Below are 124,179 nucleotides of genomic sequence, written 5' to 3'. Positions count from 1 at the left end.
TTATGTTTGTGAAATTCATCCATATTTTTCATAGCTACAGTTTATTCTTAGTGCTGTATAGTGTTCCGTTGAATGAATACGCCACAGTTTCAAATAGTTTTTTTTTTTTTTTTTTTTTTTTGAGACAGCGTCTTGCTCTGTCGCCTGGGCTGGAGTGCAGTGGTGCAATCTTGGCTCACTGCAACCTCCACCTCCCGGGTTCAAGCCATTCTCTGCCTCAGCCTCGCGAGTAGCTGGGGTTACAGGTGCCTGCCACCACACCCAGTTAATTTTTGTATTTTTAAAAATTTTTGTAATTTTTGTATCTCGGCCAGGCTGGTGTTGAACTCCCAACCTCGTGATCCACCTGCCTCAGCCTCCCAAACTGCTGGGATTATAGTCATGAGCCACTGTGCCTGTCCAGTTTGTTTTTTTTTTTAACAACTTTCCTGATAATCTGAGCATCCATTCAGTTTGGGCAGGGCAGCGGTGAGAGGAGAGCAGGAACTGGGTTTGACCCACAGGCACGTTTTGTTTCACACACCTTGTGTTTTTGTATCGTTTTCATTGAATTAGTTGCTGATGAAGATGGATATTTGTCTCCTCCTGAAGAATCTGCCGTTGCTGGTCCCCAATTCCAAGTGCCTGGAGTTGAGTCCTGGCTGCCTCTTCTCAGCTCGTGCATTCCATTCCCATTTGCCACAGTCCCCACCACTCCCTGTTGCTCTAAAACCACTCACTGACATCACCCACCTGGCCCTGTAAACATTTGAGTCTTCCATTCTAGCTTTAATTCAGCAGAGGTGGCCAAAATGCTTTATTCTAAGGTCTGCACAACAGTGGGCTAACCAAGCAGCTTAAGTTAGTTTATACGTGGCCTCCATAGTGTTAAACTTTGGGATGCATATTTCAGTGTTCAAAAATGTATTGTCATTATTACTATTTCAAAAATGTTTTAAAATATATTTCCATTATTATTATCATCATTATTGACATTATTACTGTCTCCAAAGATGTTTTAAAAATATATTTGCCTGGTGTGGTGGCTCACGCCTGTAATCCCAGCACTTTGGGAGGCCGAGATGGGCAGATCACTTGAAGTCGGGAGTTTGAGACCAGCCTGGCCAAAATAGTGAAACTCTATCTCTACTAAAAATACAAAAATTAGCTGGGCATGGTGGTGCATGCTTGTAATCCCAGCTACTTGGGAGGCTGAGGCTGAAGAATCGCTTGAGCCCGGGAGGCAGAGGTTGCAGTGAGCTGAGATCGTGTCACTGCACTCCAGCCTGGGCGACAGAGCGAGACTTCATCTCAAAAAATAAAAAATAAAAATATATTCAAATATATAGTAGAGGTCAAATTAAATATGGCAACTCTGGACCCAGATGGCCTGGAATCAAATCCTCGCTTTACTACTCAGGAGTTGTGTGAACTCAGGCAATTACTGAAACTTTCTGTGCCACTGTATAAAGAGAGATGTTAATATTTACCTTGCTGGGTTCTTATAAAGATTAAATGAGCTAATACTTGTAAAGTCAGTGCCTGGCACAAAATAAGTATTCAACATATATTGTTTGTTTGTTTGCTTGTTTATTTATTTATTGTGAGATGGAGTCTCACTCTGTTGCCCAGGCTGGAGTGCAGTGGCACAATCTTGGCTCACTACAACCTCTGCCTACCGGGTTCAAGCGATTCTCCTGCCTCAGTCTCCCAAGTAGGCAGAATTACAGGCATCTGCCACCACTCCCAGCTAATTTTTGTGTTTTTAGTAGAGATGGGGTTTCGCCGTGTTGGCCAGGCTGGTCTTGAACTCCTGACCTCAAGTGATTCGCCCAAGTCAGCCTCCCTAAGTGCTGGGATTACAGGCGTGAGCCACTGTGTCGGGCGGCTAGCTATTTATTATCTTTAAAATTAGTATGGCAAGCTGATCATTTGACCTGCTGGGGTGACCAACCATCCTAGTCTGCTGAGACTGAGGAAGAGTTTCAGGACACAGGACTTTCAGAGCTAAAACTAGACAAGTCCTGGCCAAAAGAGGATGAGTTGGTCACCCTAGCCCTGCCTGACGATAATATTTCACTCCAGTTTAACAGACTGATCTTTTACTTTTATTAAATTACAGGTTTGATGTTGAAAATGATATTCGCACTACATATTGTAGAACCCCCCTCAAGCATCCCTATGGTATAATTTCTGCAAAACACTAATCTTGCTTACATTTTCCTCATGTTACAGATTGGGAAAGTGAGGCCTGGGGTGTAAACCAGTGGCAGAGCTCTTCCCTAGACCTGTTGTGAAGCCACTGCCCCATCACCTGGTGCTCAACATGCACTAGGTAACACTGTAAGTGATTTTCATTAAATTTAATCTCATATAATCTTAGGAGGTGGGCTCTACCATTATAACCATTTTAGAGATGGGATGCTCGTAGCTGTCTTCTGTCCCACAGACTCACCCATATCCCTGGGATTAGAATTCATTCATTCTGTACATCTTTGCCTGATTGTGGTTTCCTTGGAACTTTTGTTACAGGGAAACCCAGCAAGGTTTCCTGGGTCTTGTTTAGCCATTGAGCCTAATCTATCTGTTTCAAGACTTTTTTTTTTTTTTTTTTGAGACAGAGTCTTGCTCAGTCATCCAGGCTGGAGTGCAGAGGCATAATCTCGGCTCACTGCAACCTCCACTTCCCAGGTTCAAGCAATTCTCCCTGCCTCAGCCTCCCGAGTAGATGGAATTACAGGCGCTCACCACCATACCTAGCTATTTTTTTTTTTTTGTATTTTTAGTAGAGACAGGGTTTCACCATGTTGGCCAGGCTGGTTTCGAACTCCTGACCTCAGATGACCCGCCCACCTTGGCCTCCCAAAGTGCTGGGATTACAGGCATGAACCACCGCCTGGCCTTGTTTTAAGATATTTTTAAAGGACCTTTTGTTTCAGTTAGCAAATGTCTGCTACTCTCCTACTGGGGCTATGTGGTGACTGACAAAGAGACTTTGCCCTCAAGGACTCGAGGCTGCTGGGGAACCCTGCTCACCGGGGTCTCTCTCCACTGCACTATGGCCAGCTTGAGGGCAAGGTTGGGGTCTTTTCACCTCTGTGTCACTAAGACGAGATCAGCAGCATGTGTGGAAACTGGCAGATCACACCACAATGCAGAGAGGGCAGCAGGAGTCCAGATCCCAGCCATGACCTGTCGAGCTTCAGGCAGGGAGCAGTGGGAGTCCCAAAAACTTATGGGGGTTTCTCAGTCTCAGTGCTATTGATATTTGGGGCTGGCCAGTTCTGTTGTGGGGGATGTCCTGTGCGGGGTAGGATGGTTAGCACTGTCTGTTGCCTCTGCCAGTAGCGTCTTCTCAACCAGTCATGACAACCTAAAGCATCTCCAGACATCACCGAATGTCCCCTGGGGGCAAAGTCACCCCAGGTTGTGGACTGCTGGCTTAACTGAAGCAAACTTAACGAAGAAAGTGTTTGCAGAGGTGAGGCATGCCGGGACTGGCAACAGTGGGGAGCTATTGGCACCCCAAGGCCAAAGTGGTGAGAGACAGAATGGTGTTACTTGATCCAGAGATAGCTGGAGCCATATAAGTAAGGCTAAGACAGGAGTTGAGGCTGTGGAGAAATTCAGCCACTGCCAAAATTAAGGCAAAACAGGGAGGGAGCTGGGGGTGGCATAAACACGCCCACTTCTCCCTCATCCTGCCCTTTTATCTCTGCCGATTCTTCCCCTTGGCTGAATGCATTGTGATGTCAGAAGGCACAGGCGCCTCCAGGCCACAGAGCAGGATGCGGTGGGTAAGCAGAGAAGAAACATCACAAGGAGGCAGGCGCAGGCCCCAGAAGACAGGACATTTGTGTACATCTTGGAGGATGTGTACTTTGGAGAAAGCTGGGAAGGAGTATCTCACCAGCGGGAAGAGCATGCATGAAGCAATGGAGTTCTGAGACAGCCTGGCTCCCTGCATTGTTTATTTAATTGTGATTGTTTGTTTGATTGACTGTGCTCTGTGTGCACGTGGTGAAAATAAAACATTTCAAAAGGTACAAAAGGGCATAAAATGAGAAGTAGGTCTTCCTCCCACCCTGACCCCAGCTACCCAGCCCCCCTACATCCCCCCGAAAACCATCTTGCTCTCTGGTCTCTCATCGCCTTCCAGAAATAGTTAGTGCACGTGCTAGCTTGTGTCACCTAAACTCCTATTTGATTTAATTTCACGGGTGTTTGCAGAGCCCCTATTGTGTGCAAAGAAATGAACTGAGCTCTCTGGTCTCAGACCCTACTCTGATCCACTAAGCACCGGCGGCTTCAGGCCCACCACGGCTGGCCTCCCATCTCTTTCTCTAAGCAACGGGTCAGCCTGCTACAGTTATGTTGTTCAACTTATTTTATTTTATTTTGTTTTATTTTGTTTTGTTTTGTTTTATTTTATTTTATTTTATTTTTTGAGATGGAGTCTTGCTCTGTCACTCAGGCTGGAGTGCAATGGTGCTATCTCAGCTCACTGCAACCTCCGCCTCCTGGGTTCAAGCGATTCTCCCACCTCAGCCTCCTGAGTAGCTGGGATTACAGGCGCCTGCCACTACACCTCGCTAATTTTTGTATTTTTAGTAGAGGTGGGTTTCACCATGTTGGTCAGGCTGGTCTCAAACTCCTGGCCTCAAGTGATCCACACGCCTCAGCCTCCCAAAATGCTGGGATTACAGGCATGAGCCACCGTGTCCGGCCTCAATGGATGTTTTGTGGATTGGACTGAATTAAAACTGAACCATTGGTGAGAAGCAAATTATAATGCAGGAGCACACATAAACCTTGGGTGTGGTTCAGGAGACCATGTGTTTTGGGGAGAGGAGTGAGGGTTCTGTCTCCAAAGGCTTGCTCTTGCTGGAGCCAATGGACAGTTGTCTAAGAAGGAAACGCCTATAGTGTGACCTAGAGGGGGCGCTAGAGTGTGAGCAGGTTGGGTCCTATCACCTTTGTGGGACTTGATCTGGCTTAGATCAGTCCAGGGAAGACCAGATCTTGCCTGGCTACTCCCAGCTGGTGTCTGTAGCCCTTGGGGGAGTTTAAGCCTAGGAGAGGGGAGTTTCTGGCCAGCTGCCGAAATAGGGAACCCCATAACCAACATGTAAACTTGTCGGTGCCTAGAAGCAAGCAACCAAATCTGGTTCTCAGATGCCCAGGCGGAAGCCAGGAGGCCAGAGCAGCCCAGGTCTCCAGGAGCAGACAAGGACCAGGCTCTTCCTTGCCTGCCCTGCTCTTCCCTGCTGATCTCTCTTGTTCTCTCAACACCTGGCTCTTTCCTGACAGTGCCTGTGTGTTGAGCACTTCAGGGCAAACACTTGCCTGCCATGATGGACCACCTTTCTGTGCAGATGCTGAGTACACACCAGCTCCCACTCCCACGGCTGCTTTGCAAGGACAGTGTTAATGATCCTCACTTTGTAAACAAGGAAAACTGAAGCTCAGAAAAGAGGGATGGAGGGCGGTAAGGTCGGGCATCCTACACATATGGTGATATCATTGGACATTTTGTGTTGAAGAACGATGGAGTGTTGAACACAGAATCACAGAATTTTACTTTATTTTATTTTTTGAGATGGAGTCTCAGTCTGTCACTCGGGCTGGAGTGCAGTGGCGCAATCTTGGCTCAGGGCAACCTCCACCTCCTGGGTTCAAGGGATCCTCCTGCCTCAGCCTGCCGAGTTGCTGGGATCATAGGTGTGCACTACCAGGCCTTGCTAATTGTTTTGTGTTTTTAGTGGAGACGGGGTTTCACCATGTTGGCCAGGCTGGTCTCAAACTCCCCGACCTCAAGTGATCTGCCCACCTTGGCCTCGCAAAGTACTGGGATTACAGACATGAGCCACTGTGCCTGACCAAGAATTTTAGAATCGTAAAATCCAGGAGTCCCGGACTCCCAGGTTACCAGCATAACCCACACTGCCACCAACTCCCTGTCCGTTTCCCACACTGTAAGTGAAATGTCTCTCTGGGGCCCACCTCCCAGCCACTCAGGCCTCTTCTTCGCTCACCTGGGGTCTTGTTCCAGACTTTTCTCTTGTTTCTCCTCCTTCCAAACCTGTACACAGCAGCCAGAGGCATCTTTCCAAACTACTAAGCAGATCGTGCCACTCTGCTCCCCCTTAAAACCCTTCCCTGGCTCCCCTTTGCCCTCAGGATAAAGTTCAAACTCCTTGACATGGTTTACTAGATTCTCAGTCATCTGGCCACAGTCTCCGGCCACTCCACCCCTCTTCTACCACCCCCCACCCCCAACTCTATACCAACCCATACAGAACTCGTTTTGTTTCACCAGATGTGCTGGATGCTGGCTGTCTCCCCCGACCCCTGGACCTTTGCACTGATTGTTCCCACGACCTGGAACACAGTCTACACCACCACCTCCTTCTCTGATTGAAGTACTCTCTCTTCTTGTTTGCTCTGGGGACAGTTTCTGCTCACATGCCTCCTGAATATCTGGGTTGGTGTTCCTTCCTTTACCACACTCCCCACTCCAGTTGCTGTGCTTAACCACGTGACAGAGGCCACTGCAACACGTGTGCCCGTGTGTTTGCCTGTGTCCGCATCTGCTCATGAGCCACAGGAGGGCAGATATCAGGGCCATCTTTTCTCTACTGAATCCCAGCACCCAGCACTGTGCCTGGCAGAGAAGAGTTGTTCATCCAAGACATATGTTGACAAATGAAGTTTAAGATGTTAGAATCACAAGCTTTTAGAGCCATGGACTTGGTGAAACAGAAGCCTAAAGTCTCAGAATTATATAATCCTAGACTTAGCGTTAATTATGCGAAGAAATTGAGAATATCCGAATCTTAGGATCTCAAGGTTGAAAGAATTCTTATATAGGCATCTTGTCCAAGGACTATCAGTGGATTAGAAAGTTTTAATTGTGCCCTTCTATATTATTTAATGTATATTTTTACATTTATTTATATAAAAATAATACATTTGTCTCTCAAACATTTATTTTAATAAAAGTTTAGTTGGCGCCTAGTGAGAATGCACTCACCACAGTGGCCTCAAACATTTATTTTTATAATGTATCCTTCTATATTTATTAAGCACTTATTTATTAACCAATATTAATTGAGCCTATTTATTCTGTGACCAGCACATAGTTGTGCTAGGCAACTATGTGAGTCATCTATGGTTGCATAACTAATTACCTTGATTTTAAAACAGAAAACATATATCATAGTTTCTGTGTGATAGGACTTCAAAAATGGCTTAGCTGGATGGTTCTAGCGTAGCTCTCTCATGAGGTTGTAGTCAAAATACCAGCTGGGACCATGATCCCCTGAAAGCTTGACTGGGGCTAGAGAATCCACTTTCAATCTGGCTCATTTGCATGGCTGGCAGTGTAGGAGGCCTCAGTTCCTCACATGTAGACCTTGCCATAGGATTGCTTGAGTGTCCTTACAACATGGCTGCTGGCTTCCCCAGAACAAGGGATTCAAGGTGGCAAGATGAAATCCACAATGCCTTTTATCATCTAGCCTCAAAAGTCACACTCCATCTTTTTCACAATATCCTAGTGATTACACAGGACAACGCTATTCAGTTTGGGAGGGGAATACAAAAATGGTGGGAATACCAGGAAATGGGGATCACTGGGGGACATCTTGGAGGATGGCTACCACGGCAGCATTGAACAAGACTCAGAGTCTCTGCTCTTATGGAGTTAACAGTCTAGGGAGCGAAGGATAGAGGAAGACAATCAAACAAGACAATGAGTTAGAGCTGGAGTAAACAAACTACATTCATGGGCCAAATCCAGCCTACTGCCTACTTTTGTAAATAAAGTTTTATTGGAACTCAGCCACACCCACTCACTTACATATTGCTTATGGCTGTTTTACGCTGTAAGAGCAGACTTAAGTAGTTGCAGCAGGGACTGTATATCCTGCAAAGCCTCATGTATTTAGCTAAGTGATCAGGGAAGGCCTCTCCAAGAGGCAACGTTTGAGTAGGGACCTGAATGTTTAGAAGTGGCCATGGGAAGAGCTGAGGACAGAATGTTCCAGATAAAGGGAACATTAGGGTAAAGGCTGTGAAATGGGAACAGCTTTAGTGTGTTGAGGAACAGGGAGGAGCCCAAGGGGGCTGGAATAGAGTGACCATGGGGAGATGATCTCAGAGGCATGATTAGGAACCAGGTTCTGTAGGATCTGGGGGCCCTGGTGAAGAATTTAAAATTGTTCCAGGAACGATGGGAAGCCACTGGAAGGTTTTAAGCAGGGAGAGGTAGGATCTGATGGGGATGGTAGAGATGCCTGGTGTAGTTTGGTCCCATTCTTTGAGCAAGATGGTGCCTCTACTGACCCCCTAAGTGCAGCTGTCCCGGAACCTGTTCGTGTTGACAAGACTCAGGTAAAGACCTTTGGCATCATCCCACAATTACATGTTCAGGTCTTGCCAATCCTTCTGACCTGGAAGTCCTTTCTTTTGACTCACTCTGAGTCCCTTGCCAGCCTGCCTCTTCTGGATCTAATAAATCTGTGAAGTTGGAAAGAACACTGAATTTTGAGCCCTAGGTTCCAGACCGTGCCGTTCCCTGACTTGCCCGCAACAGTCCGGCAGCCTCTCTGTGTCTCAGTTTCCTTGTCTGTAAAATGAGGGGAGAGTCCAGTCTGCCTGGCCCAAGACCAGGTGATTAAATGTCCTAGGAAGAGCAGAGCATGAAGGGCGTGTGGCAGCACAGGTTGGGGTGGACTTGGCCAGACTGAGGTTGCTGAGGTAAGCAGCGGGAAGTAGGGGTGGTTGGTACATTGGGAAGAAGGCTTACTGCTAACCCTCCTCAGCTTGAGTTTTTGTTTTGTTTTTTTCTTCGAGATGGAGTCTTCCTCTGTCTCCCAGGCTGTAGTGCAGTGGTGTGATCTTGGCTCACTGCAACCTCTGCCTACTGGGTTCAAGTGATTCTCCTGCCTTAGCCTCTCAAGTAGCTGGGATTATAGGTGCCTGCCACCTCATGCCTGGCTAATTTTTGTATTTTTAGTAGAGACAGGGTTTCATCATGTTGGCCAGGCTGGTCTTGAACTCCTGACCTCAGGTGATGTGCCTGCCTCGGTCTCCCAGAATGTTGGGATTACAGGTGTGAGCCACCATGCTGGCCTGAGTTTTGAACAATAGGAGAGCTCACTGCCTCCCGGAGGCCCTTGGGATGGCGGAGTTGGAGTTGTCTGGCTGGGGTCAAGACCTTTGAGGGAGGAAGAGCCAGGGGGCTAATCCACGTCCACGTCAGCCTTAGGTGTTAGGAAGAGCACAGAATCTGTTGTCAGAGAGATCCCTGGCACCATCACTGATTTGCCCTGTGGCCTCTGTGGCCTCAGTTTTCTCATCTGTGAAATGGAGTAACCTGACCGGAGGTGCTTCTGCTGTACACAGCACTAGCATTTTATGTACCACTTAGAAAAGACACTGCCAATTAATGATGACAATGCCTCCTTATCACTTAGAATTTTTATTTTCTGTAATTAAAAGGCTCTTTGAGACTTAGACGTAGTTTTTAAAATTATATATTGGCAGGGCACTGCAGCTTACACCTGTAATCCCAGCACTTTGGGAGGCCGAGGCGGGAGGAGGTCAGGAATTCGAGACCAGCCTGGCCAACATGGTGAAACCTTGTCTCTACTGAAAATACAAAAAATTAGCCGGGTGTGGTGGCAGGCACCTTTTATTCCAACTACTCGGGAGGCTGAGGCAGGAGAATCACTGGAACCTGGGAGGTGGAGGCTGCAGTGAGCGGAGATCTTGCCACTGCACTCCAGCCACTGCACTCCATCTCAAAAAATAAAACAAATAAAAAATAAATCGCCAGGCATGGTGGCTCGTGCCTGTAATTCCAGCACTTTGGGAGGCCGAGGTGGGCCTATCACTTGAGGTCAGGAGTTCGAGACCAGCCTGGTTAACATAGTGAAACCCCATCTTCATTAAAAATACAATAATTAGCCAGATGTGGTGGCGTGCACTTGTAGTTCCAGCTACTCGGGAGGCTGAGGCAGGAGAATTGCTTGAACCAGGAAGGTGGAGGTTGCAGTGAGCCAAGATCATGCTATTACACTCCAGCCTGGGCGACAGGACAAGATCTCTGTCTCAAGAAAATAAAAAATCATGTATCACCCTTGTGCACACATAAAAAGGAAAATCTGGGTAAGATAGATTAGGTAAGGAATTTCAAAATTTCACAGTCAGCATCCAGCCCATTGAGGTTACTTTTCTGCTCAGAATCTTCATTGTCCATATTTTTCCATGCAATATTGTCTTCCATTCCATTAAATGCTTTGCTCATGCAGCGCTTCTTCTTTTTTTTTTTCTTTTTTTTTTTTCTGAGACAGAGTCTCACTCTGTCGCCCAGGCTGGAATGCAGTGGTGTGATCTTGGCTCACTGCAAGCTCTGCCTCCTGCGTTCATGCCATTCTCCTGCCTCAGCTTCCTGAGTAGCTAGGACTACAGGTGCCCACCACTGCGCCCGCCCCCATGCCCAGCTAATTTTTTTTTTTTGTATTTTTAGTAGAGACGGGGTATCACCGTGTTAGCCAGGATGGTCTCGATCTCCTGACCTCGTGATCCGCCCACCTCGACCTCCCAAAGTGCTGGGATTACAGGCGTGAGACACCACAGCCGGCCCATGCAGCATTTCTTGAAAGAACGCTGCACTGTGTTCTTTCCCGGAAGAACCTGGATTTCCTCCCAACCCACTTACTCCTATGCTGCAGGTTTTGCCCCAGATGCTTTCTTCATCTTATCAGAAGGTGTCAATGGAAGGTTTTGGGAAACAAGCAGGACTCTTATCCCTTCCTCAAATGATCCTTAAGTCATTTTTGATGAAATACAAAGGGAGTGCAGTTGTAGTTGTCCAGTTAGGCCACTGGAAATAATGACCAGAACCAACTAGGTCAGGGCTACCACCTGATCTAACTCTTAGCAATTTTGGGACGCCATTGATTTAAAGACACATCGTGATTTCAGAGATACCATAATGTGAAAAAGGGCGTGTCATAGAATTTTTAAAAACATTACAATAAGGCTAGACACAGTGGCTCACACCTGCAATCCCAGCACTTTGCAAGCTGAGGTGGGGGGATCAGTTGAACCCAGGAGTCTGAGACCAGCCTGGGCAACATAGTGAGACCCAAAGTCTCCAAAAAATTTAAAAATTTCCAAGCATGGTGGCATGTGTCTGTAGTCTCAGCTACTTAGGAGGGTGAGGCAGGAGGATCTCTTGAGCCCAGGGGATCGAGGTTGCCGTGACTGAGCCACTGCACCCCAACCTGGGTGACAAAGCAAGATCTGTCTCAAAAAGAAAAAAACCTCACCGGATTTTATGTGAGGATGAAATGAGGTAAATGAATGATGGTCCCTGACCACAGGCCCCAGAGTGCTCAGCTCAGCACGGCCACTCCCTTGGCATTGCTCAACTCTCCCCTGACTCCTCTTAGCCCAGGGTATGGCCCGCCCTTGCAGGGCCAGCTCAAGTTTATAGCGACAATCGCTGCCCCTTGCAGACGTGATCTTAAAGCCATAAAGGCTTTTACAGTTTCACTCTCCCCCCTAGATAAGCCTGGGGAGCCCTTCCCAAGGCCGGGGAGCAATCTCAGAGCCACAGGGGGAGGGGTTGGGCGTTGCACAAGTTGGGAAATGGAACAAGTTTTATGGCCCCAACTTCGCTAAAAATATCACGTTCTCAGATCCTTGGCTGGAGTCTGCTAGTGAAACCTCAGCACCTGCAGTGATATTCACTCATTCATTCTTCCACTCATTTGATACAAAGGGAATAGTGTGCAGGACACGCCAGCACGGATATTCTCACTTCACCACTATTATGCTGTGTGTGGACCCAGGGCAGACCACTTTCCTCTCATCCGTAGAGCAGGGCTAGTACATTTCACCTCCCCCGCAATCTCAGTAAGGTGAGCGGGTAAGACCAGTATGTCAGCACACTTAGCACCTAGTAGGTCTACAACAAATTTGCTTGAATCCCTTTCGTTCGCCAACTATATTCATCTTTTTTGTTTTTATTTTTTGAAACAGGGTATCACTGTGTTTCCCAGGCTGGAGTGCAGTGACACAATTATGGTTACTGCAGCCTCGAACTCCTGGGTTCAAGCAATCCTTCTGCCTCAGCCTCCCAAGTAGCTGGGGCTATAGGTGCACACCACCATGCCTGGCTAACTTTTTTAATATTTGCAGAGATGGGGGTATCACTAAGTCGCCCTGTTGGGTCTTAAACTCCTAGGGACCCGAGGATTGCTCCGAGCAATCCTCCCACCTCAGCCTATTTTCTGTTTCTTCTCTTCACTCTTCAATGAACCCAAGCAACTATTGGCTTTTCATTTCTTTCATTTGTTAAATTAAGGTATAATTTTCTTTCTTTCTTTCTTTCTTTCTTTCTTTTTTTTTTTGGAGACGGGGTCTCACACCCGTTGTACAGGCTGAAGTGTAGTGGCGCGATCTTGGCTCAATGCAACCTCTCCACCTCCCGGCTTCAAGCGATTCTCCTTCCTCAGCTTCCTGAGTAGCTGGGATTACAGGCGTGTGCCACCACGCATGGCTAATTTTTGTATTTTTAGTAGAGACGGGCTTTTGCCATGTTGGCTAGGCGGGTCTTGAACTCCTGACCTCAGCTGATCCGCCTGACTTGGCCTCCCAAAGTGCTATTATTACAGGCGTGAGCCACCACACCTGGCCAAATTAAGGTATAATTTCCATAGACTAATATTTGCCCTTTTTAATGTGTGCTTTTGCAAGTTTTGGCACATGTATGCAGTCATGTCACCACCATCACAGTCAAGATTTTTCTCAGAGCACTTCCATCACTCCAAACCCCTCCCCTGTGTCCCTTGGTATTCAAACCCCTACCCCAGCCCTTGCCCCTGGCAGCCACAGATCTGTGTCTGTGGCTTTGCCTTCTCCAGAACATCACAGAGATGGAATCATACAGTATGTAGTCTTCTGAGCCTGGCTTCTTTCACTCAGTATGAGGAGTTTGATTTCCATGATTTTCTTGTTTTTTCTTTTTTGAGACGGAGTCTCCCTCTGTCGCCCAGGCTGGAGTGCAGTGGCACGATCTCAGCTCACTGCAACCTCTGCCTCCAGGGTTCAAGCAATTCTCCTGCCTCAGCCTCTTGAGTAGCTGGGATTACAGGTGTGTGCCACCACACCCAGCTTATTTTTTCGTTTTTAGTAGAAACGGGGTTTCACCATGTTGGCCAGGCTGGTCTCGAACTCCTGACCTTAAATGATCCACCCCGCCCCCGCAGCCTTCCAAAGTGCTGGGAATACAGGTGTGAGCCACTGCGCCTGGCCCCGTGTTGTTAGTATCAGTAGTTACTTCTTTTTGCTGAGCAATCTTCCTATTGACTTTTTTTTCTTTAATAGAGACAGGGTCTTGCTCTGTCATCCAGGCTGAAGTGCAGTGGCTTAATCATGGCTCACTGCAGCCTCAAACTTTTGGACTTAAATACTTCTTCTGCCTCAGCCTCCTGAGTAGCTGGGACCACAGGCATGTGCCACCACACCTGGCGATTTTTTTTTTTTTTTTTGAATTTTATGTAGAGACAGGGATTCTTGCCGTGTTGCCCAAGCTGGTCTCGAACTCCTGGCCTCAAGAGATTCTCTGTTTTTCACCTCCCAAAGCTCTGGGATTATAGGAGTGAGCACCGCGCTCAGCCCAATTGACTATTAAACTTCTCGTCTATGTATGACGTAGACTTTTTATCTCCAGCCCCAACTTTTTCCCAAGCTCTAGACTCATATATCCAATGAGTCCCTGGATGTTTAATTGGGATCTCAAACAGCACATCCAAAACCAAGCTCTTTGTTTTCTAACCCAAATTTGCAGCTCCTGCCGTCTTCCTCTATCAACAGACAGCACCACCTGGCCACAAACTTCTTCCCTTCACACACCTTAGCAAGTTCTTGGCTGTTCTACTTCCAAAACACTCCACTCTGACCGCCTCTCACCACCACCACCTGTATTCATTTTCCATTGCTGCATAACAAATTGCCACAAATGTAGATGCTTAAAACACTGCCCATTTGTCAGCTGGGCACAGTGGCTCATGCCTGTAATCCCAGCACTTTGGGAGGCTGAGGCGGGCAGATTGCCTGAGGTCAAGAGTTCCAGACCAGCCTGGCCAACATGGTGAAACCCTGTCTCTACTAAAAATACAAAATGAACTGGGTGTGGTGGTGCTTGCCTATAATCCCAGCTACTCAGGAGGCTGAGGCAGGAGACTCACTTGAACCTGGGAGGTGGAGGTTGCAGTGAGCCGAGATCACATCGTTACACTCCAGCCTAGGCAAAAAGAGCAAAACTCCGTTTCAAAAGAAAGAAAAAGAAAACACAGCCCATTCGTGGTCTCACAGGTCTAGAGTCCAGCAGCCCAGAGGTGGCGAGATTGGGTTCCCGGCTCGGGTTCTTAAACGACTGGACTGTGTACCTACCTGAGGGCTCTAGGGAAGGATCCAAGCTCATTCATGTTGTTGCCTGCATTCATTTCCTCATGGTTGTTGGACTGTCACCCTGTCACCATTTTCTTGCTGGTTGTCAGCCAGGGGGTCTCTCAGTTTCTAGAGGCCACTTGCATCCCTTGCCAGGTGGCCCCCTTTGTCTTCAAAGCTGGCAACAGAGACTGTCCCTTATGTGAAATCCTTCTCACGTTTCTGATTTCATAGAAAGAGCCCAGTTCCCTTTATGGCCTCACCTGATTAGGCCAGGCCCACCAAAGAATATCTCCCTACCAAAAAGTCAGCTGGTTTGGGACTTTAATTACATCTGCAAAATCTCTTCACAGGAGCACCTAGATTCATGTCTAATTGGGTAACTGAAAGAAGGTGTGCATGCACCAAAGGCAGGCGTCTTGGGGGGCGTTTTAAAAGTTCTGCCCACTCCACAACCCTAGTCCATGCTGCCATTATCTTTCACCTAGACCACTGCCCAGGCCACCTGTGCGCGTCTCTGCTCCCACTGTTTTTCCACATAGTCCATTCCCTATACAGCAGAGAGTGGCCTTTTAAGAACATCAAGCAGATCATATACCTTCTGTATTCAAAAATGAAGAGCTTCCCACTATACCCACAATAAAATCCAGGATCTTTCTCATGGCCTAGAAGGCTACCTCTGGTCTCACCCCTGCCTGCCTCTCAGACTCGGAAAAATGTTCAACACATCATAGACACTCACTAAATATTTGTTGAATGAATGAATGAATGAAAGTCTCTTGGATTGGTTCTTTTCTCTATTCCACTGCCACCATCTTGGTATGGACATTACTATCTCTCACCTGATCCAGTACACTTGTGTCTTCATTGGTCTCCCGGCTTACAGTTGCACCCGTTCCATTGTCTGCCACAAAGCAACCAGGATGATGTTTTAAAGATACAGATCTGGCTGGGTGCAGTGGCTCATGACTGTAATCTCAACACTTTGTGAGGCCGAGGTGGGGAGATTGCCTGAGCTCAGGAGTTCAAGACAAGCCTGGACAGCATGGCAAGACCCCATCTCTCCTGAAAATTAAAAAAAAAGGCTGGGCGTGGTGGCTCAAGCCTGTAATCCCAGCACTTTGGGAGGCCGAGACGGGCGGATCACGAGGTCAGGAGATCAAGACCATCCTGGCTAACATAGTGAAACCCCGTCTCTACTAAAAATACAAAAACTTAGCCGGGCGAGGTGGCAGGCGCCTGTAGTCCCAGCTACTCGGGAGGCTGAGGCAGGAGAATGGCGTGAACCCGGGAGGCGGAGCTTGCAGTGAGCTGAGATCCGGCCACTGCACTCCAGCCTGGGTGACAGAGCGAGACTCCGTCTCAAAAAAAAAAAAAAAAAAAAAAAAAAAAAAAAAAAAAAAGAAAATTAAAAAAAAAATAGTTGTGGATGCCTATGGTCCCAGCTATTCAGGAAGCTGAGGTAGGAGGATCACTTGAGCCCAGGGGGTGGAGGTTGCAACAGTGAGCTGTGATTGCGCCACTGCACTCCAGCCTGGGTGGCAGAGGGAGACCTTGTCTCAAAAAAAAAAAAAATATATATATATATACACACACACACACACACACACACGCACACACACATATACACACATATATTTATATACATATATATTTATATGCATATATATATTTATATACATATATACAGATCTGCCTATAACCTGCACTGCTCTCAAACCTCCAGTGGGCCGGGCACGGCAGCTCATACCTGTAATCCTAGCACATTGGGAGGCCAAGGCGGGCAGATCACTTGAGGTCAGGGATTGGAAACCAGCCTGGGCAACATGGCAAAACCCCACCTCTACTAAAAATACAAAAAATTAGCTGGGTGTGGTTTCGGGCTCCTGTAATCTCAGCTACTTGGGAGGCTGAGGCAGGAGAATTGCTAGAACCCGGGAGACAGAGGTTGTAGAAAGTTGAGATCAGGCCATTGCACTCCAGCCTGGGTGACAGAGCGAGATCCCCTCTCAAAAAAACAAACAAATAGAACCTCTAGTGGCTTCCTTTTTCCCGGAAGAAATTCCAGACTCCTCTGTGCAGTATTTGAGGTTCCCACCACTTGTGTGCACACCAGCTGTCCTAGTGAGCGAGCTTCCAGAAGAGGGATGAGGGCTTCCAGTGGAACTGGGGGAAGTTTTAGAGATACACTGGAAACGTATTAAGAGATATTATACCCAAAGTCTGTCCTTTACAGTGTTCTCTCTGAAAGCTTTAAGGAGAAAGTCTCCATTGGCTACGTGTACGCCCTTAACATCTCCGTAATATTTGTCAGTGTTCCTTTTTAACACGAACGCAAGAGCAGAGCTTTCCCTGAGGCAATTCCACCTGGCTGCAGTTGAAAATCATTGTTTTCTTTTCACTAATTTTGCAATCACCTCTTATTTATGGCAAAGGATGCTAGTGTCCTATTTATGTCAGTGACCTGAAGTTTAAAGGGAATCATGATGAACCGATTTAACAAAAAATAAGTAATGGAAGTTACAGCAGTCCTTGGGCATAGAGAGGGCAAGGTGGCATGTGCACGAAAGTTGGAAAACGCCAGCCTCGTCCTGCCCCCATGCACAGAGTTCCCGCTGCCTCCTCCCACTTGCCGCTCACTCCTCAGCCTCGAGTGCACTTCTATCTTGCCTCATTATTGCCTCTGAATCCTCCTTCAAAGCACACACCTCTCCCTTTCCCAGAGTACAGTCACCTCACCCTCCCTGCCACCTCACCGGCTGTCACGTTCACCCCTTTGGCTCTTGTCATCAACTGCTTCTAATTTTCCCATCCTTGTGAAAACTGAAAGCTCTAGGAGGGAGGCGCCTCGTGCCATTGCTTCTCCATAATCCCAGCATGCCCGGCACAGGGCTGTGCCCATCGGCATTTGGCATGAGATGAACTTTCCACCATTCACACTACTTCTGTGCCCACCACGCAGTGACGGAGTCACCAGTGTCTTCCTCAAGGCCTCATGTTGGCCCCTGGAGCCAGACAGTGAGCATCAGATCAGCGTCCACACCAGCTATGGAGTGGTTACCAGCTGTGTGTTGGGCAGGTCCCTTCCTCTCTCCTCCGGAGCCTGTTTCCTCTTTGTTGTTGTTGTTGCTGTTGTTGTTGTTGTAGGATCTCATGGTTTTGCTCACACTGGAGTGCAGTGGCATGATCTCGGCTCACTGGAACCTCCCTCTCCCGGGTTCAAGCGATTCTCCTGCCTCAGCCTCCCAAGTAGCCAGGACTACAGGCACATGCCACCACGCCCGGCCTTTTTTTTTTTTTTTTTTTTTTTTTTGTATTTTTAATGGAGATGAGGTTTCACCATGTTGGCCAGGCTGGTCTCAAACATTTGTCCGCAGGTGATCCACCTGCCTCAGCCTCCCAAAGTGCTGGGATTAAAGGCGTGAGCCACCATGCCCGGCCTTGTTTCCTCATTTGTGAAACAGAACCACAAGAATGACAGCCTCAGAGGTTGTTGTGGGAATTAAATTATGTCCAGTCATGTTTGGCAAAGAGGAAGAGCCCAGTAAATGTCCTTGGCGTCATGATTTGCTGTCTAACTCCACCATCGTCAAACAGCTGCCTGGGATCCTGTGATTCAGGCCTCTGAGATCACATCCTGGAATTTAGGTATGATACGTGGATCTGAGAAGTGTAGATCAAAGGTTATCTGGGTTCCACAAATGAGGAAGTAGGACGATCTCACCAATTTGGGATGACAGGCCATTCACACCTCATGAAACTTTCTTTGGGTCTTCAAGCAGCCTGTCACCCAAGGGCCCTTCTACTTCTGGTCCCCACACTGAGCAATGATGGAATGATGGAATAAGATGCTTCTAGTAGCATGGCTTAGGGAAACAACTTTTCAGAGGAACTAAAAAGGGGTCAGCCTGGGCAACATAGCAAGACCCCATCTTTACTAAAAATAAAAGAAAAAATTAGCCAGGTGTGCTGGCACACTGTACCCCAGCTACTCAAAAGGCTGGGGCGAGAGGATTGCTTGAGCTCTGGAGGCAGAGGTTGCAGAGAGCTATGATGGCGCCACTACATTCCAGCCTAGGTGACAGAGAGAGACCGTGACTCAAAAAAGAAAAAAAAAGGAGGAGTCTTAGAAATTCCAGTTCTTTTTCCCATTGTTTTGTAGCAGAGAAAGAGGTTTAATTGTAGGGCTGCCAAACAAGGACATGAGAGGAAACCTCCAATCTGTCTCCCCGAGAAGCTTGAGAATTGATAATTCCTTTTTTTTTTTTTTTTTGAGATGGAGTCTCGCTCTGTCACCCAGGCTGGAGTGCAGTGGCATGATCTTGGCTCACTGCAACCTCTGTCTCTTGGGTTCAAGCAACTCTCCTGGCTCAGCCTCCCAAGTAGCTGGGATTACAGGTGTGCACCACCATGCCCGGCTAATTTTTGTATTTTTAGTAGAGATGGAGTTTCACCATGTTGGCCAGGCTAGTCTTGAACTCCTAATCTCAGGTGATCTGCCCACCTTGGCCTCCCAAAGTGGTGGGATTACAGGTGTGAACCAACAGGCTCCGCCAATAATTCCCATTTCTTAATCAGGCTACCTGGATGGTGGAAGCATGGGCTCAGGTCTTGACTGGGGTCTCTAGCTGTGTGACCTTGGACAAGTTTCTTCACCTTTCTGAACCTCAGTTTCATCATCTATAAAATGGGAATTTGACTGTCTGCTACCTGAGCTGATGCTGTTTAGCAACTGAAATAGAAACCAAACCTGAAGCTCTGGCTGCCTGTGCTGAGATTTGAGATTAACCAGGGCAAAGGGCTGATGAGGTGGAGGAACCAAGGGTAGAGGAATTTATGGCAGCCCAGGGTTTATGGTTTTGATATGGGTTTATTAAGCACAATTTAGACTGAAATAGTCTCCGCTGGTCCCCACCCCCTCGTGTCCGTGATGGCAGCAGCATGAACAAGGCCTCCGTTGCAACGCTGTTGAAAACATTTCCTGGTGCTGACTAGTGGAGGGAAGGCACAGGGGAAGGCAGGAGCGGCCCTAGGGATCAGGTAGACAGCGAATGGGTGCTCTGAAGGCTGGAGAGTTTAATGGTTAACCTCTCGCTAGAAAGGGGCATGAAGAGTTCACTTGTACTCCTCATGTAACGGGAGCTCTCACAGTTACTGTGCTCTCATTCCATTCAATCCTGACATCTTCCCTGGAGGAAGATCTCATTCCCACTTTACAGATGAGGCTCGGAGTGGTGGAGTGACCTGCCCAAGGTTACACTGATCAGTAAGACGTGTGCTTCCCAGACCAGAACTTTTGTCCCCTCCATTAAGGAAGAGCTGAAAGGATCACGCTGCTCTACCCTCATCCCCAGTGAGGATGTCCCCATATGTTGGCATCCCACGGTCCAGCCATCACCGAATGCTGTGGTGTGCTGGTGAATGTTAACAATGGGCTCTCCAGGAACAAAAGCCCTGATTTGTAGAGTTTGCTAGTCCTTGTGGTGTAAACACTCCAGCAATAACCAATCTCAAGCTATCAGTGTGGCACTGGCAAACACGGAATTGGGAAGAGAAGCTAATAGTCAGTTCTCACAAGCCAGCTCCAGCACAACCCCGAGTGAATGGAACGCTGTGGTCTGTGGTGGCCGAGACACAAGGCCGCCCTCCTATAATAGTTTAGCCATGGAGAGAACCCCAGTGCCTACAGATCTGGCTGGAGATTCTCAAGCACATCCCTTGCTTTTATTCTTTCTACTTATTATTTATGTTTTGAAACAGGGTCTTGCTCTTTCACCCAGACCGTAGGGCAGTGTTGCATTCATGCTCTTTCACCCAGACTGTAGTGCAGTGTTGCATTCATAGCTCACTGCATCCTCGAACTCGTGGGCTGAAGCAATCCTCCCTCCTCAGCCTTCAGAGTAGCTGGTACTATAGGCACACACCACCACACCTAGCTAATTTTTAAATTTTTTTGTAGGGATGGGGTCTCCTTATATTGCTCTGGCTGGTCTCGAACTCCTGAGCTCAAGTGATCCTCCTGCCTCAGCCTCCAAAAGTGCTGGGATTACAGATATGAGCCACTGTGCACAGCCTTGTTCTAGAAAAAAGCAAAAAACAAAACAAAACAAAAAGCCACTTGCTTTTATGGAATGTCCCCACAGCTACTCATCTCATTGCTGGCAGATTGAGGCGACCCAGAAAAGGGCTCTGTCTTGGACCTTCGTGGAGGATGACAGACCCTTGGACCCTCTTGCCTTTCTTCCAGATCTTTCTATTACACTCTCCCTCATCACTCCCCTCTTCAAGAAGGGGGATCAACTTTCACTCTCTCCATATACTAAGTACTTGGAATCAAGAGACCAGGGTTAGATGTCTACCTCTGCCACCCAAGAGAAATCACTTCCCCAAGTCTCAGTCTCCTCATCTGGAAAGCGGGAGTAATCATGTCTAACTGCTTACCTCGTGATGTGAAGACTCAGAAATTATAATGGATACAAAAACATTCTGCACATCACAAAGAACTATAAAACTATTCTCATTCTTCCTTAAAAAAATTTTTTTTTTAGCCCCCAAGTAGAACCAGAAGATTCAGTCTTATTTCTGACACCTGAAAGAAAATAGACTCATCCGAGGACTTAGAAAACATATGCGCCATTTATTTTGTTTTATAAACTTTTGTTAAAACACACAAGAGTACGAAATGTTTTTTGTTTCTTTGCCCCATCAGGCGGCCGTGATGGGGGCTCAGGGGTCAGCGCAGGACCTAATGACATTCACACCCACAGAAAGATGTGGGTCGTTCTGATGGGACCCAGCCCACTTTGGTAATTGCTTGATGTAAATTTCACAATTCATCTTAATCAGGGCAGATCACAGAAAAATTTGGCAAATGTAATTGGCTTGGTAATGACAAACAATAGAAGAGCGTTCATTTCCGACCCTCTCCTCTCCTCTGTCCGCTCTCAGGAGAGCCTTGCGGATTTTAGAAGCTGCTGAGAGCTGCCTGAAGATCGGGGTGTCTTGGTGGGGGAACCGTTGTGCCCACGCTTGTCCCCCCAGCAACCCTCTGTTAGTCCATCAGATTTTATGTTTTAGGACCACAACTCAAGTGGCAAAAAAAAAAAAAAAAAAAAAAAGAGAGAGAGAGAGAGATTTTCTAATATGTCAGCTTAGAGTCAAAAAAGTAAACTTTGTTTTGTGTTTCTCACATTACAATAAAGTTATTAAAGTGGAATGGGTTTCTTCTCCAGAAAGGGGTAGATTCCCAGCAGAGAACTGACCCCCTGCTCCAAAAGATTGTTCCCATGAAGGGCCACTGTTGCCCTCTGCACGCCATGGCACATTCTTATCTCAACCTTGCTCCCGTGACAGAGGCCTGAGCAACGCTGGAGGGAGGAGGTGGAGGAACAGAGTGGGAATGACCACAATGCCGGGAAATGGTTCCAGCCTCCCTGCCTTACCGCAGACCAGGCTGAGCTATCTGGAGGAGATTTCAGGGGCACTTGAATGAGGTGGTGGAGGAAGGCTAGGGAGCTTTGAGCAGGGCGCAGTCTCTCCTGGGACTGGGGGTTTGGCTGGGACTGCTGTAGGGATGCGGTGATTCCTCTCTGACACTCGCCCCAATACTTCTCCATGCCTCTTTCTCATAAAAAACAATCACTAATGGTGGGATTTCTGGGCACTGGGGCACTGCCTCCATCCACTCAGAGGGGTCAGTGTTGAGCGGGGGGCAGGAGTCGGTCCAACAGTTTCCCTCCTACCTAATCACACCTCCAGCCCCAGGACACATCCCTTTTGTTCACACTGGTCAGTGGCATTTTCCAGAATGTCCCCAAAGACACCAAGATTCCACATGGATGACATGCTGGATGCTCCATCCTAGGGTCCAGTGTTTCCAGAATACACCTGGAGAGACGATCTCCAGAATAGGCCTCAAACCCGGGCCTGCTTAGCCCTCCCGTGCCCCCACACTGCACACACTGTCCCACCCCCATGCCAACAGGCCAGATGAGCCTGACTCCCAGGAAACAGACCCCTGCCACCCCTCCCCTAGACTTGGGGAGTGAAGAGAGAAAAGCTCTCAAGAGTTATGAATTCTCCTACATATTTATCAGCAAACAGGATACTCGACCCTAAGTGAATTTTAGTGCAGCCTCAGGCCAGTCTTGGTCCTGGGAGTGGGCAGAGTTCCCAGAAGAACGAGTCCGGTTTCTGAGGCTGGAGAAGGGAGCCAGAAGCCCCCCAACTTGATCACAGTGAGAACAAAGGGAGCCTTTGGAAAAGTTATTCAGCCACTCTCGTTAAGAGCTCCTGTTCTGATCCAGGGAGACCTGGGTTCAAGTCCTGACTCAGCCACTTCCTAGTTGTGTGAGTTTCAGAAAAAAAAATCACTTCACCTCTTAGAACGCAATTTCATCTTCTGTAACAATCTCTAGGTTAGGAGGGGCGGGTAAGTGTGGGGAGGGAGGAGGAGAATAAAAAAACAAAAACAATCTCTAGGTTAATAGGGAGGAAGGGAGGATTAAATGAGATGATGCATATCAGATGCCTTAAGACAGTGCCTGGGAGTAAGGAAGAGCTTGAGACAGGCCCTGGGAGATCATTCCTCCTGGATGTCACTCTGATGTGAGAGTTTACCCATCTTGTCCTCTCCAGCCCCAAGCCTCATTACTCTCACCCGCATTACATCATCCACCCCACCTGACCTCCCAGCTCCCAGCCTCCCATCCTCTACAGAACTGCTGTGTTCATTTTCTGGAAGCCCAGCTCCCTGCATACCCCTTGCCGCTGATCAGGGCCTCAGCCTGGTATTCCAGACCCTATGCTCTCCAGCAGGCCTTCTCTCTCTTCATCATCCCTTTCCCACACCATTCTTCCTCAATTCTTGCTAGATTCTTCCTACCACGAGGCCTTGGCTCAGGCTGTTCTTTGGAATGTCCCATCTCACCCGCTCTACCAGCCAGAAGTCTACCCTTTCTCAAAGGCCTAGTGGATGGTCTGCCTCCTTCTGATGCTTTTCCTCTCCACTCCAAGTTCCTGTTGCAGTTGCCAACCTGGGCTTGTTTTCTCGGGTTGAAGGTCTGCAGAGATCCTCACCCCAAATACCCACCCAAGTCCCTGAAGAAGGAGGGTGCGGTGGGGCTGGAGGAGAAAGGTGTCTTCCCTCACCACAGCCTTCTAGATCCTGCCTGGCCCCAGTCAGTGCTTACAACATGCTCCCAGAATGACTGGGGGAATCGTTTTCAAGGCCTCCTTGGCCTCTGGAGAGGTGGTGCTGGAGAAGACGGGATGGCTGAGCAAGGCGACAGCAGAGGGAAACGGGCGTTTGAGGTGGGGGCAGCAGCAGAAGGAGGAGCGAATGGATGAAGGTGAAGGTGAAGGCAGTGGCTTCAACATGAGAAAAGTTGTCCAAGGCAGTAGAGGACTTTCCAGTGGCGTCTTCCCAAGTGAAAGTCTCGTTATCCAGAGCAGAGTGTCAAGGGTGGCAGTGGGATGTGGCCCTTAGGCCATGTTCTCGGGCCCTTTATCCTTCCCATTCCTGCTCTGGGACTGGTCCTGGCGTCACGTCTTCCTTTGCCGTGACCACGTGATCACCAGGCGTTCTCTGAGGGGGCTGGGGGGAGCCAGCGGAGCCCCCAAGCCCCAGCGGCTTGCTAGATAACTTCCTGCTTGGTGATGGTCGGCTGGGGGATGGCAGAGAGGGGCTTGACGATTGTGGCGACGGCTCCTGGCAGGAGCTTGTAGGGCTCAGACCCTGAGCCACCTGGCGGTGAGGGCTGTGGGGTCTCAGGGGTGGCTGGAAGGACAAACAGACAGATAGGAGCTGCTCAAAATTCCAGCCTTTGTGGGAGTAAATGAAGAGCCCTGGGAAAATTCTCCCCCCAACCCCCAGCCCGCCCCGCCTTGACTTAATTTCTTCCTCTATAAAATGAGAGAATTAATTAAACCAGATAATCCCCAAGGTCTTTTATGACTCAACCTTCTGTGAGTCCCAGATCATAAAGCCTAAGTTTTATGAGGTCTGGAAGGTCCCACCACCCATCTCCTCCATCATTTATTTGATATGCAGACTTGAACTGCTTCTCTGAAACCAAGGCCCAGGCCTGGCTGTCACCAACGGCAATGGGATGGGTGACAGGGATATTCTTTCCTGGGAGAAGGAGCCAGCAGCTGATGAGACCCAGGGCCAACTGGCTCAAAAAATACCATTTCTTGGATATTTAGGACATGAGTAATAGAAACTGGCCTCACTCTCATGGCAGGTTTGGAGAGCAAATTTGACCCAATTGGCAATCTTTGTTCAATGGACAACTTTCTCCAAGAACAACGTCAGTAAAATATCATCTCATCTCAGTGGATCACTTCATCCCATTGATAATCTTATTCTTTGAAGAGCCTTGCCCAATGACAAGTTTACACTTTGGAGGTTTCAGAGGATGGTCTAGTCCAGCAGACATCCTGACCCAATGGATAGTCTCATCTAATTGTTTAATGGATAGCCTTACCCAATTGAGCAGCCTTATGTCAATGATCACTTTTACCTAACGGACAATGTCAACTAATGGGATTCTCACCCAAGAACATCTTCACCCAATAGGTTACTTCATCCAGTGGATTGCCTCATCCCAACAATGGCTTCATTCAGTAAAGGTTGTCAGTCACCTTACTGAATAAACAGCCTCAACAAATGGACAACCTTGCCCTTTATTCCCTACCCTGGAACCCAGAAAATTGTTGCATCCTGGTTCTACCTTCTAGACTCCACCTTCTCCTGCTTCCTCTCTTAAGCCCCATCCTCACCCTTTGCAAGGTAGAGCCCCAGAGGTTGCCCACCTGCCTGCCCCCTGGGTCGGGGCCACTCACACATCTGTCCATTGCTGAGGTGAGTGGGCATTGTGTTGGCAACGATGACATTGGTTCCCATGTGTTCCTGCATCAGGTGAGGGTGCAGGGGGTGGTGGGCATGGGGTGCATCGCTGGAGGACCCTGCAGGAAGAGAAGATCGATCAAGATGAAGAGTCTGGGATGCAGACCTCAGGCCTTGGGACGCCATCTTCCTCAGGTGTGACCAATCAACCTGCCCATCCAATATTGGCAATGCCTGTTGGGGACCTATTCCTGGGTTAGTAAACTAGGGTGTACCATTCCCATTCGTAGGCTTCATGAGGGTGTTAAGAAGGCCCCAAAAAACCAAGAGAACAAAAGTGAGTTGAAAGAAACAAGGTGCCTATAAGGAAGCTCTGAGATCAAGTAAATGTTCTAATGAGTAGCGTATTGGATGTAATCAATGGCTCTCAAGGCTCCTTGGCGTGCAAGTCCTTCAACCATTTGGTCCCGCCTCACCTTCCAGCCTCATCCCCCACATCTCTGCTGCAGCCAACTGACCTACTTATAGCATCTATGTGTCCCCTGTGTTTTCCTATCTCTATGCTTCTGCTCACGTTGTTGCTTCCGTCAGAGATGTTTTTTCCACCCCAAACCCGCTCCACGTCCATAAGCCCAAATCCCAGCTCATATATTTCCTCTCTTTAGAAGCCTCTCCTGATTCTCCTCGTTCTCATTCCTTGGATTTCTCATAGTAATTTATCTGTAACACAACTTTTAGGAACAACTACTTCTTCTGTCTATGAGCATTACAATTTCAGATGTATTTTTCTTCTTTCTTTGAGAGCCTAGCAGATTGTCTGGAACACAGTAACCGCTTTAAACATGTGTCAGGGAGTAAAAATACCACATGGGGTATGGTTTAATAATAGCCTATGGTGAGTAATATGACAATGATGGAATTTCAATGCTTGTAAGAGATCTCTACAGCACATCGATCTCAGTGATAAATAACGACTGTTGATAATTAACAATTACCATGTGCCAGGTACTGTTGTATAGCACTTTTCATGTTTTACATAATTTAATCCTTACAACAATCCTATAGAATGGATACTATTATTACCCCATTCTACAGATGAGACAACTAAGCCCAGAGCTCTTAACTATTTGGCAACAGACCACAGGCTCCTGATCCTAATCTCAGTGACACCTGATTCATAGTAACCCCATGTTCACAGGGTCAAAGTGAGAATGAAATAAGCTATCACACAACAGTGGTTCCCAACTGGGGATGATTTTGGCCCATCAGGAGACGTTTGACTATATCCGAAGACATTTTTGGTTGTCACTACTGGAGAAGTGCTACTGGCACCTTATGGGTACAGGACAGAGATGCAGCCAAACAACGCACAGGACAGCCCAGCACAACAAAGAATCGTCCAGTTCCAAGTATCAATAGTACCAGTGTTGAGAAACCTCGCCCTCACTGAAGCACCTCCAAAATCTCGAATTCAACATCCCTACTTTGACTTCACCTTGTGTCCTTCCAGCTCCCTTAATCTAGTACCATCACTGCAAAACTTCTTCAGCCTACTGAGGCTGTCAATTCACTGACACTCTCTTTTCACTATCACCCCATCCTTTTGTTGTTGTTGTTGAGACAGAGTCTTGCTCTGTCACACATGCTGGAGTGCAATGTCACAATCTCGGCTCACTGCAACCTCCGTCTCCTGGGTTCAAGCGATTGTCCTGCCTCAGTCTCCCGAGTAGCTGGGATTACAGGCGCATGCCACCACGTCTGGCTAATTTTTTTTGTATTTTTAGTAGAGATGGTGTTTTACTGTGTTGGCCAGGTTGGTCTTGAGCTCCTAGCCTCAAGTGATCCACCCGCCTCGGCCTCCCAAAGTGCTAGGATTACAGGTGTGAGCCACCGCACCCAGCCTCTGTCTTTATTTCTCTTTGAGTGCAGCCCAGACTGCATGACCTATCATTCTAATCACTCCCTTGCAGTCATCCTAACTCCTTCATACTCCCCTTCACAGTCAAACCATTTCAAAGGGTTATCTACTCTATCTCCACCTTCCCACTTGCTGTCTTTGGAGCACTCTCCAATCTGGTTTCCACTCTCCCAGCTCTCTGAAACTGCTTTCAACACAATTGCCAAGAGCCTCCAGCTGCCAATCCAATGGACTCTTTCCTCTCTCTTCCCCTCCTCCCTTCACCTCTCCATTCCTCCCTCCTTCTTTCTGTCTCTCTGCAGAGTGTAACACCATTAAACACTCTGTCCTTCAAACACGCTCTTCTCTTGGATTCTGGAATTGCCCTGGTTTTCTCCTACCCCTCCGGCCATTCTTCTTCCCTTCCCTCCATGGCTCCATCTTCCCCCGATTCCACAGAGCTGCCTTTAATCTTGTGCTTGAGCAGCAGACTCATACATTCAACTGCCTCCTCGGCAACTTGGACTTGTAATAGTCATCTCATGCTTAATGAAAGTCCACAATGAGGCTGGGCATGGTGGCTCACACCTGTAATCCCAGCACTTTGAGAGGCCAAGTCGGAAGGATTGCTTAAGACCAGGAGTTCAAGACTAGCCTGGGCAACATAGTGAGACGTCGTCTCTATAAAAAATAAAAATGAAAAATTAGCCGGGTATGGTGGCACACACCTGTAGTCCCAGCTACTCGGAAGACTGGAGGATCTCTTGAGCCTGGAAGGTTGAGGCTGCAGTGAGCTATGACTGCGCCACTGCACTCCAGCCTGGGTGACAGAGAGAGATCTCGTCTCAAAAAAAAAAAAAAAAAAAAAGGAAAAAGGAAAAAAAGAGAGTCCACAACGGATCTCTGAGGTCACCCCTCACGACCACCCCCAGACCGCAGCATCAAGTTGTTTATTCTGTCCTCCTCATCTCGGTAAACTACTCCATCATCATTTCTGCTATTCAAAGCAAAAATTTAGACTCTGTCCTTGACTATTCCTCTTCCTGTCACTCCCTACATCTAATCAGTCAGCAAATCCTGTGGGTGTGGGCTCTTCCTCCAAATAGATGATCCGGTTTATCTTCACTGCTCCATTTCCATGGTCCAAGCCTTCATCATCTGTCACATGATTGGAGACAGTGACATTCTCAGGAATCTCTGCAATTTACTTTGTACCCAACAGTCTGAGTGGTTTGTTTAAAGCATTAGTCTGGGCTGGGCATGGTGGCTCATGCCTGTCATTCTAGCAGTTTGGGAGACCGAGGTGGGCAATCACTTGAGGTCAGGAGTTTGAGACCATCTTGGCCGATAGGGTGAAACCCCATCTCTGCTAAAAATATAAAAAAAAGAGCTGGGCGTGGTGGCGGGTGCCTGTAATCCCAGCTACTTGGGAGGCTGCACAGGAGAATTGCTTGAACTTGGGAGGTGAAGGTTGCAGTGAGCCGAGATCCTGCCACTGCACTCCAGCCTGGATGATAGAGGGAAATTTTGTCTCAAAGAATAAAAATAATTAGTCTGGTTTTCACTCTCCTTACAATAGTTGCAATGAGAATAAAATCCAAATTTCTGACAAGGTTTACAAAGCCATATGTTTATGATTTGGTTTCTGCCCAATCTCCATCTTCACCTCCTCCATCTCCTCCATCTCACAACCTTGCCCTTCTTTCTCAAACACACAACTCTCTCCTCTCCGGGGCCCTTGAAGTAGTTCCTTCTTCTTGGAATATTCCTCTCTTTTTTTTTTTTTTTTTTTTTTTTTTTGATGGAGTCTCGCTGTGTTGCCCAGGCTGGAGTGCAGTGGCACGATCTCGGCTCACTGCAAACTCCACCTCCCAGGTTCACGCCATTCTCCTACCTCAGTCTCCCGAGTAGCTGGGACCACAGGCGCCCACCACCACACCCAGCCGATTTTTTGTATTTTTAGTACAGACAGGGTTTCACTGTGTTAGCCAGGATGGTCTCGATCTCCCGACCTCGTGATCTGCCCTCCTTGGCCTCCCAAAGTGCTGGGATTACAGGTGTGAGCCACTGCTCTCTTGTCTTTTAAGCCTTGCACTTCCTTTCAGCCATTAGGGTCTTAGCACAAGAGTCACCATTTCAGAGAGGTCTCCTTTGGCCTCCCCTATCTAAAGAGGATTCCTTTTCAGTTAAACTCTACCATATTACCTGTTTATTTCAAAATCATAAAATGTGAGCCTTTATACACACATGCACACACATACGGGCATATACACAGATATCCATGCATCTATACACACTCACACATACACAGCCTCCCGGAGGGCAAAGATCATGTTCTTCACTGAATTGCCAGCACTCAGAACAGTGACTGGCATGTGCTAGGCTCTCAGCGCCTGAACAGATAGACCATTGCCTTTGTTCCCATTTTTCTGATGAGGAAACTGAGGCACAGATGGGTTAAGCAACTTGCCCAAAGCTGCACAGTGGGGAAGCCAAGGAGCTGAGGGGTGAGCTCAGGTCTGTGTGAGGCTGTCTCCTAGAGAGTCCCCCCTCCAACCCTGCCCCTCCTGGGCCTGGCACGGACCTCCCAGCAGCATCTCCTGCAGCAGGTTGTCGATCTTGGCCATGCCGAAGAGCTTGATGAACTGGATCTGCTCGATCATCTGCCAGGTGATGCTCTGCAGGGTAGGTAGCAGCAGCAGCAGCTCTCCAAAGCGGCCGCGCGAGTCATACTGGCGGTCATTGATGTAGTCTTCCAAGCTCACCTGCACCTGGGAACGCAGCCGCTTGATCTTCCCTGGATCGCTCAGCCCTTTGGCATCTACAATGGAAGAAGGTGGGCAAGGGAGGGCAGTAGGGTCCAGCTGGAGAATCTGGGGAGTCAAGACCCAGATGTCCCCTGACTTGTGTCACACAAGGAGTCTTCAGCAGTGTGGGCACAAGGATTCAGGGACCTCAACAACCAGGGTATGCCAGTATGAATTGTAATTTCCTAGACACAGGCAGAAAAAGATTTCTGCCACGTTTCCTAAGGCACTAAACCAGAAGAGTGGGGAAAAGGAGATGGAGGGCGGGACTTGAGGAACGCATCCAATAAGCACCTAGCAACTGCCTCATCTTACACAAGGGGAAACCCAGACACAGTGCAAGGATAGGGCTTGTCCTGGGTGGCACAGCCAGTTGTTGGCAGAGCCACGATGGGAACTTGGGGTTTTGGGCCACAGTTGAGGTCCCCTCATCCAGACCTCAGCACTTGCTGCCTCTACTGTGTTAGAATAGGCTCCCCTTCCCTGGTTCCTGCTTCCTATCACCTTAGGGACTCAGGTTAGGTTTCATCTCCTCCAGGAAGTCTCCCTTCTACCCTCCTATGTCTGCATCCTGTGTCCTTCCTGTTTCCAAATCTCTGCGGCCCCTCCATCACTGCTGACCACACAGGATGTAATTGTTGTGCCATCCAAAGTTGAGCTCTGCAGGGGCAGGCATATGTCTTATTTGCCATTTTTATTTTATCTTACTTTATTTTATTTTATTTTTTGGGACTGAGTCTCCCTCTGACTCCCAGGCTGGAGTGCAGTGGTGTGATCTCAGCTCATTGCAACCTCTGCCTCCCGGATTCAAGCGATTCTCCTGCCTCAGCCCAGGCACATACCACATCCAGCTAATTTTTGTATTTTAGTGGAGACAGGGTTTCACCATGCTGGCCAGGCTGGTCTCAAACTTCTGACCTCAAGTAATCTGCCTGCCTCTGCCTCTGAAAATGTTGGGATTACAGGTGTGAGCAACTGCACCTAGCCTTTGCCATGTCAAACCCACCACCTAGCACCATGCATAGTCAATATTTATTGAATAGGGCCGGGCGTTACATTTATTTATAACTATATATATATTTTGTTAGATGGCTGGATGAATGAATGAAAAAAAATCAGTGAATAAATTCTAGATCCTTAGCCTAGAAGGGACTTAAGCGGTCATTCAATATTTAATCCCGACCTTTGTGGAGGTAATGCATTTATTTCCTCTTTCCTGGAGAAAGGAAGTGGCAGAAAGAACATTCACCCACATTTCTAGTGAGCTCTCTCCACTGAATCATGTTTGTTCATTTGTTCATTCAGTCCACAAATGTTTACTGAGCACCTCCTGCATGCCAGGGGAACTAGGTTCCCCACCCCTTCAAATTGCTGGAGGCTGCTGCCTCTGACTCAGCATCAGTGATCCTGCCCATTTTGCAGAACAATTCTGCCAGTCCAGCCTCATGCCGAGCACTACAGAGGATACAGGCTGGGCCAGGCTGTGGAGGGAGCTAGAACTAGAAATCTCACCCTCTGGGAGGGTGGGATAGCACGTGGTAGGTAAGAATGTGGGCTTGAGAGAGAGAGAAATCGGGATTGACAGGTGGTCTGAAGTTCAAATCCAAGCTCTGCCATTTTCTGGTTGCGTGACCTTGGGCAAGTTAATCATGCCTCAATTTCCTTATCTGTTAAATGGAGATAATAATTCCTACTTCACAGGTACCATGTTGGTAAGTAAGATAATCCACATGAAGTGTTTGAAAACAGCTCTTTAGTGAGCATTTAATACATGGGGCTCATCTTCCTCTTCATCACTATATATATATATATTTTGTTTTGTTTTGTTTTGTTTTCTTTTGTTTTTTGAGATGAAGTTTTGCTCTTGTTGCTCAGGCTGGAGGGCAATGGCATGATCTTGGCTCCCACTGCAACCTCCGCCTCCCAGGTTCAAGTGATTCTCCTGCCTTGAAATCACACAGCTAATTTTTGTATTTTTAGTAGAGACGGGGTTTCACCATGTTGGCCAGGCTGGTCTGGAACTCCTGACCTTGAGTAATCTGCCTGCCTCAGTCTCCCAAAGTGCTGGGATTACAGGCATGAGCCACCGCACACGGCCTTTTCATTACTATTATTACTAGAGGTAATCTATCTGCAGTGTGAAGGACAGTGCCGGGCACACAGTAGGTCCCCTCTAACATGTAAGCAGGGAAGGCAAGCAAGCCTCCGGGGTTCAGGCACCTTTGACACTGGGAAGCAAAAGCAGGTTTTGTACAAAGACTGACTACAAAGGCATTCTGTATAAAAGCAGGTGCGAACGTCAGTGGACAGAATGGGGAGAGGAGAGCCAAGAGCCACAGGAGAGGGTAGTAATGCTTTATCTTCATCCTGCAATGTGAAGGGTTGGAAGATACTGTCTACAGTTGATAGAACAAGAAAAGAAAGATAAAAGCACATAACATGCAACAGAGACACAAAAATAGCAATAAAAATATATTGGGGAAAATGAGGGAGAAAAGATGGGAATGGTAATGGAGAAAAGCGAAATCCTCCACTATCCTAGGAGGAACGTTATGATCCAAAATGAATACATCAACAAATATAAGGCTTAGTCTTTCATTTAGAATTGTTGAGGAAACTGCCAGAAGAAACAATTAAAAGAATCAGACATGTTTCTCTTGGGGAGTAGACTTAGAGCTGGAAAAGTAGGATGGGGAGAAGTATTTGCATTTTAAGTATGTGTAGATTTATTTATTTACTTATTTATTTAGTTTTTAGATGAGGTCTTGCTTTGTCACCCAGACTGGAGTGCAGTGGTGCAATCATAGCTCACAGCAGCCTCGACCTCCTGGGCTCAAGAGATCCTCCCACCTTGGCCTCCCAAGTAGCTGGGACTGCAGGTGCTCACTACCATCCCTGGCTAATTTTTTTTTAGTTTCTATAGAGACGAGGTCTTATTATGTTGGCCAGGCTGGTCTCGAACTCCTGGCCTGAAGTGATCCTCCTGCCTCAGCCTCCCAAAGTGCTGGGATTACAAGTGTGAGCCACCACATCAGGTTCTAGATATTATTTTGATAAAAATTTTTTGAGGAAAAGAAGCAAATATGAAAGAAAAGAGGAAGATAGGAAGTAAGGAGAAAGAAGGATGGAGGGAAGAAGTAAAAGAAGGGAAAGCCCAGGCCTTTGGAGTCAGGGTGCCCTGTTGAGTCATATCCTCCCTTTGTGTTTCTTTGAGATGCTGTCTCACTCTGTCGCCCAGGCTGGAATGCAGTGGTGCGATCTTGGCTCACTGCAACCTCCGCCTCCCAAGTTCAAGTGATTCTCCTGCTTCAGTCTCCCAAGTAGCTGGGATTACAGGCATGCACCACCACGCCCGGCTAATTTTTATATTTTTAGTAGAGATGGGGTTTTGCCATGTTAGCCAGGCTCGTCTTGAACCCCTGACCTCATGTGATCCGCCCGCCTCGGCCTCCCAAAGTGCTGGGATTACAGGTGTGAGCCACCGCACCTGGCCATATCCTCCCTTCAAATCTTGACTTGCCTCATCCGTTAAATGAAAACGGCCTCTCCTAGCTGTCGTTAACATGAGATGAGGTTGTGAACTCTGTACAATAGGAGAAGTCTAGCAGAGTGTTCTGGAGAGAGAGTCAGGGATGGCTTAGGAGGTGTGCACTGTACCTGGGTCAAAGAAGATGATGGCTTTGAGGTAGGCATACTCATTGTCATCGATCTGCAGCTCCTGGAAGGGCAGCACCAGCTCGTCGAGGATGCGCATGGACACCCGGCTCATCTCCGCCAGCTCCGGGCAGTGCCGAGGGACAATGTAGTCATTGCCTGGAAGGGTTGGGAGGGAGGGAGGATGGGAAGTCACCTTGGGTTGACCCCTCTCCTCTAGTTTTGGTTTTTAAGTTGGCAAGATAGTTGGTGCCTGTGGGAGGAGGACCTGCAGGGCTGATGACTCCTATTTCACAGGTAAGGAAGCTCAGCCTCCAGTAATCCTGCTGAGCTTGGAACTTGACTTTCTAGGACCCCTTTCACATGACCCAAGCTCCATTTACCAATGTGACTCACAAGATCGATGCCATTCAAAGGCCACCTGGTAGGCACCAAAGCATCAAAGTTAAAGGACCAGATTCTGGAACTGCACTGCCCTGCTTAAATGGCTCTGCCCCTGATAGCCGGTTAGAGTTGGATAAGTTACTTAACCTCTCTGTGCCTCAGTTTTCTCATCTATAAGATGAGGATAAATAATCGAGCTTCCCTCATAGCATTGTTGTATTAAAATAGGTAGTGTTTGCAAAGCAGTGAGCACAGTCCCTGGCGCATAGTGTGTGCTGTACAAGCGTTTAAAATAATAAATATGCTGGCCGGGCACGGTGGCTCACGCCTGTAATCCCAGCACTTTGGGAGGCCGAGGCAGGTGGATCACGAGGTCAGGAGATCATGGTTGGCTAACATGGTGAAACCCCGTCTCTACTAAAAATACACACACACACACAAAATTAGCCGGCCGTGGTGGTGGGCGCCTATAGTCCCAGCGACTCGGGAGGCTGAGGCAGGAGAATGGTGTGAACCTGGGAGGCGGAGCTTGCAGTGAGCCGAGATCGCGCCACTGCACTCCAGATGGGCGACTGAGCAAAACTCCATCTCAGAAAAAAAAAAAAATAATAATAATAATAATAAATATGCCATGAAGGCACAGGTGACACGGCCTGGGCTTTGTGCCATTCCCAACCACCTCTTGCTCCTACTCCAGAAAGAGCATCAGAATGCACAGGTAGGCTGGGCACAGTGGCTGACACCTGTAACCCCAGCACTTTGGGAGACTGAGGCAGGTGGATCATTTGAGGCCAGAAGTTTGAGACCAGCCTGGTCAACATGGTGAAACCCTGTCTATACTAAAAATACAAAAATGAGCTGGGTGTGGTGGTGCACACCTGTGGTCCCAGCTACTTTGGAGGGTGAGGCAGGAGAATTGCTTGAACCTGGCAGGCGGAGGCTGAAGTGAGCCGAGATTGCACCATTGCACTCCCGCCTGAGTGACAGAGCAAGACTCTAAAAAAAAAAAAAAAAAAGAGAGAGAGAGATGCACAGGTAATTCCAGGGATAATCCTGATTGTGCTCTGATTTTACTGCTGGGAATGTGATGCCTTACATCACATTTCTTTGCATCTGAGTGGGGTATCCAGTTGAGAACTGAGTCCTGGAACCCTCCAATGCAAGCCTGAGGACAGGGCCACTCCTGACTAGTCTCCCTCGCCCTTGCATGCCACCATGTGAATCTCCTTGCCTGGGTGAGTGCCATGCTAGGTATGCCCTCCCTGGAGCCCAGGCCAGGGCAGGCAGCCTCCTCACCTAGGAGCAGCACGTCCTTGAACACCATGGATCGCTTGGTGGCTCCGAGCAGCAGGTGCTCACCAGCATGAGCTCTGAGCAGGGCCACCTGAAAGAGAAGGAACAGTGTTTGCCATCTGTACCCTTGGGAAAGCTGCCCGTAGCCAACTCAGTGACGCTGGGCAAGTCAGCTTAATGCTCCTCTCTGCCTCTACCTGCCTGAACCGTGAAATGGGCATCATAAAACTACTGCCCATAAAACTAGAAACCTGGAAGGGATTCTGCAGAAAACCGGAAGGGAAAAGAACATGCGCTCAGAGCTGAGAGACCTCGCGCTGACTCTGCCCCTGAACTGTTGTGTCCTTGAGCGAGAAGCTGCTTCACGCTGGGCCTCTTCTGTGTGCCTGATGAAACTGTAAGAAACATTCTGTGTGCTTTTTATTTTCTTTTTTGAGATTCTCAAAAAGGTCTATGATCCTAAAAAGTTCCAAAACCCAAATTCCCACCCATGGACCAGCTATGGAGAATTACGAAGGGTGTTTTGTAAAAATACAGATTCTATTATTATTATTATTTTTGAAACAGAGTCTCACTCTGTCACCCAGGTTGGAGTGCAGTGGCACCATCTCGGCTCACTGCAGCTTCCGCCTCCCAGGTTCAAGTGATTCTCGTGCCTCAGCCTCCAGAGTAGCTGACTACAGGCGTGCACCACCATGCCTGGCTAATTTTATTTTTAGGAGAGACGGGGTTTCACCATATTGGCCAGGCTGATCGTGAACTCCTGACCTCAGGTGATCAGCCCAACTCGGCCTCCCAAAGTGCTGGGATTATAGGCGTGAACCACGGTGCCTGGCCTGAAAATATAGATTCTCAGGCCCTGAGATTCTGATCCTGATTCTGTATGTTTAGGGTGGGCCCAGGGATCAGTGTTTAATTAACTCCACAGTTGACTCTGAAGTGCAATTCTGTCTGGGAAATCATTGCTGTGGCAGATCCCTCCAGGGACTGACACTGCAGGACTCCGGGATTCTGAGAGGGCATTACAAGAACTTGGAGGTGGATGTTGGGTCTCAGGGCTGGTCCTTCTCAAAGCAAAGGTATGAGCACTGGCCTCTGGCAGAGAATCACCTTGATGAAACCCTTCTCTGCAGGGCGTACAAGGCAAGACTTCGAAGACTAGAATCGTAGGTGGGCGCCCAGCAAGCTCACAGAAGGACATAGCCAGCCCACTGAGGGCCATCTGCTTTAGTGCTTGCCTGAGGACCAAAGGATGGCCTGAAACAAAATAGCACCAGGCTGGTAGCCTCAAGTATCTTATCTTCAAGGTTGAGTTAGGGAGTTTGGAGGTTCTATAGCAAGCCAAACTAGAAGGTTAAAATGCCTTTGTTTGTTCATTCATTTGATTGTTCGTTCTTTCAGTTATCAAATCCTAAATGCCTACTACATGCCAGACACTTTTTAAGACAATGGAGGCACAGTGTTTAAAAACGAGAGACAAGGTGTCCAATCTCATCGAACTAACATTTTGTAGGCGAAAGTATGGAACAGACAGTAGAGAACAAATAAATACACAGCACAGTGGGTGACCACAACATAAAAGAAAGAAGAAGGAGAAAAGATGGGAGGAAGGGAAGAAGGGAGGGAGGGGAGTGGAAAGGATGGTGAGAGCAATTGGGCAAGAATGGCTACATTAGATGGGGAGGTCAGAGAAGGCCTGTAAGGAGGTGAAATTGTTGTTAGAGGAAAATAGAGATTTGCCTGAAGGTATTTGGCACAAAATAAGCCTTCAATAAATATTTGAATGAAGGAAGGAAGGAAAGGGGAAATGAATGAATGAATGAATGAATGAATGAATGAATAAATGAGCAAACATCTTGACTTCTTCTCTAGCTCTAGCTGCTCCTGGGCAGCCACTTGTCCTTGCCACTTCTATTCCCCATGGATAGAATCTTGTGACGAAAACAGAAAAAGAGGAAACTGCCTGGGAGGGGAAATCCACTTTCCATGACCAGTATGGAGGGAGGCCGAGGATGCTGATTGCTGAGTGCCTCCTGCGCGCCAGGCACTGTGCAAGCCTTTCATCAGTCACCCCAGTGGCCTTCACACCACGAAGCAGAACACCTGGATTTGAATCCCAGTTCTGTGGCTAACTTGCTCTGACTTCAGGCAAATTGCTGTCTCTCTCTAAGCCCCAGTCTCTTTCTCCAGTTGTATCCAGGCCCAAGAAGCACACCAACTGGGAATCTAGTTTCTGGGGCAATGTCAACAGAATTGGAATGCCCTTTGGAGGACAATGCCCCCGATTTTCCCAGGGATGCCCCACCTGCACTGGGCAAGCTGGGCTCCTCATACACCAGGAATGGGGAGTTGGGAGCTCTTCTGATCCCAGGTTCAACCCCCTGATATGGCAGCTGTTCTGGGGGGTGGGCCGGGAGGTCGGGTGGTGTGTTAATGATTGTCCTCTGTTATTGGCCACCCATCATTGCTCTCTGAGAATGCTCTGAGCCCCAGCCAGGGAGGTTTGGGTGGGAAATCGAGGTTAACAATTGCTCAGGTTGGGGGTATCTTGTTGCCCTGCTAAGCCCCTGGGAAGGAACAGGAGGGATTAAACATTAATGTAGAGACTCCAGCAGAGGGGACTGGGGCCAGAGCACAAGGAGCAGGGGAGAGGGTAGGGGCAGATTGTCCAAGATCCTTGCCCTATTGACTCTGCTAATGGAGGGAGGAACCATGGAAGAGGACCCTGGGTCCAGCCCCTGTGTGAGGCTGGGGACCAGCCAAACCAGCATTTTCACAGTGTCCCTATATGTAGTATTAACAGGTGTTCCAGGAGAATCTTGGGGCCGAAGGAGTTTGGGAAGCCTTGGCCTGAGAAGTCAACTTCTCAGAAGTTTTCACAGACTCACATGCATTGTTGGTGCCTTATGCAAAGGTGTGAAACAGGTAAGTGAATGCACCAGAGGCTGTCTCCAAAGGTGGGGAGGTGGCCCAGCCCAGCTCCTCTTCCCTAGATGGGGAACACCTCTTTGGAGGCCCAGGGGTGCTCTGGGCAGGAGCTTCATAGGTGGCATCTCCAAAATTCATCTGTTCTCAGACACACGCCACCTTCCTTCAACCCTTTCTTCCCCCAGGGACATTTTAGTATTCCAAAAAAAAAAAAAAAAAAAAAGTACAGTGGGAAATACGATGCTGAGTTCAACTGTTTTGGTGGGAAAGAAGGAAGAAACTAACATTTAGGGAGACGAGCTCTGGTCCCGCCACTGCGCCGCTTGCTCCATCACCCGAGTTTTGCACTTTTCAGACAGTAATGTCCTCAGTCCTCCCAACCACACTCTAAAGTGGATATTATCATTTCCACTTTACAGATAAGAGAACACTGAGGCTCAGAGAGAGGAAGTCATTTGCCCAGGATTAGGCAGACAACCAGTATTAGAGCCAGAGCTTAAGTCAAAATCTCCTGATCCCTGTCCCAGGATCCCTGTCAACATCCCCCTGGGAGAGCCACGGGTACGATGGTTAGGAGCTTGGACTTTGGAGCTTCCCTACTAGGTTCTAATCCCAGCTGTGCTGGATAGTAGCTATGTGACCTTGAGCAGGTTACTTAACCTCTCTGTGCCCCAATTTCCTCACCTATGAGATGGCAGTAATAATAGAACCTTAGTACCTACCTCATAGAGTTGTTGGAGGAGCTGAGTTAATATTTGTAAGGTGATTTAAAGTTTCAGACACATGTGTGCACTACGCATTTTGTTAAATAAAATAAAATCAAGCCAGTCCATGGCTATATCCCAGATGGGCCAGCAGCCCCCTGGCTGCCCTGCCGGGTGCCCACTACTGCCCACCATCCACGCCCATCCTTACCTGGTCGTCCAGGGGGAGCTCGCAGAAAGCCGGGATGTACTTGGCCCACTCGACGAGAACCAGCAGCTGCTCCTTCATGGACTCACATACGTCTGCGATACTGGCGATCTTCTTCGCCCGAATGTCGCCATTGATCCCGGAGACAGGGGAGGTGATCTTCAAGAGATACAGGGAAGAAAATGCTGGAGATGTCCGGGCCCTCCTGCACTCTCTGTCCCCTGCACAGAGCCCCCTCCCTGGAATCAGATGTGAGGAGGGGGCTGCATAGTGGGTGCCTTCCAGCTCTAAAGGAAGCTCAGGGTAAAAACGGAGGGAGGGAGGAGGCAGGGATGAGGGAGAAGGGCTCCCTCTTGGCCTTCACCTGTTACCTGCCCCTTGCCTCCTCCTCTATCAGCTTTAGAGCGCCAAGCAGTCTCTCAGCCTTAGAGGAGAAGCAGGGAAAAAAATCATCATCCTTATGTGACAGTGAGGCAACCATGGCTCATAGAGGTGCTGTGACTTGCCCAAGGTCACTCAGTAAGGGATGGGCTGGGCCCCACGTTGCCACCTCTGTCCACTGAACCACTGCTTTGTTCTCTCAGGGCTGAGCTGATTGCAGGCCCTCAGTGAAGGTAAAGACTCTGCTTGGCCTGTGGGATGCAGGCAGTAGGATGAATCAGAACGTGCCCCAGGGCACCAGGTTCGAGTTCTGCCCTTGCTGCTAACTGGGCCATGTGACACCGGACTCAGTATCCCTCTGTAATATCTGAGGCCCCTCCCATCAGCTGCTCCAGGGCCTGGCTGGGGAGAATGGAGGTGGAGGAGGTGAGCTCCTCTGTAGTGTGGGGGACCCCTGGGTGAGTGGCAGGGTCACCCCAGTACCTGTCGGGACAGGACCTCTGCCTGCAGGAGCGCATTGATGGAGGGCAGGCTGCTGTCCTCATAGCTTGACCTTCGAGTGCTGATCCGGTCCCGCTCATTTTGGACGGCTGTGAGGAGGCAGAGAGAGGTGAGGAGGGAGAGCAGCGATGGAGTGAGGGGGTGGGAGTGTCTGTGACTGATGAGGAGTGGGAGCAGGAGGTGGGGGGCATCCAGAGAACAGGCCCACATCAGCATGTGGATTGAGGGGAGATGGCCTCTAACTCAGCTGCTGGAAGAACTTTCCACAGATCAGAACTGCCCCCCACACAATGGAGAGGCTATAGGAGTGATCCACTCATCATTAGGGGCGTGCAAGACAGTGATGACTCAGCTATGGGCTTAAAATGGGTCTTGAGCATTGAGGATGGGGTTTGACTAGATTAAACATGTTCAGGCTCCGGTCTACAAAAGGGTCCCTTTCTTTCCAAATCAAAGTGAGTAAAGCAAGCAAAACAAATTACTCTGGGTGACACGGAGATGGCCTGGAGATTCCTGAACAAGGGGATCTGGGGGCTCCAACTGCCTTGATGGTTTTGTACATCATCAGGAGCTGCATGTACTCCAGACTAACCTCAGTGTCAGCAAGGCCAGGCGCTGTCTCCCTCCCTCCCACTGCTGTTCTGTTCCAGGCACTGAGGGATCTGAAGCCTCAGCCCACTGGGGCCCCAGGCTCCACTGCCCGCCCCCATCTGGGTCAGTGTTGGCCTGAGATAGAAGATGGTCCTTTCACTGTCCTGACAGCGGATGGAATAGCCCTTAGAGTCCAAGAGGCCTCACTGTGGAATGAGGCGTGGCTGATTCGGAAAGGAGAGATGATGAAGCTGCACGAGACCCGGCTTCCTGTCTGGAACCTGCCACTCTGTGTGCTGGTGGCAATCGCAGCCTCTCTCTGGGGCTCAGTTTCCCTACCTGTAGGCATCTCCCTGCCAGCCAGCTCCCTGCACTTTCTCGTCTCAGGGACTGGCAGGTTGGTTCTCTCTCTCAGCCTCCTCCTGGGCTCTGCTTCTTCCTCGTGCCTGCAGTCTATAGTCCTCTCACAGAGGGATCCGTTCAAGTCGTGTCCCCTACTGCTCAAAACAAGTGCCTTCCAACCTCACAAGTCCCTACGGCCCTTCCTCTCCTCTCTGATCGCACCTTTTAGCGGCGTCCCACTACTCACTCTGTCCCCGAAAACCCGCCTCCCCGCCTGGATGCATCCGCACACTTGAGGGCTGCTGTGGCCACTGCCTGGCGTTCCCTTTCCCGCACAGCACAGCATCTTCATTTCACTCCTGCCTCTGCACAAATGTTGCCTTTCAGACACCCTCTCCAGCCACCCTGTCTCACACAGCATGCCCCCGACCCTGGCCCTGCCCTACCCTGCTTTATTTTTCTTCAGGGCACTTATTGTAGAATTATTTGTTACTTCCTTTACTATCTGTCTGTCTCTGAGAAGGAAGCTTCAGAAGGCCAAAACTCCAACCCTGCTGTCGCTGCTGTCATCCCAGCCACCAGAACAGAGCGTGGTACACAGTAGGTGCTCAATAAATATTTGTGAAGTGAGAGAAATAAGGTGCTGGAGGAGACAAGCTCTAATTCTTTTTCTTTTTCTCTTTTTGTTTTTGAGACAGGGTCTAATTCTGTTGCTCAGGCTGGAGTGCAGTGGCGCAATCATAGCTCACAGCAGCCTCAACCTGCTGGGCTCAAGTGATCCTCCTGCCTCAGCCTCCCGAATAGCTGGGATTACAGGCATGTGTCACCATGCCTGGCTTTTTTTTTTTTGAGAGATGGGGTCTCGTTATGTTGCCTAGGCTGGTCTCAAACTCCTGGTTTTAAGTGATCCACTCAACCTCACAAAATGCTGGGATTACAGGTGTGAGGCACCACACCTGGTCATAAACTCTAATTCTTATAAGAACCCTCTTTCTCCAGGGAACATTGACACCCTAGCTGTTCGACTTTCTCTTGATGTTGACACACTGTTAAAATCAGAGAATAAAAGTCAAATCCTCTGCATTGAGCCCGGGAGTCAGTGGATGGAACAGAAGTCCAGAAGCACAGCCTCCTCTCAGACCCACCACGTGGACAGGGCCAGCTCAGAGCACGGTTTCCCTGCCCGGGCCGTCCGCCCCACCTGCCCACACCCCTCCCACGGCAGCCTCCTGCCAGCGCCCGCACCCACCCACCAGGGCGCCAAGTGGCCGGCGGGCCGAATGAAAGGGCTGCTGTCAGCAGCTGCGGCTAGGGCTCCTCAAGGTTAGGCGGGCGTTATCAGTGCCCGGCGCGAGCTCAGTCACGGAATGATGTTTTCCAAATGTTTGCTCAGTATTAGCAGGGTCGGGGACCTAATGTAACTTCTATTGAATATTAACCGACCTGGGCAGAGGCGGAGAGGTGATGAGCCTGTCTTCCCAGAGAACTCCTGGGTAGGGGGCCGTGGGGAGCAGGGCCGTGGCTTCCGAGGAAGGTTCCATCAGATGGCCCCCGGCCCATCACCAACGCTCACCTCCTGCAACCCTGGGTCTGCTTTCTGGGCTGGGTTTTTGATGCCAGGAGCCGGATATTTGTCCCGGGCCTGACAGTGGAGGCTCAGGCAGGTGTCTGTCTCCCTGGCTTTGGGTTACAGGAAAGAATTCTTGGCCTGCTGTTGGCCCATTGACCCCCAGGGTTCTCCCTGGATTCTTTGTCCCTCCAGGGAGCCCGTTCCGGCCACGGTGGACTATCCTCTGGCGGAGACTTACAGGCCCATGAGACTTGAAGCCCCTCTCTGTGGTCGAGAGAAAGTTTCAGCTGTCTAGATCAAGAAATGTGCCTCCCAAACGGATCACTGCAAGTTTCACTCCAGGGAGCGTGGCGTCTGCTCAGCTCTGGGGAGCCTGAGTTCTAGACCTGACTCCAGCCCTGACCCATCACATCACCTCTCTAGCCTCAGTGTCCTCTTCTGTAAAGTGGGGAGAGGGTAGGTTTGATGCCCTCTTATAAACTCAGATGGTCTCGAAATCCCACCTTCCCAGTTCACACTTTCTGGTTCTCAGGGACTATTTTGGATTTCAGTCCTCAAATTCTCCTAAGGTCATCAAGAAAAAGAATGAAAACTTGTCCCAACTCTCCGGGCCAGTGAGACTTCCACCGAGACTTTCTTTGGGCTTTGGGAGCTTCCCGGCAGGCTGAGGGGGGTTGGTGGGGCCTAGAAGACTTAGGCACAGCTAGGAATACTCTCATTTCCTACAGCTTGACCACAGTGACAACTGAACACTTTGTCACTCTGGCCTGTTCTCAAAACAACCAAGTGACTGCATGTGTCATGAACTTCCAGGTAACCCAGGCATGTAAACAAGCATCAGCATCGACTAACCCATGCTCACTTGCCATCAGCCAACTCTCCTATCCTCCGGGCAGCATGTCCGTTTCCCTGGGCCAGGAAGCAAGCAGCTATTTTCAAGGCTGAGCTAAGGCTGAATGGTCTGGGGCTCTCACCCCCTTTCCAGCAGCCTAGTAAGGGGTTTGCTGGCTTTGCAGCAGCTCAAGAGAGGGCCAGGGGCCGGGCGCGGTGGCTCACGGCTGTAATCCCAGCACTTTGGGAGGCCGAGGCAGATCACCTGAGGTCAGGGGTTCAAAAGCAGCCTGGCCAATATGGTGAAACCCCATCTCTACTCAAAATACAAAATTAGCCAGGTGTGGTGGCACACGCCTGTAATCCCAGCTACTTGGGAGCCTGAGGCAGCAGAATCACTTGAACCTAGGAGGTGTAGGTTGCCGTGAGCCGAGATCTTGCCATTTTACTCCAGCCTGGGCAACAAGAGCAAAATTCCAACTAAAAAAAAAAAAAAAAAAAAAAGAGGGGACCAGGGAACAAACACACCCATCCAAGTGGGCAGTGTGACTTGTGCAGGTAGGTCAGGGAGTGAGGAGCGAGACTCATAGGGCTGAAGCGTTCATTATCCAATGTCCTCATTTTATAGATGGGAAAACTAGAGGCCAGAAGGGACAGAAACGTCCCTAAATTACACAAGTGAAAATGACTCTGGATGTCTAATAAGAGACATTTATAACAACTGACCACACGCAGGACCATCCACTCAGGAGGGCTGCCAACCCCTCTCCCTTCTGCCTGTCACAGACCTGAGCTTTCACTGTGACAGAGATGTTCTCTCAAACGCAGTGCCCTCTGGATGACACCTAGGAGCAATCGTAGTGCCTAAAATCTTAGGCTTTTGGGATAATGGAATCACTGACTAATATAACCACGGGAATGTTGGAACCTCAGTCTGTACTCCTCAATCTTTTTCTTGCCTCCAGCTGTTCACACGTGCATCAGGTTCCCATTCATAACCTTTCTCGGTCCACAGAATGGAAGCTGAAGTGGATGGGACAGGCTCAACCCCATTGAAAACTGGGTTTGGGAGATGAGGGAGTGTCTGCAGCTTGAAAAAGCCCCTCTTGCCCTTAGAGAACCACTGAGGTCTAGATGTTAGAATTGTAGTGTTTAGAGCAGGCCTTGGGGACCACCCACTCCTGCATCGGGGTCAACAAGCCCAGATTTTCCAAGACAGCTCGTGAGTTCAAACTAAGGCCCCATAAGGATGAGACATAGAAGATATTTCCAAGGGAGGGGGCAGAGAAAACAGGGAGCCAGGAGCAGATACAGGGGAAACAGCGTCTACCAAAGCCTCCCCTCCCCTCCTTCTCAGTGGGCCCTGGAGCAAGCTGGGTCCTACATTCCTGCTTCTGGGGTGTGCTTGGGTGGTGGGGGTGAGGGGTGTTTCTACAGAACTAGCAGGACTAGACCAAGGTTTGGCTGGTGCGGCCCAACTGTGGACTAGAAGGGAAGGTCTGAGACTAGTTGCAGAGCTGGGAAAAGTTGACTTTAGAGGAGCAGGGAATGAAGAGATTCGAAAATGAACTCAAGTTACTTTTTTATTTTTCGCGAGAGAGTCTCGCTGCCTTGCCCAGTCTGGAATGCAGTGGCATGATCTCGGCTCACTGCAACCGCCGCCTCCTGGGTTCAAGCGATTCTCCTGCCTCAGACTCCCGAATAGCTGGGACTACAGGCATGTGCCACCACGCCCAGCTAATTTTTTTGTATTTTTAGTAGAGATGGGGTTTTACCATGGTGGTCTCGAACTCCTGACCTCAAATGATTTGCCTGCCTCGGCCTCCCAAAGTGCTGGGATTACAGGCATGAGCCACTGCGCCTGGCCTCAAGTTACTTTAAAGCAGTTAAAAGATTTTTGCTTCCCTTGCTTGGGCTGAAAACAATTTTAAACGTCCCTGGGATCTGGAGGGCATAAAATAAGAGACAGTGCTGAAGTGTGGTCCCAAAAACAGAAGCTCTGGGACCTCAGGTCTTCCAAGGAGCAGTTGTAGGGCCCTAGGCAAGTTGCTTAACCATTGTGGGCCTCAGTTCCTGCATCCACAAAAAGGGAGGAATTGTAATAGGTTCAATGGGCTGGTCTCCTTTCATTTTCATGACATTTTCCCACACAGGGTTGTCATGAAGATGAAATGAACCCAGCCCACTGAAGTGTGGAAAAAGGCCAGCCCAGTGACTGATACCTGCTGGTAGCAGGAGGCCTGGCAAGACCTTAATAAATATTGTGCTGTGGTCTTCTCCTCCTCCTTCGTCCAGGATGGGACTGGGGTCTTGTTCCCATTTTCTAGAATGTGAAGACTTTGGAGATCACCTGACACCCACAAATGAATACTAAGGGAATTGGGGCATTTGTCCCTGGGACAGGAAGCTCAGGCATCGGGTACCCCAGGCTATCCCCTTTGTAAAGCTGGGGTAGTGAGTACTCAGATGTTTGCAATGTCCTAATGTTCAAAATATTATATTAAAACACACACACACACACACAATGTGGCTGCTTTGTGGTGGCACAGACAGGCAGGCAGGGGTGGTGGTTGCTGGGAGCCTGAGGAGCCAAGGGTAGGAGCTTATCTCTCTGAATCTTTCTCAAGACCAAGCCCAGCCGCTCCCTATGGTCAGATTTCCCGGCCCTCCCTCTTCTCAGCCATTAGCCAGTCACCCTGGGGCCTGCCACTGAGTCATAAAGTGTGGCTACAGTTGTAAATGACTGTCGGGGAGATGTGGGTGCAGGTGGGGCAGTGGTGGGGGGGCGGGGAGGGCCGAGGCTCACCTTCCTTCTTCATGCCAGCCCGGAAGCATTTCTTGAGCCTGCAGTAGCGGCACTGGTTCCTCTTGTCTTTGTCCACCACGCACTGCCGGCTAAATCTGGGGAGGGCTTTGGATGGTTGGATGGAGAAGACACAACTTCCTCCTCTAAGGACAGAACTAGGGCCCTGGCTATCCAGTTGACCCCCCAGCCTCAGTGCTCTCATCTCTTCATCCCAGGAGTTCTCTCTTGAGCCCACCACGAGCCGGAGAGGTGCTATGAACTCTCTAAGAGCCCAGTCCTGTCCTGCTAAACATGGGGAAACTGAGGCTCAGAGAGGCAACATGTGGTCATGGGTCGCTCTGCTGGTTGGTGTTAGAGCTGAGTTGGGAACCTCGACCTCTTGAGTACCAGAGCCTTGCTATTTCCATCACATCCTATAAAAGCCCAGAACCCAGAGCAGGCTCCTGGTTATGGCTCAGAGTTAATACTTGGTTCACATAAGCCTCTCTCTGGAGGCGGATAGGAAGTAGAGGCAGTGCCACACAGTGGTGATGGGTGGGGTCCTGAATATTAACCCTGGCTCTGCCATTGATTCAAGCTGGTTGACCTTGGGCAAATGCCTAGCGCTCCACGCCACAGCTTCCTCCTCTATAAAACGGGAATAACAACAGTAACCATCTCACAGGGTGTTGACAGGTGAAATGAAGTCATGCACTGATGGGCACAGTCTCTGTACATGACAAGTGCTCACGATTGACAGCTGCTATGATTTTATTATTGTCGTTACCCAGAACAGGAGATGCTTTCGAAAGAGGGCTCTCCAAGGCCTTGAGAAGACTTAGGGTTTGGTGGAAGCCCTTGGGGTAAGTGGAATGGCCTGGGGTCGGTGGAGTGGCCTGGGGTCAATCTCTTATTTGTCCCTGAAAAAACACCAGAGTGGAAGACGGGCTCATCTACTGAGACTTCAGAAGAGGCCTCATGGAATGGGAAAAAGAACAATGGGCTCCAGGGGATGATTAAATACACACGAAGACTTAGTATGGTGCCTGGCGTATGATAAGAGCTCAATAAACGGCAGCCAGTAGCTTGATGATCAGTAAATGTGGTTCCTAGAATAGATGCTCATCTTGGATTCACAAAGCCTACAAAACCAGAAGAGCCGTGAAGGCCCTGAAGGGCAGCTGTCTCTGGGACCCACCCACTCAGGGAGAAGACAGACCTTGGGGCCATGAGCCCAAGTGTGCCCATTTCCCAGCTGGAGAAATTGAGGCTCCTCACCTGCAGGAGTACATGTGGTTCTTCCGCACACTCCTCCGGAAGAAGCCCTTGCAGCCGTCACAGCTCGAGGCGCCGTAGTGTTTGCCCGTGGCCCGGTCCCCACAGATGGCACACAGGGCACTGACACCCAGGCTGTTGGGCGCGTTGAGGTTGGTGCCTTCTGACGGGGATGTGTCTGCACCAGGAGAGAAGGGAGTGAGGCTTCAGGAAGAACAGAAAGTCAGACATCTAAGAGAGCTTTGCGGGGATCTCTCCAGGGCTTCGGCCTCAGCCAGATCCGGGAGCTGTTCCCACTCCATCACCTCCCCGCTCAGTGACCTCCTGACTTTTTGGAGCTTCAGTTTCACATCTGTAAATTGGGGCTGGTTGTGACTTCACAGAGTTGTGTCTGAGGGTCTGCATCTCCCTGTGGTGGAGGCCATGAGCCCCAGCTTTCTCTAGGAAGGCATGAAAACCTGGCCACCTTCTGGGGTGGGAGCCTGCCTCCTAACTGGCAGGGGGGCTGTGGAAGGGAGGAACATTCCCCTGCAATCTCTCCCCAGAACCGGGTCCTGTCCCTCAGTTCTCACCAAGGGACCAGGGCTGGGTGGATCTCAGCTTGCGTGCCCAGGGGCCCCGCAAATTCTGTGAAGAACGGGAAAGACTTGGGCCGAGAACAGTCCCACTCATGTGGCCTCCGAGGAGGGTCTGGACACGTCTCCCATCCCTCCTCTCCCACAGGCAAAAGCTATGCATCTACACAAATGTGAGGAGGGCCATAGAGGCAGGTGGAAAGAGGATCTGGGGCTGGGGGCCAGGAGTCCTGGGCATTAGTGCTGATGCTGCCACTAACTCGCCTGTAAACTTGGGCAACTTCCTTTTTCTTGCTTCAATTTCTTCTGGGCCTCAGTTTCTCTAACCATAAAAGGGAGCAGTTTGACTGGTCTGATTGTTTCCAAATTTAAAAAAATATCAGCAGCTGAACTCCCCCCGACCCTTTGTTTTTTGGTCAGCAAATCTTTCAGCAGATAGACCCCTTTGGAGAAGATGACAAATGCAATGGATCAGCCCCCGGGAAAATGCAAGCGTGTGTGCCACACAGTCCACACACATGCACACACGCCACACACAAGCACTCACACATGCACCACACAGTCCACACACATGCACACACGCCACACATAAGCACACACACGCACCACACAGTCCACACACGCACACACGCCACACACAAGCACAACACACGCACCACACAGTCCACACACGCACACACACCACACACAAGCACAACACACGCACCACACAGTCCACACACGCACACACGCCACACACAAGCACAACACACGCACCACACAGTCCACACACACACGCCACACACAAGCACACACACACGCACCACACAGTCCACACACACACGCCATACACAAGCACACACACACGCACCACACAGTCCACACACGCACACACGCCACACACGCACACACACATGCACCACACAGTCCACACACATGCACACATGCCACACACAAGCACACACATACGCACCACACAGTCCACACATGCCACACACAAGCACACACACACACTATACAGTCCACACACACGCACACATGCCACACACAAGCACACACACATGCACCACACAGTCCACACATGCACACACCACACACACAAGCACACACACACGCACCATACAGTCCACACATGCACACACCACATGCCACACATAAGCACACACACACGCACCACGCAGTTCACACACACACGCACCACACAGTCCACACACGCACACACCACACGCCACACACAAGCACACACACATGCACTACACAGTTCACACACACACACGCACCACACAGTCCACACACAAGCACACACGTCACACACAAGCACACACATGCGTACTACACAGTCCACACACACACCCACACATGCACCACACAGTCCACACACACGCTACACACAAGCAAACACACACCACACAGTCCACACAAATGCACACACGCCACACATAAGCACACAGGCACCAGACATGCACACACGTGCGCACACACACCACAGTCCACCCACACCACACAGTCCACACACAAGCACACACACATGCACCACAGAGTCCACACGTATACACACCACACACAAGCACACACACATGCACCACAGAGTCCACACGTATACACACCACACACAAGCACACACACATGCACCACAGAGTCCACACGTATACACACCACACACAAGCACACACACATGCACCACAGAGTCCACACGTATACACACCACACACAAGCACACACACGCACTACACAGTCCACACACACACGCATCACACAGTCCATACACATGCACACATGCCATGCACAAGCACATACATGGCCCACACATGCACACACACCACACAGACACGCACATACATGCGTGCACACACGCCACAGTCCACACACACCATAGTCCACACACACATGCACACACACACAGACCACACAGTCCACACACACCAAACATAAGCACACACACGCACCACACAGCCCACACACATGCAGACACACACCACACAGTCACACACACATGCACACACACATCAAACAGTTGACACACACCACACAGTCCACACACAAACACATACACATGCACCACACAGTCCACACACACATGCACACACCACACAGTCCACACATGCACAGACATGCACAACAGTCCACACAGGCACACACACACACCACAGTCACACACACACGCACACACACACATGCACATACATACAGTCCACACATGAACATACACACACACAGTCTACACATACACACACACACAATTCACACACACACACATCAACACACACATATATACTCATGTGTACACATACACTCCACACACATGAACATACACACACAGTTCACACATATGCACACATAGTCCACACACACACAGTGCACACACACATACACACAGTCCACACATGCACACACAGATGTGCACACACATATGCACACACAGCCCACACACATAACACATGCATGCACACACATGCACAGTCCATACACATGCACACACACGGACACATACACACATAGCACACACCTACATAAACGTGTGCACACACACATACAGTCCACACATATACATACACATACACATAGTCCACACACACATACACACATGCACTAGCATACATACAGACACATACAAACATGCACACACACACACGCGTGTATTCATAGAAATCCTGAATCCGACCTTGGATTCCTCAGAGGCATCCAGTTAGACCCAGAGAGGGCCACGTGCTGTAGGTAACAGCACAGCCTCTGAAGTCCTTCTGCCCAGGATTCAGTCCCTGCTTGCCCACTTTTTAGCCATGTGATGCTGGCTGTGTTTGTTTACTTCTCTATGCTTTTGTTTCCTCATTTGTAACATGGGGAATGTGATATTCCCCTAGGTTTGTTATGGGGACCTGGTGAATACTCATTTGTGTATGTGAAGTGCTTGGTGCATAGTAAGCACTATATCAGTGTTCGTGAAATAAAAACTTTTCTGCATAGGAAAACTCTCAGAGCAGAGGACTTCCAGGCTCTGTCACAAGCAGACACTGCCGCATCTCATTTCTGCCCTCACAGACTCCCAGGTGTCCCCAGGACTTGGTGAATTATTCCTGGAGATGGGGATAATTGTTAAGCCACATGGGTGCCCTTTCTCCCTCGGCCTCTCCTCCCTCGACCCCGGGGGAGACTGACCCCACAGCTCCTGGTCATTCAGTAGGAGGCTGGGGAAGTAGCTCCCAGCTCTGGGGCAGGATGGGCTGGGGGCTGTCAGCTCTATCATCTCCCCTCTGAGGTCAGCCGAGCACCTCCATTCTGCAGGTGAGGACGCTGAGGCTTAGAGAGGACAAGTGGCTTTCTGATGTCATCGCACTGCTTGCTGTGAAGCAGAGCCACGGGTTTATGGTCCAGGCTTGCTGGGCTACTCCGGCCAGTGCCGCACATGTTGAGGTGTCTGCTGGGGCCTCTAATGAACAAGGAGCCCCCTGGGGCTGCCGCTGCATTGGGGTGGGGAGTGGACGGGGAAGAAATATCCTTGGAGCCTTTGAGCCACCAGCCCAGGATGTACTCAAAACACTTCAGAGGACAACTTCACATAACCCCAATTCAGACCACTTCCAACTCCAGTGAGGAACGTGGGAACCCTGCTTACAGATGCTCAGAGCCCTTGACACAACCCATGTTGGGGCCAGGCCCTTTACCAGGGCTAAGCACCGAGGCACCTTGTTTTATTTATCCTCTGGCCAGTGCTGGGAGGCAGACACTATTATTTATTCCCATTTTATAGATGAGGAAACAGGCTCAGAGAGGAAACTGCCTTGCCACGTTCACACAGGTTGGAAGGATCTATGCTGGATTTGCGCCCAGATCTTTCTGGTTCCAGAGCTGGAGGTGATCTTGTCTTTGGGACATCCAGTTCAGGGGCTTGGCCTCTGCCTCAGGAGCACACAGTTCCTGGGCTTTGAAAAGGTGATGGGGTCGGGGAGCAGCCCGGGGCAGGGCAGCGGTCCTCGTGGGGCCATGCGACACTCCACCTCGTACAGCTTCAACTTGTTTGCTATCTCTGGTGTGTTTTCGCCTCGCATGGTCCTCAGGCCTAAAAGTCGGCCAGCCAGCAGGCCTGGAGGAGTGAAGCCTGTTTTGTAGAAGATACAGAAGCCAGGAGAGGGGAGGTGACATGCCCAAGGTCACACAGTGATTGGATAGCAGGGGCAGGTGAGCACCTGCTGAGCTGACAACAGGCAGTGCCCAGCGGCTGCCTCCTCGCTCTAGCTGAGCTGACCACAAGCTTCCAGGCCTCAGCTGGAGCTACAGCCTGATACTGGCTGTGTGGCTCCAAGACACACAAGGAAGTGGGGTGGCAGGCTGACCTCAGCCAGCTGCTGCCCCCTCTCCTCTGAGGCTGGCCTGGGACCGATGGCGCCCTTCCCTCCAGGAGGGGTTTCCAGGCCTCCTCTTTTCCCCTACCTCCCTGGGGAGGAGAACTGCCCGCCCCTCCAGATATGCTCCGGAGATGTCGGAGGGATGCCTAAATCTGCAGAGACACGCCCGCAACAAAATCTGCTCAGAGACAAACAGACATGTTGCTGATGTGAATCTCACTTGGTGAATGGCAGCAACAAAGTCCTGCACTTGGGTCTGTGCAATCGGGCACACCAGAGACCGCTGACCCCGCCCGCAGTACGGGGGACTGCATATGTACACAGGTACACATGGGCACACCACAGACCGCTGGGCACACCACAGACCGCTGACCCCCGCCCGCAGTATGGGGGACTATGTGTGTACACAGGCACACATATGGGCACACCACAGACCGCTGACCCCCGCCCGCAGTACGGGGGACTGTGTGTGTACACAGCAGGTATAAATGTGGGCACACCAGAGACCGCTGACCCCCGCCCGCAGTACGGGGGACTGCATATGTACACAGCAGGTACAAATATGGGCACACGACAAAACGCCCACACAGGATAAAGATGCAGGAAGAACAGGGCACTCCAACAGGTCTACATGCACAAACACATGTGCTCTATGACCCGCACACACAGCACACATGTACCAACATCCACAGACACACATACACACACATAGTCACTTACATGCATAAGCAAGATCAACACGGGCACCTCCTAGAGACACAAACACAGACCCACTCAATGAATACAAAGGAAAATAGACCCAGAACTCACACACAGAGACAAATGAACACACATATGCAAATGTGTTCCTGAAGGCATCACCCCACCCATACAACCTACATGGAAACTCACCATCACACACGAACGCACACACCACACACACAGTGCTGAGTTGGCTTTGTAGTTAGCAAGACTTCCCTGAGAACTCCATTTTCCCTAGGAAAGTCCCAAAGACACCAAGAAATGCAGTTATGTCTCCAACCACCATCTCCAGGGATACAATGTCCCTTGCTGTCTCTCTGAACCTAGGCCCAAGGGGTTCACAAAGCGGCCGTGCTGGGCTGAATTGCTGGAGCTGGGCACCAAGGGGGAGCTCACCATCACGTCACTGCGCCAAGCGCCAAGCGGAGCCGCTGTGAGGCAGTGAGGAATGGAAGGGCCTGGGAGGAATAGCCGGGATCGACTTTTGCTGGAAATTGGCCCTTGCAGGCCTCCCTTCCCCCGGAATGCCCGTGATCACTGCACCTGGGCACATGGGCTTCACCTGGCAACACCTGTGCTGGCCTGCAGGACCAACCTACCATTTTCTATCATTCTCCTCCCACCCCCAAGTTGAGTGCCAAAGATCTGTTCCTGGACCCAGGCACACCTGCCCCCACTGACACACCTGCCCCCACCTACCGTTGCCCATCGTCAACACCTGCACATTCTCAAATTCCAGGGTGGTGTAGGCTGGGTCCAGTGCAGCACTATAGTCGGCCATGTCCATGTCGACGAGGGTTTTGGAGAGTCGCATTCTCCCTGCCTCCACGCCGCGGCCACCTGCCCTGCCCTGGGCGCCCACCCGGAAGGCCCCCGCCCTCCGCCCTCCCACTGCCTCCTCCCAGTGCCCTCTCTGCCTTCCTTTCAAACCGTCCTCTGGGAAGATCTGCTGGGAGTCTTGGCCTAGCCTCTGTGAAGGGGTGGAGGCTCTGCCGGGGAGGGGTGGGGGTTAATGGTTAATCGGTCCCCCGCCGGTGGATAGGCAGGGCGGGGCTGCAGGGATTTGGCTGTTTGTTGGTTTCTGGCTGACACCCGGGGTGCTAATTACAACTGTTGAGGCCCTAACTCACCGATGTTCAGTTATCAATTGTACAAGGCAGGCATCATGACTCATGGGCACTCATTTGACCCTTGACTCACCCACCCCTCCAAGCCATTGTCACCCCAAGTCAGGAATTCTAACTGATACTATCAGGCACTGACAGCCTACCTCCGAGATCCCCTAATTCAATAACTTCCCAAATCATTGACTTCTACCCTCAATGCTCTTGCGGAGATAAGGCTGCCCCATGGCCCATGATTTAGAAACCTAAATCCCAGGCCCCAGATGCCAATCTTCTGAATCCTTGTTCTGGGAGCTCCCTTCCAATTCCCCTGCAGTTTCCCGGTTCCCCTGGGAGCAGAATGGACTGGAAGTTTGGGAGGGCCAGACTCACCTCCAATTCCCTGCTCCTGCTCCCTGTGATCCCACCCTGCCCCTCACCATCTCCCACAGCTCCCAGTGTTTCTGCCCAGGCCAACTCCATCTCGGATTTTCCCGTCACATTCTCCTGTTTCCCCCACCCCCACCCCCTCCCAGAGCAGGCAGATACCTGGATTTACATTCTGGCGCCTACCATCTACTAACTGGGACCTTGGGTAAATGATTCTCTCTGAGCCTCAGTTTCCTTCTCTGTAAAATGTACAATCAGCCTCAAAGGGTGGTCTGAGAAGGAAATGAGATGGCATAAGTCACACACCAAATGGGGCCTCATAGACCTCCATTCTCTTCCTCCTCCCTCTCCCTGTTGTGTATCCCCCTTTCCATCCCCGTTTCTCTCCACCTGTCTCCTACCTTCAGAGTGGGCTTGGTGGGGGTATCGCCAGTGCAGTCACAGGCAGCCCAACCCTTAGAAAGTCCTGGTGCCTGGTTCATCATGACTTAAAATCCATCATGACTTTTGAACAAGGGGTTGTGCATTTTTGTTTTGGTTGGGGCCCTGAAAACTACACAGCTGGTCCTGGCTGTCTGAAGCTCATGGTGCGCTCTGTTCTTCTCACTCCCTCCAGCCCTCATTGCCTTCTGTGCAGACATTTTCAAGGGCTGCCAATCAATCTGGGGAAGTAAAGTCTTGATGTAGAAGGCAGAGAGTGAGGGCAGAGGAAGGAAAGCCTGAGACTTGGGAGGCCTGGGAGCCTGTCCTCTGCTGCTGACTGGAAGGGCAGGTTGGAGGGACTTGGTGACACCTGTGAGCACGAGTGGGTGAATTAGTGGGAGCACCAATTAATGAGTGAGTGTGTGGGGGAATTAATGAGTGGGTGAATTAGGAGTGATTGAATTAGAGACGGTGAATTAATGAGTGAGTTGACTGAATGCATGAATTGAGTGAGTGAATGAATGAATGAGAGGGTAAATTACTGAGTAAGTGAGCAAATGGGTGGGTAAATTAATAAGTGAATGGGTGGGTGAATTAATGAGTGAGTGAATGAGCAAATGGGTGAAAGAATTAAAGAGTGGGTGAATTAACGAGTGAGAGAATGAGTGAATGTGTGGGTGAATTAATGAGTGAGCAAATCGGGAGTCAGAGCATGTGTTTGAGTGCTCTGAGGAGGCATCTCCATGTTCTTCCCACTGCTAGAAGCCCTTTCTCTGCCCTGCTTAGCTTTATTCTCCCCACTTGATCTGACCTCTGAAGCTGAGATGACTGGGAAGTGCTATATCCTGCAGGGAAAGGGGAGAAGGAGCAACTATTGTGGAGGACAAGAGAGGCTAGATTTGGTGTCAGGAGACCTGGGTTTAGGAACTGGCTCAGTCACTATTCCGATAACTTTATTTCCATCGTCTCTTCTCAGGGCTTCAATTTCTCCCTCTGTAAAATGGAAAGATGATCCTGGCTCAGCTTTCTGTTGGCCAGGACAAGACTCTGAGGCAGGGAGCAAGAGGCAGCCCCCCACAACCCACACTTTGAGATTTGATAAGGGGCTGAAAGAGACCATATACCAGTGGGTTCCTCCCATGCCTACCCCAGGAATATCTGATCTGGCTCCACCGGCCTTGGGGGCAGTGCAGAGGTGGACAGAAACGGAAGATCTGACTAAGGGGTAAACACAGAAGAGTTTACCCCTTAGTAAACTCTTACTAAGGGGTAAGAGTGGAGGGCAGCTCCGGGAGGAGCCTCCAGGAGCCGAGCCCAGGCCTCTGCCACCTGCCTGGCACCTATGGCAGGCCACAGGCACAGCTACTCCCCACACAACCCAGCAATCCACGGCCTCATCCACTCTGAGGCACACTTCCACATTGCTTAAAGGGAAATGTGATCAATGGCATGTCAGAATTTCACTGGTAACAAAAATAACAATACGTTTTTCTATAGATGACATCTTAGATTCAATTAAATAAGGTCTACGATCAACCAGGATCAACCACACCATGCCACAGCCATGACCCGTTATATCCAAGAGCTACTAGGTGGACAGCCTGCAGATGAAGAGCTATTAGATACACAAACCACGACATACCTGACTTACCAAATGCACAATCTGTATGACTGCCTAGGAGGCACGTTCTAGATTCTCATCCCACTACATTATAACCTGCCCCATAAGTAAATCTGTCCACTCATTACTGTAAATTGTATAATCTATTACATACATGATTCATTCCACCCTTAGCCAACGCCAAACAATATCTTCTAGATACACATTCCTTATATAAATGATGCACCACCTATAAGATCTGCTGGCTCTGTGACCTCAGGCAAGCTATTATTTCTTCTATTCTTGTTGTTCATTGTTACCACATAGTTTATTTAAAGCAAGCTATGGCTCTCCTCCCACTGCCCAAGATACCAAAAGGAAAGAAAGTCAAGGGAAAGAAGGTGGCTCTGGCCCCTGCTGTTGTGAAAAAACAGGAGGCCAAGAACGTGGTGAATCCCCTGTTTGAGAAAAGGCCTAAGAATTTTGACATTGGACAGGACATCCAGCCCAAAAGAGACCTCACCCGCTTTGTGAAATGGCCCCGCTCTATCAGCAGAGAGCCATCCTCTATAAGTCGCTGAAAGTGCCTCCTGCAATTAACCAGCTCACCCAGGCCCTGGACCACCAGACAGCTACTCAGCTGCTTAAGCTGGCCCACAAGTACAGACCAGAGACAAAGCAAGAGAAGAAGCAGAGGCTCTCGGCCCAGGCCGAGGAAGCTGCGGTCAAAGGGGACATCTCCTCTAAGAGACCACCTGTCCTTCCAGCAGGAGTTAACACCGTCACCACCTTGGTGGAGAACAAGAAGGCTCAGCTGGTGGTGATTGCACACAACACGGATCCCATCAAGCTGGTTGTCTTCTTGTCTGCCCTGTGTTGTAAAATGGGGGTCCCTTACTGCATTATCAAGGGGAAGGCAAGACTGGGACATCTAGTCCACAGGAAGACCTGGACCACTGTCGCCATCACATAAGTGAACTCGGAAGACAAAGTCGCTTTGGCTAAGCTGGTGGAAGCTATCAGGACCAATTACAATGACAGATACGATGAGATCCACTGTCACTGGGGTGGCAATGTCCTGGGTCCCAAGTCTGTGGCTCATATCACCAAGCTCAAAAAGGCAAAGGCTAAAGAATTTGCCACTAACCTGGTTTAAATGTGTACTGTTGAGTTTTCTGTACATAAAAATAATTAAAATACAAATTTTCCTTTAGCCAGCAAAAACAAACAAACAAACAACAAGCTGTGATAATACAGCTGCCCAGAATCTTTGTGGATTACAGATGCAAAGTAGCCAGAGATGTGTCCTTGCACCCGTAGTTCACTAACAGACAAGTCAGTTACATTTACTAAGTACAGAGAACTGAATACACATGACATTGCACATCCATCTTTTTGCTTTGCATTTCCATTTTAAACATATGTATGTTACAACTTTACATTTTAAATATGACTCCATGTATTTTGTGACAATGGCTAAGAATGCAATGATCCCAGGCCCCTGAAAGAAGCACACATTGGTCTGCAATGCAGAATGTTTTCACTGGGGTACCAAACAAACACTTAACACATAACAGACAAAAAATCCTTAAAAATCAGATTAATACAATGTTCTTCATGTTAGATAAGCAGACAGAATGGGAAGTGGAAAGAGAGGACATTGGGGTGCTTTAAATGTACAGTATCTTGAGATCTTGAATGTTTCAGGCTCACACCTGTAATCCTAGCACCTTGGGAGTCCAAGGCAGGCGGATCATCTGAAGTCAGAAGTTCAAGACTAGCCTATCCAACATGGAGAAACCCTGTCTCTACTAAAAATACAAAAATCAAAAATTAGCCAGGCATAGTGGCAAGCCCCTGCAATCCAGGCTACTTGGGAGGTTGAGGCAGGAGAATCGCTTGAACCCGGGAGGTAGAAGCTGCAGTGAGCCGAGATTGTGTCACTGCACTGCTGCCTAGGTGATAGAGCAAGACTCTGTCTTAAAAAAAAAAAAGAATGTTTCATTTAAGGGATGAAGAGACGTTGGTTCATGGGTACAAAAATACAGTGAGATAGAAGGAATAAGATCTAGTTCTTATAGCACAGTAGGGCGATTATAGTTAACAATCATTTATTGTATATTTCAAAATAGCTAGAAGAGAAGATCTGAAATGTACCCAACACAAAGAAATGATAAATGTTTAAAGTGATGGATATCCTAAATACTTGGATTGATCATGACACATTGTATGCATGTATCAAAATACATGTCCTCGGGCCGGGTGCGGTGGCTCATGCCTGTAATCCCAGCACTTTGGGAGGCCAAGGCGGGTGGATCACGAGGTCAGGAGATCGAGACCATCCTGCCTAACACGGTGAAACTCTGTCTCTACTAAAAATACAAAAAATTAGCTGGGTATGGTGGCGGGCACCTGTAGTCCCAGTTACTCGGGAGGCTGAGGCAGTAGAATGGCATAAACGCGGGAGGCGGAGCTTGCAAGTGAGCCGAGATGATGCCACTGCACTCCAGCCTGGGCAACAGAGCAAGACTCCGTCTCAAAAAAACGAACCAACAAACAAACAAAAAAACACATGTGCTCCATACATATGTACAATTATTATGTATGAATTATAAAAAGAGTCATTCCCTTCCTCCAAGGGAATTTTTTTTAACTAATGGAAAAAAAGAAAGCAACTTCATAACGCCCTCCAATGAGGAAGAACATGATCCTGACAATGCTTAGGTATGAGCACATAATAAATACAGGAAGTCACAGAGCAAATGTCACAGTATTGGTTTGGTTTTTTTTTTTTTTCTCTGCTTATAAAAAAATATTCAGCTTCTTCCTGTGGACTGAGTGGGTGTTAGCCTGTGGGTGTTGGTCTCTGGTGCCTGTATACCGGTGACTATATTCCCAGCCCAGGACCAGCTGTCTGTACAAGGTAAGTTTTATTTCGAACCTTGGTTACTCCTTCTGTAGAATGGGTCTAACTTGTAGTTTGTGGTGAAGATTAAATGAGAGAGTAGATAAGATTCTTAGCCCCCACTTCCCCCGACCTCTCTTTAGGGGAATAAACCACAGATCTTGTAGTCAGATAGATCTGGGTTAAAATCCAGGCAGTGCCAATGTACCAAACTCTGTGACCTCAACTTCTACCTTTCTCAGCCTTAGTTTCAGCATCAGAAAAATTGGGTTGATACCTTCTTTGTAGGATGATTCAAGCATTAAATGACCAGGTGTAAGCACACAGTACAACAGTAGCAATTACTGTCATTGGTCATTGACTTCATGAACACTGGCCACATAATCAGTCAGAATCAGGACCCCTGCTCAGGACAGCTCCAGGTACCGCACGCCCAGCCATGAACAAGGTCTGGCCTCAATGCCATCAATTTAGCAGCCGTTCTTTACCTCGGCTCACCGGCTGTCAGGCCCCAACTCAAGAGGCAGCAGATTCCAGGGGATAGCAGAGGACCTTGGAACCCATCGAGAGACCCAATTGAGATGGGAAAGAGGGATTGCCCTGGTCAGCCTGCAGTCGGGGAGGCATGTATAGGGAGCTCGTGCCTCTGCTGTGGATGGTGGTAAGGGAGCTGCCACTGTGAACTACATTGTTTTTCTTTTACATTATAATAAGGTCTAATGTTTACAGAGAAATTCTGTGCTAGTCCTAGTGCTAAAAACCTTCTACTCTTCTCATATTATCTGCCCATTGAGATACGGGCTATTGTCATCCCCATTTTAAAGATGACAAAATTGAGGCTCAGAGAGGTGAAGTGACTTGCCCAAAGCCACACAGCTCGTAAGGGAGGGGCTGTCGTTTGAACCCAAGTCTACCTCCAGAGCTTGAGGGCTTCACCCCTCTATGCACTGCCTGGATCATGACTCCTGGAATCCCAGAAAGGACTTCAGAATTCTAAGGCACTGGAGCTGCTGGTTTCACTGCCTCAGTCTTGCATGGGAACTCAAGGACCTGAGAGGTAAAGCACCTTATCCCTTGGCATAGGCAGGTTCAGGGGCATCCTCCACATGCCTGGCCACCCCAGGGCTGCCTGGCATCTTCTCTTCCCTTTGGTGCTCACCACACCACTATCTCCTATCTTTTCTTCCCCACCCACCACTCCGGGAGCGGTGCAGGAAAAACTGGGACTTATCAAGACAAAGAACAAAAGTCGTGGAGGAAAGAAGCCAAGAGCCATCTCCACTCTGGGGTAGGGCCCTTCAGTTTTGCCCCTTTGAAATTTCAAATTCCAGTTTGTGGACAAAGTCCTAACTATCTCACAATATAGGTCCCCAACCACTGACCAAACTCCAGTCCAGGCAGCCACCAGCTGGCCTGGTCTTGCTGCTTCCTTTAGCGGCTTCCAAGGTCCAGGGACATGGGGTCTGGGCCACCAAGAGGCTCTGCCAGGCCATCCCTGCAGCCACAGCCACCCCACCGGACCCCTGCCTCCCATCTGAGAGGACAGCCCTCTTCCTGGAGCTGGGATCTGATGCTTGCTGATATCAATGGCAGACACCAGGTAGGTCCCCTCCCTTTCTCTTCTTTGAGCTCCTAAAATGCTACTCATACCACCCTCTGCACTCTGGGCGCAGGCCACCATGGCTTAATCAAATCAGGCACCCACAAAGCTTCAAGACTGGAAAAGATGCCTCGGCTAACCCACCCATTTGGTGGACAGAAACACTGAGGCCGTCAGGGGAGTGGCAGCTGGTCAACTGAACCATAGACTCGGGGCCCAGACCTGGGGCCCCTCACAGAGCCTCAGAGGGTGAAAGGGACTTGCTCAAAGCCACGCAGCGGTGATGGGTGAGCTTTGTCTTAACAACAAGCACTTTCTGCTTCATCACAGACCATGAGTGGCGTTGTGTTTGTTCACCCAATGATGGGTGGCCACTGGCTTGTCACAGGAGTATTTCCTAGAGGAAGATGAGGGAGCTTGGGGCTGAAGGCCAGCGGGTTTGGAAGGAAGCAACATTCATGTGGTTAACTGATAACTGGGCCCCATCCCTGGGCCTCCTTCCTCCCTCCCTGTCCTCATCCTGATTAAGACCAACTTACCCAGCTGCTAATCATTGCTGAGCCTGTTGATTTTGCCTTAAAAAATTAACTGGGCATGAGTTTGCGGTTTTCCTCACCCCTAACCCTGAAAAGGCCTGGGTGGGCAGGAGGCCTCCAGGGTTATGCAAGAGGCCGCTGGCCTCCCAACGTATATCCCACGGCCACCTCGGCTACTCTCCAAAGAGGAGGCTTTGCTCAAGAGTCAACAGTCTGCTTGTTCCCCCTGTGCTGGGTCCTGAGCAAATTTGCTCTGTTACCAAAGAGAGATAAAGGCAGCTGGGGGAGAGCTTTCCAAACAGGGATGAGAAGCGGCAGCTTTGAGCTTGGGGTTCTAGAACTCTGCAGTGTCAGAGCCAGGAGAATCTTTAGGTGGGCTGGGGCTTTTCAAGTTGGGTTCCAAGGCTCCCAGGAGCCGAGGGTATGCATCCACAGGCCCAGCTTCAACCAGCGACTCCCTTTTACGTGCAATCTTAATATTTTATTTGAGGGTTGGAAAACCACTGATCCACCCTCATCCCCTCATTGCACAGATGGGGAGACGGAGATCAGAGGGGGAAGTGACTTGTCCAAGGACAGAAGGTCACCGCGGGTATTCAGGGGCTCCAGCCAGCATGGGAATGAATGGGGGGCTCTCTATGGACCTGAGCAATGTCTTGAAGGACATTGGTGAAAAAGACAGCTCTGCAAATGCCTTGCCATGCCGTACTCCCCCGCTCCTCCCAGGGCTAGCTGGAAGCAGAGAGGTGCCTGAGAGCCACTGGAAGACCCAAATCCATGGAATCCACCTGGCTCTGTGTCCCATGGGCCCTGTGAAGATGTGACCAGCAGCCATGCACTGCAAACCAGAGACTACATTATAATCTATCTCAGCCATGTCCTGTCTCTGGAGGAATCAGGCCCTGAAGAAAGATGCAGAGCCCTGCCCTGACTCTCTCAACCTCTCCGAGCCTCAGTTTCTTCACCTGTAAATTGGGAATTATAATAACTTCTAGGGTTGTCATGAAAATGAAATGAAGTGAAATATACACATTGATCATCATGGCCAATGGATATGCAGCTGTTTTAGGGGCTTTGCACGTGTTACTTCCTGGATCCTCCCAGTCACTCTGGGAGGTAGGCAATGTTTTCACTATCATTTTACACAGCAGAGGCACAGAGAGGTTGAGTCATATACCCATGCTCACACAGCTGATGAGAAACAAGAAGTAGAATTGGAACCTGGGCAGTCTGTCTCTAGAGTCCGTGCCTTTAACTCCAGGGCTACCCTTCCCTTCCAGGGATGCCAGTGAGAGATGGCCAGGAGAAGGGCAGAGAGCATGGCACTGTGGGAGATGCTGACTGCAAGGCTCTGGAGGTAGGGCAGAGAGTATGGTCTGGAGAATGATCAGGAAGGAAGCCAGGAGGACTTGGATCTGTGTGGGTGGGGCCTCTCTGCAGGCTGCCTCCTGCCAGGTGGCTTATGACATCTGGGTCGAGGGTGTTGCTGTCCTCCTGTTTATGCTCATCCCTCCTGTTTATGTTGCTGAATTTATCCGCAGGGGTGACCTTGGGAATTAATGCAGCCTTCCCGGCCCTTGTGGGGCCTGAAGGCTGATGGGAGCCGCTGCCTGACCCAGACTCTGGTTTGGGGAGTGAGGGCTGAGCCCGCATCCCAGAAGCCACCCTTGGTCTCCCCATCCTCTTGTTCTGAGGGGCCCCAGGGATTTGTCAGGTCACTAAGGTGAAGTGTTTGGAAGTCCTGAGGCTCAGGCCAGTTACTGCCCTGTATAGTTGTGCAGGTTGCTCACTGCACAAAGGTTCTCCATCCAAGAGGGTGAGTAGGGATGGAAATCTGGCCCCTGTTCCACTTGCCGAGCGAAGTGCCCATGAAACTCTGCCTGCCCAGAGTGGGATGCCTTTTTCTTATTTGCCCAAAGGCTTCATGTGAGCTGCTGGGTGCCCTGCCCCAGCTCTGGTTCCAGCCACTGTGTGTCCTTGGGCAAGGTCATTTCCCTCCCTGGCCTTGGTTTCCCACTGGAGAAGTTTTGTCTAACAAAGCAGAGACTCAACCCTGAAGATGACATAGAATCATCTGAAACCTTTAAAATTTACAGATGTTGGCCAAACACGGTGGCTCACACCTGTAATCCTAGCACTTTGGGAGGCTGAGATGGGAGGATTACTTGAGCCCAGGAGTTTGAGACCAGCCTGGGCAACATAGAGAGATCTGGTGTCTATTTTTTAAAAAGATTTTTTAAAATTTAAGACAGATGCCCAGTCTCCATCACAGACCAATGATCGAACCTTGGGGTAGGGGTGGGGAGGTGCCAGGCATCTATATTTTTGTGCAGCCAATATTGAGACCCACGGTAGGGGGCTTGAAATTTGAAGCTGGAAAGCCTTCGATGGCATCCAATTTCTATCACTTACTACAACTTACTAGTCAAAACTTCAGCGAGGCTCAGTTTGCCCATCTGTAAAGTAAGAATGATGATCGTTTCCTCACAAAATCAAAATGCTAATTAAATGAGATAATGTTCAGACAGCGCTTGGCAGCATGTTCCCCAGGTAGGGAGCTCCTGATTCTGGCTACCAAGACTATTATTGTTGTTATTGGCAATTTGACGTTGAAAAGACAAAGGGCCCTTCTAGGTTAAGTATTCAGTGACTTGAAGACAGGCCTCCTCTGTTCCTTTGAGTCCATTTCTAGTACCTGGGTCTAAATCTTGGCTGCACACCTGTCATGTTATTGAGTTATGTGTTATTATTATGATTTAATATTTTACTTAACTTGTGAACACCTTTACATTTAGTTTTGAATTGGTGCTACATTCACACGGTTCAGAAAGAAAACATAAAAGGTGTATATTGAGAAGTCTGGCGTCCACCTCTGTCTCCTGTTCACCTGTTCTCCCTGACTTCCTCACTATGGGAGACCACATCCCTTACAGATGTATCTACCAAGGTTTCTTTATACAGACCAGACAGCACGTAAGATCATACATGAGTAGTTTCTGCTCTTACACTGTTCTGTATCTTGTTTGGTTCATTTAACATCACAACCTGGAGATCTTTCCACGGCAGCTGAGAGTAAGCTTTGAGGAAGGAAGGGTTGTTGTCTCCCATCACAGGTGAGGAAACGGAGGCTCAGAGAAGGAATATCATTTTCCCAGTGAGCCAAGGCAGTGGTGTTAGAGCCATCTCCACCTGGCTCCAGAGCTGGCGTGTATGCCCCTGCACTGATATGGCCTTCCACGAAGCCCGGCCCAGAGAGCTTCGGAGTCTGGTTAAACCTCTCCCACGCAGGCCTGGCCTTCTCAGGACAAGAGATGGGGAAGGGGGCTGTCAGGGTCCTCACTGTGTCTGGACCCAGAAATCCCAAAGAGAGGATGAAGTGTGGAACAAAGAATGTCCCAAGTCATCCAGATAGGGACCCAGTGGGAAGGTGTTCCCTGGATGGAACAGTGGGGGCCTGGTGGCTGTGCCCGCCAGCACTGGAGAACCTGCCAGGAACTCTCTGCCAGCCTCAGGTGGTGCGGGTGGCAGGGGAAGTCAGGAGGAGGATGAGAGGCAGGGAGGGAAGCATGGCCGATGAGACAGGCTCTGGGTGAGGGGACGGAGGGGACCCCATGCCTGGAGCTCAGGGAGGAGGATTTGGAGCTCAAGGTGGAAGTGGCAATGAGATTTTAACCAATTGTTGTCTGCTTAGGGAACTTCAGGGTTCCCTCTGGATTCTTGACCTGCTTCAGTTTGCTGACTCACTGACTTTGGGCAAGTCATTTTCCCTCTCCGTGCCTCTGTTTCCCCAACTGCAAAATGGGAGAGATTAGAGATCTGGTCTTTAGGCAGCCTTGGAGTACCCCTAAGACTCCACGGGGCTCCCCTCACCTTGTTGAGGTCATCTGGATCCTCCTTCTGTGATCAGAACGTCATTCACCCATGAGGGCCCTGGACGTTCCTGGGTTAGGGGATGAGGGTACAAATCCTCCACACTGCTCCCAGTCTGGAATCCTCCCCCTTGGTCCTGTGTCTCTCTCCTACCATCCCATCCTTCATTCCAGGCAGATGTGGAGTCAGGACCATACCTGGTGGGTCCCGGGGGAAGCCCTGGCCCCAGTCCGACATCCTCCTCCTGCTGCTATGGGGTCCCGCACAGTGCACAACCTCTTCATCCTTGACGGAGCTCCTGCTGGCCCCCCTCGGCACCCCAGACCCTGTGAGGGCCGCTGGGCAGAGTTAATCCCTTAATACTGGTCACAATGAGATTTCAGGGATGGTGGGAGGCGGTCTCCATGGAAACTGCAGACCTGTCCAGGACCCATGCAAGGAATTAGCCCCAGGGCTCTGCAAGGGGCTCCTGGAGAGCCAACCCCAATAGGAATGGGAGACGCAGTGGTCTGGACTCCTGGGTCCTGCTCTGGCCCTCTTGTTGTCTCTCTGGAGGGCTTGGAAAAAACTGTAAATCTTGCATTGCTTCAGTATTCTGCTCAACTGGACAGAGCCATATTCACAGGAAGAGCCCTATCACCTTTCTGAGCCTGTTTCTCCATCCCCCTATTGGCGTTGTAATCAACCCAGTGGCTTTTCTAGAAGAGTGCAGGCTTCAGAGTCTGCCAGACGCGAGCCTGAAGCTCAGCTTTTCCCTGTAAGACTGTAAACTTAGCCGAGGCATTTCACTTCTCTGAGCCTCAGCTTCCTCATCTGTATGATGGGCACAATAATAGCAACACGGCATCCCTTTTGTGCTGGCTGCGGGGTGGTAACACCCAGTGAATGTGAGTCTCCTCCTCACCTCTGACTGCCCTGCCCACACTGCACATTTGCCCTCCCCAGCCACCTGTAGCTTCCAGAACCCCGTGGTCTCAAGCAGAGAGCCATCACACTTCTTTCTTTGCCTTCTCATCCTCCAAGTCCCATCTTAGTCATCTTCCTCCGGGAAACAGAACGCCGGGGTCCTCCTCTGTCCCCCCACAACCCCCAAAGCTTTACATCTTCATAGTTTAGTCAGATGGTAGTTAGACTGGTTGTCTGCCTCCTCCATTGGACTCTGTCCCATCTACTGTTGTATTCCCAGGACCCACTTGATATAAATAGGCTGGATGGATAACTGAGTGAATGAAGGAAGGAAATCGTCCATCGAAACATTCAACATTTATTCAGCACCTTCTGCGTGCATCGTTGTGGGTGGTGGAGATGGCAGCAGTGAAGACCACGCAAAATATCCCCCTCAGAGGGTTGCAGATGAGCAAATAAAAATACAGGATGCCTAGTCAAATGTGAATTTAAGATACACAAGGAATACTTTGTTAGTATGAGCGTGTCCCAAATAATGCATGGGACCTACTTATACTCTTAAAATGTGCTGTTCATCTCACACTCAGATGAAACTGGGTGTCCTGTGTTGTGTCGGGCAACCCTACACCCTCCCTCACAGAGTTTGCATTTTGGTGGAGAGGCGGGTTGCAGACATAAGCAGGTAAATAAATGAAAAACGAAATCAATTACAAACAGTGGTTAAGTGCAGTGAAGACGCACAGCACGATGTGATAGCACCTGGAGACGGGCAGGGGGCGATCCCCTGAGCTAGTGGCCTTTGCCTGCACAGGTCATTTTAGCTCCAATGAGATGCCACTTTGCAAAAGTTCTTTGAGGATCTTAAAGGGCACGGTGGAGGCTGCTAAGTTTGAGAGAAGGACTCTGAGGAGGGCAAGGGGCGCGCCTGAGGGAGGGGGGCTGCTAAGTCTCACTTGATAGACTCCACAGTTTTGCAACTTGGATCTGGGCCTTCACAAACCTTTGCGAACCCGCAGCCCCACCCCTCGGGTCAGCCAATGTCTTCTGTGGGGCTGGGAGCCAGGGGAAGAGGCCAAAGGAACTGTGCAGAGAAGCGTGGCCACAGTTGGGAGCCCTGACACCCTTTCCCGCCCCACCTCGTCCCGCGGCTGCCCCAGGGCGCAGGGCAGGGCAGGGCAGGGCAGGGCAGGGACCGCGCTGAGCCGGAGGGCGTCCCGGAGGAGGCGGCCAAGACTCTCCGCAGTGCTGCGCTTTGCGCTTCCCGGGCTCCTCCTCGTGGCCAATGCAGGAACTGGTGTTCAGAAACTTAAATAGCCTTAGGGACTTCACAGCAATCCCGCCAATCACAGGCCCAGACGCACCGTGTCTCTCCAAATCCACAGGGGGCCTGCTCGGTTTGATCACCCGGCCGGAAAAGGTCTTTCAAGAGGAACTGATAGTAATGTAAACTTCAAGTGCTAGGTGCATAATAGGTATTCAATGAAAAGGATTCTATGCATATAGTAGAAATTTTGGAAAGTAAAATAAAAATTGAAGATTTAAAAATCATGGCCGGGCGCGGTGGCTCAAGCCTGTAATCCCAGCACTTTGGGAGGCCGAGACGGGCGGATCACGAGGTCGGGAGATCGAGACCATCCTGGCTAACACGGTGAAACCCCGTCTCTACTAAAAAAATACAAAAAACTAGCCGGGCGAGGTGGTGGGCGCCTGTAGTCCCAGCTACTCGGGAGGCTGAGGCAGGAGAATGGCGTGAACCCAGGAGGCGGAGCTTGCAGTGAGCTGAGATCCGGCCACTGCACTCCAGCCTGGGCGACAGAGCGAGACTCCGTCTCAAAAAAAAAAAAATAATAATAAAATAAAAATAAAAATAAAAATAAAAATCATATGTGCTCCAACATTTAGAAAGGTTCAAACTCTTAATCGCTAACCAGGATTTCTTGACCTCGGCACTAATGACATTTGGGCTAGAGAATTCTTTCTCATGGGGACTGTCCCTTACATTGTCCCTGGCAGCATGTCTGGCCTCTAGCCACTAGATGTCAGCAGCACTTTCCCCTACCCTCAAGGTGTGATAACCAAAACTATCTCCAGACTTTTATAAATGTCCCTTGGGAGTTGAAATTATCTCCACTGAGAACCACTGTGTTGGGCTTCTACCCTTATAAGAAATTTTCTCTCAGTCATTCAATGCTTCTCAAATCTTGGTGTCCATAAAAATCATCTGGGGCCATGATTAAAAATTCAGATGCCGGCTGGGCGAGGTGGCTCACACCTGTAATCCCAGCACTTCGGGAGGCCGAGGTAGGCGGACCACTTGAGGTCAGGAGTTCGAGACCAGCCTGACCAACATGGTGAAACCTTGTCTCTACTAAAAATACAAAATTAGCTGAGCATGGTGGCACATGCCTGTAATCCCAGCTACTTAGGAGGCTGAGACAAGAGAATCACTTAAACACATGAGGCAGAGGTTGAGGTGAGCCGGGATCATGCCATTGCACTCCAGCCTGGTTAACAAGAGCAAACCTCTGTCTCAAAAAAAAAAAAAAAAAAAAAAAAAATCAGATGGCGGCTGGGCACGGTGGCTCACGCCTGTAATCCCAGCACTTTGGGAGGCGGGTGGATCACCTGAGTTCAGGAGTTCAAGACCAGCCTGGCCAACATGGTGAAACCCTGTCTCTACTTTAAAAAAAAAAAAAAAAAATTAGCCAGGTGTGATGGTGCGTGCCTGTAATCCCAGCTACTTGGGAGGCTGAGGCAGGAGAATCGCTTGAACCTGGGAGGTGGAGGTTGCAGTGAGCAAAGATCGTGCCACTGCACTCCAGCCTGGGCGCCAGAGCAAGACCCTGTCTCAAAACAACAACAACAACAACAACAACAACAACAATCAGATGCTGCGGGTCCTACCTGCAGGTGCCAGGACCAACAGTGGGCCTAATCATCAGATTTAATAAAAAAAAAAACAAATTTTTTTTTAATAAATAGAGGTGGGGTATGGTGGCTCATGCCTGTAATCCCAGCACTTTGGGAGGCCAAGGCAGGCCAATCACTGGAGACCAGGAGTTCAAGATCAGCCTGGCCAACATGGTGAAACCTCATCTCTACTAAAAGTACAAAAACTAGCTGGGTGTGGTGGTGCATGCCTATACTTTCAGCTACTTGGGAGGCTGGGGCAGGAGAATTGCTTGAACCCGGGAGGCGGAGGTTGCAGTGAGAAGAGATCAGGCCACTGCACTCCAGCCTGGGCGGCAGAGTGAGAATCCATAAATAAATAAATAAACAAACAAATAAATAAATAAAAATAGAGACGGGGGTCTTGCTATATTGTCCAGGCTGGTCTTGAACCCCAGCCTCAAGCAAATCCTCCTGCTTCACCCCCCCCAAAGTGCTGGAATTAAAGGCATGAGCCACGGGGCACCTGGCCCAAGTGTTTAATGAGCTTCTGGGTACTTCTGATACCAGGTGCCCTCAGACAGCACTTTGAAAACTCCTCAAGGAGGCCTCCCAATCACTGAATCACCAAGTCCTGTTTGAGTTTCCCTACCCGCCTGGATCCTCTCTTTGAATTCCTCTCCTTTCCAATTACCGTTCCCTAGATATCTTTTCTAAGTAGTGACAGAACCAAACCCTAACTCAACCAAAGCCCAAATTGCCTCCTCTCCCTTCAGGGAATAGTAAAAACAAAACAAAACAAAACAACAACAACAACAACAAACAGATCACAGAGTTCAGCTGAAACACTTAGGAAATACCAGCATCCCCGCCTCCCCACCCAGAAGGACTCCTGAGTTGCAGCCTGAGAGAAGTGTCTGCTCATCAGAATAATGTTGTCAGACTGTGTTCTTTCTGGGGGATCATCACGCTCCCTTTTCTGGGAACAAGTGTTGGCCACTTGGTGGGGTGGACCATCATGCTCTAAGTCAGACAAATTCAATGAGTCATGACTCAGCCTCTCTCTCTAGACCCACCTTTTACACTCCCTTACTTATAGTCTCTCTGAGGGCTGTTCTCGATTATTCTATCGCTCTCCTTTTGGGCACATGATGGGATTACATTTTCTTGCTTCCTTTGAAATTACATGTGACCATGTGACTTGTTTCGGATAATGAGATGTGAGCAGAAACAAGCTGCATCACACCTGGGCAGAAGCTTTAAGGGAGGCCAGTGCTACCCTTGTTGGGAAAGCAAGCGTAGATGTGAATCGTTCCACGACGCGGAGCGCCCCCTGCCGACCCATGCTGGGCCTGTACCGCAGGTGAGCAATTAACCCGCTGGTCAAACCACTGAGACTTGGGGGTTTTTTGTGGTTGCAACCTAACTTCGCTTCACTTGACTGAACACAGTCTTTCCAAAGTTTCACTAATTTTTTAATGACCATTATGATTTTTTCATATCTGTAACATTTTTCTTACGTCAACTCACTTCTTTTTACTTCAATTTATTTTAGAAAGAAATATTATTACTACCAAACGAAACAGTATCATAAGTAGAAAGCAATGAGAAAATTAACAGAATGAAAGAAATCCTTATATCAAATCCTGACTTAATACTATTTGCCTTTCAAAGCCTCTGGACCTTTGGTCTTTCTTTATTTAAAAAAAAAAAAGGGGGGGGCCAGGGGCCAGGTGCGGTGGCTGACGCCTGTAATCCCAGCAATTTGGGAGGCCAAGGTGGGCGGATCACCTGAGGTCAGAAGTTTGAGACCAGCCTAACCAATATGAGGAAACCCCGTCTCTAGTAAAAATACAAAAATTAGCTGGGTGTGGTGGCACACGCCTGTAATCCCAGCTACTCAGGAGGCTGAGACGGGAGAATCACTTGAACCTGGGAGGCAGAGGTTGCAGCGAGCTGAGATCACGCCATTGCACTCCAGCCTGGGCAACAAGAGTGAAACTCCATCTCAAAAAAAAAAAGGGAGCCAGGTGCAGTGGCTCATGCCTATAATCCCAGCACTTTGGGAGGCCGAGGTGGGCAGATCACTTGAGGTCAGAAGGTCAAGACCACCCTAGCCAACATGGTGATATCCTGTCTCTACTTAAAATACAAACATTAGCTGGGCATGGTGGCACATGCTTGTAATATCCCAGTTACTTGTGAGGCTGAAGCAGGAGAAGCCCTTGAACCCAGGAGGTGGAGGTTGCAGTGAGCTGAGATTGCACCACTGCACTCCAGCCTGGGGACAGAGTGAGACTCCATCTGAAAAAAAGAAAAGAAAAGAAAAAAAAAGAGGTCCCCAAGTACTTCTCAATCTTTTGGATCCTCAAAGCTGTCTAAGATTATCAGAATATTTGAAGGCAGCACAGTATTGAGGCTGAGTGCACCATTTCTGGAACCTGACATCCTGGGCTTGAATTCTGGTTCAGTCATGGACTAGCTGTGTGACCTTGGACAAGTTACTGAACTGCTCTGTGACTGTTTTCTTATTTGCAAAATAGTGACCATAATGATGTATGTGGCATTGGGTCGTGGTGGGGATTATTTGTGTTAATGTATAAAAAGGGCTCAGAAGTATGCCTGGCACTTAGTGAGTGCTATGGAGGTATTACCTATAAAATGATGGCAGGACCCAGATCCAAATAGATTTGGAGAATTATTGTTTGTTTGAGACAGGGTCTCTGTCACTCAGGCTGGAGCGCAGTGGCATCATCACAGCTCACTGCAACCTCCAAGTCTCCAGGCTCAGATGATCCTCCTACCTTAGCCTTCAGAGTAGCTGGGACTACACGTGTGGACCACCAGCGCTGGCTAACTTTTCTATATTTTATAGATATGGGATTGCACCATGTTGCCCAGGCTGGTCTGGAACTCGGGTTCAAGCAATCTGCCCACCTCCCCAGTCTTCAAAGTGCTGGGATGACACCCCGCCCAGCCTGGAGAAATGTTTGAACTCCATGGAGAGAAATGAAAAATCCTCTGCATTGGTTAAAAATAAATCACCTGGACAGTGTAGATAGGAAAATGTACCTTAGCAGAAAGTGACATAGCAAAGTTCTAGAGGTTTTACTTGGTGGCAGCTGCCCAAACCTCTAACCCAGTCGTAGATGTCATTAGAGAGAATGTAGTTCCCAGGTCAGAGAAGCTAAGAGGTCCTTGGCATTCTATTCCTAAAGACCACATATGGACAATTGTGTTTAGTTTTCATTTTAATATGAATACTTAAAATTTTCCTAGTATGGCAGAGGATGAGAAAGCTACGTCACTTAGGCCGGATGCAGTGGCAGGACTCATGCCTGTAATCCCAGCATTTTGGGAGGCTGAGGCAGGCGGATCATGAGGTCAAGAGATCGAGATCATGCTGGCCAACATGGTGAAACTCTGTCTCTACTAAAAATACAAAAATTAGCCGGGTGTGGTGGCACGCACCTGTAATCCCAGCTACTTGGGAGGCTGAGGCAGAAGAATCGCCTGAACCTGGGAGGTGGAGGTTGCAGTGAGCCAAAATCTCACCACTGCACTCCAGCTTGGGCAACAGAGCGAGACTCTGTCTCAAAAAAAAAAAAAAAAGAAAAAAAGAAATTATCCAGGTGTGATGGCACATGCCTGTAATTTCAGCTACTTGGGAGGCTGAAGCAGGAGAATCACTTGAACCCTGCAGGCAAAGGTTGCAGTGAGCCAAGACTGCACTAATGCACTCCAGCCTGGGTGACAGAGCAAGACTATGCTTCCAAAACAAACCAAAACAAACAAACAAAAACACACAATAAGAGACCACCTCACACCCACTAGGATGGATATTACAAAACAACAACAAAACGGACAATAGCAAGTGATGGTGAGGATGTGGAGAAATTATAACCCTTTGACATTCCTACTACTGCTGGTGGGAACGTAAAATAGTGCAGCTTCTATGGGAAGCAATATGGCAGTTTCTTAAAAAATGAAAAATAGGGTTGGGCGCGGTGGCTCTGCCTGTAATCCCAGCACTTTGGGAGGCCGAGGCGGGCAGATCACGAGTTCAGGAGATCGAAACCATCCTGGCTAACACTGTGAAACCCCGACTCTACTAAAAATAAAAATAAAAAAATTAGCCAGGTGTGGTGGCGGGTGCCTGTAGTCCCAGCTACTCGGGAGGCTGAGGTGGGAGAATGGGGTGAACCTGGGAGGCGAAGCTCGTGGTGAGTGGAGATCGCGCCACTGCACTCCAGCCTGGGTGACAGAGCAAGACACCGTCTCAAAATAAAAAAAAAAAATTAAAAATAGAGCTACCATATGATCCAGCAATTGTACTTCCAAGTATATACCCAAAAGAACCAAAAGTAGCATCTGGAAGAGAGATTTCTATACTCAAACTCATAGCAGCATTATTCACAATTGCCAAAAGGTAGAAGCAACCCTAGTGTCAATCAGTGGATGAACGGATCAATAAAATGTGGCAGATGCATACAATGGAATATTATTCAACCTTAAAAAGGATGGAAATTCTGACACATTGTACAACATGGATGGATCTTGAGGGCATTACGCTAGGGGAAAAGCTAATCACAAAGAACAAATACTGTGTGATTCCACTAGCCTGCAGGAAAGTAGTCAAATTCATAGAGACAGAAAGTAGAAGGGGTTTGCCAGGGACTGGGAGGAAAGGGGAGCTATTTCCTCTTCTTTGTTTTCTTTTCTTTTCTTTTTTTTTTTTGAGACGGAGTCCCTCTCTATTGCCCAGGCTGGAGTGCAGTGGTGCGATCTCAGCTCACTGCGACCTCTGCCTCCCGGGTTCAAGCAAGTCTCCTGCCTCAGCCTCCCGAGTAGCTGGGATTATAGGCATACACCACCACACCCAGTTAATTTTTTTGTTCTAGTAGAGACGAGATTTCTCCATGTTGGCCTCCCAAGGGGAGCTATTTTCTAATGAGTACAGTTTCAGTGTGGGAAGATGAAAAAAGTTCAGGTGATGGACAGTAGCGATGGGTGTATTACAAAGTGAATATATTTAATGTCTCCAAACTGTGCATTTAAAAATAGTTGGCTGGGCGCGGTGGCTCACACCTGTAATCCCAGCAATTTGGGAGGCCGCGGTCCGTGGGTCACCTGAGGTCCGGGGTTCAGGACCAGCCTGGCCAACATGGTGAAACCTGTCTCTACTAAAAATACAAAAATTAGCTGGGTGTGGTGGCATGTGCCTGTAATCCCAGCTACTCAGGAGGCTGAGGCAGGAGAATCGCTTGAACCCTGGAGGCAGTGGTTGCAATGAGCCAAGATGGCGCCATTGCACTCCAGCCTGGGTGACAAGAGTGAAACTCTGTCTCAAAAATAAATAAATAAATAAATAAATAAAAAGGAAGAAAAATGGTTAAGGGCCAGGTGTGGTGGTTCACGCTTGTAATCCCAGCACTTTGTGAGGCTGAGGTGGGTGGGTCACCTAAGGTCAGGAGTTCAAGACCAGCCTGGCCAACATGGTGAAACCCCATCTTTACTAAAAATACAAAAATTAGCTGGGCATGGTAGCAGGTGCCTGTAATACCAGCTACTTGGGAGGCTGAGGCGGGAGGATTGCTTGAACCTGGGAGGTGGAGGTTGTAGTGAGCCGAGATCGCGCTACTGCACTCCAGCCTGGGTGACAAAGCAAGACTCTTTCTCAAAAAAAAAAAAAAGAAAAAAAGAAAAAAAAATCATCAAGCTTCATTAAAATCTAAAAGAAGATATTTAAAAAGAGACTGAAAATACAAGTTACAGACTGACAAAGGTATTTTCCACTAATATAACCAAGAAAGGATTAGTATCAAGAATAAATAATTCCAGCACTGCATCGAGAATGGATTATTTCAGGGAATGGATGTGTTGACCACACTGTAGCGCACGTAGTGCAATGTTTAAAAATACATGTGACTGGGCGCAGTGGCTCATGCCTGTAATCCCAGCACTTTGGAAGGCTGAGGCAGGTGGATCACTGGAGGTCAGGTGTTCAAGACCAGCCTGGGCAACATGGTGAAACCCTGTCTCTACTAAAAATACAGAAATCAGCTGGGTGCGGCGGTGCATGCCTGTAATCCCAGCTACTTGGGAGGTTGGGGCAGAAGAATCACTTGAACCGAGGAGGCGGAGGTTGTAGTGAGCCGAGATCGCGCCACTGCACTCCAGCCTGGGTGACAGAGTGAGACTCTGTGTCAAAAAAAAAAAAAAAAAAATACATGCATAAAAGATGTTTCTAAGAGTGCTAAAAAATACGCCTACAAATGGATAAGGAAAGGTAAATAACACAATAGATAAATGATCAAAGGATATGAACAAGCACACTCATAAAAGAGGAAACCCAAATGACAGAAAGAGCCCCTCCCTCTCTAGTAACAGAGGAAATGCAAATTTGAAAGTGAATTATAATTTTACATTCAGTATCTCACAAAATCAAGTGCTGATGAGGCTGTAGAGCAACCAGAACTCTGTAACTATTGTTTGGAGTGGAAGTTGGTAGTCAAGAACGAGCAATTTAGCAACATCTCCTAAAAGTGTCGATACCCACTATCTAAGATACAGAAATTCTATCTCTACATGTTACCTAGCGAAACTCTCATCCACAGGTGTAAGAATGTTCTTTGGAGCATCGTTTGAGATAGTGAGCCAAGATCGTGCAACTGCACTCCAGCCTGAGTAACAGAGTGAGACTCCATCTCCAAACAAACGAACAAACAAACAAAAGAGAATAAATATATGCGGGATATTTATAGATACTTCTATTTTATTTTTTGTTATTTCAACTTTTTTTTTTTAACCTGCCTCCCAGGTTTAAGTGATTCTCATGCCTCAGCCTCCCAAGTAGATGGGATTACAGGTGCCTGTAACCACATCTGGCTAATTTTTGTATTTTCAGTAGAGATAGGTTTTCACCATGTTGGCCAGGCTGGTCTCGAACTCCTGATCTCAAGTGATCCACCTGCTTCGGCCTCCCAAAGTGCTTGGATTACAGGCATGAGCCACCGCGCCCAGCTGCCTATGTTTTTAAACATTGCCTGGCCCGTTATTTCAACTTTTATTTTCGAATCAGGAGGTACATGTATAGGTTTGTTACAAAGGTATATTGCATGATGCTGAGGTTTCCAGTATGAATTAATTAAACACCCAGGTAATGAGCACGGTACCCAATAGGTAGTTTTTCAGTGTTTTCCTCCTCCCTCCCTAACCCCTTTGGATTCCCCAGTGCCCATTGTTCCCATCTTTGTGTCCATGTGTACCCAATGTTTAGCCCCCATGCATAGGTGAGAACATACATTATTTGGTTTTCTGTTTCTGCATTAGTTTGCTTAAGATAATGGTTTCCAGCCATATCCATGTTGCTGCAGAGGACATGATTTCATTCTTTTTTATGACTGCGTAGTACTTTATGGATACACAGCATTTATTTATTTTATTTATTTTTTATTTTACTGTTTGATAGAGACAGGGTTTCACCATGTTGCCCAAGCTGGTCTTGAACTCCTGGACTCAAGTGATCCACTCACTTCGGCCTCCCAAAGTGCTGGAATTACAGTTGTGAGCCACTGCACCCGGCCTACACAGCATTTTAAATGAGTGATCTGGTGCAACTTGTATCATCATGAAAAGATCCACAAACCTATTATGAGGAGTAATGAAAGGAAGTTGCTACGGGATATGTACAGTATATCATTGAAATAAATTTTCCAGATAAGCAAAATATTTTACTTTGCTTATATAGCCAGGTATGGTAGAACTGTGAAAATGTGTCTGGTAATGACGCATTACCAGATAAATACCAAATACGCATGATAAATACCAAATGGTGACCATGATCACCACTGAAAAGGGTGGCAGGGTGATGGGTCAGGAAGACGAGGGGCTTCAACTCTAAATGTAATGTTTAATTTGTCATTAAAACAAACAACAGCCAAAGAAAGCACGGTCATTTAGTAAGATTTGACAAAATTGAGTGGTGGATACATCAATGTTCATAATATTATTCTCTATACTTTTCTGTACATTTGTAATATTTCTTACTTTAAAAAAAAAGGAGAAACGAGATTATTTAAAAAAGTCAACCATATTCCTACATACCAGCTACAGATAATTTGGTAGTATAATTTAAAAAATCATATAATTTGCACAATGATAACAATTTGCACAATGACAAGCAACTGTGGGAAAAAATCTAGAAACATATATATATGTGTTTTTTTTTTTTTCTTTGAGACAGAGTCTCGCTCTGTTGCCCAGGCTGGAGTGCACTGGCATGATCTTGGCTCACTGCAACCTCCACCTCCTGGGTTGAAGCAATTCTCCTGCCTCAGCCTCCTGAGTAGCTAGGATTACAGGGGCACACAACCACGCCCGGCAAATTTTTTTTTTTTGTATTTTTAGTAGAGATGGGGTTTCACCATGTTGATCAGGCTGGTCTCAAACTCCTGACCTCGTGATCCACCTGCCTCAACCTCCCACAGTGCTGGGATTACAGGCATGAGCCACCACACCAGGCCCTAGAAACCTGTTTTTTAAAAGCAACTGGGAGTATATCTAAGATATAGCATTTCTCTGTCTGAGAGCAGGGAGAGCTTGCATAGGTGGTAATGTCCTTCTAGGGACTCTTGAAACTAATTCAGGGCCCTACACACTGAAGGCATTTCTTGGAGTGGCCAAAGCATTGTCATGTGTTAAGAACTCTGAGAAATTCTCTGACAATGAAATTTGTGCAGCTTTCTTTAATTCAGCACTTTTCAAACATCTAACAACAGAATCCTTCTTGTCTAAGGGGCCTTGCCTTAGGAAAGGCTACCCTAACAACCTCAAAGTTCCCTTCCAATTCCCACGGTCCACCATTCTAGTCTTGGCTCTGCCACTAACTTACTGTATGACTTTGGCCGAATCACCTGTCCTCTTGGGGACTCAGTTTGTTAAGTTATTAACAGCTTGTGTGACAGAGCAAGACCCTGTCTGAAAAAAAAAAAATCTCCCTAGCAAAAAATTTATGACTAAATCCTCTCAAATCAATCGCAACAAAGCAAAAAATTGACAAGTGACACCTAATTAAACTAAAGAGCCTCTACACCGCAAAAGAAACTATCAACAGAGTAAACACGCAACCTACAGAATGGGAGAAAATATTTGCAAACTATGCATCCAACAAAGGTCTACAAGGAACTTAATTCTACAAGGAACTAGAATCTACCAGAATCTATAAGGAACTTAAACAATTCAACAAGCAAAAACAAAGAACCCCAACAAAAAGTGGGTAGAGTACATGAACAGACACTTCTCAAAAGAAGATGTACAAGTGGCCAACAAAGATGAAAAAATGTTCAACATCACTAATCATCAGAAAAATGCAAATGAACTCATGATATACCATCTCACACTAGTCAAAATGACTATTAAGTTTCTTTTTTTGTCCCTGCCCTTGATATCTGAAGAATGGCTACCATTAAAAAGTCAAAAAATAATAATAATAATAACAGATGTTGGCAAGGCTGTGGAAAAAAGGGAACACTTACACACCATTGGTGGGAATGTAAATTAGTTCAGCCACTGTGGAAAGCTGTTTGGAGATTTCTCAAAGAACTTAAAACAGAACCACCATTCAATTTAGCAATTTCATTATTTGGTATATAACCAAAGGAAAATGAATTGTTCTACCAAAAAGACACATGCACTCATATGTTCTACACAGCACTATTCACAATAGAAAGACATCAGCCAGGCACAGTGGCTCACGCCTGTAATCCCAGCACTTTGGGAGGCCAAGGTGGGCGGATCACCTGAGGTCAGGAGTTCGAGACCAACCTGGCCAACATGGTAAAACTGTGTCTGTACTAAAAATACAAAAATTAGCCAGGCCTGGTGGCACATGCCTGTAATCCCAGCTACTTGGGAGGCTGAGACAGGAGAGTCTCTTGAACCCAGGAGGCAGAGGTTGCAGTGAGCTGAGATCACGCCACTGCGCTCCAGCCTGGGCGACAGAGTAAGACTCCAGCTCAAACAAAACAAAACAATAGAAAGGCAGGGAATCAACCTGAGTGCCTATCGACAGTGGAATGGATAATGAAAATGTGGTACATATACACTATGGAATACTATGCAGCCATAAAAGAGAACAAAACCTCAACCAAGTTCAAGGATAGTGTCAAAAAGATAAAAACTAAAAAAGCGAACAAAATCGTGTCCTTTGCCACACCGTGAATGGAGCTGGAGGACATCATCCTAAGTGAATTAACACAGAAACAAAAAACCAAATACTGCATGTTCTCACTTGTAAGAGGAAGCTAATCGTTGGGTACACATGGACATCAACAGAGGAACAACAGACACTGTAGACTTCTAGAGGAAGGGCAAGGGCTAAAAAACTGCCTGTTGGGTACTATGCTCACTACTTGGGTGATGAGCTCAATCATAGCCTAAACTTCCGTGTCACACACTATACCCACGTAACAAACCTGTACATGTACCCCCTGAATCTAAATTAAAAGTTTAATTAAGGCCTGGCGCAGTGGCTCACACCTGTAATTCCAGCACTTTGGGAGGCTGAGGTGGGTGGATCACCAGAGGTCAGGAGTTTGAGACCAGCCTGGCCAACATGGTGAAACCCCACCTCTACTAAAAATACAAAAATCAGCCAGGCATGGTGGTACGTGCCTGTAGTCCCAGCTACTTGTGAGGCTTAGGTGAGAGGATGGCTTGAGCCCAGGAATTTGAGGCTGTAGTGGGTTTTGACTATGCCACTGCACTCCCGCCTGGGTGACACAGCAAACCCTGTATCTTAAAAACAAATCAAATTTACTCCAAATGCCACTTTGGGCTCTTTATGATGATAGCTGACATTTATAGAGCCTTTATGTGCAAAGCACAGTGCTAGGATATCACGTTTAACTTCTTGTTGAGGTGGAAATCAAGTCTATTCTTATCCTTATTTTACAGATGAGGAGACTGAAGGTCAGAGAGGTAAAGTCACCTGTTCAAGGTCATACTGTGCATGTAGCTCTAACCCAAACCCTCCTGACTGCAGCACAAATTCTCAGCCACTACCATATTAGCCCCTTCATTTGAAGATGTCTTTGTCATTGACAAGATTCCTTTTCCTCCTGGCCCCTTAAGTCTTCAGGATTCTCTCATCTCATCTCCCCAGAGGAGCCAACCACACTATCTCCTCCAAGAACAAAGTCAGAGCCTTCACTGTAGATGGACCTGTGTTCTTCCCCCAAACTCGGTCCACCTTATCTCCAGAAAAACGATATGACTCGCCCTGGAGAAGGCGGGGGAAAAAAATCCTCTCCCCACCAACTCCACCCCCCAAATTACTGGATTTGGGGTAAATTTACAGGCTGGAGACAGAAGAATGGATGTGTATTTAGCTTTCAAATTGACTATTGTTTTATGTGAATGTCTGATTAAAACAACACAATGGCTGCCAGATGGGGGCTGGGAGTGAGATTTCCCATGTGGAGAATTCTAGAAGACATGCCCGGAGTTCTGGAGCCTGGATCCTCTGGACAGACAGGTGGCCAGGCAACCAGGGTGGAGACACCAAAGATAACTGTGGGGTGGGGAGAAGACCCCAGCCCGAGAGAGATTTGACTGGGATTGGTCTACACAAGAATGGAAAATGGAGGCAGCATGAGTTAGCAGCAAGCTTGTACACTGCTATAGAATCCGAGGGACCCGGCCAGTGCTGGCCAATAGAAATAGAATGTAAGCCATAGACATGATTTAAACTTTTCTTGTAGTCGCTTAAAAACATGGTAAATCTATGAAACAGAAGATTGCTCATGCAAATAAATGAACTTCGCTTTGGTCTCAGGGATCAGGGGTCCCACACTCAAGTGCTCTCAATACCCAGAGAAGTAACTGAAATAAAAGGAACACACAGGGTGTGAGCAAAGTTCACACGTTCCTCTAAGAAAAACAATACAGCAAACATGGTGATTTCTGTTCATTAATAAGCTTCCATGTGGGGACACCAAGGAATAGTGGGGACTATGGCACGCGAATCTAAAGGAGCTCCGGGAGACTGTTGTTTCATAGGCATCAGGGTTGCTAGACCTTCACTTTTTTTAAAGGATGTGAAAGTTGGGATTTTTTTTTAATTTATTTTTTTGACAGGGTCTTGCTCTGTCACCCAGGCTCGAGTGCAGTGGTGATCTTGGCTCATGGCAATCTCCACCTCCCGGGTTCAAGAGATTCTCCTGCCCCAGCCTCTTGAGTAGCTGGGATTACAGGCGCACTCCAGCATACCTAGCTGATATCTGCATTTTTAGTAGAGATGGGATTTCCCATTGTTGGCCAAGCTGATCTAGAATTCCTGACCTCAAGTGATGTGCCCACCTCAGCCTCCCAAAGTACTGGGATTACAGGTGTGAGCCACCGGGCCCAGCCTCTAATTTTTGTATCTGTTGCAGAGATAGAATCTTGTTGTGTTCGAGACCAGCCTGGCCAACATGGTGAAACCCCATCTCTACTAAAAATACAAAAATTAGCTGGGTGGTGGCATGTGCCTGTAATCCCATCTACTCGGGAGGCTGAGGCAGGAGGAATTACTTGAACCCGGGAGGCGGAGGTTGCAGTGAGCCGAGATCGAACCATTTCACTCCAGCCTGGGCAACAAGATTGAGACTATGTCTCAAAAACAAAAAAAACAAAACAACAACAACAACAACAACAAAAACTGTTTGAAAGCTACTAATCTGCCCATGGCCTCTTAATTTACAAGTGAGAAAGCTAAGGCCTACAAATGGCAAGTACCTGAGATCCTGTGTGTGTCAAGGCTAGAGCTGGGACCACAGCCTGGGTCTCCTTGCTCCCAGCACTGAGCCTTGCAGGCAGCTGAATCCTGCAGACAGCTGAGTTTGCCTGGGAAGCTGCCCAGGAGAGCGCCCAGAACTCCCTCCAGCTTCTCTGGCTCTGCCCAGGGCAGGGCCGCCTGCTGTCTCCCTCTCTTCCACCTCCTCCGCCCTTCCTCATGCCTGTTTGAACAACTTTCTGACCTGCTCCTTCACAAACTCTCCTGGAGGTATGGCTGCCTCCACTGCTTGTCCCAGAGAATACGGAGGCGTTGGCAGCTTGGCGGCCCAGGTTCAGCCAGGCCCATGGCAGACAGTCGTCAAACAGTGGCTGTCTGGGGAGAGGGAGGCCTGTTTACCCAGGGCAAGGCCCAGGCAGAGGCTGCCGTTTTCTCCCTCCACCCCTGGCCCGTCCAGCTGCTCACCCTACTGACTCAGCTGTCCCCATCTGTATTTGCTCATTCTGCAAATATTTATGGAGTGCCTACTGTGTGCCAAGCACTGTTCTCCGTGCTGGGGATACAGCAGGAGACAAGGCAGCCTAACTCCCTGCTGTCATGGAACTTCTGTGAAGGAGACAGATGATAAACAGATCAAGGAATGCTTAATTTCAGGGCTGTAGAGGATAATGGTATTGCTAGCAAGGGATGGAGGTGGGGCAGGCTTCGATTTGGGCGTTCAAGGGAGGCTGCTCATAGAAGGAACAGCAAGAACAAAGGCCCAATGGCAGGAATGTGCTTGGTGTGACTGAAAGATTGTTAAAAGGCCAGTGTGGCTGACTGCAGTGAGCAAAGGGAGAAAGATGAGAGACTATCAGACAAAAGCCAGAGCCTGTGGGGGCCTTTTGGTCAAAGAAAAGAGCTCAGGGACGGGCGCGGTGGCTCACGGGAGGCCAAGGTGCACAAATCACTTGAAGTCAGGAGTTCGAGACCAGCCTGGCAACATGGTGAAACCCCGACTGTACGAAAAATACAAAACTTGCCAGGCATGGTGACACGTGCCTGTAATCCCAGCTTCTTGGGGGGCGGAGGTTGCAGTGAGCCAAGATCGTGCCACTGCACTCTAGCCTGGGCGACAGAGTGAGACTCTGTCTCAGAAAAAAGAAAGAAAGAAAGAAAAAGAGCTCGGGTTGTATTTGAAGGGTGACACAAAGCTGTTGGAGTTTAAGTTGGGATGTGAAACATGGCTGCACTCTGACCTTCTCTAACTCTGCCCATTCCCTTCATGACTTCCCATCCCAACTGTTTCCAGGTACATTTGAGGTTGTTTGAAATCGTGTTTAATTATTCCCTTTTCCTTTGAAATTTTCATTTATTTCTATTCCTTCGACCTCCTGGGTTCAAACAATCCCCCTACTCAGCTTCCCAAAATGCTGGGATTACAGGCATGAGCCACTGTGGCCAGCCCAATTTCTTTTTTTTTTTGAGATGGAGTTTTGCTCTTGTTGCCCAGGCTGGAATGCAATGACACAATCTCGGCTCACTGCAACCTCCGCCTCCCAAATTCAAGAGATTCTCCTGCCTCAGCCTCCAGAGTAGCTGAGATTACAGGTGCCCGCCACAATGCCCGGCTAATTTTTTCGGTATCTTCAGTAGAGACAGGATTTCACTGTGTTGGCCAGGCTGGTCTCGAACTCCTGACCTACTGATCTGCCCGCCTCAGCCTCCCAAAGTGCTGGGATTATAGGCGTGAGCCATTGTGCCCAGCCTCTTGTTTGTATTTCTAAACATCATGGTTATACTGACTTCTCAAGAAATCAAGACTTCTTGATTTTTTAGTTATAGACGTAATGTGTTAACTTGCTAGTAAGAAAGATCCTATATAACTATATCCCAATTTGGAGATAAATCAATATTTTCAGTTGCATAACCACATTACTATTATGGCTATTATTCACAGCTGACTTTGTCTGTATGTGAACCAAGGCCCTTCCATTCACTGTTTTAATTAAGCTTCACTGTAACACGGTAACATAGCTTTGGTCAGTATCATTAACAATACATACTAACATTTTACATTCAAGGAACTCTTTGCAGTTTGCAGGACACTCTTGCCTCTATCCCCTTGAGCAGCAGAGCTACCCTGAGAGGTAAATAGAACTAGCATTATTAAGCCCATTTTCAGAGGAGGATGTGGATCCCAGAATGATACAGAAAATTCTACTGATCCCAGTAGTGCCCAGTGGTTCAGATAAAACCCATCTTCCTGGCCGGGCCTGGGGGCTCACACTTGTAATCCCAACACTTTGGGAGACCGAGACAGGCGGATCACTTGAGGTCAAGAGTTCAAGACCAGCCTGGCCAACATGGCGAAACCCCATCTCTACTAAAAATACAGAAATTAGTTGGGCGTGGTGATGACGCAAACCTATAATCCCAACCACTCAGGAAGCTGAGGCACGAGAATTGTTTGAAACCAGGAGGTGGAGGTTGCAGTGTGCCAAGATCGCACCACTGCTCTCCAGCCTGGGCCACAGAGTAAGACCCTGTCTCAAAAAAAAATATATATATATATACACACACACACACACACACACACACACACACAACTGTCTATCTATCTCTCTATCTATGTCTCAAAAAAAAAAAGCCCGTTTTCCACCTAGGGAGGAAGAATTGGGGGATGCTGGACAACTGCGTGAAGGAGAGGTAAACTCTCCTCTCGTGTTTTGGGTTGATCAGTCAGTGTTGCCTTTTCTGATACAATCTTTGGTGTTGAATTCTAGCTCTGCCTTTCATGCCCTGCTTGGTTTTGAGTAAGCTATTTAATCTCTCTGAGACTTTGTTTCTCTCCTGGGAAATGGGGATGATGACAGTACCTACCTCAATAGACGGTTGTGACGATTAAAGGAGTTATTTATTTATTTATTGGAGAGACAGGGTCTCACTTTGTTGCTCAGGCTGGTCTTGAACTCCTAACCTTAAGTGAGTCTCTTGCCTCAGCCTCCCAAAGTGCTGGGATTTAAGTGTGTGCCACCATGTCTGACCAAGGAGTTAATTTTTTTTTGTTTTTTTTTTTGAGACGGAGTGTCGCTCTGTCGCCAGGCTGGAGTGCAGTAGTGCGATCTTGGCTCACTGCAACCTCCACCTCCTGGGTTCCAGCGATTCTCCTGTCTCAGCCTCCCAAGTAGCTGGGACTACAGGCATGTTTCATGCCCAGCTAATTTTTGTAATCTTAGTAGAGACGGGATTTCACCATGTTGGCCAGGATGGTCTCGATCTCTTGACCTCGTCATCCGCGCACCTCATCCTCTCAAAGTGCTGGGATTACAGGTGTTAGCCACTGTGCCCAGCCAAGGAGTTAATTTTTTTTTTTTTTTTGAGATGGAGTTTCACTCTTGTTGCCCAGGTTGGAGTGCAATGGCGCGATCGTGGCTCACCGCAACCTCCGCCTCCCGGGTTCAAGCAATTCTCCTGCCTCAGTCTCCCGAGTAGCTGGGATTACAGGCATATGCCACCATGCCTGGCTAATTTTGTATTTTTGGTAGAGATGGGGTTTCTCCATGTTGGTCAGGCTGGTCTTGAACGCCTGACCTCAGGTGATCTGCCCACATTGGCCTCCCAAAGTGCTGGGATTACAGGTGTGAGCCACAATGCCCGGCCAGGAGTTAATTTTTATAAAGTGTTTAGAATAGTGCCTGGGCCATGGTATTATACAAGGATTTAACAGCCTAGCGCTAGAAAACAAATGAGCCGGGTCCCAGATCTGGGCCTTCTGATGCCAAGTTTAGTGTGTGACCCCCAAGGCCTAGACACTTGTATTCCTCTTCATACAATTGTTACCACTTCTGCCTATTACCTGTACTTTATTTATCTATAATTGTTTACTTGATATTTTCCTGTCTTTTGAAGACATAGATTAATTTTTAAAAGATATTTTATATTAATGCTTTAATATGCTATGTATAAATTTTTCTAACATACAATAAATGCACAAAGATTTAAAAGTGCTTGTCTGTGGACTACCTAAAATCAGCCCCTGAACTTTGTGGGTTCACCTAATACAAAGTATGCTGTTTGGTTTTTTTTTCTCTTTTTGAGACAGGGTCTCACTCTGTTGCCCAGGCTGGAGTACAGTGGCATGATCTTGGCTCACTGCAACCTCCACCTCCTGGGTTTAAGAGATTCTCCTGCCTCAGCCTCCGGAGTAGCTGGGATGACAGGTGCACACCACCATGCCCAGCTAATTTTTGAATTTTTAGTAGAGATGGGATTTCACCATGTTGGCCAGGCTGATCTTGAACTCCTGACCTCAAGGGATCCACCTATCTCAGGCTCGCAAAGTGCTGGGATTACAGGCGTGTGCCACTGCGCCCGACCCATAGGGACATTTTGAGAATTAGGAGTTAATATGTATAAAACCCCAGTTAGTACTCCATAAATTTTTGCTATTATCACAACCACAAATCCATAAATATATGTAAATAAAACAAAAATTTCAAAAACATGTATCTTACTCTTACTACATGAAATGCTCTATGATATTTTCTATTTTATTTCACTCTTTTGTTAAAATGTGAAATTTCATAAAGTGATACATTGATGATTTGCACCTTTTTCTGTGTTGAGTGTTATACTTCAGTAAAAATAGTTTTTAAGGCCAGGTGTGGTGGCGATTTTTCTGCCTTGGCCTCCCAAAGCACTAGGATTATGTTCTGTCACCCAGGCTGGAGTGTGGTGGTATAATCTCAGCTCACTGCAACCTTCACCTCTCGGGCTCAAGCATCCTCCTGTCTCAGCCTCCCAAGTAGGTGGGACTACAGGTGTGTACCACCATGCCCAGCTAATTTTTGTGTCTTTTGTAGAGGTGGGTTTTTGCCATATTGCCCAGGCTGGTCTTGAACTCCTGGGGTCAAGTGATTCACCCACCTCAGCCTCCCAAAGTGCTGGGATTACAGGCATGAGCCACTGCGTCCGGCCAAATCTTACTTTAGTTATATCTTACTGTTTTATTCTATTTATAGGTCTAGCAAATTTTGAGAATTTCATTTTCTCCAATATTTTATTTTGAAAAATTTCAAACTTTAACTAAAGTTTGAAAGACTACTATAGTGAGCACTGATGTATCCTTTCACCTAAATTCACCAACTGGTTGCATTCTGTCACAGTTGCTTTATTGCTATCTCTGTGTCTATCTATGCACTTTTTTATGGAAACATTTTATCTCAAAAAACCTGTAAAGGCCAGGTGCGGTGGCTCACACCTGTAATCCCGGCATTTTGGGAGGCTGCTGCAGGAAGATCGCTTGAGGACAAGAGTAGGAGACCAGCCTATGCAACACAGCAAGACCTGTCACTACAAAAAAATAAAAATAAAATAATTAGCTGGGCATGGTGGCATGCACTTGTGGTCCCAGCTACTTGGGAGGCTTAGGTGGAAGGATTGCTTGAGCTTGGAAGGTCGAGGCTGCAGTGAACCATGGTTGTGGCTCACTCTAGCCCACGTGACAGAGCAAGACCCTGTTTCAAAACAGCAACAAAACAAAAACCGAAAAAAAAAAGATAATTTTTTAAATAGTATATTTACACTTGTTATACATATTTAACGTGTGTGTAGGGAGGGATGTGTAAGCATGACCCTATTGCAGAGACAATCAACTGTGTACCAACGAATTCATGCTCCCCTTTCCGAACTTTAGAGCTAGTCCTGCCCAGCTACGGACCACATCTTCCAGACCCCTTTGCATTTGGCAAGGGCCATGTGACTAGTTCTCACCAATGGAATGTGAGTAGAAGTGAAAGTGTCTCCCTGGGCTAGGGTGACTTTAGGGGTCCCTGGATGACTATGCCACAGAGGTCAAAAAACTTCTAACCTAAAGTTTGTGTTTGCTTGTTACACAAACTACATTGCCTGAACTAATACAACCCCAACAAATTGAATGACCAGCGGGCATGGTGGCTCACGCCTGTAATCCCAGCACTTTGGGAGGTCGAGGCAGGTGGATCACGAGGTCAGGTGTTCAAGACCAGCCTGGCCAAGATGGTGAAAGCCCGTCTCTAGTAAAAATACAAAAAGTAGCTGGGCGTGGTGGTGGGCACCTGTAATCCCAGCTACTCAGCAAGCTGAGGCAGAGAATTGCTTGAACCCAGGAGGCGGAGGTTGCAGTGAGCCAAGATCGTGCCACTGCACTCCAGCCTGGGTGACAGAGCAAGACTCCATCTAGAAAAAAAAAAGAAAAAAAAATTGCATGACCTATATTCCTGGGTTAAGATTGCAGTTTGAAACACACTGGTGTGGTCTTCTGATTTTCCAAGTAGTTTTGAACTGTGGAGACCCTCCAATAAATATTCCATTTAAAAGTCAAAACAGAGCGCCGGGTGCAGTGGCATGAGCACGTAATCCCAGGGGCTGGGAGGCTGAGGTGGGAGGATTGCTTGAGCCCAGGAATTTGAGGCTAGCCTGGGCAACATAGTGAGACCCCTGTCTCTAAAATAAAATAAAAAGAAATATACAAAAGTCAAAAAGAAGTGTCTGTGATGGAGCCAGAGGTTAAAGGGTGGGGGGAGGCTAAGCCCTAGTCCATTTGAACACGTCCCTACCCACATTACCCTCAAAGTGAACCCTGCAGCATCTTTCCTGACTCTTAGGACCCAGGGAATACTGTGTGACGACCGCTGAACAAGGTGGTTGTCATACCTCCGTTTCTCAAAAGAGGAAATGGAGGCTGGGTGCTGTGGCTCACACCTGTAATCCCAGCACTTTAGGAGGCCGAGGTGGGAGGATCACAAGAGGCCAGGAGTCCAGCCTGGCCAACATGGTGAAACCCCGTCTCTACCAAAACTACAAAAATTCATCAGGTGTGGTGGTGCGCACATGTAATCCCATCTACTTTGGAGGGTGAGGCATTAGAATTGCTTAAACCCGGGAGGTGGAGGTTGCAGTGAGCAGAGATAGAGCCACTGGGTGACATTGAGACTCTGTCTCAAAAAAAAAAAAAAAAAAAAAAAAGAGGAGATGGAGAAACAGCAGGAGGACTTGAGTGAAGTCACAAACAGCCACCTAGGGTCAGGGCCAGAGCCATCGCCCAGGTCACTGATGAGGATAGGTCTGTCCCCTCCCTTTCTATGCCTCTCATCTGCCTCCTCCTCTGTGAAGGAGCCACATGGTCCCCTTGTAACATCTATGAACCAGCACCCCCAAAAGGAGACCCTGGGAATCCCAGGGCCCCAGAAGGCTCTTAACAAAGCCTTGTCCTAACTCTCCAGCCAGAGACAGTTGCATCCTGGGACCAGTTATCTATTCCTTAGTCATCTCTGTTGTTTCTACAATGATGCTAGCACCTAGTAAGCATCCAATCCTTTGCATATAGTAGGTGCACACTCTATAGGTATAATAATAATAATAGTTCAAATTCACATAGCACTTTCTATGTACTAGGCATTCAGCACTTTACAAATATTGACTTCGTTTATTTCTCACAACAACCCTATGAAGTAAATGGTATTATCATCAGCCCCATTTGACAGATGAAGAAACTGAGGCAAAAAAGATTGAGTCGGTCGGGCACAGTGGCTCAGGCCTGTAATCACTTGAATCATCAGGCGGGTAGACCACTTGAAGTCAGGAGCTCAAAACTAGCCTGGTGAACACGGTGAAACCCCATCTCTTCTAAAAATACAAAAAATTAGCCAGGCATGGTGGCAGGCACCTGTAATCTCAGCTACTCAGGAGGCTGAGGCAGGAGAATTGTTTGAACCCAGGAAGCAGAGGTTGCAGTGAGCCAGGATCGTACCGTTGCACTCCAGCTTGGGCAACAGAGCAAGACTCCGTTTCAAAAAAAAAAAAGATTGAGTCATTTACTCAAGGTCACACAGCTAGTAGGTGGTAGTTTGAACCCAGGCAGCCTGACTTGAGCTGCTAACCACTATGGTACCCAGCCCCCTTGGATGTTATTATGACGTGATAACTGAAAGAATGAAGATTTGGTGTCAGAGTAGATTTTAATCACCTATTTGCTGGGTGATGCAGGGAAACGCAACTTAACAACTCTGAATCTCAATTTCTTTGTTTACAAAATGGAGGTAATACTTCCTACTTGGATGGGCTATTGCGAAAAAGGCTTAAATGGGAGAAAACATATCAAATAGCTAGCATCTTGCCCATTACATAAAAGGAAGTTAAATGAAAACAAATTTCCTTCCTTCCTTATGCTACAGGCATATGAGTCAGGAAAAACGGAAGGTGCAATTCCTTCACTTAAGCATCTCAGCAGGCTTTTTTTTTTTTTTTTTTTTAAAGACAAGTTTCCCCCTGCTGCCCAGATTGGAGTGCAGTGGTGTGACCTCGGCTCACTGCAACCTCCACCAACTGGGTTCAAGTGATTCTCCTGCCTCAGCCTCCTGAGTCGCTGGGATTACAGGCACCTGGTACCATGTCCGGCTAATGTTTGGGTTTCACCATGTTGGCCAGGCTGGTCTTGAACTCCTGACCTCAAGTGATCCACCCGCCTCAGCCTCCCAAAGTGCTGGGATTACAGGTGTGTAATCCACCATGAGCCACTGTGCCCAGTCTCAGCATGCTTTTAGGAACAAGATTAATCAATCATGAAACAACCAGACAAGTCTCGAGATAGTTTCAGTAAAGGACGGAATTAATTGCAGTCAAATACAAGTAAAATCAGAGCGGTGTGGGGCCAGGCTCCAGGCCTTTTCATATGCTGTTCCCTCAGCTGGGAACACTCTTCTCCACCATCTCCTCTCCCAGCTGACTCCTGCTAAACCTAGGTTCCAGCTTAGATATCAGTCTACTCCTCCAGGGTCAAGAAGTCGGTGACCCCTTCCCCTTCTCCTAAGTCCCTCTGTATCCCATGGTGCCTTCTCTGTCCTTATCATGGCACTCTGTCTTTGGTTGCTGCTGGCTTGTCTGTCTACCCGCCAAACTGGGTACTGTTGAATATCTGAGGCAAAGTTGTTTTTTTTTGGTTTCATTTGTTTGTTGGCTTGTTTTGTTTTGTTTTGTTTTTTTTGAGACAGAGTCTGACTCTTGTCGCCCAGGCTAGAGTGCAGTGGCATGATCTTGGCTCACTGCAACCTCAGCCTCCTGGGTTCAAGTGATTCTCTTGCCTCAGCCTCCCAAGTAGCTGGGATTACAGAGGCCCACCAACATGTCTGGCTAATTTTTGTATTTTTAATAGAGCCAGGGTTTCACCAGGTTGACCAGGCTGGTCTTTGACCTCAGGTGATCCACCCACCTCGGCCTCCCAAAGTGCTGGGATTACAGGCATGAGCCACCACATGAAACAGAGTTTTATCCTCCTGTGTTCCCCCAGTGCCTTACAAAATGCCTTAAATACCATAAGCCTCCAATGGAAGTTTGTTGAAGAAATGAACAAATGAACAATGAATTAATGAATACGGGAGGCTTCTGGGTGGAGGCAAAATGCACTCTGGGTATCTAGTTCCTCTGTTTACTAAATGGGACAAAGTGAGGCAGTGGTTTCCATACCTCAACTGAACTGCATACCCTAAATCACATAAGGAGCTCAAAAAATTACAGATTCTTGGAACTCACCCCAGGAGACTCTGATTCACTGGGTCTGGAGTGGAGTCCCAATATTTGTTTTAAAAAGTTTCCTATGTGCAACCAGGGTTGTGAATCATAGGGGCTGAAGACTGAATTGAGGTAGGATGGGAAGGTGATGTGGGAGGGAGATTGGGGAAGGGCTGGAGAGGGGCCATATTTTGAGAATGAAGGGTGGGAACTGCCATAGCCTGATATTGAACACAGTCCCATAGCCAGCCAGCATCTGGGGTCCTACTCAACTTTGGGCCTATCTACCCTTCACAAGGACACAGCATATTTGTTATAGCTTCTATTACCTTTTCTCTTTCATTAGCTCATGGAATCTTCACAACAACCAAGGTTCATTTGATGGGTGAAGAAACTGAGGAACAGAGAACTGAAGCAAAGCACCATCATCACAGAGCTTCAAGGGACAGAGCCACATCACCAAACTGTCTCCGACAATGGCCTCGGATTGGTCCTCAAGCTGATGCTATTGGTCAAAGGGACTAGGCCTATATAGCTGGAAAAATTAGGCTCACCCAGCACTGAAAAACAGATATGCAGTATTGCCCTGATGGAAGATTGTTGACATCCCCTATCTCTTCACTTGTCCTGTCTAGAGCACTTGAAGGTGCTATTCCAGACCACCTCAGCTCACCCCGTCTTATCCATCCATCCATCCATCCATCCATCCATCCACCCACCCACCATCTTTTCATCTCCCCACTCATCACATCATTTGTCCATCCATCCTTCCCCTAACCACCTACCCTTCCTACAAGGAGATTCGAGGTACTTACAGAAATGGGCAACTACCAAAGAAGCAAAATAAACAACCAAGGGAAACTTGTTGAAAGGAAAATAAGGGTAGAAAAGTCATAAGGCCAGGAGTCAGGTTAGCACACAGATATGTATGCTTAGCATCTCATCCTCACAGTTACTCAGGGGAGTCCCAGATTGGCACTGAGCAAGGTCCTGGCACTCAATGCAGAACACCACAAGAGTCACAGTCTACTCTACTCCACTGTGGTAGACACTCCCTAGAACTACCTTGTTCTCCTATAACACCCTGGGGTTATATGTGCTCCAGGGTACATTTGGCTTTCTGGAGACATTTTTCATGGGCACAACTGATGGGGAGAGATGTTACTGGCACCTAGGGAGTAGAGTAGAGGCCAGGGATGCTGCCTAACATCCTACAATGCACAGGACAGCCCCCCACCACAGAGAATCTTCCAGGCCAAAATTTCAACAGTGCTAAGGCTGAGAAACTCACTTATACCAGAGCCTCAGTTCTGTTTGAAGCAGGAGTGTGCCACACCCCAAGAGAAACATCACTGGTCTAGGCCCGTCTTGGCTTTCCCATCTCTTCCCACTACATACTTGTCTTCCCAGTTTTCCTTGAACCAGGAGGTTTCTGGGGAAGTTTTGCTTTTGGATAAAAGAAACAAGGGCACCGAGGAAAACCTCTTCTCCTCCTGCCTGCAGCTTCGGGCACATGAGTCCAGACATAACAACTGATGCTGGGACAGCCAGCTTGGGTTATAATGGGGCAAATACAAGGACCAAAGCCAATGCAGTGAGGAGGGCAGACAGGAAGGAAGGGAAGAGAGTGGGATCTGGCTGACATTGATGATCATCGCTGTAGCGCTGTTTTCAGCCCATCATTTCACTCATCCAACAAATGCTTATTGAGCATTTCTTCTGTGCCAGTCACCACGTGAGACATTGTGAGACAAACAAGGCTGAACAAACTACTCAGGTCCCAGAGCTCACGGAGTTTATAGTCTGGTGGGAGAGCCAGACACCACAATTCACACCAGCAACTATCTGATCAGAGCCATGAGGAGAACCGCAAAGCCAAATCCAGTGTGCCGTGGAAGCACCGGTCCACAATTCACACCAGCAACTATCTGATCAGAGCCATGAGGAGAACCGCAAAGCCAAATCCAGTGTGCCGTGGAAGCACCGGCAGTCCAGGGAGGGCCAAGTCCGCCCAGCATCACCACACCAAAGAGCAGCTCTTTAGCGTCCTGCTAAAGCTCAAAAACATGAAACCACAACGATGATTTCTTGCGTGCTTACTCTGGACCCAGCACTGTTCTAAGCACTCATGTGTTCTTCCATTTGATCCTCATAACAGCCATGTCTCCCTCTGTCTCTAACTGAGGCTGTGCTATGTGCCATGTCCCTGACTCACCAATGCACCTCTACTATAGTCATCTTAGGCAACAGCGTGAGACTCCGTCTCAAAAAAAAAAAAAAAAAAAAAAAAAAAGAAGATGATTAATGATTCCCCATTAGGGAACCCCAGAAGAAGGTTTTTTATTTTTTTGTTTGTTTGTTTTTTGTTTTGTTGTTTTGTTTTTTTGAGACAGAGTTTTGCTCTCTTGCCCAAGCTGGAGTGGCAATGGCAGTGGCATGATCTTGGCTCAATGCAAACTCCACCTCCCAGGTTCAAGTGAGTCTCATGCCTCAGCCTCCCGAGTAGCTCGAATTACAGGCGCGTGCCATCATGCCTGGCTAATTTTTGTATTTTTAGTAGAGACGGGGTTTTGCCATGTTGGCCAGGCTGGTCTCAAACTTCTAACCTCAAGTTATCTGCCTGCCTCAGCCTCCCAAAGTGCTGGGATTACAGGCGTGAGCCACTGCGCCTGGCCTGGGAGAGGGGTTTGTTTCCTCGGAGCACTTGTTTCTTTTCTCAGAAAGTGAATTTTTCTTTTTTCTTTCTTTTCTTTCTTTTTTTTTTTTTTCTGGAGCCTCCCGGCAGACTTCACTAGCTCATTTTACAGATAAAGCATGCGAGGCTCAGAGAGGGGTAATGATTTGACTCATAAGACCACACAGCTTTTTTTTTTTCTTTTTTTTTTAAGAAAGGTGGATCTAGGATGCTAGGATGCTAACCCAGATGTATTTTATCAAAAATATCAAATCAGGGTCTTTCAGCCACTCTCACACACATACACACAGTTACATATACACTGCAGCGAATGTTCCACTGCCCCAGGACAAAAGTGCTCATTTTTTATGGATGTGCTGCAAGGTCATTGGAGTTCTCCTTTCTCTATCCAGCCATATCTGTGGCCTAGAGCAGAGGGCCAGCAACAGTTGGATTGTGTCAGGTCTCGAGTCATGATATTTTGTGTGTGTGTGTGTGTGTGTGTGTGTGTGTTTTAATCTTGAACCTTAGTTTTCTCTTCTGTCCTTGGAGATTACAATATTATTTATCTCAGACGGCTGTTTGGAAAATGAAACAGCTGTCTGAGAGATAATAGTAGAATATCCACTAACCCATTCATCCATCCATTCACCCACCTACCCATCGATACATGCAACCATTCTAATAACTGCTGAATGCTTGCTATATAATGAGTACGACACAGGGGCAGAGATGAAGAGAGATGAGGACACCCTACAAGGTGCAGAAACTTGGGAGACAGTGAAAGGCTGTCAGGTTATATTATTGTATCATCCTTTAAGAGACACTGTGGGGCCTTCTGTTCACCCCTAGCTTAGCCTTATGACCTGGGCTGTCCTTCTCCAGAAGCTGTCTGGCCCCTTTGAGAGACAATGTCTTCCTCTAGCCACAGGTTCAACCAAGTCATCCATTGGCATCTTTACTCTAGGTCTTAAAACTGTGGATTAAGGGTGGCCTCACCCTTTAGTTATGCTATCTCCTCTAATCTCCCCACCCTCTGGGAGATAGGTCCTGTTGTTATCTTCATTTTACAGATGAGGAAATAGGTTCAGAGAGGGGAAGTGTCTTGCCCAAGGTCACACAGCTGGTATGTGGGATGGGTTCCCAGGCTGCTGGTTTCTTCAGCCTCTGCCATTTCCAGTGCATCACATATTCCTGTTTGATGGGGGTCAAAGCAGATTCTGCCTGACTAGAGTCAGGAGATCAGGCCCTGATTCTGTCATTCACTGGCCCTCTGTCTTCAGCAAATGATGACATAAATGTTGATTACATCTTTGCAACGCGCGTGGTATCACCCTTGCTCCCCACGGCATCCACCGTGATCTTAAGATACCTCCTAATCCTGTCTCCACTTCAGAAAGAAAGCAAGAGGCACATGAATGTTGAGTCGTGCGACAGAGTCACAACTAGACCCGAAGTCTACTGGATTCCAGAGGCCAAGTTCTGTGCGGGTGTGTGATTTGAACAGGTTTATAAAATGCACCCAACTTTTAAAAATCCAAAATGCGTCCCCAAAAGATAAAAGATTCTCTTGAATTTCCTTCCTCAGAAACAAACCTGTCAACAATTTCATCGTGTCATTCCATGAATTTTATATGCGTGGAATGTACATGTATACGCGTGTGTACATATATACATCTATGACGTGTATGTACATGTATACATCTATATCCGTTTCACTATCAGCAACTATACAGTTCTTCAGTGTACCGTTTTCACTTAATGTAACTGAGAGGTTCTTCCTTGTCACACACAGATATGCGTTTTTTCCTTGAACAATGGGATAGCATTCCATTGTAAAGACGCCTCAAGCTTTATTTACCTGTCTTCCCTCTGCTGAGGGACATTGGGTTACTTCCAATGTGGGGCTCACCCTAAGGAGTGAGCCTGAGCCTTTCACTCCCAGTAACACACGCTTTCTTGCCCTGCATCTGAGTTTCACGCGTCCGCACAAGATATTCCCATTTTCCAGCGCTCCACGCTGCGCGGCGCTTTCTACCTCCTTCCCATTATCCAGAGCCAAAGGAGGTGCGGAGGGACCCAGGCGCCCAGGTCCCACGCCCAGCTTGACAATGCACCAGCAACGTGACCTAGGCCCAGCAAGGCTCTCCCGGTGGACCTCAATTTGCCCCGCAGCGAAGCAGGACGGTGCTTCCAAGCCCCACCCTCTGTGGGGTTTTGAAAAGACCACCGAGATGCATTCCCAGGAAGGCCTCTGGACAGACAAAATGAGCCAAGCTCCTGCCTCAGGGCTTCTGGGCCCCTCCCAGCACTTCTCGCACCAAACAGGCCATGCCCCGGCTTGAGAGCTTAGGGAAGCAGTCACGTTGCCTCCATGGGGCTTCCTGCCCTTCCAGTGGAGTTCTAGGAGGGGCTTTGGGCCCGTAAGAAACACACGGGGAGGTGTCCCACGGCCTCCCAAAGCTGACCGCAGCCCCGCCCTGTCCAGTCTCCCCCCAGCCCCACTTACCATAAGAACTCTCCACTGGAGCCCCGAGGGGCGCGTTCACACTGACCATGGCCAAGCCCACCCAGCCGGAGACCCGGGGGCATGGAGGAGCAGGGGCCCGCTCACAGCAGCAGCAGAGCCACCAGGAGCCAGTCCACCAGGAAGGCGGTGAGTGCGGCCAGCTGCCACCACCCGGTTATCTTATTGATTCTTCTAATCACCCAAGGTGGGTGGATACGTTAAAGAGTAACCAGTCACTTAGGGAACCTGCCACTGGGGACTGTTGCTGTCTCCATGGCAATGGCGACCTGGCCAGACCTGAGGTCCACTCGGGTCCCAGTCCTGCACTCTGGGGTTAGGGGAACCCAGAGCCAGGTGTATGGGGGCATCAGCCCCCCAGTTTGAGGACAGGGCCTGAGCAGAAGGGGCTGGAGAGGTGAGAGTCCAACCTGGGTTGGGTTTTATGGCTCCAAACTATGGGTGTGTCACCATGCAGGAAGTAGTGGGATAACCGAGGGAGGGGCAGGTGGAGAACTGTGTTTAGTGAGTGCCTACTGGATGCTGGGAGCTGCATACAGGCGTTATCACATTTAAATTAAACCTTTTTTTTTTTTTTTTTTTTTTGAGACAGAGTCTTGCTCTGTCGCCCAGGCTGGGGTGCAGTGGCCGGATCTCAGCTCACTGCAAGCCCCGCCTCCCGGGTTTAGACCATTCTCCTGCCTCAGCCTCCCGAGTAGCTGGGACTACAGGCGCCCGCCACCTCGCCCGGCTAGTTTTTTGTATTTTTTAGTAGAGACGGGGTTTCACCGTGTTAGCCAGGATGGTCTCGATCTCCTGACGTCGTGATCCGCCCGTCTCGGCCTCCCAAAGTGCTGGGATTACAGGCTTGAGCCACCGCGCCCGGCCTAAATTAAACCTTGAGATGAAGAGACTGAAGGACAGAAATTGCATGCCTGGAGTGTCACCGCTAGTACATAGAGGTGTTATCTTGCTTTCATCTAACATATTTATTGAGCACCTACTATGTGCCAGGCCTTGTGCTAGATTCTGGTGATATGGAAATGAGCAAAGTAGATGTACCCCCAAAACTTGTGGACTAATGGAGGAGACCGACCTTAATCAGATCGTCATTCAAAGATACTGTTACAAACTGGAGGGTGATATGAGGGGTGGAGAAACATGGGTCTGCCTCCAGGCCAATGGGACAAAGTCATCCTGTCTGGTGCCTCCTCTGGTCTCCTTCCCCATTCTAAATTCAACCTGCTGCTGAAACCTGCACACCCTGTTTTAGCTCCCTTACATGTTAGACACCTACCACCTAGGTTTTTTTTTTGGAACAGCCCCATTTCTTTTGTCTCAATTTTGGATCTCACCACCTGCTTGGGGATTCTGAAATCAAGGTCATTCATCCTGTTAGAGAGAACTGAAATGAGAACAGTGAAACAAATTCTGGACTCAGAAAAATCAGAAAACTCCAGCTCTACTGTTTCCTTGCTGTATGTTTTTTGGAAAATTATTTCATTTCCTTATAGAAATACCTAGCTCATAGTTTGCCCTGCCTCTAAAATAGCTAATTGATACATTCCTATTTTCTCCTCATAGTCTCTTTTTTCAGCTTTATCAACCACTTGAGAGGGACCTTCAGCCACTATGGATGGACATGGGTTGCACTAAAATGCCCTTTCTTTTGTAAAACAACAGTGATAACAAACGTTAGATTTTGGGGCTGGGCGTGGTGGCTCATGCCTGTAATCCCAGCATTTTAGAAGGCCGAGGCGGGCAGATCACGAGGTCAGGAGTTTGAGGCCAGCCTGACCAACATGGTGAAACTTGGTCTCTACTAAAAATAAAAAAATTAGCCGGGCATAGTGGCACACGGAAGGCTGAGGCAGGAGGATCGCTTGAACCTGGGAGACAGAGGTCGCAGTGAGCCAAGATCGCGCCACTGCACTCCAGCCTGGGCGACAGAGCGAGACTCCATCTCAAAATAAATAAATAAATAAATAAATAAATAAATAAATAAATAAATAAATGTATGTTCGATTTTTTTTTTTAAAAAGTATTAATATTCTTGGTTGGGCGCAGTGGCTCATGCCTGTAATCCCAGCACTTTGGGAGGCCGAGGCAGGTGGATCACTTGAGGTCAGGAGTTCGAGACCAGCCTGGCCAACATGGTGTAACCCCATCTCTACTAAAAATACAAAAATTAGCTGGGCGTGGTGGTGAGCCCCTGTAATCCCAGCTACTTGGGAGCCTGAAGCAGGAGAATCGCTTGAACCCAGGAGGCAAATGTTGCAGTGAGCCGAAATTGTGCTACTGCACTCCAGCCTGGGTGACAGAGCCAGACTCCATCTCAAAAAAAAAAAAAAAAAAAAGTATTAATATTTTTATATGGGGGTGGGGGAAGTTTGCTAACCCTATGTCAATTTCCCAAAATGTTCTAGAGATTTAAGTGTATGTAACCCCCTGAAGTGGCATCATGGGGTCACATAACTAGGAAGGAGCTGACACAGAACTAGAATTCAGCATCATCTGACCCCAAAGTCCATGCTGTTTCAACAGGTCTCACATCGCCTTATTGAGCACCAGGATAATGAGAATGACAACCACTGGCATTTATGAACTGGTTAGTTTTGTCAGCATTGTATGTTCTTAATGTCATTGAATTGTCCCAGTCAATATTCCCATTTTACAGATACAAAAACAGGCTCAAGAAGCTTCATTGAATCTGTTCTTTTTTTTTTTTTTTGAGACAGAGTTTTGTTGTCTTGTTGCCCAGACTGGAGTACAATGGCACAATCTCAGCTCACTTTAACCTCTGCCTCCTGGGTTCAAGCGATTCTCCTGCCTCAGCCTCCCAAGTAGCTGAGATTACAGGTGCGCACCACCACGCCCAGCTAATTTTGTATTTTTAGTAAAGACGGGGTTTCACCATGTTGGTCAGGCTGGTCTGGAACTCCTGACTTCAGGTGATCCACCTTCCTCAGCCTCCCAAAGTGCTGGGATTACAGGTGTGAGCCACCCTGCCAGGGAAGAGACAAGCAAAAAGTGCCACTGTAAGGTGGGAATTCCATGTGATCTCTTGGGTTTTCCATTTCTGATACTGCCTTCAGGAGCCCATTCCAAAAAATAAAGTAGGAAAGATATAGTCTAAGAATAATGAACTCACAACAGTGTCCTTAATTCTCTCTCTCTTTTTTTTTTTTTTTTGAGACACAGACTTGCTCTGTCACCCAGGCTGGGGTGCAGTGGTGCAGTCTTGGCTCACTGCAACCACCACTTCCTGTGTTCAAGCAATTCTGGTGTCTCAGCCTCCTGAGTAGCTGGGATTACAGGCGTGCCCCACCATGCTTGGCTAATTTTTGTAATTTTAGTAGAGACAGGGTTTCACTGTGTTGCCCAGACTGGTCTCGAACTCCTGGCCTCGAACTCCTGGCCTCAACTATCTGACCGCCTTGGCCTCCCAAAATGCTGGGATTACAGGCATGAGCCACGACGCCTGACCTCTTAATTCTCTTATTTCACTCATTTCCAGCATTTAGAAATTAGTACTCACTCCACGCCTCATTTATCTCATCTGTAAAATGGAGCAATAGTGTATGTGCATGCACTTGTGCATTGATCTAGCCTTCCGCAGAGCAGGGCCCAAAGCGCTGTTAGTTCCTTCCCCTGGTCTTCCAGTTGAGCTGGTTTTCCTCTCACCCATCTTCCCCCACCCAGTTCCCATTCCTTGTCTTTTGACCCTCTTGGGAGCTGAGAGAAGGGGGGACCAGAAAGAGCCACTACACGGGATCTCAAAAGACTTTATTGGGGGGTGGGATGGGAGGGGGTGACATGCACAGGATGAGAAAACTCATTCCATCCAGGACAATGTAGGGACTCCACGGAAAAGGGCCTGTTTTCCATCCCAGGTCTTCAAAGGAGGAGCTCTCCAGACAGGCAGGGAGTGGGCCCCAGCTGCAGGGCAAGGTCTGAGGGAGGAGATTTTACTATCTCTGGAGACAAAAGGACTTTTGTGTGCTATGATCCCTGGGTGGGATGGCGGGGAGAGGAGAAATGGTTTATTGGAATGAGAGTAAGATGATATGGAAGAAAAAGAATCAGAGACACAGACAGAAACAAAAACAGGCAGGGATAGAACGGACAGTAGACAAAAGAGAGAGACCGAGGCAGAGACGGAAAGAGAAAAAAAGGCCCAGAGAGAGTCCCCTCAGGCCATCTTTGGTTTTCACTTCTCAGTTCTGAGAGCCGAGGAAGTGGGAAGGGGCCGTCAGAGACTGAGCTCCCACCTTGGCCATCAAAGATAAGCTGTGCAGCTCTGGGTAAGTTACACCCTGCTCTGAGCCTCAGTGTACCCATCTGTAAAAAGGGGGGCCTAGACTCTGTGGTGGCTCCAATACCATGCAGTGGGGGTGGGGGTGGGGGATGTCCACAAGCCAATTTCAATGTTTTTTGAAATCATGGATCTGAAATGCGCCCGACTCAGGGAGGGAATCACAAGTCCTCAAAGGCTGCCCAGAAACTGGTTGACTGTTATGGAATGAATGAAAGCAGGTTTCCTTCCTTCCTTCCTTCCTTCCTTCCCTCCCTCCCTCCTTCCTTCCCTCCCTCCCTCCCTCCTTCCTTCCTTCCTTCCTTCCTTCCTTCCTTCCTTCCTTCCTTCCTTCCTTCCTTTTTTTAGACAGAGTCTCGCTGTGTCCCCAGGCTGCAGTGCAGTGGCTCGGTCTCTGCTCACTGCAACCTCCGCCTCCCAGGTTCAAGCGATTCTCCTGCTTCAGCCTCCCGAGTAGCTGGGATTATAGGCGAGAGCCACCACTCCTGGCTAATTGTTGTCTTTTTAGTAGAGATGGAGTTTCACCATGTTGGCCAGGCTGGTCTCAAACTGTTGACCTCAGGTGATCCACCCACCTCAGCCTCCCAAAATGCTGGGATTACAGGTGTGAACAGCCACACCTGGTGGAATTCCTTTCATTGGATGGACAAAGTCATTTGGGTTTGGCAAAGCCTGAGAGTTACAAAACTGAGGTGCCAGGTTTTTTGTTTGTTTGTTTGTTTTTAAATAGAGATGGGGTATTGCCATGCTTTCCAGGCTGTTCTCCAACTCCAGGACTCAAGTGATTCTCCCACCTCAGCCTCCCAAAATGCTGGGATTATAGGTGTGAGCCATTATGCCTGGTCCTAAGGTGCCAGTTCTATGCCTTCCAGCCTTGGTTCTCTGAGAACTGAATTAATGAAAGATGCAGGAGTCTTTCCCGGAGGCCCACAAAAAGAAAGATGCAACTAGGAAAGAAGGCAGGCAAGGAGGTCATCTTCTTTTGACCCATGTTGGACATTTAAGAAAGGGAATCTAGGAGGGAAAATTAAATAGGGAGTAATTCTAACTTATCTCCTTTGAAGAAGAAATTATTTCTCCACCCAGTTTTTTGAGGGCAGGACATGGAGGGTCAGGCCCAGCTGGCGGCACACCAAAGCCCAGGGAAAATTCAGAATCACGGGAGCTTGTTGGATTTCAGCCCATTGAAGCACATGTTGCTATTGCAGCTACCTTGGTAACTGGGGGGACAGGCGGAGCACGGCCTTCCCATCTTGTACGGGGCCTCGCCAATCCAGTTGCCCCTGGAAGAGAAAAGGTCCCAGGGAGACAGAGGAGCATTAGGTGAGCAACCTTCACACAGATGTCCAGATCTCAGCGCTGCCACTGACCAGCCCCGGGACCTGGGGCAAGTCACATCTGCAAGCCTTGGTTTCTTTTTTTCTTTCCTTTTTTTTTTTTAATTTTTGTTTTGTTTTTTGTTTTTGAGACAGGGTGTTGCTGTCACCCATAGCTCACTGCAGCCTTGACGTCCTGGGCTCAAGCAATCCTCTCAACTCAGTCTTCTGAGTAGCTAAGACTACAGGCACATGCCACCATGCCCAGCTAATTTTTTAATTATTTGCAGAGATGGGGGTCTCACTATACTGCTCAGGCTGGTCTGGAACTTCTGGACTCAAGCAGTCCTCCTGCCTCAGCCTCCCAAAGTGCTGAGATTACAGGCATGAGCCACTGTGCCCAACCTGTAAACCTTGGTTTCTCTTGTAAACCAAGAGAAGACCTCCTCTTTCTAAGGGATTCAGCAAAGATCACATGTATGTATGCACCTAGCACTGTGCCTGGCCAATTAGTGCCTTACCAATTAGTGCCTCCCCTGTAAGGGTTGATTTTCTTATTCTTTTTCTTTGTTTTGTTTTGAGAGGGAGTCCCACTCTGACACCCAGTCTGGATTGCAGTGGCGTGATCTCAGCTCACTGCAGCCTCCACCTCCTGGGTTCAAGCGATTCTCATGCCTCAGCCTCCTGAGTAGCTGGGATTATAGGCACGTGCTACCACACCTGGCTAATTTTTGTATTTTTAGTAGAGACGGGGTTTCACCATATGGCCAGGCTGGTCTCGAACTCCTGACCTCAAGTGATCTGCCCACCTTGGTCTCCCAAAGTGTTAGGATTACAGGCGTGAGCCACCATGCTCAGTCTTTTTCTCCCTCTTTCTCCTTTCAGAGCCTAAAATTGTTCCTCTGGCCCTTGCTTGTGGCTGCCTGATAATCTCACCACGGGCCTGAGACATTCATTATCTTTGCCAAGCCCTAATGCCTTGTTTTCTCACACCTTAAATGAACACACCTTTGAGCAGAAATAGAATCTTTTTTCTCCAAACGTGATTGTTGAGTGACCGTGAGTGAAATCAGCTGAAGTGCTCAGAAAAACACTCACTGCTGGTTTCCTAACAGGACTCATTCGGTCATTTAGTCATTCAACAAACACTTCCGGAGCACCTATTGAACATCAGAATTTGTGCCGGCTGCTATTCAGTTCAGTTTTCAAAAGGTGCTCTCAGAAGTTTGGGGGCAGGGAGAGTGGGGGTGGTGACACCTGGGATGACATGGAGTTCTTTTTTTGTTTAATTTAACCACTTAGAAAAAAGTTCTGCTTAAAAAAACAAAGGGTTGCAATCGCTGTAGTAGAAGGATATAGAAATGAAAACGGTCAGCCGGGCGCGGTGGCTTATGCCTGTAATCCCAGCACTTTGGGAGGCCGAGGCGGGCAGATCACGAGGTCAGGAGATCGAGACCATCCTGCCTAACACGGTGAAACCCCGTCTCTACTAAAAATACAAAAAAAAAAATCAGCCAGGTGTGGTGGCAGGTGCCTGTAGTCCCAGCTACTCGGGAGGCTGAGGCAGGAGAATGGCGTGAACCCGGGAGGCGGAGCTTGCAGTGAGCGGAGATCGCGCCACTGCACTCCAGCCTGGACGACAGAGGGAGACTCCGTCTCAAAAAAAAAAAAAAAAAAAAAAATGAAAACGGTGGCTTTCCCACGCCCAAGAGTTTATAACTTAGTTCTAGTCATGGCCACCATTTATTTAGCAGGTACTATGGGCAAGGCACCACAGAGGCTTATTTTATTTTATTTTAATTTGAGACAGAGTCTTGCATTGTCATCCAGGCTAGAGTGCAGTGGCATGATCTCGGGTCACTGCAGCCTCCGCCTCCCGGGTTCAGGCGATTCTCCTGCCTCAGCCTCCCGAGTAGCTGGAACTACAGGCACGCACCACCATGCCTGGCTAATTTTTGTACTTTTAGTAGAGATGGGGTTTCACCATGTTGATCAGGCTGGTCACTGACCTCAGGTGATCCACTTGCCTTGGCCTCCCAAAGTGCTGGGATTACAGGCGTGAGCCACCATGCCCGGCCTCACATTATATTTTAATCCTTAAATTCTGTGAGCCAGGTAGTATTAACCCCCAAAGGGGCTGGGCTTGGTGGCTCATGCCTGTAGTCCCAGCACGTTGGGAGACTGAGGTGGGCAGATCGCTTGAGCCCAGGAGTTCCAGACTAGCCTGGGCAACATGGCAAGACCCCGTCTCTACAAAAAACAAAAACAGAAAACAAAACATAGCCAAGCATGGTTGTGAACACCTGTAGTCCCAACCGCAGGGGAGGTTGAGGTGTGAGGATTGCTTGAACTGGGAAGGTGGGGGTAGCAGAGCTGAGATTCTGCCACTGCACTCCAGCCTGGGTGACAGGGCCAGACAGAAGAAAAGAAAGCAAAGGAAAGGAGAAAGGAGAAAGGGGAAATGGGAAAGGGAAAAGGAAAGGGGAAGGAAAGAAGGGAAGGGGAAGGCCGAGGCCTGAGATAAAATGATGTATTCAAATGCTTCGTACATGCATTGCAGAGGGGAATCAAGCCTAGGTCTATTGTAATAACAATAGGAATCAGTCTTATTCCCCATTTATTATCAGCCTGGGGGTATTACCTGGGTTATCTCACTCAGTTCCAAGACTGGATATTATTTTATTCCCATTTTGCAGATGAAGAAACAGGAATGGAGAAGTTAAGTAAGAACACAAATTTGAACCCTGCCAGTCTTGGCCCCAGAGGCTAAAAATCTTAACAACTATACTAATAACACTCAATGCTTCAAACATTTGATATGTCAACAAACAAACTAGAAAACTTGAGCCTGGGAGGTCGAAGCCGCAGTGAGCTGTGGCCTCGCCACTGTAAAAAAAAAAAAAAAAAAAAAAAAAATATATATATATATATATATATATATATATATTAGAAGCTATTTGTAATGGAATTTGGTTTTGTATTCTTCTGCGTCTGATAAAGCTGGGCTGTAATGTGACACTTTGTCAATAGATGCCATATCTAACAAACAACAAGTATCTTATTTTGATAATTTTTTTCAGGCTACTAATGACTTCAAGAACATCAGAATAATGCAATAGAAGGAATTTGAAATCAAAAACTGATTCTTTTGAACCAGCTCTACTACTTATTGGTTTTGTGACATTTGGTAAATTACTCAACTTCCCTGAGCCTCAATTTCTTAATTTGTAAAAAGAAATAATGTTTTACTAGTGTTCCCCCCTTTTTCCTTTTTCATGTCTTCAGTGAGATAATGTGAAAGTAGTTTGCAAATGATCAAAGGCTATGTGACAGTAAAATGTGGTTATTGCGTAATTTTGGAATTCTGGGACAGGCACGGTGGGTGGCTCACACCTATAATCCCAGCACTTTGGGAAGCCAAGTAGGGAGATTGCTTGAGGCCAGGAGTTCAAGACCAGCCTAGGCAACATAATGAGACCACCATCTCTACAAAAATGTTAAAAATTAGCCAGGTGTGGTGATGCATGCCTGTACTCCCAGCTACTCAGGAGGGTGAGGTGGGAGGATTGCTTGAACCCAGGAGTTTGAGGCTGCAGTGAGCTATGATCTGGTTATTGCATTCCAGCCTGGGCAACAGAGCAAGACCTTGTCTCAGAAAAAAAAAAAAAAAAAGAAAAGAAAAGAAAAAAAGGAATTCTAAATATCATGTTTACTTAAAATTTGTTCTTGTTTTACCAGGCGTGGTGGCTCACGCCTGTAATCCCAGCACTTTGGGAGGCCAAGGCTGGCGGATCACAAGGTCAGAAGATGGAGACCATCCTGGCTAAGACAGTGAAACCTCGTCTCTACTAAAAATACAAAAAATCAGCCAGGTGTGGTGGTGGGCACCTGTAGTCCCAGCTACTTGGGAGGCTGAGGCAGGAGAATGGCATGAACTCGGGAGGTGGAGCTTGCAGTGAGCCAAGATCGCGCCACTGCACTCCAACCCGGGTGACAGAGCAAGACTCCATCTCAAAATAAATAAATAAATAAATAAATAAATAAATAAATAAATAAATAATTTGTTCTCGTTTTTGTTGTTGTTGTTGTTGTTTGACACACGGAGTCTTTCTCTGTTGCACAGGCTGGAGTGCAGTGGTGTGATCTTAGCTCACTGCAATCTCCACTTCTGAGGCTCGAGCAATTCTCCTGCCTCAGCCTCCCAAGTAGCTGGGATTACAGGCACGCGCCACCATGCTCGGCTAATTTTGGTATTTTTGGTAGACACGAGGTTTCGCTATGTTGGCCAGGCTGGTCTCAAATTCCTAACCTGAAGTGACTCACCCACCTCGGCCTCCCAAAGTGCTGGGATTGCAGGCGTAAGACACCGCACCTGGCCTGTTCTTGTTTTTCTTTGAGAATCTGTGATGTCTGCAAGTTTCATTACGCTTGCTCCCTGTTTCCAAGAGGCTTGTATGAAGGCATCTCCTAAACTCTCTCCCACCCAGCAAACTGGAGGAGCTAAGCACACTCATTCCTCCTTCCTTTTCTTTGGGATCTGCCTCCCTGCAGGGAGCATGTGTTCTTGGCTGTATTTTTCTTTGTCGTAAGCTTAGAGTGCTGGCCCTGTACTTGTAAGAAGGGGCCTTTGGCTGTCCAGTGTTACCTGCCACTGGATGTGTAGGTCTAATTCAGTAGTGAGATATTTGTAAGCCTACTTGGCTGGCGTATCGGCAGATCTAAACCACATTCTCCACTACTGACTTCAGCAACACCATCTTTCCACCTGTGTCAGTCCTGTCTCTCTCCGTGATTCTCAAACTTGGGTAAAGGAAAAGGATTATTGGGCTGGGCAGGGTGGCTTATGCCTGTAATCCCAGCACTTTGGGAGACCTTGACAGGAGGACTGCTTGAGCCTAGGAGTTCAAGACCAGCCTGGGCAACATAGTAAGACCCCTGTCTCTACAAAAAACAAAAAAATTAGCCAGGCATGGTGGCCTGCACCTATAGTCCCAGCTACTTGAGAGGCTGAAGTGAGGAGGGTTACTTGAGTCCAGCCAGTCGAGGCTGTAGTGAGCTGTGACTGTGCCACTGTCCTCCAGCCTGGGTGACAGAGTGAGACCTTGTCTCAAAAAGAGAAGGGAAAATAGGCTGGGCGCAGTGGCTCACTCATGTAATCCCAGCACTTTGGGAGGCCAATGCAGGCAGATCACCTGAGGTTAGGAGTTTGAGACCAGTCTGGCCAACATGGTGAAACCCTGTCTCTAGTAAAAATACAACAATTAGCTGGGCATGGTGGCAGACGCCTGTAATCCCAGCTACTCAGGAGGCTGAGGCAGGAGAATTGCTTGAACCTGGGAAGTGGAGGCTGCAGCGAGCTGAGATCACGCCACTGCACTCCAGCCTGGCCAACAGAGCAAGGCCTCTAAAGAAAGAAAGAGAAAGGAAGGAAGGAATGAAGGAAGGAAGGAAGGAAGGACTATTAATTGACTTTTATTTTTTTGGAGACAGTTTCTCACTCTTACACAGTTTCTAACTCTTGCATAGACTGGAGTACAGTAGCATGATGATGGCTCACTGCAGCCTCTACCCCCATGTGACCCTCCTGTCTCACTCCTCCCCCAGTAGCTGGGACTACAGATGAGCACCACAACACTCAGCTAATTTTTTTTTAAGAGACAGGGTCTTGCCGTGTTCCCCAGGCTGATCTTGAACTCCTGGGCTCAAGGGATCTGCCCACCTTGGCTTCCCAAAGTGCTGGGATTTCAGGCATGAACCACCGTGCTCGGCCTTAATAAAAAAACTACCCAAATTATATGGTATTGAGGGCACTTAGAATGAAGAAGGGATAGGGACTGTATCTTTTTTTTTTTTTGAGACGGAGTCTCGCTCTGTCGCCCAGGCTGGAGTGCAGTGGCTGGATCTCAGCTCACTGCAAGCTCCGCCTCCCGGGTTCACGCCATTCTCCTGCCTCAGCCTCCCGAGTAGCTGGGACTACAAGCGCCCGCCACCTCGCCCGGCTAGTTTTTTGTATTTTTTTAGTAGAGACGGGGTTTCACTGTGTTAGCCAGGATGGTCTCGATCTCCTGACCTCGTGATCCATCCGTCTCGGCCTCCCAAAGTGCTGGGATTACAGGCTTGAGCCACCGCGCCCGGCCGGGACTGTATCTTTCTTTGACTTCTCAGGACCCACCCTCCTGCCCCAGGGCCCCCTTTGCCTTAGATGCGGGCACTTACTTAATGGCGTAGTTGCAGACCAGGTAAGCCGCCCGATGCCAGGTGTTGCCCCAGACGCTGATGCTGCTACAGGTGTGGATGGCGCAGCCCAGCCGATTGGAGGATGCCCACACCATCTGATGAAGGACAGAGACAGTGGAGGCTATGAGAAGGGCTCAGTGGGACCTGGGCTCCCTGGGGTTGTACAGTTGCATTGGGTGACGTCTTCCTGGGAGAGACAGTCTGCCTGTTCCAAGGTGTTGGGGGAGGAAACGGAGGCATTTGTATTGTAACATAATGTTTCTCAATCTTATTTTTTTTTTCTTTTTACTACAACAGTAGGGAATAATTTTTATATTGTTACAGGTGTACAAATAGACACATATATACACACAATTTGAACAAGAATTTTATGAATCACTAGCCTTGTCATGTTATCATGTGTGATATGTTTTCTTTCATTTCATACTGAACTCAGTCAAGGGCAGCTGTGAGAAGGGAGTTGGATCTGTAACTGACTGTAAACAATCAATTGAGAGAACACACTACCTTCAGACTAGCCAATATATTTTCTTTTTTCTGACAGTCACTAATGCTTTTATTTATTTATTTATTTATTTATTTATTTGGAGACAGTCTCGCGGTCACCCAGGCTGGAGTGCAGTGGTGATATCTTGGCTCACTGCAACCTCTGCCTCCCAGGTTCAAGTGATTCTCCTGCCTCAGCCTCCCAAGTAGCTGGGGCTACAGGTGTGCACCACCATGCCCAGCTAATTTTTTGTATTTATAGTAGAGATGGGGTTTTGCCATGTTGTCCAGGCTGGTCTCGAACTCCTGACCTCAGGAGAACCACTCGCCTCAGCCTCCCAAAGTACTGGGATTACAGGTGCGGGCCACTGCACCCAGCCCTCTAATGTTTTTAATAATTTGAAATAAAGTATCTGGGTTTCTTTTTTTTTTTCTTTTTTGGATTGTTTACCTTTTGTTTTAAGTTCAGGGGGACATGTTCAGTTTGTTACATAGGTAAACTCTTGTGACCGGGGTTTGTAAAGATTGTTTCATCACCAGGAATTAGGCCTAGTGCTCGTTAGTTATCTTTTCTGATGCTTTCTCTCCTCCTGCCCTCCACCCTCTGACAGGCCCCAGTGTGTGTTGTTCCCCCCTCCCGTGTCCATGTGTTCTCATCATTTAGCTCCTACTTATAAATGAGAACATGTGGTATTTGGTTTTCTGTTCCTGCATTAGTTTGTTAAGGATAATGGCCTCCAGCTCCATCCATGTTCCTGCAAAAATACATGATTTTGTTCTTTTTTTATTAGCCAACATATTTTCTTTCTTTTTCTTTTCTTTTTCTTTTTCTTTTTTTTTTTTTTTTTGAGAAAGATCTTGCTCTGTTGCCCAGGCTGGAGTGCAGTGGCTCACTGCAAACTCTGCCTCCTGGCTTCAAGTGATTCTCCTGCCTCAGCCTCCCGAGTAGCTGGGATTATAGGTGCCCACCAGCACACCTAGTTAATTTTTTGGATTTTTAGTAGAGATGGGGTTTCATCATGTTGGCCAGGCTGGTCTTCAACTCCTGACCTCAGGTGATCTGCCCACCTCGTCCTCCCAAAGTGCTGTGATTGCAGGTGTCAGCCACCACACCCGGACAGCCAATATATTTTCTATATTCTTCTATTCATTTCCTTTTTAAATTATTATTTTTAGAGAGGTGGCTCTCACTGTCACCCAGGCTGGATTGCAGTGATAGGATCATAGCTCACCGCAACCTCAACCTCCTGGGTTCAAGCGATCCTCCTGTCTCAGCTTCCCAAGTAGTTTGGACTAAAGGTGTGCACCATCAAGCCTATTTTTTTTTTTTTTTTTGAGACAGAGTCTCGCTCTGTTGGCCAGGCTGGAGTGCAGTAGTGTGATCCTGGCTCACTGCAACCTCTGCCTCCTGGGTTCAAGTGATTATCCTGCCTCAGCCTCCCAAGTAGCTGAGATTACAGGCACATGCCACCACGCCTGGCTAATTGTTTGTATTTTCAGTAGAGATGGAGTTTCACCGTGTTAGCCAGGATGGTCTCGATCTCCTGACCTCGTGATCCACCCCCTTGGCCTCCCAAAGTGCTGGGATTACAGGCATGAGCCACGTCGCCTGGCCAAGCCTCACCATTTTTAAAAAGGTTTTTAGAAATGAGGTCTTGCTGTGTTGCCTAGGCTGGTCTCAAACTCCTGCATTCAGGAAATCCTGCCATCTCAGCCTCTCAAGTTACTGGGATTATAAGCGTGAGCCACTGCACCCAGTCGTTTTCTTTCTTTATATATATAACTATTTTAATTTTGGGGGTGGGGACGGAGTTTCGCTTGAACCTAGGAAGTGGAGGTTGCAGTGAGCCGAGCTCTCACCACTACACCCCAGCCTCAGCAACAGAGTGAGACTCTGTCTCAAAAAACAAACAAACAAACAAAAAACAAAAATGATTCGCCTCAGTTCAGTGTGCACACAACTTTCCAGGAATACGCTTCTTTGGTGAAAAGAAGCTCATAAAGGTCTTTGTTTGCATTCTCATATCTGCTCCACACATTCCTTTTCTTCTAAGGCAGCAGGATGTGTTATCCCAGGGCCCCCAGCCCTGACGGAGGAGTACCTGGGTATAGTGGGAGCAGGTGGGGCCATCGCAGTGCCAGGGGCAGTGTGGGTTACAGTCCCTCGGGGCGGGAAACAAGTAATGCCGCTTCTCCTCAGACCAGGACTTCATGAGATCCACCACGGACCGGTACCTGGGGAGGCGGGGGGCACAGAAGAAGCTGGGTGAGAGGATGGAAAAGTGGCTCGGCCGCCAACTTGCTGGTGACCTTGGGTGAGTCACTTTGCCTCCTTTCCTTCATCTCAGTTTCCTATCTGGGAGCAGGAGGGCGGTGGCCCCTGCCTCACGGGCATGTTCTGAACCCTTGTGAAGTGCTTCCCTGTACCTAGCACGTGGTAAGTCCTCAACAAAGCATATGTGTTACTGTCATACGGAGGGCCAGGCAGGAGGTGCATCTCAGATGGGGGAGCTTGCATTTTAGGGAAGGAAGGGCTCCTTGGACCATCTCCTAGGCCTCTGAGATGTGAGGAGAAGGCAGATACTGGTGTGACACCCTGAGATACCCTCTGCAGTCTGAAAAGCCATCTGGGGAGACCTGAGGGCCTTTTCTTTTTTTTTTTTTTGAGACGGAGTCTCGCTCTGTTGCCCAGGCTGGAGTGCAGTGGTGTGATCTCAGCTCCCTACAACCTCTGCCTTCTGGGTTCAAGCAATTCTTGTGCCTCAGCCTCCCAAGTAGCTGGGACTGCAGGTGTGCACCACCACGCCTGGCTAATTCTTGTATTTTTAGTACAGATGGGGTTTCACCATGTTGGCCAGGCTGGTCTCGAACTCCTGACCGCAGGTGATCCGCTCGCTTCGGCCTCCCAAAGTGCTGGGGTTACAGGCATGAGCCACCGCCCCTGGCCTTTGAGGGCTTTTTCTATCACACATATTTGACAGAGGCACAAATACATAAAAATATACATAAATGACTAGTGAGGGAGAAAATCTGGAAGAATGCACATCCGTAATTTATGACAGCACAGCTTCGTCTCTAACACCGCTTTCTTTCTCTCTGTGAGCCTGTCAAATGATGGCCATGGGTAGGGGTGGAGTCTGGCAGGGAGAGTTCACTGGCAGGAGAGAGGAGAAGTGAAATGGAGGCATCACCTGACGTCTGCTCTGTAGGGCTCTGAGTGACCATTCACGGCTCTCAGAGGCTGGTGCTGGTCGTGACCAGTCAAGGACATGAAAAAAATGCAAACAGGGCCTTGAATTTCCACTGAGCTCACTTGAAAAGACTGGTCTTAATTCTTTCCCACTATCCCCAGGGTGATGGCAGAATGGCAAAGATGGGAAGGTAGTTGTTTTTCTAACGTCCTTATTTGGCAAAATAAAAATCTGACCATCTTGTAGCAGTTTCACAGACGTCTTTTTGCAGTTTTATAGGCCTGTGAAATCCACAAGTCTGGAAGGAACTAAGCTAGGCTAACACCTTTGTTTTAGAAACAGGGACAGCAAGGTTTAGAAGTTTAGAAAGTGGAAATAACTTCCCAAGGCCACCCAGATCAGAAGATCCCCAGAGTCTGACTTGGGAGTTAGAATGGCGGTGAGAAAGTCAGGCCAGAAGGGTGGGCTTGCCATTCTCAGACTTACCTTTATTTTATTTTATCCCCTTATTTTTATTTTACTTTATTGATTTATTATTATTTTTGAGACACAGTCTCACTCTGTCACTCAGGCTGGAGTGCAGTGGTGCAATCTCAGCTCACTGCAACCTCCACCTCCCGGGTTCAAGTGATTCTCCTGCCTCAGCCTCCCGAGTAGCTGGGATTACAGGCATGCGCCACCATGCTGGGCTAATTTTTGCATGTTCAGTAGAGGTGGGGTTTCACCATGCTGGCCAGACTGGTCTTGAACTACTGACCTGAAGTGATCTGCCCACCTCAGTCTCCCAACGTGCTGGGATTAGAGGTGTGAGCCACTGTGCCCGGCCCCCTTATCCTATTTTCTGAGTCTTCCAATCCCTCCTCACTTTCCATGACGATCTGTGCACTTGTTTGTTCTCAAAACAAGACTTGCCTCAATTCAATGTATACACAACTTTGTTAGGGTTTTGCCTGCCCCTCCTAACTAGAATGCAGGCTTCGTGCAGGTGGAGAGCTTGTCTGCCTTGCTCACCACTGTATCCCAGTGTCAAGTGCAGCACCTGGTACAGAGTAAGTGTTCAGTGAGCGTTTGTTGAATGACTGAGTGAAGGAAGGGCAGAGGGTCACTCACTGGCCAGAATGGATGGAGAGGTTCTGGCCCACGTATCTCATCAGCTGTGAAGGCCCATGTGCCCAGATGCACTGGGTGGCCCAGGCCTCGGCAGCCCTGGCCAGCCGCTTGTCCCAGACCTGGGGAAAGAAAGGCAATGAAATTCTCCAGGGGAATAGCCACCATCATCACAACCGTGTCCAGAGATGCACATTTACCTGGTGCCGGTTCTCCCCCATCTCCCTGGAACCCTACAACAAACCCCCGTGACAAAGTAGAAGACTGAGGCTCAGCTTGCTGATGACTTGAAGGGCAACCATGAGTCCATACCAGAGCTGGGGTCCACACCCAGATCTCTTGACTCTGAGCTTGGGCTCTGCTCTGAGCAGGGTCGAGGGTGTTCATACAGGAGTTCTCAGCAGTCCCTGGAAGTGACTGAACCCAGAAGGATGAGAAAATCACTAATTCTTAAATTGTATTTATAGTATTTTCTTTTTCTTTCTTTCTTTCTTTCTTTCTTTCTTTCTTTCTTTCTTTCTTTCTTTCTTTCTTTCTTTCTTTCTTTCTTTCTTTCTTTTTTTCTTTTCTTTTCTTTTCTTTTTTGAGACAGGATCTCACTCTGTCACCCAAGCTGGAGTGCAGTGGCGCCATCTCAGCTCACTGCAACCTCTGCCTTCTGGTTCAAGCCATCCTCCCACCTCAGCCTCCTGAGTAGCTGGGACTGCAGGCGCGTGCCACCACACCTGGCTAATTTTTGTAGACACAGGGTTTTGCCATGTTGCCCAGGCTGGTCTCCAACTCCTGGCCTCAAACAATTCACCTGCCTCAGCCTCCCAAAGTGCTGGGATTACAGGGCACTTCGAGAGGCTGAAGCAGGTGGATTGCACCCGGCCTTGCAGTATCTTCTAAATGTGTTTATTTTAACATTAAAAATGTTTAATTCAAAGACTTTTTTAAATTGTGAAAATATGCATAATTTTAATATGTAAGATATCCATCTGGGCATGATGGCTCACGCCTGTAATCTCAGCACTTTTGGGAGGCTGAGGCAGGCAGATCACTTGCGATCAGGAGTTCGAGACCATCCTGGCCAACATGGAGAAACTCCCTCTCTACTAAAAATACAAAAATTAGGCCAGGCATGGTGGCTCACACCTGTAATCCCAGCACTTTGGGAGGCCGAGGTAGGCGGATCACCTGAGGTCAGGCGTTCAAGACCAGCCTGGCCAACATAGTGAAACCCTGTCTCTACTAAAAATATAAAAATTAGCCGGGTGTGGTGGTGGGCACCTATAATCCCAGCTACTTGGGAGGCTGAGGCAGGAGAATCACTTGAACCTGGGAGACGGAGGTTGCAGTGAGCTGAGACCGTACCATTGTACTGCAGCCTGGGCAACAAGAGTGAAACTTTGTCTTAAAAAAAAAAAATACAAAAATTAGTTAGGCGTGGTGGCGTGTGTCAGTGGTCCCAGCTAGTTGGGAGGCTGAGGCTCAAGAATTGCTTGAACCCAGGAGGCAGAGGTTGCAGTGAGCTGAGATCGTGCCCCTGCACTCCAGCTTGGGCAACAGCAAGATTCTGTGTCAACAACAACAAAAAAAATAGATATCCAAGGAGGAACAGTAGAAAGTCTCATCTCTCTCCTATACTTGTCCCCCAACCCCACCACCCTGCATGCCATCCCAAGAGGCAGTCACCACTGCTTCTTGTGTCCTCTGTATACAGGTATATATTCTGTACCTGTACAAGCAGCTCTCTATATATAGACACACACACACACACACACACACACACACATGCAAATGGCAGCATTCTATTCTGCACCTTGCTCTTTCATCTTAGGGATTATTCCCCATCAGTACATGGTGAATGCCCTCCTCATCCTCAACAGTTTTATAACCTTCCAATGTATGAACTCCCCAAGTTTTATAACCGGAAAATATGTCAATAAAATACGAGTTCCCTTCCAGCTCTGACTTCCTGGGATTCTCTGAGATAGGATTTGTTCATTCATCAAATATCAAACAACATCTCTAGGCACTGAGGACTCAGGGTAGCAAGGCAACAAGGCCTTCAACAAGTCGCTGATCATTATAGTCCTGGTCGGTGTGAGAATGAGAAATGGGAGCCAAACTTTCTTGGGGCAGTGAGAGAAGGGCTGCTGGGACAAAGGCTGTTGAGTTGGACAACCTGTTCTGTGAGTAGAAGTCAGCTAGGGAGGGAGAAATGAGGCATCCAAAGAGGGGTCCAGGTACCTTCCCAGGGTTGTCTGGCCCAATCCTTTTTTTTTTTTTTTTTTTAGATAGAGTTTCACCCAGGCTGGCAGGATCTCGGCTCGCTGCAACCACCGCCTCCCAGGTTCAAGCGATTCTCCTGCCTCCACCTCTCAAGTAGCTTGGGATTACAGGCGCCCATCACCACACCCAGCTAATTTTTGTATTTTTAGTAGAGACTGGGTTTCACCATGTTGGCCAGGCTGGTCTGGAACTCATGACCTCAGGTGATCCACCCGCCTCGGCCTCCCAAAGTGCTGGGATTACTGGCGTGAGCCACCGCACCCAGCCGTCTGGCCTAGTCTTTTAGGGAGAGCTGAGGAATGCTTCCCTCATGCTGCATTGGGGTAAACTGAGGGGAGGAGCAGGCTAAACATGAAACCTACATGTTCATGCCCTCCCTGGAGTCCCTGGTGAAACATCTAACCCTTTCTGCTCCATGACACCTGCAGTCATTAAACAGCTGTTGGGGCAGGTGCCACACACACACAACAGGTGCTCAATAAATGTGCCATTTGTTTGAAAAGTGGAGGGCGTTCTAGGTGCTAACAAATGAATGAACAAGTCAATGACTCCCCTGTGTTCTAGCTGCCTGCCGTCCCAGCTCCTATTCCCCCCACCCCTCCCAACACCGTATTGCCACCTCACGTTACCTTATATATATTAATATCTTGTTGTTGATGCTTGTTTTCTTATTCCCACTAAAGTGTCAGCTCCATGAAGGAAGGAGCCTTGCCCATTCTGTTCCCAGCAGTGTCCATAAGGCTTAGCACGGTGCCTGGTTCCAAGTGTACTCCAAGGATAAGTCAATGGATACGATGAAAAAGTTAAGTTTTCAGGCTATCGAGTGGCATGTGTTGGTCTTTCAGGGGGCAGACTGGCAAACTCCCTAAAGACATCTCTGGGTGGGCTGGAAACCCATCCCTCTAGGCTGATTTTGGACAATGGCCCTGGGGGAGGAGCTGTAAGAAAGAAGTTGGTGCCCTCCTCTGACTTCTTGGGGGCTGGAGTGAGAGCCACCAGCCCTGCCTCTTTGAGGGGAGACATCCCAGCTTCCTCTGCTGGTCAGCTGCTGGTTTTCCTCAGCCTGAGATTCCCCAGTACCTGTCCCCACTGCTCCAAGCCTGCCTTCAGCGGCTTGTGGAGGATGGTGTGGTGTGTCAGTCAAACCCTTAGGGCAAAGAGACAATAGCATGGAAAGCACCAGCCACACACCCCCGTGCAGGTCCCCAGTGTGGGGAGCCAAAATTCTTGGGTAGGGGATTGCGATGGTTAACAGTTGTGGTGATGCCAGGTGGCAGCAGGCAGGCCTGGTTTGAAATCCTGGCTGGGTGACCTTGGGCAAATTAATTCTCTGAGTCTCAGTTTCTTCCTCTGGAAAATGGAGATGATACTCACGTACAGTGCCTGGTGCACAAAGGCGTCCCTTACATCGTAGTCCCATGCCCCTGACTCACGGGAAGAGCTGTGTAACTTCCTTAGTTTCCTCATCTGTAAAATGGGCAGATTAACTCCTGCCCTTTCCACAGGTCGACACCCAGATACTGGCTAGTGGGGCCAGGCAGGCAAGTGGTCCAGCTCTTAAAAGCCAGTCATTCTAGGCCAAGATGAGTTGGCTGCATTTGCCAGAAGGGGCACTGCAGGGAGTGGGGAGGTGGGCACGGGGACTCACCATGTATTCCATGTTGGCAGCAGGTGGGTACACGCTGGCCCGGATGTGGTTGTGATAATCCAGTAAGGCATTCATGTCTCTCACAGAGATGTGGCGCCTCCGGCGGTACCTGGGCACCCCCAGGCCACTCGGGAGCCGCACAGCTGTGCTCTCGGGCTGGGCTGGGGCCGGGGTAGCATTAGGCATCATCAAGGCGTTCACTGCCTGGCCAGCCCAGAAGAGCAGGCCTGCCAGGCCCACGGTGCTAGGCAGCAGGGGCATAGCTGGATGGGGAGGGGTCACAGGTCTGTCTGCCTCGTGCAATCAGAGCCAACTGCCTGGAAGGGGTAGGCACGAAGCAGGGTAGGTTTGTCCCCGCTTTGCTGCAATTTAGGAATTCAGAATGAGACACAGAGAAAACCCAATGGCAGAGAATGAAAGAGGCAGAGAAAAAAGAGAGAACAAAAAGGGGACGGAAAAAAAGAGTTACAGAGAAAAAAGAATGAGAAATAGAAAGGTAGAGAGATACGGGAGCACCAGACCCTGAGCGTTCTCCAGCAGTGCTAACCCAGAGGATGCTGCCTCCTGGGAACCTGGCAAAGACCTCTGGATGCAGCTCTGGTCCAGATGCCCAGCACCCCTTCCTTTCCACCCCGGGGGAGTGAGTGGGTTGGGCAAGGGGAAAAAATGCCCAGACAGTGGCTAATCCAGACATGGCCCTGGAGTGAGATGGTGCCACCACTTCAAAGCCAGGGCTCTGTCCCTCCAGCCGAGGAGACAGACAGCAGCCCTCTCCAGCCTAGACATCGTCTTCACCAATCCTGCTTGAGTGGGCTCAGTCAATGCCCTTGGAGGGCAGGGCCCACCTTACCCCAAGGCGTATTGCAGGGTCCTTTTGTCCCTTGTTTGCTGCAATTTAGGAATTGAGAATGAGACACAGAGAAAACCCAATGGCAGGGAATGAAAGAGGCAGAGAAAAAAGGGAGACTAAAAAGGGGATAGAAAAAAAGTTACAGAGAAAAAAGAATGAGAAATAGAAAGGTAACGAGATAAGACAGAATGAGAGAGAGGCAATGATGTGGCCTGGGGAGGACAGAAATAGATAGAGAGAGGCAGAAACAGAAGAAGGAGCGAGAAATTGGCTTAGAGAAGAGACAAAGAAGCATGAGAAACCAGGCAGGAGGCTCCAACGGTGCGTACCCAGGACGGGTAGCCCAGGCGGCTTCAGGAGGCAGCCGAGGAGGCAGGGGACCTCTGCCGACACCCTCGCCCACCTGGCAGCGCAGCGACTTTAAGGGTCCCCTGGGCGCTGTTGGCATCTGACATCCCTGGCCCCACAGCCCCCTCCCCTTCCAGCCAGGCCAGACTCCTGCAGGGAGGCTCCGCCTGCTGCTTGATGGGCTTTTCTCTCCCGCCCCCTCTCTCTCTGCTTTCACCTGAAGCGTGTAGGGCTGGGCTGGGCAAATGGTCAGGGTAGTGATGTAGCAACAGGGCAGGGATTCCAGGAAAAAATACTCATCCCCTACGGAAGATCCCAGACCCCGAGGCTTCTCTCTGCCTTCCACATCCTGACATATTAAAGCCACCTTGCATCTGGAGAGTATTTTCTGACTATTTTCCCTACAACACCCTCCAGCCTTGGAGTAGGCAGTTAATATGGCCCATCTAGTGAGCCCTGCTATGTGCCAGGCCCAGGGTTGAGTGCTTTACACACAAGCTCAGCCAACCCTCAGAAGCAAGCACTGTAGTTCCTCATTTCACAGATGAGGAAACTGAGCCCGAGAGAGGAGAAAGAACAAGCCCAAAGTCAAGCGAGCTAGTCTGCAATCACGCCAGGATTTAAATCCAGATCTGACCCCGACCCCAGGCCCGGTTAGTATCTAAAAAGGATGCCCTTCCCTTCCCTTCCCCCTCCCCTCCCCTCCCCTCCACTCCCCTCCCCTCCCCTCCACTCCCCTCCCCTCCCCTCCACTCCCCTCCCCTCCCCTCCCCTTCCTTTGTTTTTTGTCTCACTTTGTCGCCCAGGCTGGAGCACAGTGGCACAATCTCGGCTCACTGCAACCTCGATTCTCCTACCTCAGCCTCCCAAGTAGCTGGGACTACAGGTGCACACCAACAAACCTGGCTAATTTTTGTATTTTTTAGTAGGGATGGGGTTTCACCATATTGGACAGGCTGTCTTTCTTTTTTTTTCTTTTGAGACAGAGTCTCGCTCTGTTGTCCAGGCTGGAATGCAGTGGCACAATCTCGGCTCACTGCAACCTCCACCTCCCAGGCTCAGGTGATCCTTCCACCTCAGCCTCCTGAATAGTTGGCACCACGGGCGTGCACCACCACACTCGGTTAATTTTTTTATATTAGCCAAAGATGCTATTTTCTAACCAAACCAAATATAGATGCATAAGGAAAAAAGCCTAGGGGAATGTTCGTCATGATACCACTCAAACACAGCCTATTCATCAGCAAATTAATTAAGCCCACAAATCTGGGTTCAAATCTCCATTATCCCACCCCCTCACTAACTAGGTGTTGGGAAAGTTACTCAACCTTTGTGTGCCTCATCTGTAAAATGGGAGAAATAATGGTGCCTACATTGTAGCCTTGCTTCGAGGATGAAATGAGTGAACATTTGTGGAGCCTTAGTACAGTGGCTGGCACACAGTATGCAGTCTAGGAGTGTGTGTATGAATGTGTTTGTGTGTACGTGTGTACTTATGAGAGTATGTACTTGTGTATGAATGTACAAGCATACTTACATGCGTGTGTGTTTGAGTGTTCTTGGATCACATGTGTCCCCAGGTGAATGTATGAGTATGTAGATAATGGACGTGTGTGTGTGTGTGTGTGTGTGTGTGTGTAAAGTCTCATTGGTCTCTGAGTTGCTGAAGTCCTAGGTTAAGAGTTCAATTTTCTTCTCTTTCATTACTTGTATTCCCCAAAAATAACAAGCATTACTTTTGAAATACAAGGGGATAGACTTACAACAGAAAGGTGTTATATAAAAAACACAGATGAAGAATTTGCAATCCTCAGACTACTCTTCTAGCAACCTCTGAGGATTCCCAGGCTGAACCTAGTCTCGGGGAAGCAGGCCAAACCCTGGACCAGTCGGTGAAGCAGGGCTGGGGGCTGGGACTGGACTACTGCAGACGGGTCCTCTCCAGACATTTGGAATTCCCACCACAGGCAGCCCAGACAGTGCGGCTGCCAAAGCACACACCTTTCTGCTGGAGCAGTGATGGCTGGATGCTGGGGAAGGTGGGGAGGGCAGAGCAGTGAGGGGTGAGGGCTGCAATCCCTGACCCCTATGGGGGTTCTCCCACTATGCCAGAAGGACAAGAGAGACTGGTTCGATCTAACCCCATCTCTGCCTCCAGCGTGCTGGGTGTCTTGAGGCAAGTTCTTACCCTTCTTTGGGCCTTGGATGCCCCAGTGAAGAAACTGAACTGAAACTGCTGCCCCCAGTGAAGAAGGCTGTTCCCAGTTTCGCTTTGTTAGGTTTCCAATTCTGGCTCTTCTGACTACAACAGGCTGGGATCTTCGGTACAGCAGGGCGAACTCTGCAGCCCACACAAACAGCGTTGGCACTTAGGAACCCAGGAGCATCAATAAGTAAGCCCAGCTCTCTCAGAACACATAGCACAAGCCACTACTATGTAACTGGCACTTTGCAATGGCTCAGAACTTCACATCCTCAATTCACTTGGGCCTCACAGATCCCTTTGGGGTAGTGACTCCACCCATTGTACAGATGAAGGTACTGAGGCACACGTGAGCCTCAGTGACTTATCCTAGGGATGGAGACTGTTTGTGTGGTAACCTGGGTCCTGGCGGTGAACATCCTCACACATGTGCAGAAGGCGCATGCATCTGCTGTACACACAACACACACGTATGTGTACACAAGCACACACACCTTTGTGCACATACTTATATAAGCACATCTCCTCCACAAATCACAGAGAGCTCGTCCCCGCCAGGCCCTCATATCCTCTCCATTGTACACCACAGGTGTCCTGTGTAAATATACAGAAACCCACAGGTTACACACTTAAGCATGTCTACTACATATAAGCTGATGGTATTAGCTACTTTCTCATAAGTGGCCAGCAGTGTTTTAAGCACATTACATGGGCAATCTCATTTAATCTTCAGAATAACCCTATTATTATCATCATCCAATTTTTATATACATGAAGAAACTAAGGCACAAAGAGGTGAGTCATTTGCCCCAGGTCACACATCCTGTGGGTGGGAGAGGTGGGACAGGCACCCCCACACTGCCTCTCTACAGTGTTGAGCAACAGACATCGAGGAAGACCTCGAAGTCCAGCCACGCAGACAAGACCACCGTCTCCTACTCCACATATTTATGCATCCACAGAAACCCAGAAACTTACACTGGTAGCAAACACACAGCAACATCCCAGTCAGGCCCTCTCTGCTGCCCCCGTTGAAGAAAGCTGGTCCCAGTTGCACTTTGGCAGGTTTTCAATGGATAAAATATTAGGCGTGGGGCCAGGAAATAATCAGTGTGGCCCAACTTATTTTTATTTATTTTATTTTGAGATAGAGTTTCACTCTTGTTGCCTAGGCTGGAGTGCAGTGGCACAATCTCGGCTCACTGAAACCTCTGCCTCCCAGGTTCAAGCAATTCTCCTGCTTCAGCTTCCCGAGTAGCTGGGATTACAGGCGCCCACCACCACCCCTGGCTAATTTTTGTATTTTTAGTAGAGATGGGGTTTCACCTTGTTGGCCAGGCTGGTTTCAAACTCCCTCCCAAAGTGTTGGGATTACAGGTGTGAGCCACTGCGCCTGGCCTATTTTTATTCTTATTTTAGTTTTGAGACAGGGTCTTGCTTTGTCGGCCAGGCTGGGGTGCAGTGGCGCAATTATGACTCAACGCGGTCTGGATCTCCCGGGTTCAAATGATCCTTTCATCTCAGCTTCCCCGAGCAGCTGGGACCACAGGCACGTGCTACCACGTGGCTGATTTGTAAAATGTTTAGTGGAGACAAGGTCTCGCTATGTTGACTAGGCTGGTCTGGAACTCCTAAGCCCAAGCAGTCCTCTCACCTTGGCCTCCCAAAGTGCTGTGATTACCTGTGTGGGCCACTGCACTTGGGCCAGCCCAAGTTAATGCCCTGGATATTCATCTCGCATTAGGGTAAGACATCTTCCTCATCCCTGGATTTGAGCAACTGGATTCAGCTACTGCTCCATCCTCACCTCTACTGGAATTCTCTCTGGGCTTGGACAAGCAAAGAGAACATTCTTCCAGAAAGTAGTAGTATTTGAGACAGTGCAGCTTGGTGGGTAATAGGGCAGGCTTTGCATCCAGACAGCCTGGGTTTATGGATCAATTCCATGGCTTTTTAGCTGTGTGACCATCAGCAATTTACTTAACCCTTCTGTGCCTCAGTTTCCTCATCTATAAGATGGGGCTATCTCATAGCATGACTGTGAGGATTAAATGAGTTAGTACATCTTAAAACACTTGACACAATGCCTGGCACAGAGCAAGCAGTCAGTAAATTATAAATAATAATAGCTAATAACAATAACAGTCAACATTTCTGTAGCACACACCAGATGCTAGACACTAAATGTCTTAGGGACATGACTTCAGGTAAGCCTCATTCCAGTTTCATGGGTTGGGTGTCAGCATCCCCATTCCTTAGATGAGGAAGTGGAAACTCAGAGAGGTTAAGTAACTTGCTCAAGTTCACACAGCTAGTTCCAGTAGAAACTACATTCCAAGGCCAGGCCTCTCTGACTCTTACCCAGTGTTCTTTTCACCCAGTAAAGTTGTTTTTGGCTGGGTGTGGTAGCTCACGCCTATAATCCCAGCATTTTGGGAGGCTGAGGCGGGTGGATCACTTGAGGCCAGGAGTTCGAGACCAGCCTGACCAACATGGCGAAACCCCATCTCTATCAAAAAATACAAGAAATTTGCTGGGCATGGTGGCACACGTCTGTAGTCCCAGCTACTTGGGAGGCTGAGGCACGAGAATTGCTTGAACCCAGGAGGTGGAGATTGCAGTGAGCCGAGATTGTGCCACTGCACACCAGCCTGGGTGACAGAGTAAGACGCTGTCTCAAAACAAAAAAAAAGTTGTTTTTGAGAAAAGACTGTGGGGCAAGATCCTGGTGCTTGAGAGAGGAGACTGAGAAAGCGGGAAGGCCTTTAGAGATGACCTAGGTCATCTCCCCATTTGTCAGTTGAGGAAAGAGGTTCAGAGAGGTTAAGTGATTTGTCCAAAGTCACACAGGAATGAGTAGACTCAGGACTGCAACCGAGATCTATGTTACTCCAAATCCAAACAGGAGGAGGGAGGAAGCCAGAGAGAAGGGTGTGTGGGTGAAAAGAGCAGCGAGGATCCAGGCTCTGAGGAAACTCTTTTTTTTTTTGAGACGGAGTCTCGCTTTGTCGCCCAGGCTGGAGTGCAGTGGCCAGATCTCAGCTCACTGCAAGCTCCGCCTCCCGGGTTCCCGCCATTCTCCTGCCTCAGCCTCCCGAGTAGCTGGGACCACAGGCGCCGCCACCTCGCCCGGCTAATTTTTTGTGTTTTTAGTAGAGACGGGGTTTCGCCGTGTTAACCAGGATGGTCTCGATCTCCTGACCTTGTGATCCACCCGTCTCGGCCTCCCAAAGTGCTGGGATTACAGGCTTGAGCCACCGCGCCCGGCCTTTTTTTTTTTTTTTTTTTTAAGACGGAGTTTCACTCTTGCTGCCCAGGCTGGAGTGCAATGGTGCGATCTCGGCTCACCACAACCTCCCCTCCTGGGTTCAAGCGATTCTCCTGCCTCAGTCTCCCGAGTACTGAGATTACAG

The 124,179-nt window shown here is 48.5% G+C and overlaps 2 protein-coding genes and 2 long non-coding RNA genes across 17 annotated transcripts; 2 read left to right on the top strand and 2 right to left on the bottom strand.

The window, feature by feature from the left end:
* Positions 1–21,062: 21,062 nt before the first annotated feature.
* Positions 21,063–96,946, bottom strand: HNF4A (hepatocyte nuclear factor 4 alpha). 4 transcript variants are annotated; one of them, XM_005569075.5, is made up of 10 exons: positions 96,792–96,946; positions 47,449–47,623; positions 46,192–46,286; positions 40,034–40,140; positions 39,173–39,328; positions 35,333–35,420; positions 33,656–33,811; positions 29,776–30,012; positions 25,261–25,413; positions 21,063–24,223 (listed from the first exon to the last, which is right to left on the bottom strand). In XM_005569075.5, the coding sequence occupies exons 1-10, from the start codon at positions 96,838–96,840 to the stop codon at positions 24,081–24,083; spliced, it is 1,359 nt and encodes a 452-aa protein (XP_005569132.1). In that variant the 5' UTR covers positions 96,841–96,946; the 3' UTR covers positions 21,063–24,080. The 4 variants fall into 4 exon arrangements, with proteins under 4 accessions (XP_005569132.1, XP_005569130.1, XP_005569131.1 ...); XM_005569073.5 differs by lacking the exon at positions 96,792–96,946 and adding an exon at positions 53,783–54,021; XM_005569074.5 differs by lacking the exon at positions 96,792–96,946 and adding an exon at positions 53,783–54,021 and having other exon boundaries at positions 25,291–25,413.
* Positions 60,895–93,692, top strand: LOC141406948 (uncharacterized). Its single transcript, XR_012419415.1, has 4 exons — positions 60,895–61,104; positions 62,921–62,997; positions 80,262–81,032; positions 91,955–93,692. It is a non-coding gene; the product is annotated as an uncharacterized lncRNA (long non-coding RNA).
* LOC101866126 (uncharacterized) lies at positions 94,472–116,219 on the top strand. Of its 11 annotated transcripts, XR_012419411.1 has the most exons (7): positions 94,472–94,745; positions 95,679–95,772; positions 96,771–96,938; positions 99,333–99,396; positions 101,010–101,092; positions 105,500–105,606; positions 106,158–106,294. It is a non-coding gene; the product is annotated as an uncharacterized lncRNA (long non-coding RNA). The 11 variants fall into 11 exon arrangements; XR_010578677.2 differs by lacking the exon at positions 94,472–94,745 and having other exon boundaries at positions 94,763–95,772; XR_012419414.1 differs by lacking the exons at positions 94,472–94,745; positions 105,500–105,606; positions 106,158–106,294 and adding an exon at positions 115,723–116,219 and having other exon boundaries at positions 94,763–95,772.
* R3HDML (R3H domain containing like) lies at positions 102,121–117,760 on the bottom strand. Its single transcript, XM_005569076.5, has 5 exons — positions 117,366–117,760; positions 113,444–113,562; positions 111,245–111,377; positions 108,636–108,751; positions 102,121–102,386 (listed from the first exon to the last, which is right to left on the bottom strand). Exons 1-5 carry the CDS (start codon positions 117,624–117,626, stop codon positions 102,260–102,262), a joined length of 756 nt encoding a protein of 251 aa, XP_005569133.3. The 5' UTR covers positions 117,627–117,760; the 3' UTR covers positions 102,121–102,259.
* Between the last annotated feature and the right edge of the window lie 6,419 nt (positions 117,761–124,179).

The sequence above is a fragment of the Macaca fascicularis genome, chromosome 10, assembly GCF_037993035.2.
Source record: "Macaca fascicularis isolate 582-1 chromosome 10, T2T-MFA8v1.1".
Lineage (NCBI taxonomy): Eukaryota > Metazoa > Chordata > Mammalia > Primates > Cercopithecidae > Macaca > Macaca fascicularis.
This window is presented reverse-complemented; position numbering and strand designations above follow the sequence as displayed.

What these genes read in the sequence shown, in the direction of transcription:
- HNF4A (XM_005569073.5), bottom strand. Translation starts at nt 53,897, where the DNA reads ATGCGACTCTCCAAAACCCTCGTCGACATGGACATGGCCGACTATAGT. An exon ending in GGCTGGCATGAAGAAGGAAG is followed by an intron (nt 40,141 to 46,191) that starts GTGAGCCTCGGC and finishes GCCTCCTCACAG; the next exon opens with CCGTCCAAAATGAGCGGGAC. An exon ending in AGCTCCCCCTGGACGACCAG is followed by an intron (nt 35,421 to 39,172) that starts GTAAGGATGGGC and finishes CTTCTCTTTCAG; the next exon opens with GTGGCCCTGCTCAGAGCTCA.
- R3HDML (XM_005569076.5), bottom strand. Translation starts at nt 117,626, where the DNA reads ATGCCCCTGCTGCCTAGCACCGTGGGCCTGGCAGGCCTGCTCTTCTGG. An exon ending in CTCTCCATCCATTCTGGCCA is followed by an intron (nt 111,378 to 113,443) that starts GTGAGTGACCCT and finishes CCGCCTCCCCAG; the next exon opens with GTACCGGTCCGTGGTGGATC. An exon ending in GTCTGCAACTACGCCATTAA is followed by an intron (nt 102,387 to 108,635) that starts GTAAGTGCCCGC and finishes TTTCTCTTCCAG; the next exon opens with GGGCAACTGGATTGGCGAGG.